The sequence below is a fragment of the Lolium rigidum genome, chromosome 5 (assembly GCF_022539505.1).
Source record: "Lolium rigidum isolate FL_2022 chromosome 5, APGP_CSIRO_Lrig_0.1, whole genome shotgun sequence".
NCBI lineage: Eukaryota > Viridiplantae > Streptophyta > Magnoliopsida > Poales > Poaceae > Lolium > Lolium rigidum.
Window position 1 is genome coordinate 21,218,840 of NC_061512.1, and position 144,179 is coordinate 21,363,018.

The 144,179-nt window shown below is 44.1% G+C and overlaps 7 protein-coding genes, 1 long non-coding RNA gene and 1 pseudogene across 9 annotated transcripts; 1 reads left to right on the plus strand and 8 right to left on the minus strand.

The window, feature by feature from the left end:
• Positions 1-28,956: 28,956 nt before the first annotated feature.
• LOC124655703 (serine/threonine-protein kinase STY13-like) lies at positions 28,957-32,601 on the minus strand. Its single transcript, XM_047194556.1, has 8 exons — positions 32,283-32,601; positions 31,131-31,252; positions 30,814-31,022; positions 30,551-30,725; positions 30,320-30,457; positions 30,005-30,189; positions 29,436-29,500; positions 28,957-29,249 (listed from the first exon to the last, which is right to left on the minus strand). The coding sequence occupies exons 1-8, from the start codon at positions 32,599-32,601 to the stop codon at positions 28,957-28,959; spliced, it is 1,506 nt and encodes a 501-aa protein (XP_047050512.1).
• Positions 32,602-42,227: 9,626 nt separating this feature from the next.
• LOC124654818 (methylcrotonoyl-CoA carboxylase subunit alpha, mitochondrial-like) lies at positions 42,228-48,922 on the minus strand. 2 transcript variants are annotated; one of them, XM_047193799.1, is made up of 16 exons: positions 48,565-48,922; positions 47,471-47,592; positions 47,242-47,389; positions 46,892-47,029; positions 46,705-46,800; positions 46,555-46,614; positions 46,120-46,212; positions 45,812-45,923; positions 45,105-45,209; positions 44,890-45,026; positions 44,503-44,728; positions 44,259-44,422; positions 43,593-43,709; positions 43,252-43,494; positions 43,064-43,159; positions 42,228-42,506 (listed from the first exon to the last, which is right to left on the minus strand). In XM_047193799.1, the coding sequence occupies exons 1-16, from the start codon at positions 48,898-48,900 to the stop codon at positions 42,459-42,461; spliced, it is 2,241 nt and encodes a 746-aa protein (XP_047049755.1). In that variant the 5' UTR covers positions 48,901-48,922; the 3' UTR covers positions 42,228-42,458. The 2 variants fall into 2 exon arrangements, with proteins under 2 accessions (XP_047049755.1, XP_047049756.1); XM_047193800.1 differs by having other exon boundaries at positions 42,228-42,573.
• Positions 48,923-52,981: 4,059 nt separating this feature from the next.
• On the minus strand, positions 52,982-53,669 carry LOC124652265. Its single transcript, XR_006987650.1, has 3 exons — positions 53,597-53,669; positions 53,411-53,498; positions 52,982-53,208 (listed from the first exon to the last, which is right to left on the minus strand). It is a non-coding gene; the product is annotated as an uncharacterized LOC124652265 (long non-coding RNA).
• Positions 53,670-53,760: 91 nt separating this feature from the next.
• Positions 53,761-55,535, minus strand: LOC124655705 (probable periplasmic serine endoprotease DegP-like). The gene is made up of 5 exons (XM_047194557.1): positions 55,306-55,535; positions 55,030-55,157; positions 54,341-54,458; positions 54,147-54,239; positions 53,761-53,793 (listed from the first exon to the last, which is right to left on the minus strand). Exons 1-5 carry the CDS (start codon positions 55,393-55,395, stop codon positions 53,761-53,763), a joined length of 462 nt encoding a protein of 153 aa, XP_047050513.1. The 5' UTR covers positions 55,396-55,535.
• A 12,403-nt stretch (positions 55,536-67,938) lies between these two features.
• Positions 67,939-71,907, minus strand: LOC124655247 (disease resistance protein RGA5-like). Its single transcript, XM_047194173.1, has 2 exons — positions 71,092-71,907; positions 67,939-70,172 (listed from the first exon to the last, which is right to left on the minus strand). The coding sequence occupies exons 1-2, from the start codon at positions 71,883-71,885 to the stop codon at positions 68,123-68,125; spliced, it is 2,844 nt and encodes a 947-aa protein (XP_047050129.1). The 5' UTR covers positions 71,886-71,907; the 3' UTR covers positions 67,939-68,122.
• A 2,007-nt stretch (positions 71,908-73,914) lies between these two features.
• LOC124655706 (pentatricopeptide repeat-containing protein At1g61870, mitochondrial-like) lies at positions 73,915-74,909 on the minus strand. The gene has a single exon (XM_047194558.1). The coding sequence runs from the start codon at positions 74,907-74,909 to the stop codon at positions 74,046-74,048; it is 864 nt and encodes a 287-aa protein (XP_047050514.1). The 3' UTR covers positions 73,915-74,045.
• Positions 74,910-75,092: 183 nt separating this feature from the next.
• Positions 75,093-76,469, minus strand: LOC124657714 (annotated as a pseudogene).
• A 24,988-nt stretch (positions 76,470-101,457) lies between these two features.
• Positions 101,458-108,057, plus strand: LOC124655707 (protein tesmin/TSO1-like CXC 2). The gene is made up of 10 exons (XM_047194559.1): positions 101,458-101,502; positions 102,360-102,529; positions 102,612-103,347; positions 103,742-104,139; positions 104,222-104,293; positions 106,162-106,342; positions 106,418-106,513; positions 106,595-106,661; positions 107,420-107,585; positions 107,679-108,057. Exons 1-10 carry the CDS (start codon positions 101,458-101,460, stop codon positions 108,055-108,057), a joined length of 2,310 nt encoding a protein of 769 aa, XP_047050515.1.
• Positions 108,058-122,637: 14,580 nt separating this feature from the next.
• Positions 122,638-124,244, minus strand: LOC124654561. Its single transcript, XM_047193560.1, has one exon. The coding sequence runs from the start codon at positions 124,242-124,244 to the stop codon at positions 123,042-123,044; it is 1,203 nt and encodes a 400-aa protein (XP_047049516.1). The 3' UTR covers positions 122,638-123,041.
• Between the last annotated feature and the right edge of the window lie 19,935 nt (positions 124,245-144,179).

Genomic DNA, 144,179 nt, shown 5'->3' on the forward strand with positions numbered 1-144,179 from the left:
TTCCAACTTGCATCGGTGTAACTGGTTACAACGAGCTCTTGGTCACCGCCATAACAAAGAAACATATCCTTAGTCCTTTTCAAGTACTTCAGGATATTCTTGACCGCCGTCCGATGTTCCATTCCCGGATCACTTTGATATCTGCTGGTCAAACTAACGACATGTGCGATATCCGGTCTAGTACACGACATGGCATACATGAGAGAGCCTATCGCCGAAGCATAGGGGATTTTGCTCATCCTTTCTCTTTCATCTGCCGTAGCCGGACCTTGAGTCTTACTCAAGACCTTACTCGGCAACATAGGCAAGAACCCTTTCTTGCTTTCATCCATTCTAAACTTCTTCGAGAATCTTGTCCAGGTATGTACTCTGTGAAAGGCCTATTAGGCGTCTTGATCTATCTCTATAAATCTTGATGCCTAAAATGTACGCTGCTTCACCAAGGTCTTTCATTGAAAAACACTTATTCAAATAACCTTTAACGCTGCTCAATAGTTCTATATCATTCCCAATCAATAATATGTCATCTACATATAATATCAGGAATGCTACAGAACTCCCACTCACTTTCTTGTAAATACAGGCCTCACCATTAGTCCGTATAAAACCGAAGTCTTTGATCACTCTATCAAAGCGTAGATTCCAACTCCGGGATGCTTGCTTCAGTCCATAAATGGAACGCTGAAGTTTGCATACCTTGTCAGCATTTTCAGGATCGACAAAACCTTTGGGTTGTACCATGTACAACTCTTCCTCAATATCACCATTGAGAAATCTTGTTTTGACATCCATCTGCCAAATCTCATAATCGAAAAATGCAGCTATTGCTAACAAAATCCTCACAGACTTTAGCTTCGCTACAGGTGAGAAAGTCTCATCGTAGTCAACTCCTTGAATTTGTCGAAAACCCTTTGCGACAAGTCGAGCTTTATAGACGAGTAATGTTACCATCAGCATACTGTTTTTCTTTTGAAGATCCATTTATTCTCGACAGACCTTGCGGCTATCGGGTAAGTCTACCAAAGTCCATACTTTGTTACCATACATGGATCCCATTTCGGATTTCATGGCTTCTTGCCATTTGTTGGAATCCGGGCTCATCATCGCTTCTTCATACGTCGCAGGGTCCTCATCATTGTTGTCCACAATCATGACATTTAGACAGGGATCATACCAATCGGGAGTGGTACGTTCCCTCGTCGATCCGCGAGGTTCGGTAGCTTCCTCGTTCGAAGCTTCATGATCATCATCATTTGCTTCCTCTCCTATCGGCGTAGGCTGCGCAGAAACTTCTTCCGGCATCGCGCTACTCGATCTAGGAGAGAAGGTTCATCAACCTCGTCGAGTTCCACTTTCCTTCCGAGTCACTTCTTTAGTGAGAAACTCCTTCTCAAGAAAGGATCCGTTCTTGGCAACAAAGATTTTGCCTTCGGATCTGTGATAGAAGGTGTACCCAATTGTTTCTTTAGGGTATCCTATGAAGACGCATTTCTCCGCTTTGGGTTCTAGCTTGTCAGGTTGTAACTTCTTTACATAAGCTTCGCAACCCCAAACCTTAAGGAACGACAGCTTAGGTTTCTTCCCGAACCATAATTCATACGGTGTCGTTTCAACGGATTTAGATGGTGCCCTATTTAAAGTGAATGCGGTTGTCTCTAATGCATAACCCCAAAACGACAACGGCAAATCGGTAAGAGACATCATAGACCGAACCATATCTAAGAGAGTTCGATTACGACGTTCGGACACACCATTGCGCTGTGGTGTTCCCGGCGGTGTCAATTGTGAAAGTATTCCGCATTTCTTTAAATGCATGCCAAACTCATAACTCAGATATTCGCCTCCGCGATCAGAACGCAGAAACTTAATCTTCTTGTTACGCTGATTTTCTACTTCACTTTGGAATTCCTTGAACTTCTCAAAAGTCTCGGACTTATGTTTCATAAAGTAAATATATCCAAATCTACTCATATCATCCGTGAAGGTTAGAACATAACGATAACCACCGCGCGATGCTACACTCATTGGTCCGCACATATCAGTATGTATGATTTCCAATAAGTCTGTAGCTCGCTCCATTGTACCAGAAAATGGAGTCTTAGTCATTTTTCCCATTAGACATGCTTCGCATCTGTCAAGTGACTCAAAGTCAAGTGACTCAAGAAGTCCATCGGAATGGAGTTTCTTCATGCACTTCACTCCAATATGACCAAGACGACGAGTGCCACATATAAGTAGAATTATCATTCAATTTAATTCGCTTAGCATCAATGTTATGAACATGTGTATCACTACTATCGAGATTTAACAAGAATAAACCATTCATCTCAGGTGCATGGCCATAAAAGACATTACTCATATAAATCGAACAACCATTATTCTCGGACTTAAACGAATAACCGTCTTGCATTAAACAAGATCCGGATATAATGTTCATGCTCAACGCAGGTACCAAATAACAATTATTGAGGTTTAAAACTAATCCCGAAGGTAGATGTAGAGGGAGCGTGCCGACGGCGATCACATCGACTTTGGATCCATTTCCAACGCGCATCGTCACCTCGTCTCTTGCCGGGCTTCGTCTATTCCGCGAGTTCCTGTTTCGAGTTACAAATGTGAGCAACCGAACCGAGTATCAAATACCCAGGCACTACTACGAGAACCGAGTAAGATAGACATCAATAACATGTATATCAAATATACCTTTCTTTTGACGTGGCCGCTCTTCGGATCGGCCAAGTATTTGGGGCAATTACGCTTCCAGGTGCCCCTTCCCCGGCGATAATAGCACACGGTCTCGGGTTTAGGACCAGCCTTAGGCTTCTCGGGATGCGTTGCAACTTTCTTGCCGCCCTTCTTGAAGTTACCCTTGTTAGGCTTGCCTCGCTTTTTGAAGCCGGTGGTCTTGTTGACCATCAACACTTGATTCTCCTTTTTAATCTCAACTTCAGCAGATTTCAGCATGGAAAAGAGTTCGGAGTAAATCTTTATTCATGTTCTCGCATGTTGTAGTTCATCACGAAGTTCTTGTAACTTGGTGGCGGTGATTGAAGGACACGGTGAATACCCAGCTGGTTAGGGATCATCATCCCCATGTCACCGAGCTTCTTGGCATGTCCGGACATGGCGAACATGTGCTCACTAACGGAGCTGCCCTCTTCCATCATGCGACTAAAGAAGCTGCTTCGAGGCCTCATAGCTCTCCACGGCCGCATGAGTTTCAAAGATAAGTTTGAGCTCACGCATCATCTCACATGGGTCGTGGTGCTCAAAACGCTTTTGGAGCTCTGCCTCTAAGCTGCACAAGATGGCACACTGAACTTCGGAGTACCGAACAGCCCGAGTCTCATAAACATTCTTTATGTCCTCGGACACTGCAGGAGGTGGTGGGGGACCTAGCGGTGCTTCGAGCACATATTGCGAGCTTCCACCATTGAGGAAAATCCTCACATGACGGAACCCGATCGAGTGAAGTTGCTACCATTGCCCTTAAGCTTTTCTTTCTCTAGGAACTGGTTAAAATTGATGGTGGGGGGGCGCCATGATCTACAACATATTTGCAAAGAGTTTAGACTAAGTTTATGATAAATTGAGTTCAAGTTTAATTCTTAAATTAACTAGGTGAACTCCCACTTAAAACAACATCCCTCGCATTGTCTTAGTGATCACACGAACCAAATCCACTACACCAAGTCCAATCTTCACGAGAAAAGATGTAGCTTCAAAGGCGAACACTCAAAGTGTTCATCATATCATCCATATGACTCATGCTCTACCTTTCGGTATCCCGTGTTCCGAGACCATGTCTGTACATGCTAGGCTCGTCAAGGCAACCTTGGTATCCGCGTGTGCAAATCTGGCTTGCACCCGTTGTATGCACATGTAGAGTCTATCACACCCGATCATCACGAGATGCTTCGAAACGACAAGTCTTAGCAACGGTGCATACTAAGGATGAACACTTTATTATCTTGATATTTAGTGAGAGGGATCATCTTATAATGCTACTGTCGCGATCTAAGCAAAATAAGATGCAGAAAAAGGATTAACATCACATGCAATTCATAATGTGTGATATGATATGGCCTTTCTTCATGTGCTTTTGATCTCCATCTCCAAAGCACGGACATGATCTCCATCATCACCAGCATGGCGTCAAGGTCAGTGGCGCCGCTTCATGGTTGTCCATCACTTATAGCTACTATAACAACTACTTGAAATAAAGCTATTACATGATGAATAGACACGCGAGGTCTTTAACAAAAATTAAAGACAACCATTAGGCTCCTGCCGGTTGCCATAATACAATAATGAACATCTCATACATCAAATATAATCATCATCACATCATGGCCATATCACATCACCAAACCCTGCAAAAACAAGTTAGACGCCTCTAATTTGGTTTGCATATTTTACGTGGTTTAGGGTTTTCGAGTAAGATCCAATCTACCTACGAACATGAACCACAACGGTGATACTAGTGTTGACAATAGAAGTGTAAATTACAATCTTTACTATGGTGGGAGAGACAGACACCCGCGAAGCCACTTATGCAATACAAGTTGCATGTCAAGCGTGGAGCAAGTCTCATGAGACGCGGTCATGTAAAGTTAGCCCGGGCCGCTTCATCCCACCATCCCGCAAGAAGCAAAGTACACAAACTAAAGCAACAAAAGCATCACCGCCCACAAAACCATTGTGTTCTACTCGTGCAACGGATCTAGGCATAGACATGGCTCGATACCACTGATGGGGTTCGTAGCATAGAAAACAAAAATTTTCCTACCGCAAGACGAATAAAACCAACAGATCTAATCTATGGAACACCCAAGATCTAATCTACAAGATCGAAGCAACGAGATGGAGATGAGACTAACCCTCGAAGATTCCAAAGTCTACGAGATTAATCTCGTTGTTGATGTAGACGATCGTCCCCGGTGCTGCAATCCGGCGAGCACTTCCGTACTCGGTCGCGCGTACGGTGTCGATGAAGCTCCTTCCTCTCCCCGTTCCGGCGGGCAGTGGAGGTGTGGTAGATCTCCACGGAATCCCGGCAGCACGACGACGTGGTGGTGGTGGTGGAGAAGAATTCCCGCAGGGCTTCGCCCAAGCCGGAGCGAGGAGAACCGGGAGGGAGGAGAGGTGGCAAATTAGGGTTGCGTACGGAGCAGCTTTGGCCGGCCAAACTATCCCACTATATATAGTCGGGAACTAGGGTTAGGGTTTCACGAAACCCATCTAGTGTCGGCGCCTGGTGGGCCCACACAACACCCTGGCGCGGCCTGGGGGGGGCCCGAGCCGGACTGTTGTGTGGCCCACCCCTGGCTCTTCTCCTTCTCCCCTTTGGACTCCGTCTGCGTGACAGAAAAATAAGAACTTCTGTTTTTATTTCGTCCAATTCCGAGAATGTTTCCAGAACAACTTTTCTTGAAATACAAAACAGCAGAATTCTTCCAGAACAATTCCGGTCCTCCTCGTGATGTCTTGGATCCCATCCGAGACCCCGAACAACATTCGGTCTCCATCTCATATTCCGAATCTACCTATGCGACATCGAACCTTAAGCGCGTCACCCTACAGTTCGTGAACAATGCAGACATGGTCGAGACTCCTCTCCGAGCAATAACCAATAGCGGGATCTGGGAGATCCATAATGGCTCCCACATATTCAACGATGACTTAGTGATCGATTGAACCAATTACATACGATGCCAATTCCCTTTGTCTCGCGATATTTTACTTGTCCGAGGTTCGATCATTGGTATCTCCATACCTTGTTCAACCTCGTTACCGACAAGTACTCTTTACTCGTACCGTGGTATGTGATCTCTTATGAACCATTCATATGCTTGCAAGCTAATCGGATGACATTCCACCGAGAGGGCCCGGAGTATATCTATCCGTCATCGGGATGGACAAATTCCACTATTGATCCATATGCCTCAACTCACACTTTCCGAATACTTAATCCCATCTTTATAACCACCCATTTACGCAATGGCGTTTGATGTAATCAAAGTACCCTTCCGGTGTAAGTGATTTACATGATCTCATGGTCGAAGGACTAAGACAACTATGTATCGAAAGCTTATAGCATTTTGAACTTAATGACTTGATCTTATGCTACGCTTATTTGGGTGTGTGTCCATTATATCATTCAACTAATGACATAACCTTGTTATTAATAACATCCAATGTTCATGATCACGAAACCATGATCATCCATTAATCAACAAGCTAGTTATACAAGAGGCTTACTAGGGACTCCTTGTTGTTTACATAACACACATGTATCAATGTTTCGGTTAATACAATTTTAGCATGGTATGCAAACATTTATCATAAACACAAAGATATTATAATAACCACTTTATTATTGCCTCTTGGGCATATCTCCAACAAAACGTATGGCAAGGATAATTTTGGCCGATTGCTGGAATCGGCCTCCTTCTTGATTGCATTGCTCAATGAGGGTTTACAACTTATCTGTGCTCCACTACGGGAGGGAGTCTCCCTACTACGACCACGTGACATGCTTGAGGTGAGATCATTGCTTTTTATTTTTTGGGGCCGATCGCAGGGATCGGCCTTGCCACGTACGTCCATTGATTTCGGTCTTGCTACTCTGTCAGGCCGGTGGATAAGACCAGCCTCACCCCGTTTTTGAAGCTTCGATGCGCTCACGGCCGTCCAAACCGATTCCGAGAGATCGGCTCTTGGTCGTCTCGCATCCCAAATATTCATGCCAGCTAATGAGATCTCGATCGAGTCATCTGCATGAACGACCTCCACTTCATCTCCATCCCACTGTATCAGGCATTGGTGCATTGTAGATGGAATGCAGCAGTTAGCGTGAATCCAATCCCTCCCTAGCAGGACAGCGTAGGTGTTTTTGCTGTCGACGATGAAGAATGACGTAGGGATGGTTTTTCGGCCCACAGTTAGTTCCACGTTCAGAACGCCTTGTGCTTCCGATGCTTGGCCGTTGAAATCGCTTAGTGTGACGTTGGTCTTGATCAGATCTGCGTTAGAACATCCCAAACGCCGTAGCATGGAGTATGGCATTATATTGACTGCCGCTCCCGTGTCAACCAACATCTTGTTGACAGGCTGCCCATTGATATAACCTCTTAGGTACAGGGCCTTCAAGTGCCTGTAGCTCCTCTCTCGTGGCTTTTCAAAGATAACCGGCCGTGGACCATAGTCAAACTGTGCTACTGGCACTTCTTCAGTCCTTGGAGCACAAAACTCCGACGGGAGTATGAACACCATGTTTGTATCAGCCGATGCCTTTGCATCGGCTTTTGTCTGCTTGGGGCGCCATTCTTTCTTGTGTGGACGCGTCTCTGTCTCCAACGTTTGCTGAATTTTTACGGCCAGATCGGGCCGCGCTTTCCTCAACGTGTACAGGTACTGCGCTTAGGCTTCCTCCAAGTTACGTAGTCGCTGAACCCTACGCTTTTGGGAATGACTGAGTCCATCAGGGCACCGCCTTGGCCGGTGGTATCTATCTTCTTCTTCATCTTCTGACTCCTCAAAATCTTCATCTTGAGATGACTCAGCTCGTTTGTTATGTGGTGGGAGAGGCCCTAGACGCTTGAAAACTGAAACTTCTCCTGCGTCCTTCTTCTGCCGTCTACACTCCGGGCAGTTGTCGATTGTAGGCAATCGGCTCATTCCTGAATCCCGAGCGGTGCTTAAAGAAAGGACAGTCCCAGTGTCTATCCATGTCCTCCTGCTCTCTTGATCTCCCTTTAGCGCGACGCTCATATCCTTCGTCGTCTCTATCGTACCGACGATATCTTCCATTGTCTACGTCAGACCGACGATATCTTTCGTCTACTCTGTCATACTGCCGACGTCGGTCATACTGACGCTCATACTTGTTAAGGAGATGCGTGGAGAGTGGTCGTTGATATCGCCCGCTTCTCACTTGCTCCTCGGTGAGGTATCGTCTGTCATCATATCGGGGCCGGTCGCGTGGATCGGCCTCCTCCTTATCCTCGACACGGGAGTGACTGATGTCTTCTTTATCCTTGCCATGGCGGTCTACAGGCCCTGCCATGTTAACCTCGAATGAGAAACCTGGCTCGCACCCCGTGGAGTGGTTGAGTCCCACCATGTTAACACCAGGAAACAGGTGTGTGTCTACTTTCATGGCAAACTGACCGAGGATCAGACGGCCCTGTTCTATCGCCATTTGGATCTGCCGACGCAACACTTTGCAGTCATTGGTGGCATGGGTGAACGAGTGATGCCACTTGCGATACGGTCTCCCGTTCATTTCTTGCGCCGTAGGGATTTTATGGCCTTCGGGTAACTTCAGCTGTTTTTCTTTCGAGCAATAAATCGAATATCTCGCTCAGCTTTGCTTATATCGAAGTCAAACCCCTTTGGAGGCCCTTGTGGTTTTACCCATTTGCGGGACACGGAACCGCCCCCGAGCCCATTCAGCCATGGCCACTTCCTGGTCTTCTGCAGAATCCTCAACTTCTTCTATCTCGATCAGGCCTATCGGACGCTTGAACTTGTCTTGGTACAGGTTCGGGTGGCGCCGCTCATACAGAGTTAACTTCGGACCATGTGCGCCGTTGAACTCGTAATCTACTTGGAAAGCCGGATCCTTGATCGGCGCTGCGAGGCCCAACATTGCCGGCTCGACCGCTTCCTTCTCATTTAGACGAGCCGAATAACATCGGTTCTTAACGGTCCTGAAACGCTGGATGTACTCCGACATCGTTTCTCCGCGTCTTTGCCGTACTGTGCCGGATCGGCAATGCCAGCCTCGGTAGCCTCCGAGTGATATTGGACATGAAACTGCTCTTCCAGCTTGCTTCCACGTCCGGACCGAGTTTGGTGGCAACGAGGTGTACCACCCAAAAGCCGATCCCGTGAGAGACTGCGCGAAAAACCTCACACGTAGCGGATCTGATGCTGAAATCATGCCCAACTGTGCCAAATATCGGCTTACGTGCTCGATCGAGCTAGACCCTTCTGATCCATTGAACTTCGAGAACTCAAGGAGCCGATACTTGGGTGGTAGTGGGATCAAATCGTACTCGTCGGGGTACGGCTTGGAATAGCCGATTGTTTTCCTCTTTGGCAGGATGCCGAACTGGTCTCTCAAGATGGTACTGATTTGTTCCACGGTATGAGCTGCAGGGACCGAGCTTTCATGACTCGTTCTGGTGGCATACTTAGCTAGCCATGCCTGTTTGTCGGCGTCTGCTCCAGAAATCCCTGACGGTGCAAGTTGGTTCGTGCGCATCAAGTTATTGCAGTCCGGCACGTATGTGCACACGTATCCATGTGGGATCTCTTTGGGTGGCTCATAGAGGAATTGGCAATCGCCAGGATCGCCTCCAACCTTGTAGACGACGTACGCCGGTGAGCCCTGCGGCTCTGGAGCTGCAAGCGCGAACGGTAGCTGCGGTCTAGTCTGGAACGGTATCTCCCCCTGATGCGTCCCCAAGGCAGGTCCTGACGGGGAGTACTGATGCTTCATGATTTCCTGAACCACGCGCACTGCAATGCGCTCGAAGGAGTTCACTAGGCTCTCAGAATGACGGTGTATGGAATGAGCCACCATGTAATTGACTTCCTGGCGCAGAGCTCTGGTGCGTTCCTCTGAAGGGGTAGACAGATCTACTTCGTCGAGAACACCTTCGGGTGAGAACCCTTTCCACCTGATGCCATGCGAACGGGTCTTCGTGAAAGAGCCGATGAGATCGGATTCGAACACGGCTTTAATCTCATCATACTTCTTCTTGTGCTCCTCAGGCAGATCTTGGTACGTGACTGGTTCGTCAGCCACCTCCGCTGCAGACTTTGACATAGCTGCTGCAGACGTCGACGTAGTTGCGGCGGATGTCGAAGTATCTGATGTTGTTTGTCCCACCGGGTGTGCCAAAATGTGTTGCCTGCCAAAACCCACCGGCGAGCAGCGACGAGCAACACGAAGAGCCGGGAGGCTCCCAGGACTGCTGGTGGGCCCTGGTCCCTCGGGCAACGGCCCGCAATGCTCCGGCACACGTCCTGACGGTTGCAAGGGCGTGCCACCTGACCTATACCTGGTCAGGAAGGTGATGGATTGCTTCAACTAGTTTCCTGCATGGCAAACACGTAAACATTAAATACGAGCCCCGATCGGCTCTTAGGTTATCCTGTGAATCGGCTCAAAGAGCCGATTGCCCCATGATTCACGTTGGATTTACAATGACATGGGGATCCTGCTTTATCAATACAAAGTTAAACCAATCTACGACAGTTTAGGGTTTTCACCGCATAACCGGAACATCCTACACGTAGTTGAGCCTAGCAGATACGAAAGATGATGGAAAGCTAGTCCTAAAAGAGGCCTAAAAACCAACATGAAGTCGATTCCCGGAACAATCCATTCTAGGGTCAGCCAACTACACCTTACGCACTACCGGATAGTTCAACCCGTTTGCAAGGCCTAACCATGCGGATATCAAACTAATCCTTGGAGAACAAGGAACAACTATAACAGATCGGATCTACTAAATAAAGATTAAGCAAGATGCTGCCCTTACACCCAAGATAGGTGTAAGGGCAGCTAGATATTGAGGGGCAGCGTAGCTAAACAAGCAAAACATTAAAGCATCGACGTCAGCCCCAAAACATCCACGATAAGGGTGTTGCTCGCCATCAAAAAGGCTTCAGCACGAGCAACACCAGCAACGAATAAACAGATACTGCCTAGATCGCAAGATGCGATCTAGGCAGCATGACGCTTACCCGGAAGAAACCCTCGAAACAAGGGGTGGCGATGCGCCTGGATTGGTTTGTTGTGAACGTGATCGTCCTCCTTTCTCAATAACCCTAGGTACATATTTATAGTCCGGGGACTTTCTATCTTTGGAATAAACCTAGTCGTATACGACCAAACTCTATCTCTTAATTCTAAACTAATATGCGATCTACCATAATGTACAAATACACGGGCAATCCAGCCCAAATTCTCGCACAAGGCCGATTCAGAGACACTTCATGTAAATATCCTCCAAGCCCATCTCAATTACGGCCCATCTACTGATTTGGCCAAAATCTGGTGATAACAGGTACAGGAAGGAAACAAGCCGTCTGTAAAATGCTCTCTATGAGTCACTCGGACTCTCTAGACGGTTTACGCAGACCATTCGAAGGAGAACCCAGATAGTGACTTGAACCATCCGTCCTCCCCGTTTTTGATTTTCCTTGGTTTGGTTTTCGTCCTAACTCTCAATTTTGAACTCCAATTTCATTTGTTGTGATATTGTTGTGATTTGTGAAGGCACTAACAATATCTATATCGCCACCTCGGAGTTCCTTTGTCACCTACGTCGGAAGCAAGGCCATCACATTTCTAAGATAAGGTTAAGTTGTCACCGGGAGGTAAAACCGGACCAAAATTTTCAATTTGTTGACTTTCTCCCTTTGCGAAAACTTTTTTCCATCCAATACTAGCGCCTTAGGCATCGCATGCTTGTTTACCTATTTGATGCTACGTGAGCTCTTATGCAATTGTTGTTGTAGTCGAACAATGAGAGATTAGGGGTGCCTCGAGCAACATGATTGTTAAGTTAGTAGTGGTTAGTATGGGTGTGTATGTCGGCCTTATAGTGAAGGTCATCGTACACTATGCCAGAGTTGATATAACGATGTTTTTTATAGCTTCAGTCGCCTCATTGGAGCGCTATTTGATCTTATGTTAGAAAAGCATCGAGGGCCCCAACATAGACGTTGGGTCATTCTCCCAGCAACGCGGACCTGAGTTGTACAAGACCCCATCGAAATATAAACTAGAGCTTCGTGTATGAGACATGGATCTCTAACCCTCACACTAGCTTTCTTGTATTGAGTACGGAGTGAATGGTCTCCACCCCTTGAGGATGTTTTATAGGCAAGGGAACATTAATGGCTAGTGGGATGGTACTTGATAAAACTTGGTCCACTATTTGGCTAGTGGGATGGTACTTGATAAAACTTGGTCCACTATTTGCCCGTTTAAAAAAAAAAAAACTTGGTCCACTAAATTAGGACGGATGCGGAGCACAGAGGGGTAGTCCATGATGGACTAGCTCCTCGTCCATCAACCTAATGGATTCCTTTCTTTATGGGATTATTTCCTTAATTCTTCTATTTATCTTTCATTTTTTACCATACTATGACCATAATATTTTGCTACCTAGTATTGATTTACTTTGCTTGACTTTCGTTCATGTAGATGCTTAGTAAGCTTGGGTGAGATCCCTTTGGTAATTAATATTTATTCTTGTGACAACATTAGTCTAGTATTATCTTAGCACAAGGGAGAAACAAGAAAGTAAAACAAGTGAAAAAAGGAGAAGAAAAAATGTGAGCAAGCAAGTTGTGCCCAGTACGCTCTTATAAGATGCCAAAAAAAAGTGCCAAGAGTCACTACAACACCACTTGTGTTGCCTATAGCTTTTTAATGTCGAGTCAAACACTTCTTTTATATAAATGTACGCAAGTGCGACATAACCTTCTTTTATTTAGTTATTATTGTTGCTTAATTCTTCTGCGAACATCCAAGTATGGGCAAAAAAATGTGCTACAAGTAGAAAGATTAAGAATTATATTGATTACATAACTGCCTAAAATGGGGTAGGGGTTCAGTTTCTGAAGCATTGGTTCAGCGACATGCATGCTACCTTGGTCTGTTTCATATTTCTCCACGTATTTTTTTTGGTTGAGGACAAACTTTATTATATTATTAGCAAGTATACATGGTAAGATATTAACATCTACAATATCAAACATGTATAATATGAAAGTATAGTTCATTATGATTGTAATTGTATTTATTTGTCATTTTAGATGTTGATATTTTTATATAATTGGTGAAACTTTGCAATTTTACTTTCACCAAACCTAATACGTCCAATGGTATAAAACAGAGGGGGTATTTTCTTCTTGGTACACGATATCTTGATTGGTGGTACACATATGATTATTCATCTGCAACATTCATTCATATTTTTTAAAGTTTTCCAAAACTCTTGGTATGTAAAAAGTGGTAATGAAGTGGTGACTTCAAATCCAATATATTTACATAAATTGCTAACAATCTATAATCCTAATGGACGGGCGCGGCAACGGTTGCTACCATGATCTAGTATATCCATAAAGATGGTATTGTTGCATCTAATGGGCCCTAATGGGCCCACATTTACGCAATGTGATTCCTTCACAAATCATGTGCATTTTTGTTACGGTCCTAAAATGATCCTCGTGTGCGTTGTACCCACATAGGGGATGGCTTGGTCCACGGGAGGTCAAAATTATAGGCATCACTGTTCTTCTGCACCCCACATGGAGAAGGCCTGATCTGCACTAGCTAGCGCACCTTCTTATCTTATGAGTGGAATTTTAGAAGTTGTAAATCGAGATGCCGAAAAAATAGATATACACATTTAAGGTTTGGTTTGAATAACAAGCACTAAATCATACATTCCCTTGCGTATGTGTAAGAGTAATATTTTACGATATCAGAATTTGTTAGTACGTTGTTGCCAACTTATCCTAGCCTCTTCACTATAAATTCAACCTTCTTCCTTTCGCTTTCAACTCACCATTCACCAAAACCACCAATGTTCATTTGCTAGTTTTCCCCGTGTTTCCTAATTGCTAGCTAGAGGTTAGAAATAGCTCCCAAGAAGGTGAATCTCTAGTACATCCTCAAATTCTCCACTCATCACAAGACCTTCAAGAAGCAATATCTATGGCTTGATGAAGAAGGCAAACGAGTTGGCTATCTTTGTGTGACGTCATGACATGTGTCATTATCTAAGGAGAGTGCAGTTTAGTGGCATAGGTGTTCCCATCCCACGGCGAGGCACTGGCCATCCTAAACTGGTTCAATAACATGCAATAACTGAACCAATACAGATAGGTGATGGACCCTCTAGCGCATCACGAAGCTTCAGAAGAAGGTGAACAAGTCAGGGCGCGACTATAAGGACCGCGAGATCAAGTACCTCCTACACAAGGCAACATTGGGGAGCCGCCCCGAGCTCCGTCGAGGATCTTACAGCTATTGGATGTAAGGTGTAGGTGGTCCTCAAGAGCATCGGCGACTGCATCACGAAGAGATCTGCCTGGCAGCAACTAGTGTACTAACCTTCTCAGGTGCATACATTGACTCCCACTATGACTGATGACATGAACATAATTGGACCTACAACCTATCAGCCTCAGGCGTCATCCCAATATCAAGAGGGATGGCTTAACATGTTGAAGTCCGAAGGAGGGGACCTCGGCGCTTGATACCTTCGATCCAGATTACGAATGTAGTATAGTAGCTTTTCCCTAGAAGACCTATGTTTATTTAACCTTGGGAAACACTTGTTGATGGTTAAGGGACATCTACGAGAGTTTCTTTTTTTATTTTATCTTACGTTTATCGGACCTTTCCAGTCTACGCTTGATGGCTTAACATGTTGAAGTTTCACATGCAGCTATGCATACTTATAGGATAAAGATAAATCTAACACATTCATGTGTAGATTATCTAATATATGTAGGATTTTGGGCAGCACATCGGGTAATACTATAGCTCATGCGAGCCATAGGCATATCATATAATCTCTTGGTCCAACCATTATACCATGAAGCTCTGAGCTATCAACGATTATTAAGTAAAATACATACAAACGCATTAAGGATGGTGATGTTACTGTTACTCCCAGGTGGATCACTAAATGCATATTATACTCCCCTTATTGTAACTGCGTTTCACACTGTAGACGTTGTTTACCACACATCTCACCTTGACCAATCCTTAGGGTTTTGGGTACTTGACAAGTCATCGGACTGAGGTAAGAGGCAATGATACAAATACAAATCTCCTATGAATCATCACACAATATTCCCATGTATTAGATGCACATAATTGTTGCGAGGCAAATCCTCAACCCACAGCCCGTGATGACTACTCACTCATAATAACAAGACCAATGAAAGAAATAGTGTATAATTATTTAGATCAATACCAAATATTCTTACAAGGTCGCCAATCGCTAGGAGATCCCGATTAACAGCTTGGCTATGGCTATGAGATGGCGATGGAGATGGGGATGATGAACAATGGTGGAGGTGAAGCGCTTGATCTTCCTCGGTGTGTTTCTGATGCAATCTAATAATGGCGTCCCTCCGTGCGGCGACATGAGTCTCAAAATATATAGGTGACTTCACGAAAATTGCTCGGTTTGACCAGCGAAGCTGGTGCCTTATGGTGCAGATGAGTGGTACGGGGCGATCCCCACCGTGGTACCGCCACTGCTTGTTAAAACCATTGGGTGACCATAGTTGACTTGTAAGTATTGGCAACTCATGGTTCTTCGCTTTTTGCTCCTGATTTTGCCATAAAAACATGATTTCCTATATCACACAATTAAAACTAAGTATTTAAACATATTTGCAATAATTAGTCATTAATATCAAGGTTGGAGAGATATTTTATCAATTACTTGACTTAATATATGATTTAAACGCGGATAAAGATGGTTGTTTTCGCAACCATCAACATCCCCAAGCTTAAAACTTGATTATCCTTGAGCAAGAAAACAAAAATCATAAGGAACTCATAGTTTAAAATGAGATAACGAATAAAGCAATTTGACTTACAATTGGTAGTCTCATGCCTTCATCACTACTTTCATTTGAAAGCTTAGCATAGATAGAGTAAGCGCAAGAACACTTTACAAGCGTCAAGACAACAAAAATAAAGATTTTATGAGCATAAATAACTATACATGAGGCAAATATTCTAATTCCTCTTGTAAACTCTCAGCTTGCCAAGGAACAATTGAAAATTTCATATTAGCATATTAAGTGTGGGAGATCGTGTCGAAACAATCATAACAATGCAGTATCTCATTGACACCCACATCAATAAATCATGGCTATTAAATACTTCTTTTTATTCTTTTGCTTTTCAAGAACTTCAACTCAGTAGTAACGAGTCCATGCCAAAACTTATTAAATTTGATTGGATTGAATACACTTGGACAAAAAAAATTATTTCCATGGAAAGACTCGATTAACTACAAGAACTAGAGTAAAATCTTACACAACTAATTAACTTTACAAATAAAAAGGTTTACTCTAACTCCTTTTGTTTACTCCCACTAGCACAACATTTCACAAATACTAGTACTAGCATAAACATTTCAAACTTCCAAAGTGGGAGAAACAAGACATACCTCTTGAAAGTGGCTTCACAATTCTCTTCCTTATGATGTGTTTCTTCAAAACTCAGAGTAGATCACTCTCATTAGTAATATTAAACCAAAAGAGGCAAATGGCAATCCACTTCTCACGAACAAAGATAAAAGGGAACATATTTTTGTATGTTTGTTAATTGGGCTTAAAGAAAAGAAAGGATTGACGAACAAGTAAGGTAAATAAAATAAACAAAAAGATAAACAAAAAAGTAATGAAAAGGCTAAGTGTTGGAACAAGTCCAACACGAGTGTTTCAAAAAAATGCTTAGGGAACATATACCCAAGCTTAGGCTTTTGCAAGAACTTTTTATGCTTATTGTTGTGGCAGAGGAAAGTCATCCAAGTTTCATTGGCCACTCCAATGGTTGAACTGCGACATGAGGTTTGCGGTGGAATCTCGAAGGTTGATGGCGAGGTTGCTCATGTTATGGATGTTGCCATCAAGCGCATACGTGTCCTCATACATGGTGTAGGGGTTTGACGGTTATTGCTCGTGTTCCGGTCCTGCTTGTTCTTCTTCTTCATCATCTCCTTCGGTACCTCTTTTTGGGGTAGATTTGCTCCAAGCCGTGCATCATAATGCAAACACCCTCAATAGGTATTAGACCATTAGGCACAGGAGCAATGATCAAGTGGTCGTCTCCAGGTATGACAAAAATTAGTTATCGAAACAAACTATATATAAAAGAAAATATTGCCTAAACATTGTCAAAAAGTACATCAATGGATTGTGTATAAAAAACATACCAAATAAACGTAAGTGAAAATAATTTAGAAGAACAAAAATAAAGGAGAAACTAGAGTCACAAAATAAATACAAAAATAATAAAACAAAACAAAATAGTAAAAGTAAAATAAAAAGAGAAGTAAATGAACGAGACACCCAAAAAAGGGTTAAACAAATAAACACGAATTGTAATTTCTCAGACAAAAACCATGTAAATAAAAAGAGGAAGGTAAACAAATAAAAAGTAGGGTAACAATTTGTTACTACTAGAGACCTAAGTGGTAAATGTGTTCGCCAGTCTACCAAAAGAAATACAAGGTAAATTGTTCTAGAAAAAATATTAATTCAGCCTTTGTCAATTTATAACAAGCGTGATGGTTAATTCATTATTTTTATATCAAAAATTTACATAGTTTTTTTTGTAAGTTATTGGATCATAGGTGAGTAAGTTTTTGTAATAATTAGATGGTTAATATGAATATTTGAATATCAAGTTTAAACGATATGTGCTTTTGGCATCATAGATAGGTAAGAGATGGTTACATCGTGTCCACTTATTTCGATGTTAAACTTTGACCATCAGTTTGATCAACAAGGCATGTCTTATGTGTCAAAAAAAGTTCTATCATTGAAGTCGGAGCATAATACATATAAATTTTCAGTAGTATATTTTTTATGCTATTTCTCAAAGTTCAATAAATAGAATACCATGAAATTGATGAAGGAGGAACTAATCAAAATAAACTCACCTTAGTATGTATGTTTCTCTCTGCAAAGGTAGATCAACTCCTTGCCCGATTATCATCGGGCAAAAGGCCATGGATTACTAACACATATTTTTGCTGAATTATTAGGATAATCTTTCTTTGGGACAAGAATCATCTAGATCAGTCATGTCCCACACATTCAAAAAAAAAAACCCACATGAACAGATAAAAACAAGATGAACAAGCTGATGCAATGATTTCCGTGACAGGAACACAATCTATCCAAACAATAATGGTAGCAAGAGAATGATATAACCGACCCAAAAGGGCAGGCGGGGCAGATCGACGTTGCCGGCGCATTCAACAGAGCGGAGGGTGAACGCATCCATCCAATCGATGGTGATGTGGCCACCGTGGTCGTCGAACCTGTGCGGCGCTGCCGCTCTGCGTCGAGCAGCCACTGCATCAAGTACCCAGATTGCAGGCACAAAAAAGTGCCGGCAAAGGCATCAAAAGTGCCGGCAAAGATTTTTCAAGGCACAAAAAAAATGCTGCGTTTATTCCAGTCGAGGTAGGTCTTTGCCGGCATTTTTAGAAAAGCACCGTTAATTGTATTTTAAGGCAATCCAAAAATGCCGCTAGTTAGTATTGCCGGCACTTTTGAAAGATGCCACGGAATCTTTTTGCTGGCACTTTCCGAAAATGCCATAGAATCTTTTTGCCGGCACTTTTCGAAAAATGTCACAAAATCTTCTTACTGGCACTTTTCTAGAGTACCATCTAAACTTTTTGCCGGCACTTTTAAAGATGCCTACAATTACTTTTTCAGGCTTTTAATTCTGGTGCCACTGATTATTTTCTTAGGCATTTTTAAGGTTGCTATACTGCCTGCAAAGATTCAAGCAATCTACAATCAAGCATACATCACACTCAAGAAGTCAAGCAATGTTTAAAACCAATATTTCCAAGCAATCTAGGTTTGAAACCAACATTTTGAAACATTCAAGGATTCACAATCCAGGCATCTAACTTACATGACCAACAGGGTTCATCTCCACATCATGAACAACATGGTTTGAAACCATTAGATAAAATACACGACAGGGTTCATCTCCACATCATGAACAACAGGGTTCATCTGCCGCCGAGGAAGAAAGTTGTCATGGAGTTTGGGCCCTGCCTCGCCACGCGGCCAGATGCCTCATCGCGCGGCCAGAGGAAGTTGCGCCAGCTGCGCCATGCATCCGACGCCGCAGCCAGGTTCCCGTCCCCGACGCCAAACCCTCTTCCTCGTCGAGCAGGATGCCAGAGCACCGCTGAGCGCGCCCTCCGCCCACCCTCCTGCAGTTCACTTAAAATGTTCCAAGTCCTTCATCCTTTTGATAGGAGTAGTAAATATGAAGATAAAACACCCACATGATAACTGTGCTTGGATCTGCCTCAATGGAGCGTGCAAGAAGTAAAAGAGCCTACAGAATGTATGTTCAGAATTAGAGCTAAGCTGAGTAGCTGAGAACACAATAAATCCAATTCATGTTTGATTGTGTAACTGTAACATGTCCCTAAGCAGTAAGCAATACAATGATCACCTTTAGCCTGTCAGGTTTGTTTACTTTTCCACAATATAAACCAAGTGCAGCCTCTAAGAATAGTTCGACATCGACAGATCCCCAGATCCCTGTACAATCTTATTCTACACAACAAAAGGTTAAATAAAAACTAATCAAAATATAAGCAGATCAGAGAGCAATGAACTAGTAAAAGATTCAAAGGAAAGTGTCATGTCATTAAATGTGAAAAGAAATGCAAGTGAATAAGATCGGACATCGTCGACAAGCAGGTTGAATGTTCTTTGTCAACTTGTTGATTAACTGTCCAAAGAATTTCAATTGCCAATCTTTTTGTAGGGGGTAGCATGAAAAGGGTGTGATATAAGCAAGCAAGTACTCCCTCTGTTCCCTATTAATTGACTCTGATTTAGTAAAAAGTTGTAATAAATCAGGGTCAATTAATAAGGAACGGAGGGAGTACAGAATAAGAGCTAATTCAACATTCTACATGGGAACACGAGAAAGTGATAAGCAGCAAACTTCTAAGAGTAAGTTTAGTGTTTGGAACCAGATACTGATATATATGGCACTTCCGCTGATGCCGTCATAGTGGAGATACAGATGGACTTTACCCATTACCCACCTTCCTACTATCCAGCATCCGAAGATTTGATAGCTGTTTGTTCCTTTCAAAATCTGCAAACGAACCATCACCAGCTTGTAAGAATGGTGCATCTCATGGAAGTACTCTCCGAACTGATAGATGTAAAGGAAAGGAAACGCAAAACCCCCTTTGCCAAATGCCAATACTGCCAAATACTGCTGGCCAAGACCGACTGCATCAAGTTCAGATCAGCTCTAATAAGATTGGAACCAACACGATATGTTGGTACAGGCAGAATATGCTGAAGCAGATCATAAGGACTACAGCCTGCATATATTTACCATGATAAAATTGGGACTCATGATAAAATTTACCATGAAGGAACTGAAACTAATTAATTCAAGAATTTAGCCGCTACGACCATTCACCATCTGGCCGATGAACTCCATCTCTGAAACAACCATGAAAATTTTAGCCGCTACGAGTAACACAATCCTACTGGAGCACAACAGAAACAGCCGATACAAATTTGCTATTTAATTTTGTTTCCAATATAATATATGTTTAAGATTAAGCAGTCTTAACGTCCATTCACCATGTTGATATTTATGTCCAAGCAAATACAGGTTCAGGCACTCCAGCTAAGTTGGTTTAGGAATATAAAAAAAACAAATCAAGCAATTTGATTGTTTCAGAACTTGTGGACATCGGTCAAATAGGTAGTGTCCTACTCAAATGACAAATACAGATTATTCAAGTTTCAAAAGATAAGAAAGACAGAGGAACAAGAGGGTAGGGCTGCTTAAATATTTTCCTTCAAAAGAATGCAAACAGAGACACAGAGTACGTAACAAATACTTCAGATACTAGCTCAATATCCAAGTGTAGCAACAACCATTTTACAGTAACATATGATGAAAATGGACTAAAGAATTAAAGTGACGTCACCTACAACTGGGAACAGTTTGATTTTAGAACAATGATTAACTGGAGCATTTTGGAACATTTTAGACAACATTTTGGACTGGAATAGTGGTGACAATTGGATTGCACAAGGTAAAAGGAAACTTGGATCTGAAGAGCAAAAGAAGGAATAAGAATTGGTCTGCTGCAGGAATTCTAGTCTAGGTAGTCCTCCTTGTCTGTATATACCTGAAGCGGAGAAGTAAGCCCGGTGCATCGATGCAAGGCTGCGGTTGACTGTCACTGCCATGTCCATGGCAAGCCGAATCCTCCAGGCCTTGTTGATAAAATTTCTCGCTACACGGTGGACACAACACACACAAGTCAATCATCTCAAATTCATAAAGAGAGGTGATTCAGAAACGGAAATTTAATCTCGTTTAGCAAAGCTCAAGCAAGGAAACAATAATACAAGCAATAAATAGCGAAGGCAACAAGAACACAAGCCACCTTAGTTGCACTTTGTAATCATTAAGAGTTCAGGACATCCAATTAATAACTCAAGTCATATTCCAGGGAGTTTACTCAGAAAACAAGTTTCTTCTGGTCCAGCAGAAGAAACTTTCAACATGCTGCCAAATAACTTAATATAGGATGGGAAATCACTCAGCTAAACAGACTAGGATATGGGGACACTTGAGACATCTGCCAAAAAACTTAATATAGGATGGATGCATGCCCATGAACTCAAAATACACTTCCTCTGCCATCCACTAATAACCCTACAACTGGAACTGGTGGCTACTAGAACATCAAGCAGCAGTAAACCTTACAGTTCACATCAACTTAATATGAACTTGAAAAATCAGCAGCTCCCAGTGCCTCGATACATGTCTACCTCAACATAAACAATTGATATGAATACTGAATTTCTCTCACAGCATTAAGAAAATATAGCACATAGTGATCAATTGGTGTAGCAGTAGAGCATGACCAAAGAGAGAAATACCACCTTTGGGTTCCAATGTCAACTAGCTCCTGGACTGGGGCATTTAGCTCAACCTCTGTCTATATTCTGAAATCTCAAACACGAGGGAACTACATAGAATCGACTAGCCAAGCCAGTAAAAGCTACAGTTGAATTTCTTAGCAAACAACAGAGAGATAATATGTTCACAAATTCAGATAACTCACTTTACATATACCAAATTAACAAGTTTATGGCATCATTTTTGTAGGTGGACTAATCATGTGATCTATTATAATATAGTGCTAACTATGCAACATGAATCTCTCCTCTCAACCATGGAGTAACAATGATCTGCAAAATCCACCAATCATATACAATGTACTTGCAATTGCGAGCAAAAATTCCCCCACAACATTGCCGAAAATCACATCAAGCATCACCAATGCAAAGACGAAGGAATCAATTTGATCCTCTAAACAATATACAGAGAGGGGCATAATTATCCATACCTAGCTCTCGACGGCCCGAGGTGACCTCGTGCTCGGGGCCCTTGCAGAGCTGCGGATGGAGTCGATGACGGCGGGCGGGACAGAAGGCATGTTGCCCTAGACGTCATAGGTCTCGAAGGCCCCCAATCTGGTTGACCAAATCGGAGAGGCCATCCGGGTAGAAGGGCACGACCTGGGCTAGGAACAGAGCCAGGTCGGGGAGCTCCTTAGCCGTCTCCCCCTCCGGCGCTGCCGCTCGAGGAGCAGGCGGAGGACAGCGCCGCCTTCTGCCCGAAGAGGAAGACCGAGGAGATCTCCCTTCCCGCCGTCGCCCCCTCCGCCTCCATGGTGGCACCTCGTCGGAGGCAGAGCGGAGGCATAGGCCATCCTCACACGCAGAAGCGACCGCCGAAGCACGCCGGGATCCGCCGCCCAGCACCCCGTGGACGCCGTCGGCCTGTGTGGCCCTCTCTCCGGCGACCCGCTTCGCCTTCTCCGGGGGAGAAAAATACCCCCACCGCGCTCTCACCGGCGACCATGCCGGCTACGGACTACCAGGGCTTCCAGCGGCACGTCGCCGTCACCCTCGCGGAGCTGAGGGACGGGGAGGAGTTCCTCTCCCTCGATCGCGTGGATCCGGCGCCTCCTCGAGGCGTTCCTGAGGAGGAGTTCCGCGTGGTGGTGGCCCAGGCGCGGCGCCGCGGCGGCGGCGGCGGGGCGCAGGCGGAGAAGCTGGTGGCGAGTACCACGAGCGCGCCGTGAAGGCTCTCGACGTCTGCAACGCCGCCCGTGACGGCGTCGACCTAAAGATGGCAATGGGTACCCATCACCCGTGTACCCGGCGGGTAAAAACCCAATAGGAGTACGGGTATGGGACAAAAAATTACCCATGGGTATGTAAATGGGAAATTATTGTACCCATCGGGTAGAGAGGGTATGGGTATGGGATCGTAGAACCCATACCCGCGTACCCATCTACCCGTCCAATATGTTGACATGTGGGGTCCACATAATAATCTAACATACCAAAATATTATTCCACTGATCACGTAAGCTGAAAGGCCAAAACTAACTCTTCCAAATAACAGGTGATTGCTTCCCTTGACTACCGCATGGACTTGAATGCTTGATAGACTACCTAATTAGGACCTGGTTACTTCCTTTGACGTTTCACATAATCACCTCCTGATTTCTGCGAGCAGATCGATCTCATTGTCATCTCCTGGAAGCGAGTCACCGCCAGGTCTGCACGAGGCCGACGGCCCTAGTCCAGGACTCCAGGTTCAGCCGCTCCTAGCACCGCCCCCTCCAGCTTGGCCTCCTCCTCTGGCTCCGAAGCACTGACCACCGTTTTTTTGGGCTTGCAGACTTGCACGCGACGACGCCATGGACGCTGCCAACGTTGGCAACCGAGAGATGGAGTTGCAGCTCACGCCGATTGAGCCGGAGGGAGGTGAGCACCATAGCCAGGAGCATGGGACTCCAACCCCGACCCCTTTGCCTGATGCCGCTCTGTCTCCGGGCGCCGGGAAAGGGCCAAGCCCCAGGCCAACGTCCTGCTCCTCCTGCTTCAGGATCTAACACGCAGAAGCGCGGCAGCAGTACGCCGATGACGTCCGGCACGAGGGGACGCCCTCCATCATCATCTGCTGCCAGGCAGAAGAACAAGAGCAAGGCGGTTTCCATGTGGTGAGCTTTTATTTTCTGTATGTTTTTATGAATATGCTGATGTTGTGATGCATGTACGGGTGAGATAAAAACAAATGGTGCCAAAGCGTTGATTTGCCTGATTGTTTCACGTCCAGTACTCAGTTCCAAGCTTACTCATATTTATACTGATTGTCAGTCTAGTGCACTTTGCATCATGGTAGAGTCACATGCATACAGAGAAATTCTACCAGTTGACACTAGATCATGGAATTAGTGAATCAAGTAGTGGCGTGAGTGTACATGGCATGCCTGCCTAAGAGTTGTATATATATATGCTGTTTTGAGTAATGGAATAGGAGAGTTCGTGAATATGATGTATGGAATTTTCTTTCTCAGAATTTGATGTCTATTTTGTCATCTATCTTCCTTTTGTAGTGTGACTGTCGATGACACATCTGCTCCGATGGATGAAGATGGAGGTCATGTTGTCATTTCAGATGATGAAGATCAACAAGAGGAGGATGTGGTAGAGGTGAACGGATCTGGCAAACGCAAGAAAACTTCTAATGTTTGGTTAGAAATGAAGGAGGTGAAGGTCGGGGGAGAAACTAAGGCAAGGTGTAACTACTGCCACAAGGATCTTACTACAGGACCTAGATCAGGCACGAAGCATCTCGCCGCCCATCTAAAGGTTTGTACTCTTAAGAAGTTGAAAACCAAGGGGGGCAAAACAATGTCTCAGTCATCATTGATGATGAATGCTAAGGAGGATGGGAACGTTTCTGTGGAGAGCTATACTTTTGATCAAGAGGTTGCTCGAAGAGAGCTTGGCAACATGTTGGTGTTGCATGAGTATCCACTGTCTATAGTAGATCATGCTGGTTTTAGGAAGTTTGTTCATGCACTTCAACCACTATTCAAGCTGCATACAAGAAATACTTATAGGTATAACATGCTATGGTTTTATTTAATTTATTTCATGCTTTCTTTTTTCTTAGAAATCATCAAGTATAACATATACTACTCTTCTTTCGTTTTGTAGGAATGATATTGTGGAAAACTTCAAGAAAGAAACAAAGAAGGCAATTGATTATATGGGCATGAACCAATCAAGGGTAGCTATAACCACAGATATGTGGACTGCTGATAGCACAAAGAAGGGTTATATGGTTATCACCGCTCATTTCATTGATGATTCTTGGAAGCTTAGGAGCATTATCATGAGGTACTAATATGTGCTGCTGATTAATATGCGTTGCTGTTTTCGATGTGCTGTTGTATAGTATGTGCTGCTGTTTATAATGTGTTGCTGTTTTTGACAATATGTTGAATACTGTAGGTTTATATATGTTCCCGCTCCACATACTGCTGATGTGATATGTCAAGAGCTCTACGACTCCCTGCTTGAATGGAATATTGATGAAAAATTAATGTCCGTGACAGTGGACAATTGCACCACCAATGACAAGGCAATTGAGATGATCGTGGGGAAGATAGGGAAGAAGAAGCTCCCTTTGGAAGGTACTTTGCTGCATATGCGCTGTTGTGCACACATATTGAATCTTATAGTTAAGGATGGGTTGGATGTTATGAAGTCAGCAATAATAAACATTAGGGAAAGTGTGGCATACTGGACGGCCACAGGGAAAAGGATAGAGAAGTTTGAAGACATGGCAAAATTTAAGAAAGTGAAAATAACAAAAAAGTTGATTCTTGATTGCAAAACTAGGTGGAACTCTACTTTTGAGATGCTAGAAGTAGCTTTGCCATATAGAGCTGTTTTTGAACGTGCAAAGCAAACTGACAAGCAATATGAGTGTTTACCTACTGATGAAGAATGGGAGTTTGCTAGAGATGTGGTAGATAAACTTAAATTGTTCTATGATATAACTAAGCTTTTCTCGGGAACTAAGTACGTGACTGCTAATATTTACTTCCCCAAAATATGTGAGATTAAAATGAAAATGAGACAGTGGGGCACTTCTAGCAACCCAATTATCAAAAATATGTCAGAAGAAATGACTACCAAATTTGATAAGTATTGGACGGACATTCAAGGTCTAATGGGGATGGCTACACTTCTCGATGCTCGATACAAGAAGCAAATGTTGACAGCTTGTTTTGCCATGCTCCATGGAATTGAGCCAGCTTCTTATGAGTGTATTGAGTTGGTTGATGATTTAGTTGGTAGACTGCATGCATTGCTGGAGGAGTATACAGTGGAAGAAAATGAATATCAACCATGTGAAGAATTGATTTCTTCAAAAACTCCTGCCATCATGAATGTATTTAATGAAATAGTTGCCAAGCAAAGTCCCGCAACGGCTAGGCTACAAAGTGAAATAGAGATGTACTTGTCAGATGCCTTAGTGCCTTACACAGAAACTTTCAATGTGTTAAATTGGTGGAAAGTAGATGGACTAAGGTATCCAACATTAAGGAAGGTCGCAAGAGATGTTTTTGCTATTCCTGTGACAACAGTTGCTTCGGAGTCAGCCTTTAGCACAAGTGGTAGAATACTTAGTGAGCATAGAAGCCGCCTAACACCTGATATGTTGGAGGCTTTGATGTGCTCCCAAGATTGGCTTAGAAACAAATATCAAGGTACATAAATATATTAGTTTGTTCATATTTTCTCTTTTAAGTAACCACTACTAATAATGTCTTTCATGTGTGTGTGAATTATTTGTTCTAGATTCTATTAAAGGAGACGCTAGCTTTTGGACTTGCCTTCAAGACATCCAAGAGGGGGTGGAGGTTAGTAATTACCAACTTGAGTATTTGAGTGTATCTATACAATGCAAATTCTAACACGTGAATGTATTCCTTTTCCCACTAGGACTTGGCCCTTTGAGATGTGTGGAGGCATGGTCTCGTGAAGTCCTGGTCAAGATTAAATAAACATTGTGCCAATGTCTTTGCTAGGCCACTATTGGATACCTCTAGTTTATTTTGGTTGAACTTTATATTGTTGAGACTTTATTGTAATGCTTATTTTCTGGCCTTGTGTACGGTCAAATTACCTCTATACTTTATGAGTTTGTGAACTTAAAGTGATGACTATTTGCTACTATATTTGGTTGTGTGTTACAGTTTTCATTTATGATGTGTTGCCGTGTGTGAGAAGTGATGTACTGATGTTGTTTAGGAGAATTTGTTTTTGTTTGTAATATGCTGATGTTCACAAGTATGTATTGTTGTTTATAAATTATTATGGTTATATGTTGTCGCTTACGAGTACTTTTTACTCAACTTGATGTGTTGTGAACGCGGGTATTTTTTACCCGCGGGTACCCATTTACCCTGCCGGGTGACGGGTATGGGAAAAACTTGTACCCGTTGACGGGTATGGGTACGGGTGATGGGCAAGACTGAAGGTGATGGGCACGGGTATGGGGTGGCTCCACCCGTGCCCATACCCTGCGGGTGCCATCTTTACGTCGACCAGGTGCGCGCTAGGAGATGGAGAGCGAAGCAGGTTTTCTTGTGACGCGGGGGGTTTTTCTTTATTTCGTCTGGCTCTTTCTAAAATTACTAAGGTACCCTTCTGGTCATCGATCTCAAGAATTTGCGGCACTTTCTATGCCGCTAATCGGGTAAACTTTGGCGGCACCTTTTGAAACTGCCGCAAATGACCAGCGGCCCTCTTAATTGTGCCTGTATTTTCATCTAAAATTAGGGGCACTTTTCCTAATCGCCGGTAAATTAGATCACCAATAGCGGCACTAATCTTAAACTGCCAGCTAAACCTACCATTAACGGCAAATTATAAAAAATGCCTGCAGCAAAGTGCCGGCAATGTGAAGACGTGACGTAGTGAGCGGGCGGAGGCATGGGCGGAGCTCGCCTTAAAGTGTATCGTGTCGACGGAACGTGTTGCGCATGCACGCGATCTGCCTCTGCAGCTCGTTGCTCGACATCCAATGATGTCCCGCCGCAGCGCCTTGTCCAACATCCACATCCCCGAGAATTCCTCCGCGTCTGCATCCCTCCTCACGTTAAGGCTGGTCAGGGATGCGTCTGCCACCGCCTCCAGCGGGACGACGAAAATGTTTGGCGGACGTTTCGTCGGGCCCGCCTGGTAGCGACCCTGCGTCGATGCGTCTTCCCAAACGCGCCAGCGACTAGCGCCGCTGCGTCGCTTCGGCAGTCTGTGCCACGTTAATGGTGATGCCTCGGCTGCCGAGGGGCCGCAGCCTACCTCCGCCAACCACGTTAATGGTGACGCTACGCGTCCCGCGGCCACCGCATGCCTCCGGACTTTATAAAGGGGGCGCACGTTCTTCTTCCTCATCCACTCCTCCAAAGAAACCCTAGCCGCCACAAAGCTCCACCGTAGCGCCGCCTAGGTGTTCCTGCGACACAGCCAGGCCCGCGAGAAAGTCCATGGCCGGTCCTGATGGTCGGCGAGGCGGTCGAGGCCGCGGCCCTGGGTGCCCCCGGGGCTGGGGCAGAGGCCACCGTGGTGGAGCAGCTACGGCCCCACGCTCGCCGTCGCCTGCGCCCTTCTCGTCTTCGCAGGAGGACCGCTGCTTCGAGTTCCTCCTCCGCATCGACGACGACCCACTCGGCATCAAGCGGCTCCCGGACAAGTTCGTCGATGGCGTCGAGCTGGCGCATTTGAAGCCGATGTATTAGTTTGTGTAAAATAATCTTCCAATATGTAATATTTGGAACTATGTTCAAATGGAAAAGAGAAAAAAAAAACAAAAACAAAAAAATGCGCCGGGCCGCTGGAGCCACCCCCAGACGTAAACGGACGCGCGGACAAAAACGGTAATTTCAGCGACCGCCGCGCGACGCAAACGAACGCGCGCGGACAATAAAATGCGTTGCGCCGCTGGAGATGCCCTCATAGTGGAGAGTAACTTAGACTAGTAACATATGTCTAGGTTACTACCTTTATAGTGGATAGTAACTTATATGTGGTGTCATGCATTGTGTCATTTACTACGTTGTAGACTCATTTTTCCTTGGGGTATGTGATGTTATGGTAACATAGCTAGTTACCACCTCACTCTCTTTCTTCATTTATTGTCATGCCATGTCACCGAAATGCCTTGAGATGTGTGATATTACTAGCTATGTTACTCCCACTATGAGTAGTCTAATAGCTTTGGCACCGCCGGGTGTGGGAGGCAAAGCAGACGTCACCACCGCGGTCGGCGTCGAACGCATTCTCATTCCTCTTCCTCACAGGCGGGGGTGGGGAGACTCCATGGTCAGAGGGGGAGGGCACGAATATAGCTAAAAAGTCTACAGATGCGGGGCCAGTAGGAAATGACCTTCCTCTTCCTCGATCCCGAGGGAGAGGAGACACCACGGGTCCGCGGTCGGGGGAGGAGCGATGGAGCTTATCTTCCAAGTCGATGGCGACACGGCCCATCATCAACGTTGCGGCTGCAGACGTTAAGGGTTAAAAATAAAAGAGGGTCCTATTGAGAATAATTCAAAATAGAAAGAAGTTCTCTTTTAAAAAAATCAATTGTTTATTTATCTCTTATTCCAAAATTCATCTGAAAATTGAATTCCCGTGATTAATGGGATCTATTGACTCTCAAAATAGATAGTAATAGTAAGAGATACTAGTCTGAATAGTGTGCTCCAGCAATTCAGGCTCTGTGATTGTCGCAAGAATCTGCAGCCCATTTCTAATAATCCGGACAGTGAACCATAAAGGTCCATGTTGTTACCGTGGAAACCGTGAAAGACTAACCATATTCAGTTTCATTAGAACAGCATATCAGATTTTGCTGGTGCAGGATGCAGACAAAACGAGAAATTTCTCCGATGCCGCCTTGCTGTGTTCAATGTGTTCATATCTCCAAGCATGTATGATGTATCACATGCACAAAAACAGGGCAATGAAAAAGCAGTAGGTCAACCAAACCCAAAAACAGAGTCTACATCTTTCAATTATAATCCACACATTACCCGGGATTAAAAATAAATCCACAATTACTGCAGCCATGAATAAACTCCTAAATTAACCATCTGTGTTTTATGCATACTCTTAGAGCTGTAAACTTTTAAATTGCACCATCACAACTACGTTTGTAATAAAAACTAACAGAAACACTATAGCGAAGCCCCATCATAATGCATAATGCGAGACAATATATCAACCACTACGTCGTCTGAACATGCAGAAGCACCCAGGGTTCTTCCCTTCCGCGATCCCTTCTGGGGTCATGCCGCCGCCGTTGCTTGTGTCCAGATCCTCTAGGAGCTGCACCACCTCCTTCATGTCGGGACGCTTCTCAGGGTCAGCGTCCCAGCACCTCTTCATGATCTTCGCCATTGGGGCGGGGCAGCAGGGTGGGATCGTAGGTCGCAGTTTCTGCGCAACAGAGTAAAGAATGAATATTGTTAGCAAAAAATGCTGTTGCATGTGCTAGTTCAACTTGTTTGAACATGGAAAAGCAAATCGCTGCTAACAATGAGAGTAAATCCACCGGCCAAAAACAAACCTTATGAACAATTGCAGAGGAGGTCTCTGCAAAACTGAGGTCCGGGTAATACGGCATGTCACAGCAGTAGATCGCCCATAGACATATCCCAAAACTGTAAACATCACACTTTCTATTGTATGGCTTATCTTCAAGGACCTACAGAGGAATCACAATAAACAGTTATGTAAGAAATTCAAGAGTGCAGTAGAGCAACAATATCATAGATTGGTCATCGGCGCTAAGTAGTACCTCTGGGGCCATATAACCCAGTGTGCCTGTGTGACCTGTCATTTCCGCTGGATCCTTAGCCTCTATACGGGCAACACCAAAGTCGGCGATCTTTAGGGTTCGTTTGGAATCAAGCAACATATTTTCAGCTTTGACATCCCGATGCACGATATCTTTTGAATGTAGATAGCTCAGTCTGCAAAATATATGTATGAGATTGCTGGTTATCCATGGACTCAGATTTGGAAAATGCATGACAGTTGAAATTGAGTCAACTTGCTTACCCCTTGGCCAAATCCAATGCAAGATCAACCACAACTCTGTATTCCAGCTTTTCCTCCCTGTGCGCATATAGGTACTGCCTAAGTGTTCCTCCGTCGATATACTCAACGACCACACAACATGCTCTATCTGGAAAATCAGTGTATGCAGCGATATCCTCATTCTCAGCTGGAATGTTAAGGTCAGTGGTACCCATTGATGCACCAATGAACTGCAAGAAAGAAACACAAAGCACTTTCATATATAATGCAATAGGAAGAATGACCCTACACAAGACCGTGCACTCATAGTGTGGATAACTTGGAGCAAAAATATTCACCTTTGTAACGTTCCTGTGGTTGAGATCCTTCCAAACTACAACCTCCTTCCTCAAGGCCTTGCGCCGAGCAGCAACTTCATCTTCTGTTATAAAACCATCCTCGCCCCAGTCTAACAGTTTAGCTACAAAAAAGAAGCAAAAAAAAGTTAGCTACTTTTTGAAGATTAGGGGCTAATGCATAAAAAAGTACACAACTAAGTCCTTGTAAGTTCAACCACAAGAATTTCTGTCCGTTTAACCGGATGTTCTTAAGGACAACCATTTATCTACGGAAAAAGACTTCGACGACAGTATACGTCTTTGGAACATTGCAAGGCTTCTTTTGAGGGAACATCTACAAGTTAAGCATCTAATACTACTAATGTCTTATGTAACAAGTCCAGTATATGTATAGACTATAGAGTAGACAACACAAGTGGATCAGCAAGATATCACTCATGCATCCGAGGAGCCCAACAATGTAGGAACTTGCGATAAGAAATTGAAGCAGAAAAAGTAAATCCTAAAATTTATACCTAGTGCAACTTTGGCAAGAATTGCTGTTTTTTGACAAGTGGCAGAGTTAACTAAAGAAGATCAAGGTATCCATGCCCATCAGCAATGAATTTTATGTAATGACGACAAACGGAGAAGATAGAATCTGGTGAAGGGAAATACGAAGAAAAGTATGATCGAAATCACAGATTGTCCATAGAAACGAAATATGAACATGCATGCAGCAAGAGATCGGTGGTAATCCACACTAATTGCATCATGCTAATTACATAAATAAACATGCGGGAAGCATCCAATTAGCAGATACTGGACTTAGTTCACGAGATTAAACTTCAAGGGCAACGCAAACAGAACAATGATCCGGTACGTCACTTGTAATTTATATTTATATTTTGTTAAAATACGAGAGTAATTAGACTAGCATAGTATATTCGATGGTTGAACCTAGAAGAAGATAGATCATTAACGTGGAACCCTAGATCCCTGCACCACCATGGTAGATCTAAAAACGACCGCAGAACCCTAAACCCTTGGGCGACCTCTGTCTCGTGAGTTTGTGCATGCATACACAGTTACACGCACGCCAAAGATCAAAGAACAATCAACTCAAGGAGAGCATCGATCGATGAATAAAAATCACGAATTCACGATACATACCTAGGACGATATTGCCATCGTAGGTGGCGCGATACACGGAGCCGAAGGTCCCTGGTGATATCAACTCGTGAACCTCCAGCTTGGCGAGGTCGATCTCCCACGGCTCCATCTCTTCGTCGCCCCTGTCTCGCTGCTTCTCCGTGGCAAGAAGCTTGGCCATGGTTTTCTTGTCCACCTCGACGTCAAGGCTGTCGAGATCGAACATGTCGGCCCTCAAGTACTCACCGCCGAGGAACCCTGAGTGCTGTATATTCCTCCCTGCGGCCGTCGCCGCCGCGTCGCCGCCGTCGAGTACCCCCGAGAGGTTGTTCGACGCCATCGCAACCGACCAAACTAATTTCCGCCGGCAACACGAGTATGGAGCGTACGTATTAGGTATCTCTCGTCCCAGCGGCTTTCCCTGCCGATATTTATATTAGGTTCCAAAGCTGTAGAAGTTTGACAAGCGCACGATCGGGAGAAGACGCGCATCGACTCGGATTTTAACTCTGACTACGTTATCTTAATCGACCCGGGCAATACTAACCTAACTTAAACTGACTTGTACACGTATGTACACATGTACGTCTCCTACTTGCACGGCAACACTTTTTTTTGTAAAGATTGCACGGCAACACTTGTGGTCTTATCTATCTACATCCTATAAGGAAACTGCTGGGCGTCCCCCGGGGGATCTGATTTTCCAGCCCCCGGGTCGCCAGCCGTCGGATCGGCCATCTTGGACGGCCAGATTTGCTTTTACTGAATGTAGCAAAAAATCACCTCCCGGCAGCAAAAAATAATCCGCTTTTGCTACATTGTAGCAAAAAACGGTTCAGTCAGGAAATCAAATAAAAAGGCTGAGCTCGCCGGAGACCTCGCCGGAGAGCTCGCCGGAGACCTCGTAGCAAAAAAAAATGCTATTGTAGCAGAAAATGCTAATGTAGCAAAACCCAATATCATCGAAATATTGACGAAGACCTTCGTCGGAGACCCTCGCCGGAGACCTCGTAGCAAAATTTCTATACTAAAGTAGCAAAACAACAAAACAATTATAGCAAAAAAAAAAGTAGCACCACAGCATTTTTACAAAAAAGTCTGTGGTGAGGTCATGGCTATTGTATCAATACAGACTTCAGCAAATACATCACCGAAAAAACTTAGTAGCAAAATATATACACTATCATAGCAAAACCATAGAACGGTTGTAGGAAAAAAATCTATATATGATAGCAAAATCCGTAATGCATGCCGCGAGCCGTCGGCAGCAAGAAGGGTCGCCGTGGGCAGCAACTTGGCCCACCGTCAGCAGCAACGAGGGCCGCCGTCGGCAGCAACCTGGTGATGGAGTTCGTAGCATAGAAAACAAAAAATTTCCTACCGCAAGACGAATAAATCCAAGATCCAATCTAGGAAAAGCCAAGATCTAATCTATGAAGATCGAAGCAACGAGATTGATATGAGACTAACCCTCGAAGATTTCCAAAGCCTACGAGATTAGATCTCGTTGTTGGTGTAGACGATCATCCCCGGTGCCGCAATCCGGCGAGCACTTCCGTACTCGGTCGCGCGTACGGTGTCGATGAAGCTCCTTCCTCTCCCCGTTCCCGCGGGCAGCGGAGGTGTGGTAGATCTCCACGGAATCCCAGCAGCACGACGGCGTGGTGGTGGTGGTGGAGAAGAATTCCTGCAGGGCTTCGCCTAAGCCGGAGCAGGAGAAACTGGGAGGGAGGAGAGGTGGCAAATTAGGGTTGCGAACGGAGCAGCTTTGGCCGGCCAAACCTTCCCACTATTTATAGTCGGGAACTAGGGTTAGGGTTTCACGAAACCCATCTAGTGGCGGCGCCTGGTGGGCCCACACCATACCCCGGCGCGGCCTGGGGGGGGCCCGCGCCGGCCTGTGGTGTGGCCCACCCCTGGCTCTTCTCCTTCTCCCCTTTGGACTCCGTCTGCGTGACAGAAAAATAAGAACCTCTGTTTTTATTTCGTCCAATTCCGAGAATGTTTCCAGAACAACTTTTCTTGAAATACAAAACAGCAGAATTCTTCCAGAACAATTCCGGTCCTCCTCGTGATGTCTTGGATCCTATCCGAGACTCCGAACAACATTCGGTCTCCATCTCATATTCCGAATCTACCTATGCGACATCGAACCTTAAGCGCGTCACCCTACGGTTCGTGAACAATGTAGACATGGTCGAGACTCCTCTCCGAGCAATAACCAGTAGCGGGATCTGGAGATCCATAATGGCTCCCACATATTCAACGATGACTTAGTGATCGATTGAACCAATTACATACGATGCCAATTCCCTTTGTCTCGCGATATTTTACTTGTCCGAGGTTCGATCATCGGTATCTCCATACCTTGTTCAACCTCGTTACCGACAAGTACTCTTTACTCGTACCGTGGTATGTGATCTCTTATGAACCATTCATATGCTTGCAAGCTAATCAGATGACATTCCACCGAGAGGGCCCAGAGTATATCTATCCGTCATCAGGATGGACAAATTCCACTATTGATCCATATGCCTCAACTCACACTTTCCGAATACTTAATCCCATCTTTATAACCACCCATTTACGCAATGGCGTTTGATGTAATCAAAGTACCCTTCCGGTGTAAGTGATTTACATGATCTCATGGTCGAAGGACTTAGGCAACTATGTATTGAAAGCTTATAGCAAATTGAACTTAATGACTTGATCTTATGCTATGCTTATTTGGGTGTGTGTCCATTATATCATTCACCTAATGACATAACCTTGTTATTAATAACATCCAATGTTCATGATCACGAAACCATGATCATCCATTAATCAACAAGCTAGTTATACAAGAGGCTTACTAGGGACTCCTTGTTGTTTACATAACACACATGTATCAATGTTTCGGTTAATACAATTATAGCATGAAATGTAAACATTTATCATGAACAATAAGATATAACAATAACTAATTTATTATTGCCTCTTGGGCATATCTCCAAAAGTCTCCCACTTGCACTAGAGTCAATAATCTAGTTAACATTTGTAAGGATATAACACCTTGGCCTTCTGGTGCTTATCATGTTTTGCTCACGGAGAGGTTTTAGTCAACGGATCCGACATGCTCGAAACGTATGTATTTTGCAATTCATTTGCATCTCAACGCATCACTCATTTTCCAAATGAGTCGGCATTAATTGTATATGCTTAGTCCTCTCGGTGGAACCTTAATTCCGCGGTCTGAAAATAAGTCACTAATATTGTCATACACAATATAGCTTCAAAGTTCTGACACTATCGGAACTACACCAAGTTCTCAAAGAACTCCTCGACTTAACATCCTCAGTCATTGTCAAAACAATGACATACTCTGCCTTCGTTTGTAGAATCCGTCACAATATTTAGAACTCATCTAAATCTAGCATAGACATATTCTAGCTCATTGTGCTACCCTTTTAAATAACACTTAGCCTAATTGAGATTGAAATTATATTTTTATATGTGACCAAACTAATATCGGTGCAACACCTTACAGCGATTTGTTTGTCATTACCCCATACAAAAACTATATATATATATCCTTGGTTCTTCTAAAGTACTCAGGGATATTCTTACTATTTTTCCAATGATCATCACATGAATCATTCTGGTATATGCTCGTAACACTTTAGAGCACAGGACATCTGACCTTGTACATATTATTCGTGATCTAAAATCACTCATGTGTTTTTACTCATCGAGTGTCAAATACACTCAAGTCTTGTTAAACCTTCACATGAAAAGAACATTTTTCTTAATATTTCTATATTGAACTACTTCAATATCCATTCTATGTACTTTGACTTAAACTTATTATGTGTTTCAATCTATCTTCATAGATCTTGACACTTAATATATTTCAGTCCATATCCTTTCATTGAAGTTAATTCTCAATGAAACCTTTTTAATCAATTATATAATTACATTATTTATAATCAACGATATGTCATCTACATAAAGTATTATAAATATGTCTTAGCGCTCCCACTTAATTTCTTGCAAATGCAAGCATCTTCATCGTTTCTGATGAAATCAAAAACTCTTTGACTATTTCATCCGATGAAGATTCCAACTCCGTGATACTCACTTCATCCAATTGAAGTTCGTATACCTATCTACTATTCCACGGACTAGCAAAACTCTTGGTTTGTATCTTGTATACACCTTTAACACACACTTCTGTTAAGTAATGTAATTTGCCATCCTACTAGCATATCTCATAAAAGAAATATGTAGCGATTACTAGAACAATCCACATAGACTATAAGCATTGCTACGGAAGATCCAATCTTTTCGCAGTCAACTCTTTGAACTTTGTCGTAAACAACTTTTGACAAGTCAAGCTTCTTCAAGGATATTACATCCAAGTCCATCTATTTTATAGATCCATTTACTTTCAAAAAGTATTTATCTATCTTGGATTTTATGGCGCATAACCATTTTAACGGAGTCAGGGCCCATCATAACTTCTTTGTTTGCAGTTGGTTTATCATTGTTCAAAATCAATCCTTTGTCCACAAATCATTTATTTGATCACAAAGTAAACCATACCTACAAGGTTCAATATGTACTTCGATCTCCATGGCTAAAACACTTTGTAGTCATGGGAGCCATGATTGTCGTAGCCGCTTCCGGAACCATTTCCGATGCTGCGCTACTCTGATCATTATGCTCAGGTTCATAAACCTTATCAAGTTCTATTGTCCTCCCACTCAAATACTTCGCTAGAAAACAATTTCTTGGAAATAAACAAGTAACATTAACAAACACTTTTGTCTTTTACTTCATAGTGGGAAGAATTCCCAATCCATTCTCTTGGGATAACCAACAAAGACATTTATCCGGTTTTGGTTGTAAACTCATTTACTTATACCAATTTTTTTAAGAAAGGACTATTAGGGTTTATACCCATGCCATAACTTGTATGGTGTCATTTCAACGGATCATGATGATGCTCTATTCAATGTAAGAGCGGTAGTCTCTAAAGCATAATCCTTAAAAATATAATGGCATCAATATTTTATCTCATCTTTGATCCAACAAGGTTTGGATACGTATCTCGGATACTTCATCATCTCTATGATACTCCAAGAAACGTGAATTGTAGAACAATTTCATAACTCTCTTAGATGTTCGCTAAAACTCGTAATTCAAATATTTCCACCATGATCTAATCATAGATATTTGACTTTTTTATTACGATGATTTCCACTTCATGCTGAAATTTATCTGAATCCATTCAAATGTTTCAAACTTCTTACTTATCGAATATATCCACATATATATACTCAATTCATTGTTGGAAGTTTTCATGAAGTAAAAGAATCTCCCGCACACAACTATGCCCAGTGAACCACATACATCATCATGTACTTTTCCACTAAGTTAGTTGCCCGTTCAACTCTTGGCCTATGAACGGTATTTAAGTCATTTCCTTTTAGAAGAGATTTGCAAGCGCCAAATGATTCAAAAATCATATGACTCCAAAATTCCATTCAAATGGAGTTCCTTCATGCGTTCCTTTCTAACATGACCTAAATGGCGGTTCCACTAATGAGTGGAATTCAAATCATTTGCCTTATGGCATTTTAGCGTCTGTGTTATGTATGTGTGTTTCACCATTAAGATTTATAATAACTTATCCATCGTACATGGAGCAATGTCATAATTTGAACAACTCATTGTTTTCATTTGACCAGAGCAAAATAACAATTTATTAAGTTCTTTATTATAAACTCTAAGGGCTAGGTAGAATGCCAACGACAAACATAATAACACTTCATTATGTTCCAGACGTGCATTATTACCATATTCCTTATCAGTCACTTAGGCCATCGTATTCTTGTATTGCGTTGTATTGTATGACATCTCATACCAACCAATCTGGTACAAATACCCAAGAATTCTATTATGTGACCAAACAAGGAATACATCCATAACTTGTATATCATCTATATACATCTGAGCTAGACTTTCTAGTCTTTTTCCTTCTTTTTGCCAAAATATCTTTTGTGGTTTCTCTTTTAGCTTTCCCCATTCTCAGAAAATACTTCACCTTCAATAACTTCTAGGTCCATTGGTCAAATACCAATAACCTTGAGGTTCTTACCTTGAAGTTGATCATCAAATGACAAGTGTTTCAGACTTCACTATTAGCAACTTTGTAATATGATGAACAATTTCACTCATAATTTTCATCCATCATATTATCACGACTTTCCGAGACCATGTCTGTACATGCTAGGCTCGTAAAGTTTAACCTCAGTATTCGCATGTGCAAATCTGGCTTGCACCCGTTGTATGCACACGTAGAATCTATCACACCCGATCATCACGTGATGCTTCGAAACGACGAGTCTTAGCAACGGTGCATACTAAGGACGATTACTTCATGGATATGCGAATATCGTTAGTGCCCAACTTAGTTGGAGGATTGGGACGCCTGGCGTCTTCAACCTTCGTACATGGTAGCATCGCCTTCGGAGGCCATGAGCGGGGCCATGGGAGGTAGAGGAGGCCATGTGAGGTCTAGGACGTACTGCCACTAGTCGTGCGTCCGCCGCGGCCTCCCTCCTCCGCAGATCGGAGCAGGAAAGCTGCCTACATATGCGATGGGATCAGAATTAGGGGGGAGCTGGTCCTGCTACTGCTGCTCGCCCTCCTGGAGGCGGGCGCGGGTCTCGTGGATCCGGTCGCGTGCCGCGGCCGCCACCCGCTTGAGCCGGCGACGCTTGTCGTAGTTCTCCTCCAGCCTGCGCTGCAGCTCGGCGGCACGCGCCCGCTCCAGCTCTGCCAGCGCCTCGGCAAGCCGCGCACACGTCGCCGCTAGCCGTGCGTCCGCAGCCGCCTCGCTCATCCGCAGCTCGGCCGCCACCGCCCACGCCGGGGCTCGGGGCGGTGGTTGTCGGCGACCTCGGATTGGGAGGAGCAGGCCACGGGCGGGCCTCCATGGAGGTAGAGGAGGTCCAGGACGGCCCCGCCTTGCTGCAACAGCGTGCCTCAACGGACGGCAACGGGGGGAGGTGAACCTCACGCCGCATGGCCGCACATCGCGGCGGCGAGCGACGGTGCCCGGAGCATGGCTGCGGCACGGCGTCGGGAGTGGCTGGGGTGCGGCAGCGTGGCGGCGCGTGGTTGGCGCGCGGCGGCCCGAGGTCGTGCGGGAGGCTCCCTTGCCGGCAACGGGGAGAGGAGGACCTCGGGGCGCCATGACCGCAGCTCGCGGCGGCGCGCGACGGCGCGCGGAGCATGGATGGGGCACGGCGGCGGGTGGTTGGGGCGCGGCGGCGGGTGGTTGGGGCGCGGCGGACCGAGCTCGTGCGCTCGGCTCCCTGGCCGGCCTTCTCGGCTCCTTCTCAGCCGCTCTCCATTGCTTGCAGGGAGAAGATAAGGTAAGGAAAAAAAAATGGAGAGGAAGATGCCGTGTGGTGTGGGTGGGGCCCTCCCTGGAGACGTGTACGCGCGGGTAAAGGAGGTTCACACGATGCTCCGCATCGGACGACGCTCGACCCGGAGGTTGCGTTGCTCGCAGCCCCCGGGGGAATCTAATCATTTTCCATCCTATAATGAGAAAATAAAAAGTTGGCACCCTAAACAGTCACTACCAGAATCGGGCTCGTAGCTGAGTTCTAACCAGTTTATCGAGTCACTTGGCACAGAGACGACGTTACCGACCGTCGTCAAAAAACATTTGGCTTTAAATACAGTCAGCATATTCACGGACATATACACTTGACACATGTCATTGCAAAGGGCATCTCTAGGGGCCGGCCTAAAACGGCGATCCATTTGGTCTGTTTCTGTCCGTTTGGATCGGTCCACAAACAGAATTTGGGAGGTGGTCCGTTTTGGTCCAGAGGTGCGTCCAGCGGCCCAACGCATGTTGCCCTCCCCCGCCCACTGTTAAGAATGACGCTCTGCCTCTAATGGCGATGGGACGTTAATGGCAACGAGACATCGCGAAACACGTCGCTAGCTTCACACGCGCCGTAGATGATTCCCGCCCTCGGTGGCTCTTGTTTCCCGCTCGCACGCCGTCGATGTTTCCCGCCAAGGCCGGAAAACATCGCGCGCCGTAGATATTTCCCACCAAGGCCGAAAAACAATTGGTTCAATCGAGTACTTGTAAGCTGAACGGAGTTCTCTCTCATATTGTTATGTTTACCTGTAATACCATAAGCCTTCCCTCAAGGAACAACTCGAATCACTGCTGACGCGGTACTTGCTTTCGCACGGGGAGTTGGAGATTTAGGGTTAAAGACCGCTCATAGCGATTTTTTTTTTTACTTTTATGGCTGGGTGGGCAAGAAAAGGATGCCATGATCTTTATTTGTCTCGAACCCCATACCCCTATAATAATTGTAGAGTCATGGGTGGCTCCAAAGCGAAATTAACCGATGGTAGTTGGTCGAAGCTCCAGTGGGTAGCCACTCCCCTTCCTTCTTTCACGTCCATCCGCGAATGATTTGAGAATTCTTTTCATCACTGTTTGGATCGCAGACTTGACCGTTGCGGGGAGACGCATCCCTAGAAAACTATAATTGTGTTTCGACTATAAAGTTGGCCGTTGGTAACAAGAACATAACTTCTGGCATGCCGAATAATCTGACGTTTTTTGCACCTCGTTATTCGGTAAAATTCCTTCTGCGAAGTAAGCGAAGAAAGGCATTGCCCAACTGGGAATTACAGCAATGACAGTTTGTATAGACGAGTCGGCTCTACTCGGGTGTTGCTCATCCATTCCTTCGATGGAAGGAACCCGGAGGTGTTCAAGGAAAACATTTGTTGGAACCGCCTTGCGGCTTGAACTGAGCCTTGCAGCTACAATGTTTTGTAGCCTAGGGATGTGTTTGACCTTATAACCTAAGCATCTTGCTAACTCGTCGACTGTGGGTCGATAGGCTTGGGTCTTCGGCGTCCCATGTTCCTAATATTGTCCCATGTTCCAAATAATTGTTGAGCGACCAAGGTGGAACTGCCGTAGCTATCAATCCGGCTAATGTCGAAATCTCTTGCGATGCCTAAGCCGTGTAGGAGAGCTCCATATTCTTTCTGCAATGTTGTATGTAGCTTTGAAGTGAATCTGCAAAATATAGCTAAGATGTTTACCTGTAAGCGATTCGAGTACTGCACCAGTAGAACGGTGGGGACGGAGCCAAGTTCAACCGTGGCATCCCTAGGCGCGACTGTGGCCCTCATGGATGACCTGCGGCCATGGCTTCCATTGATAAAACCGTTACAAGGTAAACTACTACAACAAGCTCTATTACATAAGTTTTGCCCGGCTCCGGTGATGGAGGGGCGAGGACAGCGGCGCAACTTCGATTCGCGTCAGTGTTTGTAATCGTTGCTAGGTGGTCGAAAGACCTACTTGTAATTTTTATTACTTTTGGGTCAATTTACATTACTATTGATGATTATTAATAGGCCGGTGAAATTTTCGCAAAAAAAGGTAAAATGCAGCAAAAACACGACGCGGAAGGCATGGACGTTCTCCCCGCATTTGCGACGCATGATGATCTTGAGGCTATCAACGTGGAGAGCCAAGTCATCAAAGTAGGCGGCAAGGGCGCCATCGACGACATCTAGGGAGGAGGACCCGCCCTGATCTAAGGCACGGATTAGAGTGTGCAAAAACAAACGAAGAGAAGGGGCAAATAAAAAAAACGTAAACCCAGCCCATTTTTTTTATTTGCCTAAGTTTTATCGAAGTACACTCTCTAGGCAATTGCAACCTGAACTTTGCAAATAAGCATCAACTTGGGTCCATGTGCGCTAGTGCCAACTGCCAAGGAAGTAGAGGTCCGCATCGTGATTAGCCTCTTTTAACTTGAGTAGTTCTGTGGTGTAGCGGCAGGGTTTTTAGCTACGTTCCGTCTAAAAACAAAGTGCTTGCACGATGCTTCATAGCTTCACAACAATGAGCTGACAGCGCAGTTAGTAAAACGCATACGTGGGTTTCTCGATAAAAATAATGTCCCTACTTGACAATGCATGGCAGACCAATTGGTATACACATATATGCGGGTTCTCACATTAACCACCATGCAAAGTAACATACACGCTATACAGGAAATGGATGCATCGAGAGGCGAGCTCTAGCTACATGCACTAGGGAGATCAGCTAGCATTATTTGGTCACATGATGATCTCCAGCTGCTTGTTTGCTTATTCTTCTTTCTGGACAGCAAAGGCAGGAGTCGAATTCTGAAGCATCTGTACATTGAAAGGTACAGGTCACGACAGGGTATGATTTGTTGTTTCATCAGTTTGTGCTCTTATCCTGGAGAAAGGAAACATTCTGAGTTCAGGTAATCAGTTGTGCAATAAAATCGATGAAACTCTTAACATTCAGAATGATGGACGTTTTCTGATGATTAAAAAAGGACATTGTTTCTCTTGAAACGTCTTGGTTTCATTTAATTCGACACGGATCCCAGTTTACCAGAAACCCATCGAGACACTGAAGGTGGGGTTCAGCTAGCAGCCTCCAGCTGAAAACAGGTGTTACCGGCTAACCACAACAGCAGCTGCTTCTTAGAACACTAGTACTCTGCTGGACCTACGATCACTACTCTAACCACTATTCAAATATGCCTCTGAATGGACTTTCCAGTTGTTTCCTTTAAGTCTGAATACTTTCTCCAGAATACCACTGGTTTTTCTTAAAATATAATGACGACAAAAACTTAGACTTGGCAAAAAACTTTGCATTGAAAAAAAGGAAAAAAAAAGCATGAAATTCCAAGATATGGTCAATAGTTAGCACCTACCTTAACAGTGAAAAGGACACTGGAGTCAAAAACTTGTTGTCCAGCAGTGGCCTTCAGCCCTTCTATGTAACCAGCACGAGGCGCCTTCACAACATGCTGAGAAAAGGAGTACAAGAAAGTTATGTCAGCTTTGACTAATTTAATCAATTTAGAATACACCAGAAGCAAATTCATTTAGACGGTCGGACCTCCATCTTCATTGCTTCTATAACCATGACAGGCTGATTATCATCCACCTGTGCCCCATCCTTAAGCAAAACCTTCACAACCAAACCAGCCATTGGCGCCAAAACACTTCCTTTTGGATGTGACCTTCCCTCGGAAACATGGCTAGGTTGAGAACTATCATCAAGTAACTCCTCAGTTCTTATGGTCTGCCTGTAATGATGATGATGTTTCCCATGCCAGATGTGTATATGTTTGCTATTATCCTGGAAGTAGAAGAGGAAGAAAATTTAGGGATGATATTACATTCGGAAGAAACTAATGAATCTAACAACCACCATACTAATTAAGGTATCAGGTTCACCTTTGAATAAAATGCTAATGTCACGTCTGTTTGCACACCACCAATATCAACCCGGAAATCCTGTTCACCCTTATCATCTACTTTGATATCCAAGCCAGGAGAAGAGCCATCTTCAGTCTGGTCACAAGTCATAAGGGGAACAATAAGAAGATATTGGCCAAGATCAACAGTAGTGCAGTGTTAAATGCCAATTAAGAGATTGATTATTGCTCCGTAACCAGAATACTAATATGGGTAGTGCACACAAAATTCAGTTTCTAATACACTAAGAAAGCTTTAGTCTACTGTTGCACTACTGAAACCATTTATTTGATTTATCTGCAAAATGGCATAGCAAAAAACGAAGTGGGGCATACAACTTCATTTAAAATTATGTGATAGAAAGCAGCATGTAGCAGCTTCTATGATAAGGAACAAACTGTAGTGGATTTTGCTGATATTATACAGTGATAATAAAAAAATATTGCTGAAACATGACTGGTCTCACATATCTTAAGACTGAAGACATAATTTCCACCCAAAAAATAATTTCCCATTTTCCCTTGTTGCCTACTAGTGTTATATTATACACTTGTATTAGTACTCACACCTCAGCAAAGAAGCTTAATTAGGTTTTAGAATTCAAACAACCAAAAGCAAAGAAAGTTCTGTGTGTCTACTAATCACCTCGATGAAGTAGCTTCCATCAGATCTATATGTAATCAACAATTTGAGAAGCTCATCACTCGACCCCTCAAGTTCTTTATCAAACTCAAATTCCATTAGACGCTTCGCCGAGTGATGCATTCTGAAAGGTGGACGGGAATACCATACAGAAAGTGTCTTGTCACCTACCGACAAGCATATGTTGAGATCAGACCATATTAACAATGTTGTCCAGTGACAGAGAAAAAAAGGCGACATAACATACGAAGGGATTCTTCAGAGATAATGTGATCCTTTCTGCAAATGCAGGCTGCAGCCAACATTGCACCAACCGCAGCTGCCTCATGTGCTTCACCCGAGGCCTTAGCAGCAGAATTTAGAAGATCATTTTTGTAACGCTCAATGAAATGTGTATCAACTAGGCCTCTTTCAAATGCACTATGGCCCGCGAGTTCTTGAAGGAAAGCAATATTTGTAGGCAAACCTGCAATCTGTCTATTCATTAATTCCAGCATCATAGGCAGGGAATATCAAAAGTACTGCATATGAATCTTAACATACCAATGATACCAAGTGGTAAATTTGGAACTAGTAGGATAAAAAGATCCAATAGATAATACTTATAAAACAAACGCAAACTAAGTATATATACCTGAAAGTTTGACAAGGAGTTCTTTAGCTTGACTAGTGCAGCATTGCGACTTTCACCCCAAACTACGAGTTTGGCTATCATGGGATCATAATGCATGCTGACAGTATCTCCTTGTTCAACTCCAGTTTCAACTCTTACTGATCAAGAATATGTTAGCACCACCATACTGAAAAATAACTGTTAAAGATTCTGTCGCTGGATATATCCAAAATTACCTGTTGTGGAAGACGGAACTGGTTGATAGTGATGTAAAGTTCCTGTTGCAGGAAGAAATCCTCTTGGAACATTTTCAGCATATATTCGGGCTTCAAATGCATGTCCTAGAGGGTACACTGATGGTTAATACATAGTTCTTACTTCAAGTGGCATTACAAACTTGGAACTGTTAATGCTACAAACACAAAAATTTACAACCTAAGACCACCCATGTAACTTGTGTAAGTTCATTACAAGAACTGATGCTATTCATTTAAAATTAATTCAGGTAATGAATATTGGCTCAAGTATCAAGAGAAGACTTTCAGATTATGCACATTTTTGTTAAATGCACAAAAAGATTCCAGCCTTTTTCTGGAAAACAGTTAAGTTCCTTTTCTCTTTTGGGAAATAAATGGATCCAATTAGCTAGAATCAAGAGCAATAAGCGAGTGGATTTTGCTCACACACTGCTATGCCTGCTTAACGAGTTTAACCAATAATAACACATTTACCAATGCTTGCAAGAACACCATGACATGTGGTACTATCAGGTTAATCAATAGAGATTGGATCGTCAAAAGCATAACCCAAATACAACTAAAAGAGATAGTTATGTCATGAAGCCTAAAATGAGAAGGAAATATAGTCGAGAGACAAAGCGGCACTCTAAGAAAACATATCTAGGTGTTTAGGATAGAATCATGAATGCCCTGACAGGGTTTACCATTTAACGGGACCTGCTCCTGAGATAATGGTAAGCGTTCTCCATTTGCAACACGTATTTGCCACTCCACAAGATCTTGACCAACGATCATCTCTGTTACTGGATGTTCAACCTTCAAATATCCAGGTGAGTTTAAGAGAAACAGAATGGACTATCCATTAGCAAATCGAAAAGTATATGTGACACACCCTTGTCAGTTAATTTGGAACATATTATTACACCTTTATAGTTATTACAGTTTTGAGTCTGGTGGGTTTCACAAGGTCGTCAAGCATCTTACTGATCAATTGATAATCATAATATAGTACCTGCAGTCGAGTATTCATCTCCATGAAATAGAATTCTCCTGAAAGAGTATCCACAATAAACTCCACTGTTCCAGCACTGTAGTAACCAACTGCCTTCAACACAAAGAATCCAATAAGTGACCCTGTGTATAAAATATACAGATTAAACAGAATAACTACAGCAGAACATAGGGTGGAGGGTTAGGTAGCTTGCAAGTGTTACGCTGGGGACTGTTTCATAAATAGTGAATGAACCCAAGTTTCTAAACAGGCAAATCGAAAGTCAGAATTTTGAAATGCGCTCAAGATATGGAATAATTTGCTTGCATACTTCCCTGGACTGCTGGTTGTAGGGAACGAACAAATAACTCAGATAGTGTAATGAAATGAAAACATAAGAGCATTGAATCTATATCTTAAATCGCATCATGTGTGTAGAAGTATCAACTATGTCACCTTCGCAGCAGACACGGCAGCTTTACCAATATGAGCCCGAAACTCTGCTGTCACATTTGGCTGCAGCGAATATATAAATGGAAAAAGTAAAATGTTATTTTGTTCAAAAAAATAAAAAATCCAGGGCATTGACAGGTAATAAAGCCTTACAGCTGGTGCTTCCTCGATAATCTTCTGATGCCTTCTTTGTAGACTACAGTCTCTCTCGTAAAGGTGTATAGCATTTCCATGTTTGTCACCAAATACCTTCACGTATTGAAATAGCGCCACATTAAACAACAGAGGGCCTATGCGGATTGAGAGAAGGATTGTGGAAGGACTGAAATCAGAATGTTACCTGGACTTCTATATGTCTGGGTTGAGTAATATACTTCTCGATCAACAACGTGTCTATACCAAATGATGCCGCCGCTTCACGTTGAGCACTCAGTACAGAATCCACGAAGTCATCAGGCCCTTGAACTATTCTCATCCCCTTGAATACAAAGATCAAAGATCAATAGAAGAGCATAGAGAACATAAGACTTGATCTAGACGAGCAAAATATGCTCTTAAATTTGATGGTGCAACTCACAAACAAGATATCCTACAACTGCGTATACAAAAATCTGTTCTATATGGATTCTTCTCTGCATAATACTGGAAACTGAAATAAAGATTGTACTGTGCAAAGCATTCCCAACATACCTTGCCCCCTCCACCATGGGTAGGCTTTATCAGAACTGGATATCCAATCTTATCAGCCTCAAGTTTTAACAACTCGATATCTTGGTCAGCCCCATGGTAGCCTGGAACAAGCGGTACGCCAGCAGCACCCATGATCCTCTTTGATGCACTATTTTTTACAGAATGTTTTCAGAACGCATTGTCCCATATGGAAAGAAAAGGGAAGTAGTAATGTGGCAAGAATATTTACCTCTTATCACCCATATCTCGGATTGCAGATGGTGGAGGCCCAATGAACGTAAGCCCCTCGGATTCACAGAGCTGCGCGAAATCAGCGCTCTCTGAAAGAAAACCGTAGCCAGGGTGGATAGCCTACAAGAACATATATGCAAGCATTTACCTGTCAGACGTTAGCAAAATTAATACCCCATCATGGCACACCTCCCCCGGCACTTAAACTGGCAATTGTACACCAAAACCAAGAATTCAGTAGTCATATAAAAAAAAGAATTCAGTAGTCCAGTAGTAGTAATCAGTACTCCCTCCAAGTAATATGGATGTATCTAGACACATTTTAGTTTTAGATACATCCATATTAGCGAGAATTAATATGAATCGGAGGGAGTAACTAGTTTCAGTTATGATGTTAATCCCAACAAGTAACGAACACTGAAAGTTATTGTGCCACATCAGAAAGGCAAAACATGGTCATAGCACCTGGCACACCTTGAGCAATCAGCCCAACTCAGCGAGCTCATCAGGCGGCAGAATTACAGAGTTTGACAGGACTAGCTACTTGCAAGTAGCAGGGGATAACTCATTTCAAGTAACAGTCCAGCTTCCCCGCAAACAAAAAAAAGTAACAGTCCAACTGAAGTCTACAGAGAAGCAAGGCCAAGCAAACCGTGCTAATTGATCCGGGTGGTGCATTTGTCAGAGCATACAAGCTCTCGTTACAGGTGATAGTGGCAATACACCTTGGCAAGTGTGCACCGGAACCAAGAAACCGGCGCAGACTGCAGCAGTCGTGTAGCAATCGGCAACTAGTTCCAATTATGTATGTTTATCCCAACGAGTAACGAGCAACGGATAAAATGTTCTAGGACTGCTGTAAGACTGTGTCACTCCTTCAGCAATCAGCGTGAGAATTTCGCAGTTTGACGGCAAACGAACTAGCAGTCTAGTACTGATATAAGTCATGGGATGCCCCATTTTCAGGTAGCGGACTAGCAGGAATCCCGAGCGCAGCAAGCGCGCGGTGCTCCCCAGCTGATCCGGGCGGCAGCATTCGCCAAAAGCGCAATAACGAAGCTCTCTCTCGCTCGCTCGCTCGCTCTCGCTCACCTTTGCGCCGGTGCGGAGCGCGGCGTCGACGATGGCGGCGGCGTTGAGGTAGCTCTCCCGCGCGGGGGCCGGGCCGATCCTGACGGCCTGGTCGGCGGCGCGCACGTGCAGCGCGGCGCGGTCGGCGTCGCTGTAGACGGCGACGGTGGGGATGCCGAGGCGGCGCGCGGTGCGCATGACCCGGCACGCGATCTCGCCCCGGTTGGCCACCAGCACCTTGTCCACCGCCGGCGGGTCCGGGGCAGAGGAGGAGGACAGGGGCCTGGGTGGAGCCGGGCTCGCGCCGTGGCGGCGGCGCCGGAAATGGCTGTGGAGGCGGAGGAGGCGGGAGGCCATCGTCGCGGCGCGGCAGGGCAGAGCGGTGGTTGAGCGGGGATGGGCTTGGTCGGGGATATGGGCAGTGTTTTGGTTGGTTGCTGGATAAGCGTGGTGACTGCGGACGGACGTCGTCGAGCACGAGGAGGAGTCCCCGACGTTTCTTCTTCTTCTTCTTCCCCAGCGATGTCGGAGTGGGATATGACTGGATGAGTGAGGATGGGGCTGATGACTCACTCTTCCAGTACCGCGCACCTCACGTGTAACTTGCAGGTTGCTGTTTTGGATTTGTGTTGTATTTTTTTTCATGTTTCTTTAAATAGAAAAGAAATTTAGTTAAGTTATATCTACAATGCTGATATCTTAACAGTGCGACGTAGAATAAACGCTGAGGCGGAGGAAAGACAAAGATGAAAAAAATCTTTGCCTTCCCTTAGCTAAGAGTGGTCTCTTAGCACTTTTAACACAATCTTTCTCACCACATACTTAGGATGTCTCATTACTAAAAATAAAACTAAAAAATAACATTTGAAAATCATGTTTTATTGTTGTATCTAGATTACATGGTAGGATTAAGATAAGACGGTCTTAACAACCATTGCAAGAGCAGGCACATTCTGAATGAGATTGTGGTGATATATGAAGTACTTCATGAGATCAAAATGAAGAAGGCTTCGGTCATTGTCCTGAAACTGGACTTTGAGAAGTGATGCAAACTGTCAAAGATGGTCATCTGCCTATTTTGCTACGTCTAGCGAAGTTAGGAAGGCTGTCTCATTTGCTATTTGACCATCTAGATGCTTTGGCTGCTGAGTTGATAAGAGAGAATAGCAAAAATACCACTAGTGAAAACGAAAAAGCATCAAAATATCACTAGTAAAAAAGTCAAAGTGCCAAAATACCACTCCACTTTGGTTTTTCATGCCAAAAAAAACCACTAGTGACTAACATTCTCAAAGAAAGACACAAATGCCCTTTCCTCTTCACATGTCAATGCACCTAATTCAACACCATTTACGTATAATTTCAGCAACATTTTAGAACATTCAACACTCAAGAGGAGGGTATGGGTCTTTGCCGTTGTTCACTTGTAGCACAGGGAACACGGTCGAGTGTGGGAGCAGGGGTAGGGGCTATGATGCAAGGATTGGAAGTAGGGAGGCTCCGATGCGGCATGCGGGGCTTCACGACCACAGGGAAAATGGGTTGTGGGAAGAGTAGGAGTGGCGGCGCCGCCGGTGGGAATGAGCAGCAGCAGCCGCTGGGTTGGGGACGAGCAGAGGCAAAGTTAGCGGCGGTCGGGCATGGTGGAGAGGGGAATATCTGGTTGGCGAACTAGAGAAACTTTGGTAGAGATGGTGTGGCATGGGATGGTGTTGGCGCCGCCGTTCTTCTAGGAAGAAACACAGCGCGGGAGGAGATGTGTTAGAAAGAGAAGGAATTTTCCCTTTTCCTTTTTCATAGGTGCATTTTTGTTATGTCACAAAAATTTGATAGTTTGATCTATGTTGACTAACAAAATGTGGTTGACAAGTGACAGTAGTGGTATTTTGGTATCAAAAAAGAACATGAGTGGTATATTGGTACATTGGTTTTTACTAGTGGTATTTTGGTGCTTTCGGTTTTCACTAGTGGTATTTTTGCTATTCTCTCAGGTTGATAATGCAAAGGCATTTGGTCGTTTAAGTGGGGTGGTTTCTTATCTGGTTGATGAGGGAGTTGATTTTTTGCAGTATGCAGATGGTACCGTCATTCTCCTAGAAAGTTTTGACACAAAAATATTGCATATGAATTTCTTGTTATACTGTTGTGAGAATAAACTACCATCAGAGTGAGGTGTATGCTATGAGAGTGGGCGGAGAGGAGCAAGAGATAGTGGCTAACATGTTTAACTGCAGATCGGGGGAGTTGCTTATCCAGTATTTGGGGATGTCCGATCATAAGCTAACTGTAGATTTCCAAACTCACAAACATGATTGATCCTTGGAAAGGGAGACATATGTCATCTGTATCCAAATTAACTCTATCCAATGCTTGCTTGGCAAGTATTCCCATGCTTGTGATGTGGTTTTATTTACTATGAGAGGGATGTCACTCAGATCGATGAGGTTAGAGGAAGATTCTTTTGGGAAGGATGTGCCCACGGGTTTAAGTAACACATGATTGTGGGAGAATTCGTGCAGATCCCAAGATTTTGTTGGATCTGGGTATCTTAAATCCTAGGTTTATGAAATACATCTTTATTGTTAAAGTGGATCTGGAAGCTTTTCAATTGAGGGAGTTGTGTTAATAGATCATGTGTAGGAAATATCTCAAGAATGGTGAATCCATCTTGATGAATGATTCAAGGGGATCCCATTTCTGGAATGGCTTGCAAGCAGTAAAAAAGTGGTTTGTTTTGGGGGGCAAGTCACTTTGTAGGCAATGGCCAAAAGACTGATGTGTGGGCAGGGAATATTCATTTGAAATCTTCCTTTCCTACCCTGTTTTGTGTAACTTCTTATCCTGATGTTTCTATGGCTGATAACTATGTTTTGGTGTCTCATGTTGGAGATAGTGCCCTAGAAGCAAATAATAAGGAGTATTTATTATTTATATCTCAAATATCCATAATAGTTTCTTGTCATGATATAACTGTATTAAGCGGAAACATTAATACACGTGTGGTGTTGTAAACAAACAAAGCTCCCTGGCAAGTACACATGTACGAGCTAGCTCATTGTGGTCAATCATTGATCGAGGTTTTCCGGTCATGGACACCAACGTCATTGACAATGGGGTCATATCATTGGATAAATGATATGGTGGACATAGCCAATATATATGTATTGTAACGCGGTCAAAGTATCATCAAGTTCAACTTTACGATGTTTATGAAAGTGTAGTGACCAAAACCTTAGACCGTGAGATCATATTAGAATCACTATCACCGGCAGCTGCTTAGAGATCATCAATCTCTACTTCGTAACAGGGTGGTCACAAAGTTGTTGCTCAGGTATTCCAATGGGATGGGTTGAGGTGTATGTATCAATAGCGGGATTTATTTATCTGCGTGACGGAGAGATACAAAGGACCACTCAGTAAGATTACATCCATAAAGTTGTGCAGCGTATGACTAGGTCACGGGGATGGATTCACACGGAACGAGTTGAATAAGCCTTGTCGGTAATGATATCGAACTAGGTATAACGATACCGATGATCATGTCTCGGATAAGTGTCGGTATCGAGGAACAAAGGAAATATGACTCAATGTAATGGTTCAAACAATGATCATATCTTCGTGGAATACATAGCGATTATTATGGTTCTCAGACCCCTAGTGATCATTGATCGGAGAGCCGTTTTGATCATGTCTGTGTTATTCTCGAACAGTAGGTAACACACTTAACGGTTCAATGAAACTAAAGATAGTTTTGGATTCAGCGGAATTCAAAGAGAAATCCGAAAAAGAGTTCCAGGGTATCTTAAGGGTGTTCCGAGAAGTCCGAGAGGTATCCCAAATTATAGGAAATTAAAAGATATGTTTAATATGTTCATTATATGAATTAATATATTTAATTAATTAAAAAAGGATCCCCACCCTAAATGGCCCCATATGGCAAAGGGCCATAGTGGGCTGGCCAGGCCAACCGAACGGCGGGGAGGGGGGGGGGGCTCCTCCCTCCTCCTATATATATAGAGGCCAAGGGAAGGGATTTGAATACACGATTAATTAGGGAAATGCCTCTCTCTCTCTCTCTCTCTCTCTAGTTTTCTTCTATGCGTGGTTCCCAACTACGCAGGAGGGGGACAACTCCACCAAGTACGCAGGATCGTTGTTAGGCTCCGGGTCCAGAAGATCTACTTCCACAACTTCGCTGGAACGGAGCCTATTTCAAACCTTGGCCGTGGAAAACTAGAGCTCTTTTTTTTGAAACGAGGAAAACTTGAGATTTTTTACAACCACGTAAAACTAAGCACCTGTCTCAACGAAAAAATACGCAGTTGATCACAAAGAGCGTTGGTGTGGTACAAGCTACAGTGTGCTTACTCCCTCTGGTTCATGGAAAGTAACATTTCAGACAAGGATGAAATGAACTTCTAAAACTTCCACTGCAGATATGTTGAAGATGCTGGTAGATGCCAATTTTTCATGAACCGGAGAGACACCGTGAAGGACGTGCATTTAGTTAAAGTTCTAACAAGTTTTGATACATCATACATCACACCTAGTTCACATACATCACAATTGTTGTGTTACAGCAAAGGTCACTTGCCAGGGCCAAACTCGTTCAGGTTGAGACCGAAGCAGAAGAGGTCCCTTCTCCAAGAGTGATAGTATAACAATCTACAAAAGGTACATCTCTGTGAATGGAAGAAAAAATATGTACACATGCAATCTTGTTTAATATGCACTCCTACATAATGTCTGACAAACCCTCTAAGCTAGTGTTCAGAATACTAAGCTTTGAAATAGTAACTTGGAGATCCAGGTAAAAAAAAAACAGTAACTTGGAGACTGTAAAGAAATGACAAATGGAGATGTCTACCTCTTTTAATAACTTCACGGTGGTCAGATACACCTACAATTAACTCTCTGGTCTTCCAGCGAAGTTTGCGCGTATGAAATACTCTAACCTATGAAGCAAGCATTACATATTCCGCGAGGCTCATAATCCTTCCCAATCCGTTAACAGAGTGAGTTACTCAAAATTATAACATACAAGTTGACTTACCGAAAAATGAACTTTCGCATCGAGGCTATTTCCAGCTGATTTGCAAAGGCTCAGCAACATGTTTTCCAGCTGATAACAACAAAAAACAATAAGACAAGTCAACGGACCATGAAGCAATGTGACTTGTCGAGGACTTGAGTCCCCACAAGGTGCCGTGGGTGGTATTACCCAACTATAAAATTGTGCACACTAAAAATCTGTAACCACCATATAAAATTTCAGATATGGTTTGAGAATTTCAGTTGTACCATTTGTGTAACAAATTCTACCATAAAAGATATTAATCTGCAACAGAAAACTAAAATCTTTGGCAACACTAACTATTATATATATTAGTATTACACATCACCATCCAAGAACCATTCTACGCATAGAGATTTCCCTCATACTAAATATTCCTCCTGAGTGCCACGATTTCCAATTTTCCATTCAGACGAGGTAGAAACAAAACTAGTGTGGCTGAAACTTCGCACTTGAAAAAAGTGCACCTACTAAAATAGTTTCAATGAGATTGCAGCGCATTTTCTGATAATTCGATAAGTAGACCTACCTGAATTGTATTGGAAATGCTCTCTCCATTCAAACATTCAATAATATCACCTCTTCGGATTCCAACTTCCTCAGCGTGTGATCCTTTTGAAACCTAATTAAGGTTCAATTAACAATAATATGAATGGTGAGTGAAGCACCTTCAGGTTCTCAAACAGCAAGCACACACACAACACACAATTAACATTATTAAACCTCTTCAACAATAAGACCATCATCGATCTTATACTTTTGCCATAGCTTCTCCACTCGAACAAGATCTAAAAGCTTGATACCTAAAAACCACACTCCAAGGTGGGGGCGAGGGATGGACCTATACCATAAAGATAAGCATTTAGCACATTTGAAAAAAGATAGTTATACAAGACCAAGTAACCGTTTTAATTGAGCCACTTTTGCCAAAAATCCAAATTATGTCTAACATGTTAAAATTTTGCATGTGGTAGTCCAAATATTTAAAATTGAATTAACACGAAACCTTTTTTGCGTGCGAATTAACACATAACCTTTGCTTATGATCTTTCAAAGTCTCACTATTGTTAAAAGAAAAACCACATGTATGTACTGAACTTTATTTTTTAAACTTTCCTACAAATAACATTGAAAAAAGTGTGTAGGAATTAAGTGATCAACACTCCATTCCCTAGTAAAATTGGCATCATGAATCATTGTGCATTTTTCTTCAGCATGGTTCTACTAATAAATGATTTTTGCAAAAGTAATAAAATTTACAAGTTAATATCATTATAGTTATATGTCTTTGTATCTTGGAAAACAATGACCAAATCACCATCGATCTCTCCTATTGCATAACCATATCAACATATATACAATGAACATGGGGAGAGGCATATATATATATGGTACTGAAAGGGAAACCATACTTGAATTTCTTCCACAAATCCAAACACTTGAGCAAAACGGAAGAAGGTATAAAAGACCCGCTCCTATGACTGTTGATCATTCCCACGACCTTTGCGTCCAAGTCAATGATCGGGCCCCCATTGTCATACTACATGTATTGACAGAAATATCACAATTCGTCATACCAAAAGTGGAGCGGTTTGCACAATATAACATAAAATTACAAAAAACAAAAACAACTCAAACTATATAAAATGTATATAATACACAATCTCCTCAACAAAATATGCTTTTACCTTAATAGTACGTTCTTTACCAGGAAAGAACATAAGATGAGGCTTTTCATATATGTTTGCATTATAATATCCTGGCCTAAGATGGGTCATCGTTATATTGACATTGGCATCTCTTCCAAGCCAGAAGACCAGTTGGCCACATTTTACTCCATCATTAAAAGATGGTAATGGTACGGGTTGATCCACTCTAACTCTAAAAAAAGCAAGATCATAGTGCTCCTGGTGATAGATTAGGTGGCCCACAGCAGCGGATCCATCCGGCAAGTGAACAGTAACCTGAAAAGTTGGTTGCTAAGAAATATGAATTACACTATTTTAGAGAGCTGGCTACCAAAAAAAAAAAGGCCAGCTGCGCACAAAACAAATCTTTAGGTTCCAGCTGCGAGTTTATCTAGAAAAATCCGATAGAACCAATCTGATTTACACCACAGATAGAGCTAGGGCGTTATTTTAGATTATTTGATTTATCACGGTACCAAGTAAACAATTAAACTGAGACTGCACGCAAAGGTCAGTTGAATAAAAAGTGTTATTAATTGCCCCTAACCTTTGGCATGAACTCACCTTGGCATGAGGATAATACTTCACCTCTCCATGAGGAGCGTACTCGTCTTCAACTCCGCCTCCCTTTTGTTCAACAGAACACCCCTTTGAGCTAAATAGATGTGCGGTTGTCAAAACAATGCCGGTTTTGTTCTCCTTGTCCCAGTCAATCCAGAATCCAGAGCACCTTTTTCTTGCCCCCTGACCGTCTGCATGCAGATTCACAGCCCGAATGATTATACATTATCAGATCGACCCTAATCAGGTAGAGAGCGATCAGATCGACCCTAATGCTACTTACCAATGGAGGAGGAAAGCCCAAGAACAAATCTGGCGGCCAAAAGCACTGCGTCCGTTGCAGGTTCCATGACGGGGAGAAGCTCCGGATCGAAAAACATGCCGGTAGATCCGCAGTATTCGAGTGTGAGCATTTCCTCCTGGCGGACTGCAAGAAGAAGAAGATGGATCGATAGATAGACATCACCACGCAGAGTATAGAGATAAAAAAAATTATTACGTAGTTTCTCATCGTATGCGAGTCTTGCGTGCTTGAAGGCTTGGATGAGCTCCGGAGGCTGGTCTGCGTCGTCCGGGTCGCCCCAGTCGTCCCAGCCGCCCGTGACGTGGCCGGGGAGGCGGGGCTGGCGTAGTGGGGAGCTGGGAGCGGAGGAGACCGCCTCCTCGTCCTCGGCCTCCATCTTCTTCCTCTTCGCATCCTCGTCCTCGCTGATCGTCCTACCGGCGGCGGCCTCGGTCGAGGCTTTCTCCCGTGGTTTGGTGGGTCTACTCTTCCTCTTCCTCCTCTTCCGTTTTCTATCGGATCGCTGGGATGATGATGGTTGCGAGAGAGATCGGGCCATCAGAGTCGCCGTCCGCATGGCTGCGGCCGGCGGTTGTTCTTTGAGGTTGCTGTTGAAATATTGGGCCCACTTTTAGTGGCCCAAATTAGATTTCAGTTTTTCCTATAAATCTCAAAGCCCACATAGTGGCAGCCATGTGAGTTTGAGCCCAAGTTGGTGGCAGCTCACTAGGGAGTGGCGAGAGGTGGGAAGTTTAGTCCCACATGGAAAGTTGGGAGGAAGTTAGACCACCTTATAAGGTGGGTTGTTTCACCACTAGTAAGTGAGTGAGAATAGGAGTGCTACACGCGCGCGCTCCTCCTCCTCCTCCTCGCTCGCTCGTCGCGCGCGCCGCGCTCGTGTTGAGTGGATTGAGCCTCGAGCCGAGACTTTCTTTACTTTTTGCACCTCAGGAAAACGAACAGAGTCCTAGACGCGTCCCCTCAGGAAAACGAACAGAGTCCTAGACGGACGCGTCACAGTTAGTCGGTTCGGGTCGCTCCCGGATAGTGGGCTATCTGTAACCGACTCGAAACGTTCGTGCGACGTGGGCGTGGCCCACGTTGCCTATGGTTTCCCGAGCCTATATAATCTCTTGCCCGGCTACCGCAGAAATACATCTAATACACGAGTTAGGGTTTCCACCTCTCTCTGCTTGCGCCGCCACCATAGCCTACTCCATCCCGCGCGCCGACGTGCATCGGCAAACGGGAGAGCAGGTCTCCGGAACCGCTCGTCCTTGCGATCCTGTACGGGAGAGGGCGAATTAGGTTTTTGGGAAGCGCTCGCGCGACTCGCTCAAGCTCTTCATCACGGGTCGCCTTCAGTCCAAGTCGGGCGGTGCTGCCTACCGTCGTCTTCAACGCCGTCTACTTCGACCCATCGTCCCCGTCGTCAACAACGTTGTCATCAACAACGTTACTGCTGCGACATCGTCTGCTACACCTCCACCGCCACCTCCACCAGATCGGTACGTGCGACATATCTCGATCTGTTTAGCAATGGATGTTGTACCGTTTGCTCTGCTACTGTTCATGTTGATCACTGCATCTAGTATGTTCGAGTTTCACATGTTAGTAGTTACTTTCGTCATGATTTATATTCTGGAATTAATCATGGAAATTGTGCCTAATTATCCAACAATCCAAAAACCTAATTGTAGGCAATTTCCTGAGTTAACAATGGCTGGTTTCTGTTGATGCACCGAGGCCGGATAAGTTCACCGGTGTGCACTTTAAGAGATGGCAAGTTAAGGCCATGCTCGGCTTACTCATATGAAAATATTCGACGTTATCGATGGTTTACTGAAGGAACTATATCTGACCAAGATCGAGAACAAGTTCAAGGAAAACAATACTCTCTTCGTCGGATGCGTTACGAGTATTCTTGCTGATCGCCTGTGTGATGTGTACATGCACATAACGGATGGTAAAGAGCTGCGGGATGCATCGAATGCTAAATTCGGTGCAACCGATGCGAGCGAGTGAGCTGTACATCATGGAGAGCTTCCATGACATCGGGATGGCTAACAACCGTTACGTAGTCGAACAAGCTCATGAGATACGGTGCATTGCGAAAGAGCTTGAACTCCTTAAGTGTGCCGTACTCGACAAGTTTGTGGCTGGATGCATCATCGCTAAGTTGCCCCCTTCATGGAGGAACTTTGCCACAACTCTCAAACACAAGAGACGAGGAGATATCGAGTTGAAAATCCGATAGCGTCTCTTGATGTTGAGGAGAAAGCTCGGAGCTAAGGATAATGCTGAGAAAGGAGAGGGTCGGTCTAGCGCCAACATGGTGCGGAAGAAACCCTACGGCAAGAACAAAGGGAATAACAAGCCCTCCTTCAATAAGCCTATGAAGACTACAACCTTCAAGAAGAAGAAGATGATAAACAAAGCGAGATCCGAGCTGCTTTACTCGTGGAGAGGCTGGCCACTTTTCTAAGGACTGTCCCGAGAGGGCGAGACCGCAAGAAAAAGGGGAGGCAAGTCAACACGGTGACCGCTAGCAATGCTGATGAGTACGGTAATCTCTTTATCTGTTCTTTCGGTATTTCAATCTCCATGTTGGTGGATTGATACGGGTGCTAATGTTCATGTGTGTGCTGACATATCCATGTTCACTTCTTACCGGGTCGCCGGGATTCTTCCGTCTTGATGGGGAATGGGTCACATGCTTCGTTCGTGGTGTTGGCACGGTAGATCCGAAGTTCACTTCGGGGAAGATCGTGCAGCCGAGGAACGTGCGAGCATGTCCCTACTATGAACAAGAATCTCGTTAGCGGCTCCCTTCTATGCAGAGATGGGTTTAAGGTTGTTTTAGAGTCAAATAAAGTAGTTGTTTCCAAGTTTGGACAATTTATTGGTAAAGGCTATGAGTGCGGAGGCTTGTTCCGCTTTTCGCTTTCTGATTTCAGCAATAAGTCTGTGAACCATATTTGTGGCAATGTTAGTGATGATACCGGTGTTTGGCATTCTCGTTTATGTCACATTAATTTTGGTTTAATGTCTCGGCTATCCGAGTTTAAGTTTAATTCCGAATTTCACCATTGCCAAAGGTTCTAAGTGCCATAGTTGTGTGCAATCAAAGCAACCTCGGAAGCCTCACAAGGCGGCCGAGGAGAGAAACTTGGCACCTCTAGAACTCATACATTCCGATCTATGCGAGATGAATGGTGTGTTGACAAAAGGTGGAAAGAGATATTTCATGACATTGATTGATGATGCGACTAGATTTTGTTATGTTTATTTGTTGCGAACTAAAGATGAAGCTTTAGACTACTTTAAAATTTATAAGGCCGAAGTTGAAAATCAACTAGAGAGAAAGATCAAGCGTTTTAGGTCGGATCGTGGTGGCGAGTATTTTCCTAAAATCTTTGATGAATTCCGTGAGGAACATGGTATTATTCATGAGAGGACGCCTCCCTATTCGCCCCAATCAAACGGGGTTGCCGAGAGGAAAAACCGCACGTCGATCGACTTGGTGAATTCCATGTTAGCCACTCGCTGGTTTATCAAAGGCATGGTGGGGGGAGGCTTTGTTGACTTCATGTCATGTCCTGAATAGAGTTCCTAACAAGAATAAAGATAAAACCCCTTACGAGGAGTGGTCTGGGAGAAAACCATCACTTTCGTATTTGCGCACATGGGGATGTTTGGCAAAAGTCAATATTCCAATTACTAAGAAGCGCAAACTCGGACCAAAGACAGTGGATTGTATCTTTCTAGGTTATGCTCCGCGGAGTGTAGGCTATAGATTTTTAGTAGTTCAATCTGAAGTACATGATATGCATGTTGATACTATTATGGAATCTCGTGATGCAACATTCTTTGAGAATATGTTTCCTATGAAAGATATGCATAGCATTGCTAGAATTTCTACTGAGATAGTTCCTGAATCTAGTACATCTAATGAGTATTTTGAACAATCACATGAGATTGTTATTGAGAAGGATGACAATGAAGCTCCTAAACGGAGCAAGAGACGGAGGATTGAAAAATCCTTTGGTGATGATTTCATTGTGTACCTTGTGGATGATACTCCCACGTCCATTGCGGAGGCATATGCATCTCCGGATGCGAGATGATTGGAAAGAAGCTGTCCATAATGAGATGGACTCGATTCTTTCTAATGGAACTTGGGAGTTGTCGGAACGACCCCACGGATGCAAGCCTCGTAGGCTGCAAATGGGTGTTCAAGAAGAAGCTAAGACCTGATGGTACTATTGAAAAGTACAAGGCGCGGCTTGTAGCGAAAGGCTACACACAGAGAGAAGGCGAAGATTACTTCGACACCTATTCACCTGTCGCTAGACTTACCACCATTCGAGTACTACTATCCATGGCTGCCTCCTATGGTCTTATCGTTCATCAAATGGACGTAAAGACAGCTTTCCTTAATGGAGAGTTGGAAGAGGAAATCTATATGGATCAGCCTTGATGGGTTTGTAGTAAAAGGTGCAGAGAGAAAGGTGTGCAAGTTGCTGAAATCTTTATATGGCCTGAAACAAGCACCTAAGCAATGGCATGAGAAGTTTGACAGAACTTTGACTTCTGTAGGCTTTGTTGTCAATGAGGCTGACAAGTGCGTTTACTATCGCCATGGTGGGGGCGAAGGTGTTATACTATGTTTGTATGTGGATGATATTCTGATCTTTGGTACAAACATGAAAGTAATACACGAGGTCAAGTCTTTCTTGTCAAAGAGCTTTGATATGAAAGATCCGGGAGAAGGCTGATGTGATTCCGAACATCAAGCTGATTAAGAACGAGAGTGGGATTACTCTAACGCAATCCCATTATGTTGAGAAGATCTTGAGCCGGTTCGGCTATATTGATAGCAAGCCTTCTTCAACACCTTATGATCCCGGTGTGACACTACGCAAGAACCGGAGGATTGCCATAGATCAATTGAGATATTCTCGGATCGTTGGCTCACTCATGTACTTAGCGAGCGCGACTAGACCCGACATCTCTTTTGCTTGTTAGCAAGTTGAGTAGGTTCATGTCAAACCCGGGTATCGATCATTGGCATGCACTTGATAGGGTCATGCGCTACCTATGTGGTACAATGAGTTATGGGATTCACTATTCGAGGCACCCAGCTGTGCTTGAAGGATATAGTGATTCGAATTGGATCTCGGATGTAGCTGATCCGTACGCCACAAGTGGGTATGTATTTACCTTTGGAGGTGGCGCGGTGTCATGGAGATCTTGCAAGCAAACCATATTGACGAGGTCAACTATGGAAGCGAGAACTTCTTGCTTTAGACACAACCATCTGTTGAATCGGAATGGTTGCGTGAGCTCTTGATGGACTTGCTCGTGGTTGAAAAACCTGTTCCGGCAATCCTTTTGAATTGTGACAATCAAGCTGTAATTGTCAAAGTGAACAATTCTAAGGATAACGCGAAGTTATCAAGACACGTCAAGAGACGTTTGAAGTCCGTCGGGAAATTGCGAAACTCCGGAGTAATAAGCTGTTACATATATTCAAACGAGACAAAAACCTGGCAGATCCCTTTACAAAGGGACTATCACGTAATGTGATAGAAAGTGCATCGAGGGAGATGGGTTTGAGACCCGTTGATGTTACACCATAGTGGTAACCCAACCTTTGTGATCGGAGATCCCGTGAATTAGGACACGGGAAGAACAAACTAGTGGTTTAATTGAGGAGAGTATTCCGTAACCCTCTCTATGTGAAGATGCACAACTCTCAATTGCTGTAAGGCAGAGTTGGCAACAAGCCTTAATGTGTTTATGTTGGCTATTTTAGCAAAGGTGCTGTCCTACGAGCATTCTTGAAATAACACACCTATATGAGTCCGATTGTTAAACGTCGCAATCTATGAGATTTGGGTGATCTCTAGTAAACTCATGAAGAGACCACGAAGTATGACGCATATGCTTCACCCGCGGGGTAGGCTACTGGCAGCCATGTACTGGTCACGACTTTGAGTGAAACCCTGTTCACGCAAAACTTGCAATTCAAGGCTTAGTCCATTGTTCAAGTGTGAATGGATGTAGCTTAAGGTTCTAGGCGGAAGTTCAACTTAACGGTCTCCGTTGAAACACTTGGTATATAAACAAGCGGCGAGTATTGGTAAATCTCTAAATGGGGATTTGAGATCCGGTGGGGGATTGTTGAAATATTGGGCCCACTTTTAGTGGCCCAAATTAGATTTCAGTTTTTCCTATAAATCTCAAAGCCCACATAGTGGCAGCCATGTGAGTTTGAGCCCAAGTTGGTGGCAGCTCACTAGGGAGTGGCAAGAGGTGGGAAGTTTAGTCCCACATGGAAAGTTGGGAGGAAGTTAGACCACCTTATAAGGTGGGTTGTTTCACCACTAGTAAGTGAGTGAGAATAGGAGTGCTACACGCGCGCGCTCCTCCTCCTCCTCGCTCGCTCGTCTCGACTCGACACGTCACGACGCGCGCGCCGCGCTCGTGTTGAGTGGATTGAGCCTCGAGCCGAGACTTTCCTTACTTTTTGCACCTCAGGAAAACGAACGAGTCCTAGACGGACGCGTCACGGTTAGTCGGTTCGGGTAGCTCCCGGATCGTGGGCTATCTGTAACCGACTCGAAACGTTCGTGCGACGTGGGCGTGGCCCACGTTGCCTATGGTTTCCGAGCCTATATAATCTCTTGCCCGGCTACCGCGAGAAACACATCTAATACACGAGTTAGGGTTTCCACCTCTTCTGCTTGCGCCGCCATCATAGCCTACTTCATCCCGCGCGCTGACGTGCATCGGCAAACGGGAGAGCAGGTCCAGAACCGCTCGTCCTTGCGATCATGTACGGGAGAGGGCGAATTAGGGTTTTGGGAAGCGCTCTGCGCGACTGCTCAAGCTCTTCATCACGGGTCGCCTTCCGTCCAAGTCGGGCGGTGCTGCTACCGTCGTCTTCAACGCCGTCTACTTCGACCCATCGTCCCCGTCGTCAACAACGTTGTCATCAACAACGTTACTCGCTGCGACATCGTCCGCTACACCTCCACCGCCACCTCCACCGAGATCGGTACGTGCGACATATCTCGATCCGTTTAGCAATGGATGTTGTACCGTTTGCTCTGCTACTGTTCATGTTGATCACTGCATCTAGTATGTTCGAGTTTCACATGTTAGTAGTTACTTTCGTCATGATTTATATTCTGGAATTAATCATGGAAATTGTGCCTAATTATCCAACAGTTGCTACCCGCGGCTGAGGTCAGGGGGCGGCTCCCTTTTTCCACACGAACGAGGGCAACTAGCGAGAGTGGGTTTTGCTCGGGACGTAAATTTTTTTTTTGCCAACATATGTTATTTGTAAGGGACAGCCCCCAGCCCGTCGGTGGTCGTGGACCAGATCGTGCCGCTCCCGGATCCCGCCAAGGAGCTCGCGGTCGACGCCACCCAACAGTCTGCCCTCCTCAACGGCAAGCGCAAGTGGCAGGGGCAGCACGTCGTCGCGACCGGAGCTGCTGCTCCTGATGCTGCTCCCGGTGCGAAGGCGACCAAGGCAAAGGTGGCCAAGGTTGCCGCCAGCAAGCCACAGAAGAAGCCGGTGGCGAAGAAGGTCGATGCCAAGAAGCCAGCCGCCAAGATGGCGTCCTTGACAGCTCCGACGACGATGGGCGAGGCGTCCTCCTCAGCCACGGTCGCGCACAAGGTGCTCGACAAAGGTCCCGCCCTTGATGACTATGTTGAAATGCTCAACGACGCGTCCATGGACATCGATTCTGCGCCGCTCGCCTGCCTACCATTTGCGCGTGCCCGCCCACCCACACGGCCTCTAGGAGCGCCCCACGAGGGATACTGGACAACCGACGGCCGGGAGGGGCCAATCCGGCATGAATCGGTCGGAATCGACAGATCCAGCATCGGTGGTCCGGAATCATCCCCGGGTGGAGCGTCGCGGCTGGAGGTTGTGGGCTTCGATGTGGGCTCGGGAAGAGGTTGTGGGGCAGTGAGAGGTTCGACACAGCCGTGGGAGGGGCGACTGAGGCGGAATGGCGGTGACTGTGGAGCGGTAGCCGGAGACGGCAACGCTGGGCATGGTGGGGCGCGAGCGGAGCCTTCCAGCTCGGCAGTTGGCCTACTCCCACTTCGTGTTGCGTGTTGGGAGATGTGTTGGGGGATATAGAAAGTGCCTCTTGGCTTTGCAAATATACCAAGTGGAGGGTTCAATATATCAAGCTTGCTAAAAAAAAGGTAATTGCACCACTCATACAAGAACTTATCCCTCTCGTGCGTGGTACACCAACTTGAACTTTAGATGCATTTTTCATACAAAGTCGTTCTGAAGCCGACACTTGGCGTTGCCACGCAAGAAAAAGACACAGCCCAGTATTCAACATTTAGGAGAAAACCCCATCAGTTTATTTCAATTCGCAAAAGCCCTCTCGTGTGTATTAGTCTATTAGAATTTAGAACAGGAAATCCGCAAATCAGGACGAGCGGTTCTGCCAGTGGGCAAGCCGGCACGGCGCGGTGGTTGCGCATCTTGTTAGGCGGTGGCTAGAAGAAAGAGAAAGAGCAAGGAGAGAACAGAGGTGGCCGGTGTCGAGGGACTAGTCTTCCGAAGCGGAACCATCGGCGGCGTCTGGTGGCACGCGATATTGGCTCAAGTCCCTGTACAAGGAGACCGAGCAGGGAAAGAACAAGCACGCTATTGCGTCCGCGGCTGCGGCGGATGCGGCCATGGCTGGGCCACATGCCGCCGTGGAGGTCGTGCAGCTCACCAGCCAGGACCCGACCACGACGGCGTTCTCCGGCGCCTTTGCAAAGCCCCGCGGAGCAGCCTACGCTGTCAAGATTCAGACCGCTTTCCGAGGGTTCTTCCGGATGGGGTGCGGCTACCTAGTGAAATCAAACCCGGATGGCATGCTTCCAATCCACAACGAGGCGCCAGTACCCGGGCTACCAGAACTCCATCCAGTTCGCCTCCCAGACTATATGCAAGCACTCCATTTCCAACTATGTTACTCCATGTATTTCTTTCTAGAGTATGTGTTTACTTCCACCACTCAGCGCATGTGTATCTTTTCTATTTCTTGCAGTGAGTGTCAGCTAGCTAGGTGGAAAGCTCTGTTCGAACTCTTCAAGGGCATCAGCAGCTCTGTAATCACAAGGTGTTAACTACAGTCCCATCCGTGTATTTCTGACCATATGCTGCTCCTGTTATAATAACTACAGTCTGATCCGTGTAGCGTTCAATCTCTGAAATGATTTGATAAGTACTAGCCTTGGTTAGTGCCTGCCTTCACAAGTCAGTCAGAAAGATTTTTTAATGCTGCCTTTACATGGCCTGATCAAGTGTTTTCCCTGCCATGTTATGGTTTGATTGATATAAATTGAAATATAGTCATGGTGATTCAGATTTTGGAATGCTTTTGCTGGGTGGATGAATTGAAGATGCAGTTCTAGTATGTGTCTGTTGTTGACTTGTTGTTACAGTTCCCAAAAGAGACCAAAACAAATCATTAGTTTAATCACATTTATGGTAAAGACCTTATATGTTTGGCAATGCTGGGTTACCTTTGCTGGAGTATTTAAGGTAGTATGTCATGGAGCTTGGCCACCCTGCATTTATGCCTGTTAGTGACCTTGACATAGGATTTGAGAAAATGCTCAACATAACTCATGTTTGAGAAGATTCTCAAGATAACTCATGTTACTGACCTTCGCCACTCTTCTTAGATTTAAAAGATTCACAAATTCATGATCCTGATAAGAAATTATGGTACTCCTTACAAACAAAGTATCAAACTTCTTAGGCCTGTTCTTTTATGGAGTTAGAATATTTTTGGCGAGGACTGCAATATGTTTGTTTCAGGATAGTCTTGATTTGTGAAGAAAGTTTGATCCACTCTCCAACTTTTTAAGCACCAACTGCCATGTTTAACCAGCATACAAGGATGTAACTTGTGCCCAGTGATTGCTCTAAAAGGATAATTTCACAATACACTAGACTGAAGCAGAGTTTCAAGTTTTTTTATCGGTTATAAAATTTTGGTCTTGTCAAAATTATAAAATGATAGTCATTTTTGTTGTGTACTTCAGTATATGTGCTAACTAATAAAGGAGCTTTGCACACTCATGAAATTCTGTTTGATAACCTTAAGTGTCATTTTTGCTGCACCTCACTAGTACATTATGTTCCTTTCTTGAACTTAAAATGACAGTTTCTGCTATGATTATTTAAGCATCATGCTCCGACTACGGCGAACACCACGCAAACAGGGAGACATCACATCGAGGGGAGGCTGGAGCTCGTGGCGGCGGCGCGGCCGTAGCAGGGCAGCGGCGCCGTGCCCCGGAGTCCACGGCAGAGGCGCAGCGAAGTGGTGGACGACCTCGGAACCGTCGCTAGAGCGCTGTCCTCCAAGCTCTACCTCTACCCGACGGTAGCTGGGCGGCCGGGAAGGGTTAGGACCTGCGAGCCGCGGCGCTGCGTGGGTGCGCTAGGGAGTGATTGATCTCTCATGGAGCAGTAGCAGCAGCTCAGCTCAGTGTGTGTGGGGGTTGTGTGCTCGAGAGAAGTCGGAGGTCGGAGAAAAAGTGGTGGCTGGCCTTTGGCTGAATCACGCATGGCTGGGGAGGTTAGAGAAGTAGCGGTTTGCTAATTTTTTTGTTTTCTAAGAACTTGTTGCAAAGTTTACGATCCAGCGTGGCACGCCAAGTGTCAGCCTCACAACGTTTTGAATGAATCACTGGAACACATTTTGCAAGTTTTTGTATGAAAATGCACCAACATAAGAGTGGTGCAATTACCGCTACAAAAAATTGAGGGGACAACTTATACAAAGGCTCTTAGAGCAACAATTTAGAACGGAATTACTACATTTTCAGTTTTTTTTTAATTCCAAGTCGAATATGGCAATGTTGTTGGAGATGCTCTTACCATTCCTCGAGCAATTTGTCATGTGTGGAGGACAGGGCGATGGTGGACGATGTGCTCAGGGGCGGAGTGGCTTCTTGGGACGTCGTAGGCTACCTCGTAGGCCGTAGCGCCCGATGTAGACATGGCCAGGTGGAGAAGACGGGCATGGTGACCAGTGCGGCCCGTGCACCAGCGCGACGGTCCTGCGGCGGACGACACCTTCATCGATGGCAACCTCCATTCAAGCTGGCACGTCAATCACTGCTTTACCATACAGAAGACCGTCTGCCATCTCCCCAAACCGTAAGTATGCTTGTGTCTTGCAATTTCTTTTGGGCGTTCACCAGGTGTTCGGTCATTTGCCATGTCCCCAAATCGACAGTCACAGTTTATGCCGAACTATAAATCTATCAAATGAAGTTGTCTCTGTATGAAAATATTTGAGGAATCTGACCAATTTGTATTAAGTCCCATTGTCCCAATCTGAAAAATCTGGCGGGTGCGGACATTGTTGATGAAGATGGCCTCAATGGCTGCCCAGATACATGATGAGGTGGACCTGGTGGAGGAGCTCGGTAGAAGAGGTGTTGTAGAACCACGAATTGAAGGTCAAGTTGATCTTGGACCTCGCTGTGCTCCGTGATGTGCTCGGAGACGCCCATAATTGTCAGCTCCGGCATTTGCCGCCACATGTAGTAGTAGTGGCCCTGGAGTTCGAGCTTGACATGGATGTCGTAGGTGATGTTGAGGGCGACGAGCTGGTGTGCACGGGAAGGAGCCGGAGGCTAGTTGGACTCGGTGGAGGAGTCGGCAAGTCAGTGGTGCCTGCCATGCGCAGGCGTTTGGATCATAGTAAACTGATGTCATGAAAAAGCTAGTGTTCAGCTGAACTTAGTGCCTGGTATTCATCCTTGTGGGGTTCAGTTTATATAGAGAAATACATGAGGGAGAAAGAGAGAGAGATTACAACGTGCACTACCAGAATTTGTTAGGTTCCTAGGAGTACATCTTAGGCTAACCCTCTGTGCACGTACTTGACCAATTGACCCTTCATCAAGTGGCATCTATAATGCATAAATCATTTCCTCCTCATCGTCGTCTGACAAAGCAAAATCACCAATACTCTGAATGCAAATATCCGGACTCCCCGGATGCTTGCTAATCGCCATTTTGAGAGCAGCCTCAAGAGTTCGCCGCCTTTTAACAACCTCCTCTTCTTCAGGTGGCTGCCAACAATAACTGCGAAAATCTTCCCAGTCGAAGCCATACATATAAATATCCACCTTGAATACTTTGAGGCTTCCCAAATGCTCGATCCCGGTAAGTATACCACCATCGTCCTGCTGTGCCCCTGGATCTCCACACTGTATAAGGAGCCTCTCAAGCCTAGGCATAGCCCCCGACTCAAACGTCAAGCACGGCACGTTGTATCTGAAACAGAACTCCTTGAGATTCATAAACGTTGTGCTGGAGATGATGATACCTTCTCCAGGTACATCATTCTCAACAATCAATCTAAGATGCACCAGCGAGGTCAGCCCGGTAATAACCTCAACACCATGCCTCGAGAGGGACACGACTTGCACCTCCAAACTTCTTAGCATGTGCAGTTGGACAATCCAATTTGGGACAATGGAGAAGCGGAAGTCCACCATGTGGAGTCTCTGGAGATGGCAGGGAGGTGGTGACCAATGAGTTAAGACATCTTCATCGGAAGACTTGCCAATGATGGTTAGGGACCGAAGGTTGCGCACGCCGAGCTTGCTCATGCAAGAGAGCAGAGAATCAGCAGTGTTTCCTCGGAAGGGAGATGAATAATATAGCTTCAATTCTCTTAGATCAGCCAGCTCCCCGAGACCCTCCATGTTATCCACATCATTGACAAATAGTCGCAGAGTACGTAAAGTACGGAGGGCTGTCAGCCTGCCTATCCGACCAGTCAACCGCACAGTCTTAGGAACAATCAGATGTTGTAGCGTCAAGGGTAACTCGCCAACATCTAGCTGGAAATAGTGCATTGTTTCTGAGTCAACTATCTCCAGTGTCTGCAAATGTTGTGATTTTCTCAAAAAAAATTGCATCTTCTCACACCCAGTTCCTCTGATCCTCAGGTATCTCAGTTGGAAAAAAGTGCATGTGGGAGATAGATCGCCGTCCTCGTCCTGCTTAACCTTGGACTCACAAGCATCAATATGAAGAACTCGCAGGAGTTGGAACTTTGAGAGAGAAGGCATACATTGAATAGGCCCCCAAAAGTTGAATGATCTAACTTGGGTGAGTACTATGTTTCCAAGTTGGAGATTGCATTCTGAATTTCCAACTTGGAGGGATAGCCGCCGAACTGCCAAAGAACCTCTCCTTCTATACAGATCATTAATTACAGTGAGGAAGTTTTCTTCCATGGATTTCAGTATGATAAATTCAAGCATTAGATCATGTACTCGGCAAGACAGAATATGCCCACAGTCATCAAAATCAGATACTTGGATCATATTTCTGTTGATGAGCTCACAGAAGTAGCTTTCTGCAATCTCCTCCGGGTCATAACCATGCACCTCAGTAACAATACCCTCGGCTATCCATCTCTTCACCAGATCATCCTTACTTATTTCAGTATCTTCCGGAAATATACCGAAATAGAGCATACATGTCTTAAGGTCCGCAGGTAAATCATTATAGCCAAGATTCAGCACATGTCTCATCCCTTCTAAAGCAGGGTTTCCTTCCAACTGCAAACCTAAATGATTTTTTATCTTCTCCCAGATTTCCACTGAGTGTACCTCTTCATGGCTAGCCAGAATGCTGGCTACACTAAGAATGGCTAATGGCACCCCTCCACATTTCCTTAAAATTTCATCAGAAACATTCTTTAGTTGATCGGGGCAAGCATCTTCTGTGTCAAAAATTCTTCTGTGAAATAATCTCCTTGAGTCAAGATCAGTAAGAGGTTTTATCTTGTACGCATGGCCATGGAAAGAAGAAGAGCATGCCTGAGCTACATCTTCAAGACGTGTAGTTGTTATAACTCTGCTACGCCGATTATTCTCCACAAACAAACATTTGATAATGTTCCATGCTTCCACTGTCCACAAATCATCAATTACAACAAGGTATCTGCCAAACACACAATGCACTTGTCATTCCAACAATACATATAAACATGTAGTGGAATACTTACCTAGCTACCGTTTGTCCTAAAAGCTCAAACTGTGTCTGAGAGAGTTTAAAGAAATTAGAGGAAAAGCGCCATCATCTTTTTAAGACGAAGGCGGGAGTTGTACTACTGAAATAATAGGATTGCAATCAGCAGCCAAAAGGTTTGCTACGCCATCTGTAGAATTCTGCAAGCAGGTAGGGGTCAAGTGCTCCAGACTCACAAGATTGGCTCGAAAATCTGCAACCTATTTTAGTTCGACCAAGTTCCACGAGTACTAGCTCCCTTTCTCCGAAAACCATCTCCTTTCACCTCACTAACAGGGTATCCCAAGATTGATCTGTCGACGTTTCTATCTTTCAAGACCTTTATAAGGATAGCACAATCCGGCTGGAGGAAGACGATTGGCTGATCGGGATATCTCAAGGACACCTTGATTAGCTATGCATAACAACTTTTTGACAGGGCCAGGTTTGATATGTGATATTTATGCATGATACCATAAATATGACATTGATAATAGAGTGTAGACTCACTGATTTCTAATAAATAGGGGTACATTTCGCAAAGTTTCACACTTGATTCACCCCTACCATTGATGTGCTTTATCATGATCTACACCATACATATATCATTGCTTTTTGAGGATCTGAACTTGCCGTGGCTAAAGGCAGAGCATATTTAACAAGCAGATACGCACACGTAATAACAAAGATAGCATGCTAGTCCTTTGTATATCTAACTTTGAGCGCAGACAGGCAAAATATACTATGAAGTTGTCTTACCCATTATCAAACTAAGGTACACCTACTGCAAATTGTTCAATTTAGTCTTGCAGATGTATAGAAACAGCTTATCCAATTACTCATGTGAGCATACCTTTTGTCTTGCAGATGTTCCCTGATTTCATCGATGAGTTGGCACTCATCATTCTGGGCATAAGGCATCCGACCGCAAATCCCCAAGTATATATCTGAAAAGACCTTGAGCATGCTGGGATTCCGAGACACCGATACAAAAGCCCTGCACTCGAATTGAGTTTTCATCGCAGCATAAACTTGGTTTGCCAGTGTTGTCTTGCCCATTCCCCCAGATCCAACAACAGCAATCACTTTAAGCTGCAGCGCCACCTCCTCCATTCCCAGCAACTCGACGAGCTTCTTCTTCGGGCCATCCATGCCAACAAGGCTGTCGGCCTCTGCATATAGCGCCTGCACACGAGGATCAACAGCCACAAGTCCCCGATGAAGACAGCCGATGACGGCCTCATCGAGCTTACGACTATATCTGTCGTGACGATCGCTTGTTTCCACAGCCCGGGCCTTCAGCTCCTGGATCCGGCCGGCAATTCTGTACCGCGCCTGAAGCTTCTTGAGCCCGCTCAGAAGCCCGCGACCGCCGCTATCGAGCTCATCGGTGAAGATGTCGACACAGTCCTCCATGTCGTATGAGAGCTCGCGCACCTTGTCACGCCAGTCTCTCTGCTGCTCGTCGAGCTCCGTCCGGGCTAGCTTCAGGAGCAGGGCGTTCATGCTGCTCATCTCCTCCCTCAGCGAGGCGACCTCCTTCTTCACTCCTTTGGACAGCTTGTACTTCTTCTCCAGCAGCGCGGCGAGCTTGGGGAGCAGCGATCTCATCGCACCGGTGAGAGCGCTAGCCATCACCACCTCCATTGGTTGCAGGATCTCTTCTCCCACACTCGAACGAAGCAAAGATAAGAAGCACAAATGGTATGGACAGTAGAGCACCCACGCAGCATTACATAAGCAGTTTCCGCGTAGCATCCAAATGGAGAGAAGGACGCTTCCGCGTAGACTTTGCCTGGTGGTCACGCCTGATATGGCTATAGCACGTATCATTTTCATACGAGAATCTTGGACTAGTTCTGTCCTGGAATGACTGCCAACTCGCGTACTGGCACCCAGCCACCCACGTACTGAGCAAAGTAGTTGGTGTTCCACTAAAAGGACATACCTTCGGCAGGCAGTGTATTTTTCTAGATAATTTTCAGAAATTATCACAAGAGGACGTTAGGAATTTAGTCTTACAACGCGGCGGAATTCGAGTCATATTGTGGTTTTTAGTGGATTTGACAGAGGAGCAATGCAAAAGTTGATGTCACCCAATTAAAATCTAACTCTCAAGATTAAAAATATTTTGTAAGCTAAACGTCTGCCTGACTCATAAGTTTCCGATCATGTCATAACAAGTTAACAATTTCGTCAGAAAAAATGACCATGACAGATCTCAGAGGCCCGTGCGCTTGATCGGCTCTGCGCTCCGGGGCTCCCAGTTAACTCAGTATAGTCTACAAAAATAAGCTCTCCAGTACATAACGTGCAGATACAGAACATAGAAAAATCCAAAGCGAAGTAGAAATTTCAGAAACAAGACTAACAAACTGGATAATTATTTGAAAAGCATTCGGCCAAGCGGCGGAGCGCTACTAACCTGGAATAAGCACAGAGATCGAGCAAGCAGCTCGTGTAGAAACAAAGAGAGGCAGGAAGAGATTGGATCAACCATCCTACCAGTTTCGCGAGACAGACGTGTGGCTCGGTGCGCTGAAGGCTCTTGGCCACGTCAGCGCCAACCGGTGAGCCCAGACCGCCAGGTCTCATCTTAACCCATCGAGCAATTTACTCTTTCTTGTTAAAATCAATATCCACTAAGCTGATGCATGACGAACCAGTACAAATTAAAGCCTTGTACATCCCATATGAGCAGATGGTGTGTAGACAAAAGGCTAACAAAAATATCATCCTGGCCCCTTTCATTCTGGAATCCATATTTGTGAGGTCTGCGATCACAGGATGCTACTAGATCGTGTAGTTAGCTAGGAGAGACTCAATGGCTGAACTCTTGCCTGCAACATTTTCATACCAGACCCGATAGCCATGCGCCTATACAGAGATCGATAACTCAAAATCAGTGAAGAAGCTGAACTTTGGTAATTTATATTTGGTATGCACTACCTGTAGGGCTTCATATATACCAGCAACTTACTCATGCTGTCTAGAGTAGTTGCAAAGTCACTGCAAAGTTTGTGAAACAAACAGATCAATCAGAGTCCAAGCTGACTGTTTGCCCCAGGTAGGGAGAACTGGAAAAGGGATTATTCTAGTACCTGACTGTTTGCTTTACATGCCAAGGAGGTTCAGATCGTCCGATTCTTCCAATTTCACGACGTGGTTGCCAGTCAATAGTGCCTTCAGCGGCTTATACAACATGCAGACTGAGCCCAGCAAAAATTTGTGTTAAGAAGATTGCATGGTGCTCACATAGCAATTGCCAAAAAGAGAATATGAATAATACATCTTAAATGACAGACACTTACATTTTACATTTACAAAAGATCAGTGTAAGTCAAGTAGATTTTTCCAGAACATCAGTTTCATTACCTCTGAAGTTCAAGAAAAATCATCTAGGAGAAGACAGTATAGTACCATATGAAAATACATCATGCGGATAAACACTGTCTGCTACATGCCTGCAGACTACATTGCATACATATGGCCAAGAACTGAAAAGGATGGGCATCTGGGATGTTCATATAGCACTTGGTCAAAATTTTAAAGAATAAGTCAAAGTACAACATATAAATCTGGATTGCAACAAAGAACAAGGAAGAACTGCATTATCCAACGTGATAAACTGGTAACTCACGCTACATGACCATCCAGTAGACCTCCCATTAGTTCAGAAATGCAAATACCCTATATGAGAAAAGAAACCAAATGAACTGACACAAACTAGCACATGAAGACACGTGAATGTCGTAACAGATTGCAAAGTGAAAAAAACAACAACTCATCCGCATATGCAAGCGGTGATTACGCTTTGTTTTCAGCAAGTGCCAGTTGGAACGCAGCAGCCTCGACCTTCTCCCACTCGTCTTTGGCGTCACCCTTGGCGGCCTTCTTCATGGTCATGCCAACCTCCTTTGCATGCTTGATCTTCCGGCTCTTCACCAGTCCTACGATCAAGCCTTTGACGGCCTGGAACGGTGGCACCCACTTGTTCTGCAAGCATTCCTTGCACACCTCCAGTGCAGGGCTAAACGCGCGCTTCTCGACCAGCGCCTCGAGCAGCATGATGTAGGTCTCGGAGTTGGGCACCACGCCTTTCCCGCCCGGCCTCGGCACCTCCGGCATCTTCTTGAGCAGCCGTGTGGCAGCGTCCACCTCCCCCTCCTTGCAGAGCCCCCCGATGACGGTGTTGAAGCTCTCCCGGTTGGGCGGGACGCCGTTGGCAGCCATGGCGTCCAGCAGCTCCTCGGCCTCGAAGCTCCTGCCCTTGGCGCACAGGGCAGCCATCCGGAGGTTGTAGGTGGTGACGTTGGGCTTGAGCCGCCTCTTGCTGCCCGTGACATCCTTGAGCAGCTGGTCGAACGCGGGATAGTCCGCTGCCTTGAGGTACCCCCTGAGGACCTCGTTGCAGGAAACGATGTCCGGCTGCACGCCGGCCTTGTCGAGCATTCCGTCGAACACCTTGCGTGCGCCCGCGACGTCGCCAGCGGCGACCATGCACTTGAGGAGCACGTTGTGGGAGACGAGCCCCGGCGCGACGGAGAGCTCGGCGGGGAGGTCGCGGAAGGCCTTGACGGCGCGGTCGTGCTGCCCCGCGTCGTGGTAGGCGGCGAGGAGCGCGGAGAGGGCATACAGTGCATACAGATGGCCAAGAACTGAAAAGGCCATCTATGATGTTCATATTGATTTAAAAAAAATAAAAAAAAGTCGAACTACAACATATAAATCTGGATTGCAAGAAAGAACAAGGAAGAACTGCAGCATCCAACGTGATAAACTGGTAACTCACGTTACATGACCATCCAGTAGACCTCCCATTAGTTCAGAATTGCAAATACCCTATATGAGAAAAGAAACCAAATGGACTGCTAGAGTTGGACACAAGCTAGCACACGTGAATGTCGTAACAGATTTCAAAGTGAAAAAACAACAACTCATCCGCATATGGTGATTACGCTTTGTTTTCAGCAAGTGCCAGTTGGAATGCAGCAGCCTCGACCTTCTCCCACTCGTCTTTGGCGTCACCCTTGGCGGCCTTCTTCATGGTCATGCCAAGCTCCTTTGCATGCTTGATCTTCCTGCTCTTCACCAGTCCTACGATCAAGCCTTTGACGGCCTGGAACGGTGGCACCCACTTGTTCTGCAAGCACTCCTTGCACACCTCCAGTGCAGGACTAAACGCGCGCTTCTCGACCAGCGCCTCGAGCAGCATGATGTAGGTCTCGGAGTTGGGCAACACGCCTTTCCCGCCCGGCCTCGGCACCTCCGGCATCTTCTTGAGCAGCCGTGTGGCAGCGTCCACCTCCCCCTCCTTGCAGAGCCCCCCGATGACGGTGTTGAAGCTCTCCCGGTTGGGCGGGACGCCGTTGGCAGCCATGGCGTCCAGCAGCTCCTCGGCCTCGAAGCTCCTGCCCTTGGCGCACAGGGCAGCCATCCGGAGGTTGTAGGTGGTGACGTTGGGCTTGAGCCGCCTCTTGCTGCCCGTGACATCCTTGAGCAGCTGGTCGAACGCGGGATAGTCCGCTGCCTTGAGGTACCCCTGAGGACCTCGTTGCAGGAAACGATGTCCGGCTGCACGCCGGCCTTGTCGAGCATTCCGTCGAACACCTTGCGTGCGCCCGCGACGTCGCCAGCGGCGACCATGCACTTGAGGAGCACGTTGTGGGAGACGAGCCCCGGCGCGATGGAGAGCTCGGCGGGGAGGTCGCGGAAGGCCTTGACGGCGCGGTCGTGCTGCCCCGCGTCGTGGTAGGCGGCGAGGAGCGCGGAGAGGGCGCGGTCGGTGGGCGGCCTGACGAGGCGGAAGGTGGAGAGGGAGTGGTCGGGCATGCCCGCCTGCGCGTAGAGCGCGATGAGGCGGAGGAGGAAGCCCTCGGAGGGGTGCGGCGCCGGGAGGGCGGTGAGGGAGGTGGAGAGGAGGGAGGTGACGAGGTCGCGGCGGCCGGCGGAGACGAGGCGGGAGACGGCGAGGGAGAAGATCGGGCCGTCGCCGAGGAAGGCCGGGTGCGGGAGCGCCTGGAGGAAGTGCGCGGCCAGGTCGTCCGGCGCCGTGGCGGCGCTGCGGATGGAGTTCTTGATCCGGGCGAGCTCGGCGGGGCTGGTGGCGGCGGGCTGGGGCTGGGGCTGGCGCTGGGTACTGGTGGAGAGGAGGCGGACGAGGATCTGGCGGCGGCGGAGGAGCGTGGGGCCCGGGGCGATGGCCCGGCGGAGGGCGGCGGCGGCGGCCATCGGTGAAGGCGGAGAGGGTTTGGAGGAGACGGGATCAGGGCAGGGAGGGGTTTAGCTTTGGAAAAAAATGATTCTTTTCGGGCCGGGCGAGCACACGGTTGCTGTGCTGGTACCCTTCCACGCGTGCGAGACTGCGAGCCCACTCACACTTCCATTGAATATTTTTTCTCAAATCAATCAAAATCTAACTAAGTTTGAAATCAATCTACGCTCGGATGTTAGGAGGAAAGTAGCGCCACGGTTCCACTGAATTGAATTTGATAGTTTGATGTTTCGTAAAGGTGGAATATTCTTCGTGAAAGGCGATGTATCAGTCGATAGATTCGTCGCATCAATTTTTTAGACGCAGTCTCTCGGAAAGCAAAGGTGTAGGCGAGGTGTTCAAGCGACATTCGAGAAATCTATGATATTTTAGCTCATGCCTCAACTCAATAAACCTCTTCTCGTCGAGCGGCTTGGTGAAGATGTCCACCAGTTGGTTCTTAGTGTCAATGAATGAGAACTCAATATCACATGTGATCTCGAATGAAGTGGTTGCGGATCTCAATATGCTTTGTTTTGCCATGGAGCATCGGGTTGTAGGCGATCTTGATGGCACTTTCATTGTCACACAAAAGAGTACTTTGCTATACTCAAATTCATAGTCCCGCAAAGTTTGCCTCATCCATAACACTTGCGCACAACTCGCCACAGCAATGTACTCGGCCTCGGCGGTAGAGATAGAGACGTAGTTTTGCATCTTCGAGGACCAACATACCAATGAATGCCGAAGGAAGTGACATGCTCCGGATGTTAACTTCCTATCCACCTTGTCGCCCGCCCAATCGGAGTCCATGAATCCACAAAGAGAGAAATGCGTGTCCTCGAGGTACCATAGTCCGAAGTTAGGGGTATCAAAGATTCGCTTGACCACCATGAGATGTCTTTCCTTCAAAGCCACTTGATATCATGCACATACACCAACACTAAGCATGATATCAGGACGGGATGTGTAAAGGTAAAGAAGCAAACCTATCATGGAGTGGTAGAGCTTTTGGTCGACGGGCTTGCCATTGGGGTCGAGGTCGAGTTGGCACTTTAAAGCCATAGGAGTTCAAATACCATTGACGCTCTTTATGTCGAAGCGCTTGAGCATATCTTAGATGTACTTTGCTTGGTTGAAGAAGGTGCCTTGATGGAGTTGCTTGATCTCAAAACCAAGAAAGAACTTGAGCTTGCCCATCATAGACATCTCAAACATGTCGTTCATCAACTTAAAATTGCTCATTAAATGCAGTGTTAGTCGACCCAAAGATAATATCGTCCACATAGACTTGGCATATGACCCTCTTAGTAAAACAAGTGGGGTCGATTCTCCCTGCCTCAAATCCACGGTCTTCTAGTAACTCATTCAAATTCTCATATCACGCACGTGTGGCTTGTTTAAGGCTATATAGAGCTTTGTTGAGTCTATAGACGTGTTTCGGACGGTGAGGGTCCTCGAACCCTGGAGGTTTCTTAACATATACCTCCTCTTGCAATGGACCATATATAGAGAAAAGCACTCTTTACATCCATTTGTTGGAGCTTGAAACCATGGTGAGATGCATAAGCCAAAAGGATGCGTATTGACTCGAGTTGAGCAACGGGTGCATATGTCTCGCCATAGTCCACTCCTTCAACTTGAGAATACCCTTGAGCCACCAATCTTTCTTTGTTGTGGATGATGATGTCGTGTTCATCTTGTTTGTTTTTGAATACCCACTTGGTGCAACTAATATTGTGGCAATCTTTAGGCTTCTCCACTAAGGTTCACACCTTGTTCCTCTTTAAGTTGTTCAATTCCTCGTTCATTGCAATCACCCAATCTAGGTCTTCAAGAGCTTCATACACCTTTTGAGGTTCCACCATTTATATGAAGGCGTGGTGCTCAGTGAAGTTTGCCAATTGCTTCCGGGTGGAGACTCTTCCTCTAACATCACCAAGAATATCCTGGAGCTTATGTGACTTGAGGCGGAGGTGTCTCATCGTCTTTTCTTCATGGCGAGTGTTGGCTTCATGGATAGTTTCATTAGAAGCCTCTTGGTCATCACCAAGATTCCGATGTTACCACTACCTTGTTGAGACTCCGTGTGTGAGTAGATCCCTCTGTTCTTGGGGATATGGTGAAACCCTAGTTATGAAATACGATTGAAATAAATATTTTTTATTCATTCCTTGATCATTGTGTATTATTTGTCTCTCTTGATATTGTATGAAGTCGTCCATGCAATTTTTGCCTCTAAGGACAAGAGAGGGGATTACCCTGAACACATGGTAGATAGGAGGTGTCAAGTGACATCCTCACACCAATCCTCTATCATGTGGTCAATTAGAGGAGACTCGTAGAGCTTTCATCCATAGGCATGGGATCCTAGCGGAACCCTTAATAGTAATGTACTGAGGTGATTTTCCCTTTACATTCACAGTTGTTATGAGAGGACGATTAAACATATGGTTGGTGTGCAACTTCCCTATGTGGAGCTTCTCCATGCACATGCATAAAAGAATGATTAGAATATCCTAATCTTTAATACTCAAACTCTAGAGGTGAATCCAAGATTCCACGAGAACACTTTAGCCCACCACATTTTTCATACCAATCAGTTTTCCTTTGATAGTTAGTTTATTTGTAATGTTCCAAAGGGGCCAGGTAAGGGTCGCAAAGGTGAACCAAACTAATCTACTAAGGGGGGCTGACAAGCCAACAAGAGTGCAATGAAATCACCAACCCCTATTGGGTTCCAACCGCAGTGAAGGAGTTCCCTTACTCCAACCCACATGAATCTACCCATGTGGCAGTGAAGAAGATGTGATTACAGCCCTCAATATCTCCACAAAGTGATCATAGGCCATTAGAAGGGCCTTGGCGCTTAGCCACCTGCTCACATGACAGAAGTTTCCCTCTTATGAGATGCTAGAGGAAAACATTGATCTTAGGCGAAACCCTAGTTCGTCAAACTTCCTTGAAGTGCGTGACCGCTGCCCCTTGTAGCACTCCATAGTACACCGACTTAGCTGTGAATGTCCCAGAAGCCTCAAGTGACGAAGACGCTCCGGCGTGGTCCTCAATTGGGGGTGCTAGATCTCTCGACACAAATTATCCCACTCAACCGCTTCTGCAAGGCCAAAGTGCCTCCGAAAGCGAATGTGCCATACCCCTAGGATGCCCATGTGGACTCGAGTCGCATGGACCGTGATGGTGGAATCAACACAACAACTGAAAATGCGGGGGTATCGCCCGTGTAGGCACCTCCTTGGAGAAGAAGTCCTGGCCCCCTAGGTATTTAGCGCGGATTAGGTCTGCCCATAGACCCTCTGCATTTTGGTAGATCTTCCATATCCACTTAATTAAGCATAAGCATAATGTTCATGATATTGGTGTTGAGGATTACTAGACCCCCAAATTCCTTGGGCTTGTAGACCATAGCCCAATCAACCATGTGGTATTTCCTTGAATTCCTGACACCTTCCCAAAAGAATCGGGATCTTGGCCTATCCATCGCATAATGGTTTGGGTCATGTAGTAAGTCGATTCCCATTGCGAACATAGGTAGGTTCGAGAGGCCAGAGTTAGTGAATTCTAGACTTCCGGTAAAGGCGAGGAAATGCCCTTCCATGTATCAACGTGGTTCCCCATTTTCCCAGGCAAGAAGTCCCAATCCGCCACCCTAAGCAGACTACTGCTCACCGGGAGACCCAAGTATTTCATGGGAAAGACCCCCAACTTGCAATTAAGAATATTCGCCACCCTGCGTCCCCCCCTCCGTGACCCCTGTCACCACAACCTCGCTCTTGTCAAAAGTGATCTTCAACCCCGACATATTTTCAAAGCATAGGAGGGGAGATTTGAGGTTTGCGATCCTTGGCTCAATCAAGATCATCGTGTCGTCTGTGTATTACAGATGCGTACCCTCCTGGGATGAGGTGGGATACCACCCCCTTTATGTGCCTTGTCGAGTTGTCCCTAGCAAGCATGGCTGCCAGACCATCAACCAGGAAGTCAAAGAGGATGGGAGAGAGTGGGCCACCCTAGTGTTACAAAAGAAGAGCCCTACCTCCCTGTTGACATTGATAGCAATCTAGCCTCCCATGACCAACTGCATCAAGCGGTGAACCACCATGGCTGATGATATGTTGCAAACTTATCTATAATTTTTGATTCCCCATGCTTGTTTTACACCAATTTATATATGTTTTGCTTACACTTTGTTGTACTTTTATATATTTTCTGGCACTAACCTGTTGACAAGATGCCACAATGTCAGTTCCTTGTTTTTTGTTGTTTTGTATTTCAGAAAAGTAGTACAGGAAATATTCTTGGAATTGGACGAAACAAAAGCCGAAGTTCATATTTTACCGTAACAAAGACGGAGTCCAAAGGAGAGACGAAGGGGCGCCACAGGGCAGCCACATCGTGCCTTGGCGCAGCTTGGCCTCTCGCCGCGCCAAGGGGTGGTGTGGGCCCCCAAGCATCCACCGACCTCGACCTTCTGCCTATTTATTCACGATCTCGGGAAAAACCTAAAGACCCGAGCCTCCATCCACGAAAAGTTCCGTCGCGGCCGCCATCGCCGACCCTAGCTCGGGAGGGTTCTGAAGCTCTTCTCGGCACCCTGCCGGAGAGGGAGATCATCACCGGAGGCCTCTACATCGTCATGCCCGCCTCCGAAGTGATGCGTGAGTAGTTCATCTCTGGACTACGGGTCCATAGCAGTAGCTAGATGGTTGTCTTCTCTAGCTTATGCTTCATGTTTAGATCTTGTGAGCTGCCTATCATGATCAAGATCATCTTTATGTAATGCTACATGTTGTGTTTGCTGGGATCCGATGAATATTGAAGACTATGTTGAGATCGATTATATACTTGGCATATGTTATTCACGATCTTGCATGCTCTCTGTTGCTAGTAGATGCTTTGGCCAAATAATACTTGTAACTCCAAGAGGGAGTATTTATGCTCGATAGTGGATTCATGCCTCTACTAATCTGGAAGAGTGACAATAACTTCTAAGATTGTAGATGTGCTATTGCTATCAGGGAGAAAACAACAATGCTTTATCTAAGGGTAATTCTATTGTTTACTTTACACACATTGCTTAATGGAATAATCTGTTGCTTGCAACTTAATACTGGAAGGGGATCAGATGATAACCTGAAGGTGGATTATTAGTCATAGACGCAGTTAGATTACGGTCTATGTATCTTGTTGTAATGTCCAAATGAATCTCATAGTAATCATCTTGTCATGTATGGTCTTTATTCTGTCAATTGCCTAGCTGTAATTTGTTCACCCAGCATGTTACTTGTCTTTATGGAGAGACACCTCTAGTGAACTGTGGACCCCGGTCCTTTCTTTTGCACTGATAAAATCATCACGTTCTGTTTACTCACTGCAAGCACTATTTTCTTTAATTCTACTACAGACAAACATCTCCTTCCACGCTATACATTTAATCCTTTGTGTTCAGCAAAACCGGTGAGATTGACAACCTCACTGTAAGTTGGGGCAAAGTATTTTGGTTGTGTTGTGCGCAGGTTCCACGTTGTTGCTGATGCCGGTAGTGCGCCATGACACAAGTCATCTAGCAACACCTTCAAAAGTCACGCCCTTCTCCTACTGGTCGATTAAACCTTGGTTTCTTACTGAGGGAAAACTTGCTATTGTGCTCATCAGACCTTCCTCTTGTGGTTCCCCAACGGTGTGCAATCCGCGTTCATCAGCTGAGAATCCCTTTCTCTAACGAATTTCGCGGAGGAAGTCCCAGTTGACCCTGTCATAGGCTTTTTGGAAGTCAAGTTTGAATAAGAGGCCCCAAGCTTCTTAGCTTTGAGCTCATGGGCAATCTCGTGTAGGGCGAGGACCCCTCAGCTCTCATGAAGACATCTACCTTTGATAAAAGTCTCGTGGCTACGGTCTATAGTCCTTTTTAGCAAGCGGAGCAAGACGAATGACATAGGCTTTTGCCACAAATTTGAAAATAACATTAATCAACGCAATATGCCTAATCTGTTTATCTTGTCCGCCCCTTCACCTTGGGAATCAAGGAGATGATCCCAAAGTTAAGGCGCGCGAAGTCCACCCTTCCTAAGACAAAGTCATTGAGGAGCTTGATACATCTCCAACGTATCTATAATTTCTGATGTTTCATGCTTATATTATACCAATTGCTACATGTTTTATATACACTTTATATCATTTTTATGCATTTTCCGGGACTAACCTATTAACAAGATGCCAAAGTGCCAGTTCTCGTTTTCTCGCTGTTTTTGGTTCCGGAAAATTACTTCGCGAATATTCTCGGAATTGCGCGAAACAAAAGGCCACGTCCCTATTTTTCCGAAGCTTCACGGAGTCCGAAGGAGAGACGAAGGGGGGCCACGAGCTGGCCACCTCATAGGGTGGCGCGGCCCCACCTTCGCCGCGCCGCCGGTGGGGTGGGCCCCTCGGGACTCCACCAACGCTGCCCCTTCGCCTATATATTGCCCCAGATGCGAAAACCCTAAAGAATCCAGTCATATTCCACCAAGGGTTCCGCAGCGCTGCCGCCATCGACGACAAGTTTTGGGGGACAGAATCTCTATTCCGGCACGCCGTCGGGACGGGGAATTGCCTGATACGTCCATTTTGCATCACTATTTTATATCACAATTTGCTGTTATTCATTGATATATTTCATATTTAGAGATGATACTTATGTTATTTCATCTATTTTGCATGTTTCATGATCATTGGAGAATTATTCACCGGAGTCAGGATTCTGCTGGAAAAAGCACCGTCAGGACACCATATTTCTGAAGATCAACAATTGGCGGAAGTTATACGAAAAATCCTATTTTTCCAGAAGGCGAAGGGAGCCAAAAGGAGGGGCCGAGAGGGCCACCATGCCCCCCCCATAGGCCGGCGCGGGCCCAGGCCTGGCCGCGCCGCCTTGTGGGGAGGGGGCCCACAGCCCCCTCTGGCCGCCTCTCCTTCGCGTACTTCTTCGTCCCGAAAACCTAAGCCCTGGGGAGTTACGGAGAATTGACAGAGCCGCCTCTGCGGGGCGGAGAAACACCAGATAGAAAAGAGCTCTCCGGCGGGCAGGAATCCGCCGGGGAAATTCCCTCCCGGAGGGGGAAATCGACGCTATCGCCATCGTCATCGAGCTGGACATCATCTCCATCGTCATCACCATCATCTCCATCATCTACACCGCCATCTCCACCGCTGCATCTCATCACCGCTGTAACGATTTGGGTTGGATCTTGATTGTTTGATAGGGGAAACTCTCCCGGTGTTGATTACTACTTGTTATTGATGCTATTGAGTGAAACCATTGAACCAAGGTTTATGTTCAGATTGTTATTCATCATCATATCACCTCCGATCATGTTCCATATGATGTCTCGTGAGTAGTTCGTTTAGTTCTTGAGGACATGGGTGAAGTCTAAATGTTAGTAGTGAATTATTGTTGAGTAGTATTCAATGTTATGATATTTAAGTTGTGGTGTTACTCTTCTAGTGGTGTCATGTGAACGTCGACTACATGATACTTCACCTTTATGGGCCTAGGGGAGTACATCTTGTATTCGTTTGCTAATTGTGGGGTTGCCGGAGTGACAGCAACCTAAACCCCCATTAGTATATCGGTGCAGGAGGGATAGCAGGATCTCAGAGTTTAAGGCTGTGGTTAGATTTATCTTAATTACTTTCTTGAATTTGTGGATGCTTGCAAGGGGTATAATCACAAGTATGTATTAGTCCTAGGAAGGGCGGTGCATTAGCATAGGTTCACCCACACAACACTTATCAAAACAATGAAGACTAATCAGCCGTATGAAGCGAAAGCACTAGACTAAAATCCATGTGTGTCCTCAAGAACGTTTGGTCATTATAAGTAAACAAACCGGCTTGTCCTTTGTGCTAAAAAGGATTGGGCCACTCGCTGCAATTATTTCTCTCGCATTTTATTTACTTGTACTTTATTTATCTGCTATATCAAAACCCCCGAATACTTGTCTCAGTGAGCATTTACAGTGAATCCTTCATCGAAACGGCTTGTCAACACCTTCTGCTCCTCGTTGGGTTCGACACTCATATTTATCGAAAATACTACGATACACCCCCTATACTTGTGGGTCATCAAGACTATTTTCTGGCGCCGTTGCCGGGGAGTGAACCGCTATTGGTAAGTGGAATTGGTAAGGAAACTTTTACTGTACGTACGTGCTGATTTTGTTTCTGCTTGCTGCTATAAGTCATTATGGAGAGATCCTCCCTTGAATTTCTATTTGGGAAATCTACTACTACTGCAATGGTAGTGGATGAGGCGCCAGGTGAGGAAGTAATACCATATAAAATACCTATGAAAATTATTGAACGTGTTGTGGATAACCGCTATGAAGGGAATGGAACTGTTCATCCTAGAGATCATTTACTGTTTTTACATGAATTATGCGGGTTATTCAAATGTGCAGGTATTTCAATGGATGAAGTTAGGAAGAAATTATTTGTTATGTCGCTATCTGGTAAAGCGGCGCATTGGTATAAACTGCTGAAGGATGGGCGTTCTCTTGATTGGAAGGATATTGTGCCTCTATTTTACTCTAAATTTTATCCTCCAAGTGAAATTCACAAAGACCGCAGACCGTATATATAATTTCTGGCCTCATGATGGAGAGAGTATTGCCCAAGCGTGGGGGAGATTGAAGTCTTTAATGCTCAAATGCCCCATTCATGAGCTTCCCGGTAATATTATTATTGATAATTTCTATGCAAGACTTGTCTTTTCAAGATAAAACCTTGCTGGATACTCGCTTGTTCCGGATCATTCACGCGCAATAAAGAAGAGTTTAAATGGGACCTTCTTGATCGAATCCAAGAAAATACCGAAGGATGGGAGAACGACAAAGGTAGAGTGTCAGGTATAAATTATAATTATGAATGCATTGAAACTTTTATGGATACTGATGAATATCGTAATATAAGTGCTACATATGGTCTTGACTCTCAAGTTGTTGCAAATATTTATAAAGCTTTTGCCTCTCATTTTGAATTGCCTAGGAAGAATTTTGATAAGTATCATGAACCATATAAAGATAAAGTTGATTCGCCTAAAGGCAAATGTATTGAAATTAAAACTGTTGATCATGTTCTTCCTGAGGCTTATATTGAAAAAACTCCTTTCCCCGCTAAAATGAAGGAGTATTCTGTTATAACTAGTGTAGTTAATAAAAGTGCAAAGAAACCCATAGAACCCGAAGAACAAATAAAAGTTGAACCTCGTCGTTGCAATAGTTAAAGATCTTGTTACTGAAAATGTGGAAGGTGGTCATATTATTTTTTGTGAAGATGCTTCTAATATTGTTTCGCATCCTAATAAGTCTATGAAAGCCAGTGTTCCTGTGCTCTCTGTTCGAATTGGTGATCATTGCTATTATGGTTTATGCGACATTGGTGCAAGTATTAGTGCCATTCCTTATGAGCTCTACACGGAAATTATGCATGAAATTGGTTCTTGTGAACTTGAAGATATTGATGTGGTTATTCGGCTAGCCAATAGAGAAACTATCTCTCCCATTGGTGTTCGAGATGTTGAAGTTCTATGTGGTAAGATTAAATATCCTGCTGACTTTTTGGTACTTGGTTCTGCTGCTAGTAAGTCTTGTCCTATTATTTTTGGTAGACCTTTTCTAAATACATGTGGAGCTATTATAGATTGCAAGAAAGAGAAAATTGTTACTAAATTTGCTGGTGAATCTTATGAGTTTAATTTCTCTAAATTTGCCAAAACTCCTTATAAAGCCGATTTGCCTAATGATGATTTTAGAGTTGAACAGGTGTGCATCTATTGCTCTTGCTCCTAGTAATCCTTTGCAGCAGCATTAGGAGAATAGTGAGAGTGAAGTTTTTAGGGAAGAAAGGGATGAGCTTGATGAAATTTTCCTTCGACAACCTATTCTTAAACATGACTTACCGGTTGAAGATTTAGGCGTAACACCACCACCAAAAGAAGATCCTGTATTTGATTTGAAACCATTACCTGATAATCTTAAGTACGCTTATATTGATGATAAGAAAACATATCTTGTTATTATTAGTGCTAAGCTTTCAGATATCGAGGAAGAAAGGTTATTGGAAATATTAAAGAAACACCGAGGAGCTATTGGCTACACTCTTGATGATTTGAAGGGGATTTCTCCCGCTATGTGCCAACATGCCATTAATATAGAAGATGGTGCAAAACCTGTTGTTGAACATCAGCGTCGTCTAATTCCCAAGATGAAGGATGTGGTAAGAAATGAGGTATTAAAACTTCTTGAAGCAGGTATTATATATCCTATTGTCGACGGTAGATGGGTTAGTCCTGTGCATTGTGTTCCTAAGAAAGGAGGTATAACTGTTGTGCCCAATGATAATGATGAGCTTATTCCTCAAAGAGTAGTTGTATGGTATAGAATGTGCATTGATTTTCGAATAGTTAATAAAGTTACTAAGAAAGATCATTACCCTTTACCTTTTATTGATCAAATGTTAGAAAGGTTGTCTAAAAATACTCATTTCTGTTTTCTTGATGGATATTCTGGGTTTTCACAAATTGCTGTTAGAGCTAAAGATCAAGAGAAAACCCCTTTCACTTTTCTCTATGGAACTTACGCTTATAGGCGCATGCCTTTTGGTTTATGTAATGCTCCTGCTACTTTTCAAAGATGCATGTCTGCTATTTTTCATGGCTTTTGTGAAAATATTGTTGAGGTATTCATGGATGATTTTTCTGTCTATGGGAATTCTTTTGATAATTGCTTGCGAAACCTTGATAAAGTTTTGTAGATATGTGAAGAAACTAACCTTATTCTTAATTGGGAGAAATGCCACTTTATGGTTAATGAAGGAATTGTATTGGGACATAAAATTTCTGAGAGAGGTATTGAAGTTGATAGAGCTAAAGTTGAAGCAATTGAGAAGATGCCCTATCCTAGGGATGTTAAAGGTATTCGTAGTATTCTTGGTCATGCTTGGTTTTTATAGGAGGTTTATTAAAGATTTCTCTAAAATTTCAAAGCCTCTTACTAATCTTCTTCAAAAAGATGTACCTTTCGTTTTTGATGATGATTGTAAGGAAGCTTTTGAAACTCTAAAGAAAGCATTAACAACTTCTCCTATAGTTGAACCTCCTGATTGGAATTTACCTTTTGAAATTATGTGTGATGCTAGTGATTTTGCTGTAGGTGCTGTCCTTGGACAGCGAGTAGATAAAAAATTGAATGTTATTCATTATGCTAGTAAAACCCTAGATGCTGCTCAAAGAAATTATGCTACAACCGAGAAGGAGTTATTAGCCGTAGTTTTTGCATGTGACAAGTTTAGACCCTATATTGTTGATTCAAAAGTCACAATTCATACTGATCATGCTGCAATTAGGTACCTTATGGAAAAGAAAGATGCTAAGCCAAGGCTTATTAGATGGGTTCTTCTTTTGCAAGAATTTGATTTACATATTGTAGATAGGAAAGGTGTTGATAATCCTATTGCTGATAATTTGTCTAGGTTGGAAAATATTACTTACGATCCTGTTCCTGTTAATGATAGTTTTCCAAATGAACAATTGGCTGCAATAAAGGTGAGCTCGCGAGAGAGCCCTTGGTATGCTGATTATGCTAACTTTATTGTTTCAAAGTACTTGCCTCCAACCTTTTCAGCTCAGCAAAGGAGGAAATTCTTTTATGATTTGAGGCATTATTTTTGGGATGACCCACACTTATATAAAGAAGGAGTGGATGGTATTATGCGAAGATGTGTCCCGAATATGAACAACAAGAGATATTGAGTAAATGCCATGGTAGTGTTTATGGAGGACATCACGCCGGAGATAGAACCGCACAAAAGGTTCTACAATCGGGTTTTTATTGGCCAACACTTTTCAAGGATGCAAGGAAGTTTATCTTATCTTGTGATGAATGTCAAAGAGTTGGTAATATCTCTAGACGCAATGAAATGTCTATGAATTATACTCTTGTTATTGAACCATTTGATTGTTGGGGATTCGACTTCATGGGTCCTTTCCCTTCTTCAGAAGGTAATACTCATATACTTGTCGTTGTTGATTATGTTACTAAATGGGTAGAAGCTATACCTACAAAAAGTGTTGATGGTGAGACCTCTATAAAAATGCTTGTAGATGTTATATTTCCTAGATTTGGAGTACCTAGATATATTGTGACTGATGGAGGCTCTCATTTTATTCATGGTGGTTTTAGAAAAACTCTTGCCAAATATGGTATTAATCATAGAATTGCTTCAGCTTATCATCCTCAAACTAGTGGGCAAGTAGAATTATCGAATAGAGAAATTAAAGCTATTTTGGGAAAGACTCGTTAATAAATCTAGAAAGAATTGGGCTAGTAAGTTAAAGGAAGCATTGTGGGCTTATAGAACTGCTTATAAAAACCCTATGGGAATGTCTCCTTATAAAATGGTTTATGGAAAAGCTTGTCATTTACCTTTAGAACTAGAGCACAAAGCTTATTGGGCTGTAAGAGAACTTAATAAAGATTTTAAACTTGCTGGTAAGAAGAGGTTGCTACAATTGAGTTCTTTAGATGAATGGAGAAATGAAGCTTATGAAAATGCTAAACTTTTTAAGGAGAAGGTTAAGAAGTGGCATGATAGAAGAATTATTAAAAGATAATTTAATGTTGGAGATAAAGTCCTATTGTATCGGTCTCGTCTCAGATTTTTTGCAGGGAAATTACTCTTGAAATGGGAAGGACCATATGTTATTGATGAGGTATATCGTTCAGGGGCAATAAAAATTAGCTCTTTGGAAGGTAACGCCACACAAGTAGTGAATGGGCAAAGACTCAAGCATTATATTTCTGGAGATTCTTATAATGAAGATATTGATGTTATTCAAGTGATAACTCCGGAAGCTTTCATCAAAGATCAAATTGACAAGTCTTTGCAGAGTCCGACTTTGAATAGGTACCAATTTTAGTAATAAAAAGTCCGCGTTTAACTTTCCGAACAATATTTCTGCTGTTTTTGGAAAATATAAAAAATTACGAGATCGAAACGGAGTGGAGGAGACGCGCGAGGGCCCGTCACCATAGGCCGGCGCGGGCCCCACCCTTGCCGCGCCGCCCTATGGTGACAGCCCCTCGGCGTCCCGTTTCCACTCGTTTTCGGCCTGGAACCTTCCTTTTGTTGTAAAAATATTTGCTATATAATCCCCCGGACCCCTGGAGGTCCGTATATCGTTTTCTCGTCGTGTTTTGTTTCGAGCTGTTTTCTGCCAGGATCTGTTTTGATCTAGAAGCATCATGGTCTCCAACAACAAAGACAAGGGACCTTTGGAGGAAGATATTCAAGACCCTGAATTGAAGGATGAAGTCGAGAGCGAGGATGAGGAAGAAGTGGAGGAAACTCCGCGAGTACACCCACGTGCCACCATTGCAAGCATTGGCGTGATAGCAAATCCGTCCAACATCAAGAGAAGTGCACGGATCGCCACCGGAGGAGGAGTTCCACGTCGCTTTTTAGCTCCAAGGACATCTTCTTCAGGCATCCACCACCCTTTCCGCAATCTAACCTACAATCGTCAAACTGAAAGGACTCCCAAGGTAGTATTGCCAAGTGGTTGGGATATAGATCGTTCTAACATTGCAGGAGAGATGAAACGTGAAGCTGAAGGGTGGGGAAACAACTCTAAGAGCTGTGACTCGCCATCTGACATGCTTATGAGCCGCGTTGAGCACAACTCGGAGCTGATTCACAACCTCACCTATGAGATTGAGGATTTAAAGGAACTTGTTAAGAAGCTTGTCGAGAAGAATCCACCATCATCGCCGCTGAAGGAGTAATTCATCATCGGTATTGGCATCCCCTTGGTTTATTCCAAGCTTGGGGGAGTGCCGCGGTATCACATCATCACTATCTCTATCTTTTACTATCAAGTAGAGTCATATCATGAGTAGGGAAGTTATTATATAGAATAGTTTGCAGTGTGGAAGTATCTCTTATTAGTTGGTTATCTATGTATCCGTTGGTGTGAGTTATCATTATGGAATATTAATGAGAAGTCTTATCATTTACTTTTTGCACACCTTATTTTAGTTTGCAATCTCTTTTATATAATTACTCTTGACATTAGTATTGATATCACTTTGGTAGCATCAAGTAAATCTATTTGGTTTTGGCAAACTTAGCATTGGTCAATAGCAACAACACCTTGATGTTTGAATAGAAAAGGGAAATACATGTAGATATATTACTCTATTATCTTTATGCTAATGAGTTAGTATTCTGAAGTTAAAATTGCTTGTGCTTACAAGAAAGATGCATGATTGTTTCTATCACATGTATATTTGTTTGTTTCCCTCAACCTTTATGCTTGCTATCAAACCTTGCTATCCAAAAACCTGTATTGAGAGGAAATACTTCTCATGCATCCATAACCTTAGACCAAGCCCACGCCATTTGTGTCCACCATAACTACCTACTATGTGGTATTTTGCGCCACTCCAAGTAAATGCTTCATGTGCTACCTTTAAATAATTCAAACTATATTACTCCTTATTTGTGTCAATGTTTTATAGCTCATGAGGAAGTATGTGGTGTTTTATCTTTCAATCTTGTTGGGCGGACTTTCACCAATGGACTAGTGGCACATCCGCTTATCCAATAATTTTGCAATAAGAGCTGGCAACGGGGTTCCTAGCCCCAATTAATAACTTTCATTAATAATTCTCTTCACATGTTTTGCCCTGATTTATCAGTAAGCTACTTAATTTTGCAATAGACACTCCTCCATGGTATGTGAATGTTGGAAGGCACCCGAGGATTCGGTTAGCCATGGCTTGTGAAAGCAAAGGTTGGGGGAGTGTCATCCATAATAAAACTAAAATACATGTGTAAACAAAAGAGAAGGGGGATGATCTACCTTGCTGGTAGAGATGACGTCCTCCATGGGAGCCGCTCTTGGAAGGTCTGTTTGGCAAGGGAGTTAGAGTGCCCGCTACCATTCGTTGACAACAACAAACACCGCTCAAAATCTTACTTTTATGCTCTTTATATGATTTCAAAACTTGAAAAGCTCTAGCACATGATTTAATCCCTGCTTCCCTCTGCGAAGGGCCTATCTTTTACTTTTATGTTGAGTCAGTAAACCTATTTCCCTGTATCTTAAGCAAGCAATTGAGTTGTTGTGAACCAACCATTTATACTATGATTTAGTTAATCATGTCTTTTATGCTTTCTTGTTCAGTACATATTTTATCTGAATGAATATGACTTTGAAGGTTATCAATGATTATGAGAAGATTGTTATGATTGAGGATGAAAGCCTGACTATATAAATTCTAATATGAAAGCTTTGCTTAGAAGATAAGTGCAATCCTTTAGTAGTTCTCTGACCAAGAACAAAGTTTGCCATAACCAATCATGATTTTCTATGCACCTCTATTTGTGATTTCTCTTTACCTATTTCAAGATGAGTTATATGAAGAGAATGTTTACTAGAATATCTTGTGTGAATCAATATGATGCTTCTTTTTCGTATTTTATTTATCGACTCTTCACTCCATAAACATGTGGTCTTGTTTATTGAGCTCAGTTTCACTTGGGGACAAGCGAGGTCTAAGCTTGGGGGGAGTTGATACGTCCATTTTGCATCACTATTTTACATCATAATTTGTTGTTATTCATTGATATATTTCATATTTAGAGATGATAGTTATGTTATTTCATCTATTTTGCATGTTTCATGATCATTGGAGAATTATTCACCGGAGTCAGGATTCTGCTGGAAAAAGCACCGTCAGGACACCATATTTCTGAAGATCAACAATTGGCGGAAGTTATACGAGAAATCCTATTTTTCCAGGAGGCGAAGGGAGCCAAAAGGAGGGGCCGAGAGGGGCCACCATGGCCCCCCCATAGGCCGGCGCGGGCCCATGCCTGGCCGCGCCGCCTTGTGGGGAGGGGGCCCACAGCCCCCTCTGGCCGCCTCTCCTTCGCGTACTTCTTCGTCCCGAAAACCTAAGCCCTGGGGAGTTACGGAGAATTGACAGAGCCGCCTCGCGGGGCGGAGAAACACCAGAGAGAAAAGAGCTCTCCGGCGGGCAGGAATCCGCCGGGGAAATTCCCTCCCGGAGGGGGAAATCAACGCCATCGCCATCGTCATCAAGCTGGACATCATCTCCATCGTCATCACCATCATCTCCATCATCTCCACCGCCATCTCCACCGCTGCATCTCGTCACCGCTGTAACGATTTGGGTTGGATCTTGATTGTTTGATAGGGGAAACTCTTCCGGTGTTGATCACTACTTGTTATTGATGCTATTGAGTGAAACCATTGAACCAAGGTTTATGTTTAGATTGTTATTCATCATCATATCACCTCTGATCATGTTCCATATGATGTCTCATGAGTAGTTCGTTTAGTTCTTGAGGACATGGGTGAAGTCTAAATGTTAGTAGTGAATTATTGTTGAGTAGTATTCAATGTTATGATATTTAAGTTGTGGTGTTACTCTTCTAGTGGTGTCATGTGAACGTCGACTACATGATACTTCACCTTTATGGGCCTAGGGGAGTACATCTTGTATTCGTTTGCTAATTGTGGGGTTGCCGGAGTGACAGCAACCTAAACCCCCGTTAGTATATCGGTGCAGGAGGGATAGCAGGATCTCAGAGTTTAAGGCTGTGGTTAGATTTATCTTAATTACTTTCTTGTATTTGCGGATGCTTGCAAGGGGTATCACAAGTATGTATTAGTCCTAGGAAGGGCGGTGCATTAGCATAGGTTCACCCACACAACACTTATCAAAACAATGAAGACTAATCAGCCGTATGAAGCGAAAGCACTAGACTAAAATCCCCGTGTGTCCTCAAGAATGTTTGGTCATTATAAGTAAACAAACCGGCTTGTCCTTTGTGCTAAAAAGGATTGGGCCACTCGCTGCAATTATTTCTCTCGCATTTTATTTACTTGTACTTTATTTATCTGCTATATCAAAACCCCCCGAATACTTGTCTGTGAGCATTTACAGTGAATCCTTCATCGAAACTGCTTGTCAACACCTTCTGCTCCTCGTTGGGTTCGACACTCTTATTTATCGAAAGTACTACGATACACCCCCTATACTTGTGGGTCATCATTGCCCCCGGAGTCATCTCCATCGACACCACCACCATCTTCATCGCCGCTGCTGACTCCCATGATGAGGAGGGAGTCGTTCTCCCCCGAGGCTGAGGGCTCTACCGGTAGCTATGTGGTTCATCTCTCTCTCCCATGGTGTGATCTTTATGTGATCATGAGCTTTGTAATCTAGTTGAATATGTAGATGTTACTCTTGTCTATTATGCACTCTAGAGGTTACTTTAATATGAACTCCACAGTCACTCTCCACGGTGTGATGGTGACAGTGTGAGCATCGTGTGTGATTCCTTATGACGTTGTGGAGCTTGTTTACTCCGGCTTGAGGTGTGCTTTTGCAGCTCTACACAATGAATGGTGTTTGTTATCCAACAAGAGATTGTTTGAGAGTAGCATTTATTTATTCAATTATGTGATCATTGTTGAGAGTGTCCACTAGTGAAAGTATGATCCCTAGGCCTTGTTTCTAAGCATTGAAACACCGTTTCCAATAAGTTCTGCTACATGTTCGCTTGCTGCCATTTTTATTTCAGATTGCAATTGCTACTTATAATCATCCATATTACTTGTATTTCACTATCTCTTCGCCGAACTAGTGCACCTATACATCTGACAAGTGTATTAGGTGTGTTGGGGACACAAGAGACTTCTTGTATCTTAATTGCGGGGTTGCTTGAGATGGATATCTTTGACCTCTACCTCCCCGAGTTCGATAAACCTTGGGTGATTCACTTAAGGGAAACTTGCTCGCTGTTCTACGAACCTCTCGCTCTTGGAGGCCCAACACCGTCTACGGGAATAGAAGCGTGCGTAGACATCAAGCTATTTTCCGGCGCCGTTGTCGGGAGGTAAGGTAAAAGGTATTCACATCCTCCGACTACTAAGTTATTTCCTAGCACTGTTGCCGGTGTGTGAGTGCTCGAAGCTATTTCCTTTAGATTATGCAATTATATCATTTTGTTTCTTGTTTTTATTTTCACTAGTTAGGCTTAATGGAAAAAAACAAAAAAATTAGAGATCTTTATGAACTTTATATTGAATTAGGACATGTTGTGTTTGAAGAGAGAATTAAAAAACCCATGGAACTTTGTTTGCAAAATAGTTGTAGCAATGTTTTTAGCATGAATTCTTTGAACACTATTATTTTTAATGCTATGGAAAAGTCTAAGCTTGGGGAAGCTGGTTGTGATATTTTTAGTCCCCCAAGTTTTGAGGAGAAAATTTTCTTTGATGTTACTTTGCCTCCCATTTATGATGATTATAATGATAGTGGTATTTTGGTGCCACCTACTATGGAGGATAAAGTTTATTATGATTATACCATGCCTGCAATTTATGATGATTACAATGATGGTTGTGATAGTTTTACTCCCAGTATTACTAATAAAATTGATTATGATTATGTGGAGAGTAATAATACTTTTATGCATGTGGATCATGATAAGAATGCTTTATGTGGTAGCTATATTGTTGGGTTTATTCATGATACCACTGAAAATTATTTTGAGAGAGGAAAGTATGGGTTTAGAAATCTTCATGTTACTAAATTTCTTCTCTTTATGATGAATGTTTTGAGCTTTCTCTTGATTTGCTTTTATTTTCTAGGTACTTTAAGACCTACTGGTCCTTATGAGAGAGGGAGACACAATTTCATATATCACAATAATATTAAGTCTCCTCTCCTTGTATTGAAATTTTTGAAGTTACACTTGTTTTGTCTTCCTATGCTACTCACTTTGTTCTTCATTGACTTGTTTTCTTACAAGGCTCCTATGCATAGGAAGAGTGTTAGATTTAAACATGTTTTATATATTCTTCTTGATGCTCTCTTTTCAACTCTCATAAATTTATGTGAGCATCATAAAAATCACTATGCCTAGCTAAAAGGCGTTAAAAAAAGCGCTTATGGGAGACAACCCATCGTTTTTATTTTCTGTTATTTTTGCCTTTCTTTTTTGTTTTGAGTCAAGGTGCTTGTTACTTCTGTAGCAATACCTTTGTATATTTATTTTCTTGCATTGTTGTGCCAAGTAAAGTCTCTAATAGAAAGTTGATACTAGATTTGGATTTCTGCGCAGAAACAGATTTTTAGCTGTCACGGTTTTGAGCTTTTCTCTCTGCAGAAAAATCTAAAAATTCTAAAAAAAATCGTGAGTAATCCTCAGATATGTACGCCACTTTCATTAGTTTTAAGTTTTCGGATTTGAGCATGTTAAGTGCCTCGAAAAAATTCGTCTTTACGGACTGTTCTGTGTTGACAGATTCTGCCTTTTATTTTGCATTGCCTCTTTTACTGTGTTTGAGTGGATTTCTTTGCTCCATTAAATTTCAGTAGCTATGGGTAATGTCCAGAAGTGTTGGTAATGATTGTGTCCATGCATAACATGTGAATTTTTGATTATGCACTAACCCGCTAATAAGATTACTTCGAGTTTGGCGTGAAGAAAGTTTTCAAGGATCAAGAGAGAATGATGATATTACATGATCAAGAAGAGTTAAAAGCCTAAGCTTGGGGATGCCCCCGTGGTTCATCCCTGCATATTTCAAGAAGATTCAAGCTTCTAAGCTTGGGGATGCCCAAGGCATCCCCTTCCTCATCAACAAACTTATCAGGTCATCTTTAGTGAAACTGTATTTTAATTCTTTCACATCTTATGCGCTTTACTTGGAGCGTATGTGTGATTTTATTTTTGTTTGTGTTTGAATAAATTTGGATCCTAGCAATCCTTGTGTGGGAGAGAGACACGCTCCGCTTTTTTATTTGAACACTTGTGTTCTTCGTTTTACTTTAATATTCATGGCGAAAGCTGAAAGCCTCAGCATTGATTGTTATTTGGTTGGAAACAGAAAATGCTTCATGTGGTAGTTGGTATATTGTCTTGAATAATTTGATACTTGGCAATTGTTTTGAGCTCTCGAGTAGATCTTGTTTAAACTCTTGCATCATGTAGTTTAAACCTATTAGTGGAGAACTACCGTAGAGCTTGTTGAAATTTGGTTTGCATGATTGGTCTCTCTAAGGTTTAGATATTTTCTGGTAAAAGCATTTGAGTAACAAGGAAGACAGTGTAGAGTCTTATAATGCTTGCAATATGTTTTTATATAAGTCTTGCTGTACCGGTTTATACTTGTGTTTGCTTCAAACAACCTTGCTAGCCAAAGCCTTGTACTGAGAGGGAATGCTTCTCGTGCATCCAAAACCTTGAGCCAAAACCTGTGCCATTTGTGTCCACCATAACTACCTATTATGTGGTATTTTCTGCCATTCCAAGTAAATACTTCATGTGCTACCTTTAAACAATTCAAAACTTTATTACTCCTTATTTGTGTCAATATTTCATAGCTCATGAGGAAGTATGTGGTGTTTTATCTTTCAATCTTGTTGGGCAGACTTTCACCAATGGACTAGTGGCATATACATCCGCTTATCCAATAATTTTGCAAAAAGAGCTGGCAACGGGGTGCCCAGCCCCAATTAATTAACTTTCATTAATAATTCTCTTCACATGTTTTGCCCTGATTTATCCGTAAGCAACTTAATTTTGCAATAGATACTTCTCCATGGTATGTGAAATGTTGGAAGGCACCCGAGAATTCGGTTAGCCATGGCTTGTGAAAGCAAAAGGTTGGGAGGAGTGTCATCTATAAATAAAACTAAAATACATGTGTAAACAAAAGAGAAGAGGGGTGATCTACCTTGCTGGTAGAGATAACATCCTTCATGGGAGCCGCTCTTTGAAAGTCTGTTTGACAAGGGGGTTAGAGTGCCCACTACCATTCGTTGACAACAACAAACACCTCTCAAAACTTTATTTTTATATTCTCTATATGATTTCAAAACTTGAAAAGCTCTAGCACATGATTTAATCCCTGCTTCCCTCTGCGAAGGGCCTATCTTTTACTTTATGTTGAGTCAATTTACCTACTTCTTTCTATCTTAGAAGCAAACACTTGTGTCAACTTTGTGTGCATCATTTCTTATGTGCTTGCTTATTGCACTCATCATATTACTTTGTGTTGACAATTATCCATGAGATATACATGTTAAAAGTTGAAAGCAATTGCTGAAACTTAAATCTTCCTTTGTGTTGCTTCAAAACCTTTTATTAAGAATCTATTGCTTTATGAGTTAACTCTTATGCAAGACTTTTTGATGCTTGTCTTGAAAGTACTATTCATGAAAAGTTTTTGCTATATGATTCAGTTGTTTAGTCATTATCTATTTGTTAGCAAACTATAGACCATTGCTTTGAGTCACTTCATTCATCTCATATGCTTTACAATAGTATTGATCAAGATTATGTTGGTAGCATGTCACTTCAGAAATTATTCTTTTTATCGTTTACCTACTCGAGGGAGAGTAGGAACTAAGCTTGGGGATGCTTGATACATCTCCAACGTATCTATAATTTCTGATGTTCCATGCTTATATTATACCAATTGCTACATGTTTTATATACACTTTATATCATTTTTATGCATTTTCCGGGACTAACCTATTAACAAGATGCCGAAGTGCCGGCTCTCGTTTTCTCGCTGTTTTTGGTTCCGTAAAATTACTTCTGCGAATATTCTCGGAATTGCGCGAAACAAAAGGCCACGTCCCTATTTTTCCGTAAGCTTCACGGAGTCCGAAGGAGAGACGAAGGGGGCCACGAGCTGGCCACCTCATAGGGTGGCGCGACCCCACCTCTCGCCGCGCCGCCGGGTGGGGTGGGCCCCTTGGGACTCCACCGACGCCGCCCTTCGCCTATATATTGCCCCGGATGCGAAAACCCTAAAGAATCCAGTCATATTCCACCAAGGGTTCCGCAGCGCCGCCGCCATCGACGACAAGTTTCGGGGACAGAATCTCGTTCCGGCACGCCACCGGGACGGGGAATTGCCCCCGGAGTCATCTCCATCAACACCACCGCCATCTTCATCGCCGCTGCTGACTACCATGATGAGGAGGGAGTAGTTCTCCCCCGAGGCTAAGGGCTCTACCGGTAGCTATGTGGTTCGTCTCTCTCTCCCATGGTGTGATCTTTATGTGATCATGAGCTTTGTAATCTAGTTGAATATGTAGATGTTACTCTTGTCTATTATGCACTCTAGAGGTTACTTTAATATGAACTCCGGAGTCACTCTCCACGGTGTGATGGTGACAGTGTGCGCATCGTGTGTGATTCCTTTATGACGTTGTGGAGCTTGTTTACTCCGGCTTGAGGTGTGCTTTTGCAGCCCTACATAATGAATGGTGTTTGTTATCCAACAAGAGAGTATTTGAGAGTAGCATTTATTTATTCAATTATGTGATCATTGTTGAGAGTGTCCACGAGTGAAAGTATGATCCCTAGGCCTTGTTTCTAAGCATTGAAACACTGTTTCCAACAAGTTCTGCTACATGTTCGCTTGCTGCCATTTTTATTTCAGATTGTAATTGCTACTTATAATCATCCATATTACTTGTATTTCACTATCTCTTCGCCGAACTAGTGCACCTATACATCTGACAAGTGTATTAGGTGTGTTGGGGACACAAGAGACTTCTTGTATCTTAATTGCAGGGTTGCTTGAGAGGGATATCTTTGACCTCTACCTCCCCGAGTTCGATAAACCTTGGGTGATTCACTTAAGGGAAACTTGCTGCTGTTCTACGAACCTCTGCTCTTGGAGGCCCAACACTGTCTACAGGAATAGAAGCGTGCGTAGACATCAGAGCTGAAGGATGTCGCCGCGAAGGATTCCCCAGAAACGCTTGAAGAACATCACTGGCAGGCCGTCCGGGCCAGGCGCTGAATCTGTCTTCATATTCAAGAGGACCTCGTCAAGTTCCTCCGGTGTAAAAGTGAGCTCTAGGGCAAGATTCTCCGCCGCGGCGATTTTCTTGTTCTCCTCCCATAGGTTCGGAGCTAGGGAGAACACACTGTCCTCCCCGAGCGACCCCATCAGCCCGCTCCATGAGGTCACGCTGATCCTCAACCTCCCTGTGGGCACATACTTTATTATCAGTGTGACCACAAGACATTACAAGATTGGAAAACTAGAAAATGAACTAGACGAGCTTATAGATGCACCAAACGAGGTTTACAGAGGGGATATAGGGTTTATGGCCATGGAGCTCTACATCGCCGACTTGGCTAGGGGATATAGGGTTCAATCCTCTCTTTTGTACAAATGGATTATATATATAGTCGTTGGTGGTAGGATTCTCCATGTTGCACAATAGGTCTTCATAGTCTTGCACTTTAAGTCTTGGCATCACGTCTTAGTTCGAAGTACATCTAGTTGAAGAAGTCTTCATAAAGTCTCGGTGTAGCCCAGTTTCAGTTGGAGCATTGTGGATGCAGGCCTCCACATAGTTGGCGTCACGATCGTCGTGGGCTTAGAAGGGGGTGCGAGCCCGTGTACGTAGGGTATGGGCTGGATCCACTTATATCCAACAAGCACCAAGACTAACACAAGCAACAAGGATGTGATCATCATCTTTAGTGGCATCAAGGAAGACTGTTTCAGACTCTTGTGTCTCAATGTAGTCAGTGGAAGGTGTACCGGGAGGCTCACTAGAGTCCATGTCAAACTTGGCAGTAGCCAGGCTGTAGGAGAAGATATATGGTCTGCATCTAGGTGTAGTACTAAATGGCTGGTGTCATTTGTTTTGGAGATCGCATATTGATTGGAAACTAATGTATCGCGCAAAATCATATCTTCCAAACTCTACGTGGCATTCGGTGCCCACCCTAGCATGCAGACCACATATCTTAGAGTCTGAATGTAATTAAGGGAAGGTATACTGAGAGGCTCACTAGAATGCATGACAAAACTTGGCAGTAGCCAGGCCGTAGGAGAAAATGGTCTGCATCTAGCTGTAGTCCTTAATGGGTGGTGTCATTTGTTTTCGAGATCGCATATTGATATGAAACAATACTATCGCCCAAAACCATATCTTCCAAGCTCCACGTGGCATCCTTTGCCCACTCTAGCGTGCGAAACCACATATCTCAGAGCGAAAACAATATTTTTTTTGGCCTCGCGCGAATAAAGGAGTCAAAGATTTTGTGGTTGCTGGCCAGGAGTGCGAGCAACCCTATCGATCCGGACAAGGCGTGGCAGCTGTGTGCATGGGTTTTACCCAAGGACAACCTGTCTCCATCAATTACAGTTTTACATCGGTCATCGTCGACAAATTCATGAAGCACGCTCACTTTGTGGGCCCTCCTGTCCCATTCACCGCGTCGACTACATGCCACCGTACAGACCCCACGGCTTACCCTGACCAGTCGTCTCGGACCGAGACCGCATTTTTCACCGACATGCTATGGTAAGAAATATTTTCGGTTGTCAACTCCTCATGATCAACCAATGCTTGGATTGGTCCAGCTGTTCCCTCTTGCCATAGTATGTACTAGTAATTTTGCAACTCGATCAATAGTACAATGGACTGCACAATTCACTCTTGCAAGTGGCATGCCACAATAGTTGGCTCATTGGTTCGTAGCCGAATCGCCGACAGCCGCGCCCCCACCCGTCAGGGCGAAAAAACGAGGTTCCCGCCCACGGCCGCCCCACTCGAAACGTAACGCACCCGAGACGAGCCACGCGGAACGGACCACTGGCAGTAGTGTACTAGTAGTCTAGTACTAGTATATCTATCTTTGAGACTTGCTTAGGTCGACGACGCACGGCCCAGTAAAAAACCACCATCATCGCCGGTGCTACTCACCACACTCCTCCTCACTAGCCCAGCACTAGGGTAGGGCTGAGCGAGGGCGAGAGGCGGATGCGGGAGATCCCACGGGGGGTCGCCGCCGCCGCCGCCGCCGCCGGAGGAGCCGGAGGGAGGCGCCATGGACACGCCAGATAGGCCCCGCGCCGCCGCCGCCGGATTCGAGGTCCGCGTTCTCGGCCCCGGCTCCTGATTTTAGGGGGGACGAATCGCGGGTGGTAGGGCTTGGACGAATCGCGGGTCCGCGGCCGGTTCGGTCCTCCGGGTGCGGCGATTTGGTAGTACGGTCGGCTTGATCCCCACTCCTTGTTGATGGGGGTTTCCGGCGCCTGGATTTGCTGGGCATGCTAGGTTTAGAGGATGCGCTGGGGGTGCGATTTGGGCCTCCATTCAGCCTTCTGCGGTGCTGCATTGGGGGTGAGATTTAGGGGGTTTCTCGGTGGAGGGGTTGGGGTTTGACTTCATTTCTGAACAATCACACCGTCCCCCAGTTTATTACTGCCACTCCCCCCACTGGGGATTGGGGCCATTATTGGCAGATGAACTGGTTGGGTTGCTGATCCTGTGAGGGAGGGGAGGTCGGCTGTTTGCTTAGATTTGCCCTCTTACTTTTGTTATTGTTGGAGTATTATTAAGATGATGATATGTTGTGTGCATAGTTAAGAAAAATACAGTGGTTTAGTTCGGTGATTGCTGTACATGTGAGTACCTTGCACTTGCAGCAACCCTGCTGATTTGGTTCGGTTGCTGCTCACGTATCCATGGGGAACTCAAGTTCAGTTGTCGGTTCACTGTTCATACTTCCAGCCACGGATCTCCCCCCTTCAGCTTGGACACGACTTACCACTTGATCATGGAGGAATCGTTGGTGCTAATTAGAATCTGATTGCAGTACGGTTCCACTGGCAGTACAAACTTGTAGTCCTGATGTGCATTTTGATGTTGTTGTTATTGTGATTGTACAACTCTCTTACTGTTTGTTTTCAGCAGTTCGTTTTCTAACTAAAATTTTCCTACCTGCAGGACTCTCCGGTCTTCAATTTTATCAATAATCTATCGCCTATACCAATCCATAAACCTCAAGACTCATCGCATAACGTGCAGCTATTCAAGTCGTTGGACTTGGCTCCTGTTTCTTCAATCTTTGCTTCACCGCATGTCAATCCATCAAAGGAACATAAACTTCTGACAAGGTAAATTTGCATTATCTTCTAACATGTGTAGTTCAATCCATCTAGGCTTAAGCCTTACTGTACGTCTTTCCGTGTTAACCAGGGATGATTCTGTTCAACCTTCTCAAGATTCGAATTCTCCTAATAGTGTCAGAACCCGATTAGGGAGTACGATTAGGATGATCAAATGCAAAAACATTGTTCCAGACAACTGCAGTTTCACTTGTCACCTAAATGAGGGATCTATTGATTCTTCTGCCGACACATCAAACTCTACAAGTAAATTGCCTCAAACCATCCAGTTTGTTGGTGGCCATGCAGAATGTGACAAGAATCTAAATGATGATGGTAATGAAGATCTTGCTAGGGATCAGGGGTGCACAGGACTAGAAGACGTCCTCCTTGATCACACTGGTCCAGATCAAATGGATTCATCACAGCCTGGAGGAATTGTTCATGAAAACCAGCTACCTGAACAACATGAGGATGGATTTGCGGCATATGACGGGGATTACTTGATTACACATGAATCAACTAGTCATATGCTGAGATTAGCCCCACCATTTGCGGCAGAGACACAGTTAGTGAATGAGACACTAAATGCTGACAATACATTCTCTGGTAATTCCATGTCGGCTGATGAGCCAAGTGGCACTTATATGAACAATGCTGGACATGATCCTCATCTTTACTGGGATGGACCAGTTGAAGGGTCCGCGCCAGATTATACCCCCCAATTGCTCCCTGGTGCTTGTCAAAGTCAGTTGGCGCCAAATGATCAAATGTGTAATGCTGTTGAAGAACCTAGTGAATATTTGCCAATGGACCAAGACCAAAGTGTATGTATACTTCTAACTTCTTGCTGTTATTATGCAAAATTTCAGACACATTCAACATATTGGCTTACAATTAATCGTAGTTGGGTGCTTATTTATCCAACTAGATATAGCAGTGGTATGTATATTAATTGTTACAGCTTACAAGCCTGAGAAATTGTAACAAAACCATTTAGGAGGTCCTGATTTCATTTTGACGATCTATTGTTAATATATTAACAACTTACCAGTAGGATTTAGCTCTGGTACACTCTAGCAGACATTTTCTAATAATATTGAAATGAATCCAATCTTGCATGTATTGTCTATTGTTGGTTCCTTTACCACTTATAACTAATCTGACTGAAGTGTCAATGTTCTCATCACAGCAAAATAACTTATTTTCTTCTTCTGGCAGGCCTTGTCACAGCATATGCGTGTTATGAGCAGGCGTTGCCTTTTCAACGAAAAGGCTGGAGTTGTCAATAAAGCTGCGAAGAAGACCTCAGGTCATCATTCTGCTAATACAACTACCCCCAGATGCAAAACTAGTTCTGGTGATAACAACTCAAAGCCTATGAGAACCCCTCCATGTGCATTGCCTGGTATTGGTTTGCATCTGAATACCCTTGCCACAATACCAAAAGACAAAATAGTCCCCCATGTTGCTCAGCCTTCTATAAATCAAGCCAGCAACTTTCCATGCGCTGTCAGTTCTTCTCCACCAACATCGGAACCAAATACTGAAGATTCCTCTCAGGCAGTCGTGGTTGCAAATGCTGATGAGCCTAGTCAGGCTGGTCCCAAGAAAAAAAGGTATGATGTCTATGCCCATAATTATAGGTCACCAGCATCATTTAATTGGAAAAAATCATGGAAATGCAATAGTACTGTGCAGACACAAATTTGATGATGGTGATGGGGCTGCATGCAAGCGCTGTAGTTGCAAGAAGTCAAAATGCTTGAAACTGTAAGATCTCTTGTACCATTTCTCCTGATTTTCACCAACTACTATGCCACAAGATTAACGCAAACATGAAAGCAAGTTTGAATATTAGTTTTCTATAAATGTGTTGGTGCTGTTATTAGCACTTGAGGTCTAAGATGCAGGGGTACAGAGTTATCATGCTGTATCAGGTTCTCCAAGTTTTGTACTAGAGAATCATTGCTCTAAGCCTATACCTACATAATATGATTCTCTAAACTTCCAGACTCATCTTCCTCATATGATTGCCTCATTTATCAGTGCATTCCTGAGCCAGTTGATTTCCAATCTTTGTTTTAGGGTTGTGTGCTTGCTGTGATGTACTACTCTGGAGTCTAGTTATGGTAATCTTTGTGGGTTTTAGCAAGTTGCTGTTATGCCTTCAGCAAAGATGTTTTCAACTTTCATGTTGTTATATCATTCAATACAGAAAATGTACCACAATGCAAGTTTCTAGATATCTGGGCGTTTAGTTAGCTGCATTTTTTGTGAGCCAGTTACAAATGTATACGGTATTGTGCTAATGAAATGTAAGAGGACAGTTGTTGGATACCATAATTTTCAACTTCAGTCTGCTTTATTGCAGAGTAATTGAATTTTCACAACAGCTTAAAGTTAAGCACATCAAGACTTTTCACAATAGGTTAAAGTTAAGCACTGGAAAGCACATTAACCTCAAACTGGGCCTTATTGGCGCTAACCTGTGTGACACGGAACGTTGGCATAGTGACATGATAATTAGTCACGGTTTCATAAGGCTTGCTTCCATCATTTCCGATGACATAATAATGATCATAATTCATTATGAGGAAGCCTAAAACAGAAAGCTGTGGTGTGCTTGGCGAATATACAGCTGCAGATCCGCGCTACCACATCTGGTATTCTAGTCACCCAACTATTTACGCATATCTTAATGAAGGGCAGTTTGGTCTGTCATCTCTAACTATTGTACACTTTAACAAGGATGAGATTGCTCTGTGGGTCACTAAAATGTAGTGCAAGTTTTTCTTCATGCTGTGCAGCGTGGCAAATAGTACCCCCGTGGAGTGATTTGCATTAAATGTGAACCCAATCCCAAGTTTAGGGCTCTGCTTTTCGATTTGATGGTTGCTGGGCTATAGTGTACATAGCTGCCAAGTTTAGTGACCTGTAGTGCTATTTCCTCTTTAACAAGTGGTGTAAAACTTTGTAAGGGTGCAATGCAATTGACTTCATATTTAGATGGATTTAAATCAGGATACGCAATATGGAGTGTGTGTTTGTTCTGAATATAATTACTGGTAACTCCATCTTTTTTTTTCAGTTTTTCCCAGTGTTCTTCTCTTGTGAAAGGACAGTGCTTGATAAAATGATAAATATGCCCTTCTTTCGACAGAAGTTCTTTGTTTGAAACCAAGTGATCACACAAATGAAAGACGCAAACTTGAAGTATACTAAACTGGGGAACTATGATCTTAAATAGCAGTATTCTGGATGACTACATTTGTTATGCCAGAAAAAAATATAGTTATCTTTCTTGAACATCTGATTGCATTCATGCACACACTATCTCCTGCTAAGCTAGATAATATTATTGTGATGTGTGTGATATGTTGTGTCAAACTATACTTTCAGAGTTTGTATTATGCAAAGCCAGAAATTTAGAGTGACAGCAGCCATGAATCTAGAGTGTTTTGTAGCCAGTTTTACCCTTCTTGAATAGTTCATACTCGTTTTGGCGCCCAATTTACTTTTGTTTTGCTCATTTTAAGAGTCACGAAAAACAGCTCTTGTTTTTACAAGATACAAAGTTTTTCTTCATGCTTTGATGCATTCTACCTGACATATTGATGTATTGGCTAATTCTCATACAGTTACTGCGAGTGTTTTCATGCTGGAGTATTTTGTTCAGAACCCTGTTCATGCCAAGGCTGTCTGAATAAGCCTGAGAACATGGAAATAGTTTTATCTACTCGAGAACAGATTGAATCTCGTAATCCACTAGCATTCGCACCCAAAGTAATTCGCACATCTGAGCCTGGTCAGGAATTAGGGGTAAGAGGCTTTCTTCATATTTTCTTACTTTTTTTCCCTTTACTTTCACTCATTACCATTCTTCCAATATTGTAGGAGTACACTAACAAAACTCCTGCTTCGGCACGTCACAAAAGAGGATGCAACTGCAAGAAGTCATCGTGTCTGAAAAAATACTGTGAATGCTATCAGGTTTTTACTCTTACATGATCTAATATTTGTCACTTCGCTGGTTAGCCCACCTGCATCTGTCTTACTGTGCTCTTCATCAAGGGTGGCGTGGGATGCTCCATAAGTTGCAGATGCGAGGGATGTAAGAATGCTTTTGGAAAAAGAGAGGGTGAGCTCCTTTTATATTTATAGGCTCCTCTTATAAATCTGCGAACTTCTGCATGCACCAGAGAGCATAGTTGCATTTGTGTGCCGAAGCTGTTCCATTCAGCACACTGGTTAGGCGAATAAACAAAGAAGTTTTGAGAGCTTTAGGTTGACAGTAATTGCTTCAGATTAAAATAAATACTCAATAAGTTGTGTGGACCTGAAGATTAATATTTCAGCTTGGAAATCTAGTACATGGTTCAGGAGTGCTAGTATTTGTTAGTATATTTTGCATGAAATGGGCTTTCCTGACAGTATTTTGTAACTTTTGTCGTTGTCCAATGTGATTATTTAGAAGGCCTGGTTACACTGCTTCAGTTTGACTTTGGACTATTGCCTGATTTAAATACTACCTCTGTTCATAAACGGATGTCTAAAGTTTGTCTAAATTCAAATGTATCTAGATAGACAAACCTTCGACACCTTTTTATAAACAGAGGGAGTACAGTTTTTCTTCTTACTGCTAGCAAGAAGATTAGCTTGTGAATTGATTATGTTTTTTTTTGTTTTATTATAAGATACAATGCTAGCAGTACATTGTGAATTACATCTGCTTATGTTTTTCTAAATACAATGACATAACTTTCTTGTATATTTCTGAAACTTTTTATCCTGCCATTACTGTTAAGTATAGAAGGTTGAAGTGTTTTAGTCTTGTTGAAAATTTGTTACCAGTCATAAGTAGCTACCAGCTTTTGATGATCCATTTTTCCATTGAAGGAGTTGCACTGTTGAGTGTAGACGAAGTTAAGCTGGGATACGAGGAAAATAGTGCCCTTGTAAAGGAAGAAAAAAACGAAAATGATAATCAGCTAGTTATCAGCCAAGCGGCTAATCCTGCTCCTGCTGAGAATGTACTGACTACACCTTCAGTTATGAACATCAGGTTTGTGTATCACACCTTTGCACATATGTTACCGTGAAATGGGAATCCTACTGCTTGATACTGAAATTTGTGGAAATTTTCTCTTCTTTACAGACCCTTGGCTTCCATTCTGCCTTCAAGCTCCAAGAGGCCACGATCTTCGACAAAGCTCCTTGGACAATCTCCTCGACTATGCAACTCTCAAGCTCACCCGAAGGCTGATATACTGCTCTCACCATTTGAAAACTATTCCGCAGAAATGGTTTGGGGACCTGGTACATCAGATAGCCTGAAAGGAGGTTTATCTCCTCAAACTTCTGTCAAGGTAGTGTCCCCAAATAAAAAGAGGGTATCTCCCCCGCGCATTGGTACTGGATTGTCTCCGATCTGCAAGAGCGGCAGGAAGTTGATCCTGAAATCTATTCCTTCGTTCCCTTCTCTCTGCGGTGATGTAAATAACGCGGACCCCAAGACCACCTTCCCAGCTCCTTGAATTCATCAGCATGTATCACTTTGAGGTAAACCTTAACTTTTTCTTGTTGAGATGCGAATCCTGTTTCCAGTCCGGCCGTACTCACCCAGTTAACAACTATTCCTGTGCAGGTCATTTCATTATTTACTTGTTGGTTCCCTAGATGACCAATGCCCAATGGTCTGCCTCAGTTCCTCCATCCTCCAGAGTTTGATGAATGGCCAAGAGAGTTTTGTTTTCGCCTGCTCCATTTAGAGCCTTATAAGTACCCCATCTATAGTAAAATGTTGAATAATAATGTACCAATACTACCCCCGGAGAGCCGGCTGCTAGTAGTTATGTCCACACTTGTGGAGACAGATCCTTGTTGAGTTGCATATCTATGTTAATCTGTATAATTAATTATATATTTATTTTATCCATCAAACTCGGATCAAACCGTCAAGACCATATGTACTTTGATCAAAATCCACAATATTTATGTAAGAACGCAGCCTATTTTGGACCCATGAGTTCATGTTTGCCAATGAATCTGACTTTTATTATTGAGAAAATTTGCTACATGACACTGTTATTTTCGGGCGTTTGTCAAAACACACACCTTAATTATATCTTTGCTAGGTATCATTACAATTTTATGATACATTTGACAGAACACACCACCTAGCTAAAAATGTAAAGTTTGCACTTTGTAAGGTGTCAAGGTGGGATCTTGGCGGGGTCTCATTTTTTGTGTATTTTGACTTTTCTATTTCAAAAATTTTGTGTCAAAATTTACACTAGAAAAAACAATATGTACTACAAGTGGGATTTATGTGGGATCCCACTTGACACCCTAGCACTTTGTCTTCAGAACCATTAATAGCATGGTCATCTACACTACTTAAAAAGGAGGAACATATTCCTTATTCTGCCACTACGACAATACGTTCGTCGTCCTCTTTTTCTGCTAGCTTCCGCACTACGTCGCTCCACCAGGTTGGGCCATGCCCATCACAATGCATCCGTCGCGCGTCGGTCGTCCCTCATTCCAAATCCCCTGGATACCACGACCTGCTCCCCCGCCGCCGCCTCCCATCAACCTCCAGCACCGCGCCACCGCCAGTTCGGCCCCCATGGGTCCGATGAGACGCGCGACGATACATCGCCTGACTGCTCCCTCCTCCACCTCCACCTCGGCCGTCATGGCTTCCTCCTCTTCCCAGTACCCTCCTCGCTGGTCGTCGACATGGAGATCTGGCCGGGCGGCATCACGAGGGCCCTCGCCTGCCTCCACGCCCCCGGCGCTTCTTGCATCTCCGCCGTCCTCCACCTCCCAGAGGCCTGACTCGTCTGGTTGTTGACATGGAGACTTCACCAACGTCCTCCGTCCTCCCAGATGCGCGGCCTTTGAGTGCATAGCTTATTATCGTCCAAGTTCTGAAGTTGCTGCATCCAAAGTCCTTCGGTTACCCAATCTCTCCCCTGCTGCATCCAAGGCTTGCTTTCAGGGCATGTTCTCCAGGTCAGATTGCTGGTCGCTGAAGTGGTTGTGGAATACAATCGAGTCCTTTCTTCCTTCGTGCAATAATAATACACATCCTGAGTTGATTCAACGTGGATTGATAACAAAGTTTGAGTATTCAACTGATTTGAAGGTTTTATATGTCATGTTGTTCGATGAAATTTCACAGCCAGAGAAGCTTTGATACTACATTATCACTGAGTTCAAAGATCTGACACTAGAACCTGTAGTCTGGATGCTAAGGTATTCCTCGATTTTCTGGCTAAGTTTACATATATTGCCATCCAATATATGTCAGGATGCTAAGTGTTGTTTTTAAATTGTAGACACACAAAAGATGATCACAATATGATTTCTAAAAGTCATAATATTTGAACAGGTTAATTCATTCCCGGTTCTCCACCAACACTTTTCCCAGCTGGGACCGTGCACAGCCAATTCGTGTCTTAGACTCTTAGGCCACAATGGAGAGATCAGTACATTCAAAGGGAACAAGAATTGGTAATCTTGTGACACCTTTTCCTCTGTTGTATATTCTTTATGCAATATTCTCCATATGTCTTTGCAGTTTTGATTTATGATTCCCATTCCATAAGGAGCTCGTGGGGCCTCTTGAAGTGTGAGAAGCGTGGCCTATCAAAGGAAGAAATGTAAAAAATTCTTTCAATTGTAGATGCCACCTCTTCAGATTCAGGTCTGCAGTGCAATATGCAGCATGGATTTTCACTTGGCAAATGATTTTTATTGCCTCATCATTTTGAGTTATTAAGTGAAAAGCATGTGAACTGCAGGCGCATTCGATGGTGTTCTTGAGCTCCTTATCCGAGGTCGATGAAGCCTGCCAGAAGCCGTAATGATGATGATTTCTGAGGCGTGGCAGAATGATGTAAACATGGAACCTGAGAAGAGAGCCCTCTACGAGTTGAGCCTTGGGATGGGCCTGCTCTAATATCTTGTAATTTTCTTAACCCATTTCCTGATGGATTACTTGAGCTAACTTTGGTTTCACCATTAGTTACTGATAGTCGTTACCTTGGAGCTACCCTCGACCGCATGGCATGAGGCCTGGTCGATTTTACGTGACCGACAGTGGACGTGTAGTCATGGGTTGTGAAGTTGGTGTTGTGGATATTCCTACTGAGGATGTACTGAGAAAGGGCAGACTTAACCCTGGAATGATGCTACTGGTTGACTTTGAGAATCATACGCTGATGAAGCACTTGAGGAACAGTACTCGAAAGCTCACCTGTTTGGTAGAAAGATTGTATATTACATACGATGTGATAGTGGAAGATCATTTTAGCATGTTCCTGAACCTACTAGAAAAAGCGTCAGATGATGCCCTGTCAACTTAAGTTGTGAAGTGGTGATATATATTGATGGTTCCATAAGATAGCAGGCTTAAAATTCACCGTGTATTTGAAGAGCATCGTTTTAGGAAACAATAATCTTATTAATTAAAATGATCACTGTAACTTTAGTTCACATTTTCTCGTAGCATTTAAATTCTTTTAATGGTCTCCATTGGATGCTAAGAGAAAGCTCACTCTTTGAATTCTTCACTGTAAAATTCATCTTCTGTTGGGCTACATCTTTTGTATATAGTATATATACTAAATGCATTTTTTTGCAGTGGTTATTTGGCATTCTCATGCTGGTGTATCTGCCTATCTTGGATTCCTATCATGGTTATACTCTAATCATCTGAAGCACAGTGGTTGGAGGAGTGAATATTAGGTGGTTGGAGATTTATTCCTTTTTACAATGAGTATCTGAGAGTATAATTAATTTACTGGAGTAGACAACCAAATTTTATATCTACATTTGATTAAAACCGGCAATCAATAAGAACAGAATACTACAATTGATTAAGGCATTCCTTGAATATAGCATAATTGCATCATCCTAATGAAATGTGTAGAGGAGGGATACAAAGTACATATTTAGATACAACTGATAAACCACATTAGGCAATCCTAGGAGGAGGTTGTTAGGCAGAGCAAGGTGGCCGTTGTTGTACGCTTACAGGTTCTAGGCGAGCACATCAATAATTTTAGTTCAGAGGATGATGCTTTAATTGGTTGTAGTTGTTTGGTTTTTTGAATTGATGTAGTTTGTCATGCTACCCTTTTCTATTTGGAAGTTGCGGTGCTTTTCATGTATGTGTAGTCCTGACTCAAGATAAATTTACAGAATTGCAGCCCATGGCGGCACTTCAAATTCAACGGTAGTACAGAGAGCTGAAACTAGATATCTGCACTTCCGACGAGGTAGGAGAAGTAGAACGTGGCCACGGCATGATCGAATCCCCACCCTCACCGGTGTACCCGCTACGACCAGACATTGAGGACTATTTCGTACCTGCAAACTCCAATAAATTACGGGAACCGAATCGATTAGGGTGCGGGGGAGGCAGAAGCGGAGGTCTTACCAAGCTGTACTACCAATTGGTGCGCGGAACAAATCCCGGTCATCGTGGGCGGCGGATCTACTTGCGGCGGACTTTCCTGCGGTGGGTACAATGTGTGCAGACGAAACAAGTGCTGGAGCCGTGGTTGACGTGCAGCGCCGCAGTCCGTCCGACGCCGCCGGGGGACAGAGCCGGCGGCGCGACGAGGCGCCGACGATGGCTGCTCCGTCCGACGGTGGGGAACGAGCTGCCAGCGGTTCTCCGGTCTAGTTTAAGAATAATTAATTAGCGAATTTGTTGCTTCTCTCTATGATATTCTCTAAAGACATATATCAGAGCGGCAATATGTGTCTTTTCCTGAAAAATAGACGACCCCACTGGTCATTGGCTGCGGAGGCCCCACGGAGCGGCAATATATGATTTTCTCTAAATAAATAGACGATCCCACTGGTCATTGGCTGCGGCAGCCCCACATAGCGGCAATATATGTCTTTTGCTGAAAAATATACGACCCCACTGGTCATTGGCTGCGGCGGCCCCACAGAGCGGCAATATATGATTTTCTCTAAATAAATAGACGATCCCACTGGTCATTGGCTGCGGCAGCCCCACAGAGCGGCAATATATGTCTTTTCCTGAAAAATATACGACCCCACTGGTCATTGGCTGCGGAGGATCCACAGAGCGGCAATATATGATTTTCTTTAAATAAATAGACGACCCCACTGGTCATTGGCTGCGGCAGCCCCACAGAGCAGCAATATATGTCTTTTCCTGAAAAATATACGACCCCACTGGTCATTGGCTGCGGCAGCCCTATAGAGCGGCCCCATTTATCATTGGCAGCACCGCGTATAAAATCATGAAATAAAACGGCCCACACGTCAGCGATAGATGGATGGCTGCTCCGACGTGTCTCCTGACCCTACCCGTCAGCACGAGACGGTCAGGGAGGAGCTGCCACTATGCGGCCCCACCCGGTCAGACTAACGGTCAAGGCCTCTGACCTGACGGCTACCGGCCGTTCCAGCACTTGTGCGTGTTTCAAACTAGAGGAGGGGAAAACTGAGGAAAAACTAAGGGACTGAGAAAAACTGAGTACAACTAACGAACCAGGGGCACGAAAATAGAAATCCCTACTATGTATGTATTGCACCATCGTCTCTTGCACATCGACAAAGATCAAAAGTCCACCTCGCAGAATATCATGGGGGGTCGTTTTCCCTCTTGTTTCCTTTTTGCTTGGTTGCCATTCTTTTCACGGCTACACGAGTTGCGGGTACTCGTCAACTTAATTTTAAGTCAGGTTATTCTTCTTGCTTGTTCAGACTAGGTATCTCGAGCTTGCAATTTAGATCCATTGTGAACTATATATTGTCATTAGTCAAAATGTACGACTGACTCTTTTTCATAGAAGTACTACTAAAGAAAGGAAGTTAGTTAAGTGCTCTGAGGGAGAAGGTACTTCTGGTAATAGCTGACGATTGATCATGGTGTTCTATCTTTCAAGGTGATCTCACAAAAGAGTCTGTAGAGTATGTTTCAACAGACTCTCCCCATCCACATCCCAACCATCCATCACCACGGCCACAAGCATATGGTAAATTTACATCACTATGAGCTAGTGTAGTTATACAAAGTGCATTCCATATCTCATAAAAATGCTAGAAAGGAAGTTAGTTAAGTTCTTGTGAGAAGAAAAAGTTGCGCTAATGTTCTTGTGAGTAGATGATTTCACCTAATGTTCTATTTTTCTAGATGATTTCACAAAAGAGACCGTAGAGTATATTTCAAGGGACTATCCTGATCCTACTCCTGCCCCAATCTTCCCCCGTCCACAACCATCGCCACCAGGGCCACCACCGCAAGCACAAGGTAATTTTATTGATGTGGTTGTGCAGTTAGACTGTTTATATGATGTCATTTTAGCTAGATTTTGATATTCTTAAAGCACAATTATTTCAGATGGATATGCTTACTAATTTTATGTTTTTACGTAGCTCGTCGTTCCTTCATGCATCACGACAAGTCGCTTGGTGCACTGAATCCTTATATTGGTCACTGAAGACATGCCGCCATCTCATGAAATAAAATAAGGTAACTCACATGTATTGCCAATGTGTAATATGTTTGAACCAGACCGAAATAAAATAAGGTAACTCACATGTATTGCCAATGTGTAATATGTTTGAACCAGACCTATCTAGAGAAGAATTATCTTTTGTGTGATTCATATGCTTGGCCGTGTCAATTTGAAACGTAAAATATATTTTGTGCTTGCTCAGTGCTAGGTCTTACGACATGGACAAGTATTCGACGGGGTGGTTAGAGGGCAGTGGCACCCTCAGCCCACCAAAGTTCAAACTCCAGGTTTAACACTTTGATGTCTCATTAAAAGGCGGAATATTCTTCAGTGAGAGGTGACGTTCCATCGACAGCGAGGTGTCTTTGATGATTTCGTCAATCTCAAGATCCGTCGGATGAAGTTTCTTGGATGCAGTCTCTGGAAGGCGCTTATAGGGATAGTGTGTGCGTGCGTTTATAGAGATCAGTGTATGTGCGTATATGTGAACGTCTATCGTGTGTACTATTTTTCGCAAAAAAAAAACATACTTAGCATGGGCGATCATTTGTGAAATATTCCACGTGTCTTTGGTGGGGGTGTCTACCAAGCCAACGCGAGGTTCCCTCTCACAGTCTCACATGTCAGGGAGAGAGGGATACCAGCCGTCCCTTCCGTCTTCTCCTTCCTCTCAATATGTCCTCTTCCCTCCTCGGCGATTTCTGATGTGATCCCTTTGTCGAGCATCGTAACTGGCTACCCTGCCAGAGCAGCTCGCTTGGTGCTGGAGTTGTGTGGTTCTGAAGGCAAACCGTCGGCGGTTTCGGCTGTTCATACTGTCGGCGGCGCGATGCTTAGCGTTGGCCATATATAACCATTTCTAGTGTTCCACATTTACTGGGACCAAGCCTGGTAGATCTTTTTTCTGTACTAGGGAGCAGCACAGAACTCCCGTTGCAAGTAGTCACTATCAGTTAGGAACGTATGAACTAGGTCCTGGCGAGCTTGTGACCTGCACTCAGTTTTCTGGGCATCCTTTTGTTATGTGTGGCATTGTTCAGTAATTGCAGCAATGGATAGGAAAGTGTGTTTAGGGAACACTGCTCTTGATAGCATAGGAGACCGCCTAAAAAAAAATCTGCTAACCTTGGTGGATTTGTAGCATCGCCGAGGAAAAAGGACGGTTGGGTAATGAATGTAGTCGCTTTTCTGGAATCTGGATACTGAAGATCATATCTGACCGTGGTTTAATACGGGTGATATATATTTGGTAAGATGTTCTGGAATACCTTCTGTTCTCCTTCGCCTTCTTGTCTATACATTTCATAGTCAACCTTTTCGTGTTGATACTTAAATTTCTTAAAATCTTTGTTGTTTGGTACAAGTTATGATTTTATAACTGTATCAAAGGTTTTAATTGCTGAGGGGAACTTGTTTATAGTGGTTATCTATATGAGTGCCACATTTTGGTGCTTCCCAAAGCGGTGTATATTTTCCTGTGCGAGGTTTATTAATATTGGTTTCATTTTCTTAGAGCCGCCTGTCATTTTGTGGAATTGTTTGGTATCACAATTCATAAAATAGGCAGCTATCTATCGCTCGGTTTTAATAAATAGTATAGATGTCACATGCTGTCATGATTGTTACCAGAGTTCTGTCCATATTTTTTTTTCCTTCCTAGCTGTTATAAACTGCCCTTAACTGATGGTCGCATTATAAAAAAAATTTGCGAATGCGTCGCATTATAAGTTGTACAGTCGAAATGTTTAAAGTTTTTTAAAAAGCCAGATGTGTGTCTTCACATCAGGTGCTCCGCTATTGCCTAACTTTTTTTTTTCTTGATAAGCGTATTATGTATGCCTCCATACTTTATGCATCCTACTCCTGATACTACATGCCTCCATGCCATTGACTGCTGCTTGATTTTTTTATTTTCCTATTTCTTTGAAGGCCGAGTCATTCTTAACATACCCTTGTACTTACGACCTCCTTTACGTCTAGCTCATGTTCTCTGAGAAGGAGAATCATGGATGTAGCCTGAAGGATCTACTAACCGAGATGGACAGCATCATGAGGCATCATGGGTATGCCATTATAATTTATAAGAGGAAAAGCTGCTATCATAGAGTATACCATGAAGCTTTTACAGGTGATGTGATGAAAGAGTCCTCATCATGAGAAAAATTCTATAGGATTAGGCTATCATGTTCCCGTCATAAGACTTTGATTGTTCCTTCTTTCCATCGTAATTCACTTTTTATTGGGTGCTTTTGGTCGAGCTTTTTTTAAAAAATCTAGAACCTCAAATTTAACAGACTCGGCTCTATTTCAGATCCTATTTCAGCACCTATTTCGGTTTTAGTTTCAATTAAATTTTAGGTCATATCAACATTTAATGTATTTCCATTTAAATACAGATTACAATCCTAAATTCACAATAAAAGAGCTATATTATTGTGATCTTGCTCTGGATCAGGTTCTGTCTTTTCTATATAGACAGTTAAGAGTGTCCGCATATTACTTAATAAACATCTAATATCAGGCTTGCCGGTAAAATAGGAAAACTTGCATGGTGACAATAAGTGCGCGAAAAAAATAAAGGAGAGAAACGGAAGCAGCCGACTCTCATCTTATGTCGGTATGAAATTATGCTTGCCATATTCTTCATTCATTATTTTTTGAAATATGAAGTGTATGCATAGGATGCAAACATAATTTTTAATGTTTTGGAATACTACATGACTATCTTAAATATTTACATGTGTATCATGTACGCCGGCTAAAAACTTCGGTGACAATGGAAATACACATGAATTCCATTGTCTGCATATAAAGGGATGCATAGGGACATGGCTACCATCGACAAGTAGAAATCTACAGCGTGGAATTCATTTGAAATTGTTACTCTGTGGCCAATCACACATATCCTGCTACTATTATTCATTGGCTTTAGTAAGAGAAGAATTGCTAAGTTTTGTTCTATATTCATTTTGTATCTTTTAAACAAACTAGCATATTCATGTTTTTTGGATACCATGTGACTTCTATATACATGAGGATTCATATATTTTTCTAACATGTGGTGAGAGAAGCCGTAGCAACGCACGACCTCCACTTAATATTCGAAAAATAATGCTATTAAATTAGTACATGTTTAGATCAAATTATATTTTGTATTAGCCCACATTTTGATTTTAGTCAACAAGAACATAAAAAAAAGTGGGTTCTGCTCTCTCTCATAATTTTTAATGTACTAGCCTGAATTATTTATTTATATATCTAAGTAGTACTAATAAATGCAATACACGTTTGTCTGATTTTTTACTATGATGTACAGTAGTAGTTAAAAATGGGACCACGAGAGAGTATATTGATAAAATTGAGTCAATCAATTTGGGACATGAAATAATACTTCAAAATTAGGTTTCCCTATTATTATACATGAGAAAACAAATGCCGCAAAGGAAAGGGAGAAAAACGTGCCCGAGAGACGTACGGTACAGCAAAAACAACCGTATTACATTGCATATATAAATATGAAAGAAGGGAGTTAATTCTGAAATCTGGCATTCCTTCCGGCCGGCCTTTTGGTACGTTGTAGCTCGTCTTGATCAGGAGCTGGGCGCACGCCTGTGTGTTGAAGCGCTAGCGGGTGCTTAAGATGTTCCGTTTAAGAATTCGTTGGGCGGCGGCGGCGGGATTAGGACGCCGGGAACCTGCATGACAAGTTTACAGGTGACTTTTGTGAATCTGTTGAAATCGCCGTCCTTGGTGATGATGCTGGGCAGCTTGGGGGCGCCGCTGACTTGGCAGCGGTCGCAGTTCCCCAAATTCCAAGCACCCGTAGGATCAGCCTGGAAGAAGTAGCGGGCAGTGGCCAAGGTGGTGTTGTCGTCCTTGCCGATCTTACTGTAGAGATTCTCACGGGCCGACTGGATAGGGCCTTTGCAACCTAATAAGCATTCGTTGGTAGGATTGCTGTTTTTCATTGTGGTGGCGTCTATCACCCCTGGGTTGGCTCTCAACTCGGCGTCCACGGCGGAACTCGCGTCGTCGGCCATCTTCCCGGCAGTGCGGATGGCGATCAGCGCCAGCCCGCGGGCATCCGCCGCCGCCGCCTTGCTCTCTGGGTTGGCGGAGAGGACCGCCACACACAGCTCTGGGTATGGCGTTGTACTGCACGCCTCCTTGAGGTCGACGGCGAGGGAGACGGAGACGAGGAAGACGGGGGCGAGGAAGAGGAGGACGCATCGACACTTGGACGCCATGGTCATCGCCGATCGATCAACTTTACTTCTTGGCTTGATGCTTTTGTTCTCTGATCCACCCGGCCATTAGCCACATAGGGAGTATATCCATAGTTAGAGAGAGAAAGAGAGAGGCATATGCCTATATTTGTACCTTTACATACATGGTAATGAATGGCCGACCTGGAGGGTCGGTGGCATGCGCTCGCTAATTCTCATCCGCAAATTGCCCATATATAAGTTAAACCTATGAAGCATGCCCGTGCGTTGCTCTAAGAGTGAAAATTTTAAATTCTTGTTGAAAAACATCGATAGTATCAACATTTTTATAGGAACATAGTACCCAGATGCTGACATATACACACATACCCTCAGCTCTGAACAAGTATACAATCCAACATGCTCGTGTTCTCTCGCTGAACAAAAGTTTAAATAGGGTTAGAGATAAATTTCAGATCTTCACAACAAGAGTGGGGAATTCTTTCAGAAATATGTGCAATTCTGGAAAGAAAAATGGTTTGATAATTCATTCACATAATGGATCACAATCAGGAACGTTGGAATTCTTCAAGAAACACGTGCAGCCAAAAATTCAGAAAACAAATGGATCACAATCGGTAGCATCGCCGTCGACTACATCGAGCGCGGCAGCCAGGGGTAGTGTTATTTTCTCGTTGGCGTTTCGTTCCCTGGCCATCTTTCTTTCACTCTATCATCAGTCGTTCCCTGCCAGCTTTCTTTGTACCAATTATGCACTGCATGCAAAGTCCAACCTCATTGGTCAATGGCACCACGATTATGAGTCCCATCCATGCAAAGTCCAAGTTCAGTTATTTATGCAATCCAATTACCGTATATAGAATCTATATATCATTCCGCAGCCTTGCGAGTCCGCCCAAGCGGCCATATTCATGGGAGCCATGTGGGGAAGTTAATTTCTCGCAAGCTTTTATCTTATTTCTTAGCTGGCAGCGGCTTAGCAAGTGTGATTGTGACCACAGTGCTTTATGAACCCTGAAAAATCAAGTACTTCTCATAGGTTGATTGCTTCCGACTTGGATGAATCTCTCGGTCAATTGGACAGGGATCGTGCACTTTTAACACCAGAGACTAATGCTTTAGTAATGTTTGAGAAACGCAGCAGCCAGGTCTGTACTGTCAGTCTGCAGTTTGAAAAAATTGTTTGAATGCCACAAAGTGTATGATGAGAGGTGTCAGTCAGTGTCTCTGCTTCAAAGAAGCTCATATATCTTTCTGTTGCCAAAACTCCGCACTTGAGTTTAACTTCAACCGGTGCCCATAACAGAAATTTAAGTTCAGGCAATCAGCAACCAAATAATGGATGACAACAATGACTACCTAAATCTCAATCTGCTGTAACGGTTAAAGCTAGGGGACTCCACTGCCTTAGCTAGTTGGCTGAGGGTGGCTTCAAACAGACGCAATACTGCAAGACGTCAGCTAGCTAGCAAAGTCCTCCAAAGAACCAGCCTCTGGATCAATCGGTCCTACTCCTAGTATCAATAGAATATGTGTTAAAGAGGTTTTTGTGTTGCTAACGTACATGGTATCTTCACACAACCAGATAATACGTACGGTTTCTCCAGATGGCGTACATGGAATTTCCAACCAATGTTTGCCGTGTCCAAGATTTCCAAGCGGAATTATGAGAAACAGAAAACAGAGACTCCAGAGTCAAGAATTGTCGTGCCCAAGATTTCCAAGGGGAACCCGGAGAAATATGGTCATCTTCACTCTTCAGAACCAGCGAATTTGCTAAGCATGAGGGATGCATAAGCAAAACCAAACCAAATGGTTTAAGAAAACGACATGTTACAGATTACTGACCATTACCACCGAAGAAGGATCACAATGCGACACTTCCGATGAAATTAGCTTATTAAACATTTTCTTCCATGAGAGCTTTTGAGGATCCATTGCACAGCAATGCTAACAGTTGGTCCGGGGTGTCAACAGTGGTACTCCTATATGAGATGTATATACTTTACACAACAGATTGACATCATACTGACAGGTAGTTTTTCCTTGGAAATGGCAGGGCGGCGCTCTTTTGGTTGCTTTGACAAGGATCATATTAATTTGCAGGGCGACTCCCAAAACCAGTCATGGCTAGAATTAACCGGAATGGATCATCAATTAACAGTGGTGTTGATTCTTGACAACAAAAGAGAAAAGGGAAGACCATACAGTATGTACCTGGCATGGCTAGGAAGCAGTGATGGTTCAGGTGTTCACAACAATACAACATCATTATCTGACTAAAGAGTTTACCTGATATCGCAGCGGCGGGCTCCTATCTTCTGCTGCACCAGGAGGGGGCTTCACGGCGAGTCCCTTAGCGGTAGCCTTTGGCATGGCTGTGACCGGGGAAAGCTGAATGGAGGAGCCGCACCCCATACACCTGGCCTTGGCACTCAACATCCTCCTATTTGGAGGGCCACCACCAGCAGCAGCATTCCTGACTGATTCCTCTTATCCTGGTTTTCAGCTAGACTACTACTAGATGGAGCATAATATGTAGTATCTGTCATACAATTCACAAAACGAGACAAAATCAATCTGATTGAATGCCACAGAATTAACCATGACAATGCAAGAAGCAAGGAGTAGTAAACTGAGCAAAAGGTTTGTCGATGCCATTCTCTAGAGGTTTGTCGACTGCATTATCAGCACCAGAGGATGCATCACCTTCTCTGTGCCATCCTCAAATGTATTGTCAGCATCAGCGGCCATCTCAGTGTAATTCTCCTCAGCTGTGTATATATAAAGTAAAAATGCATTACGCCCAATTTTGTATATATGTTTGTACCTCTTCTGAATCTGCTAGAACATGTGAACAGATGGAGTGATGATTCATATCCTCTAGTTTCCTGTAAACTAAATAGACAACGATGTGTCCATTGATCAGGCGATGTTTCGATTCTGATATTGAATAGGAAAAAATATATACTGCCAGAAGAAAGTAGGGCATCAATTATGCATACCTACTCTATACTGTACTCTAGTCTAGTGTTGATTCTTAAGAACAAACCAGAAACAAAAAGATCATACAGTATGCTACTTGCTGGTTATTGCTAGGAAGGCAGAATGGTTCAGGTGTTCATAACAACATTCTTCAAGACATTACCAGCTTTGCTACCACCAGCAACAGCCCTAACTGATTCTACTCATCTTCATTTTCAGCTTTGCCACCTGTGGCAATGTACTAGATAGAGCATAATATGTAGTAACTGTCGTACAATTAACAAACCAAGACAAAACCAATAAGATTGTAAACCACAGAAAGGAGCAGTAGGTAAAATTTTCATCGTCACAATAGATGGATGCAGTAACAACAAAATCATCATCATCTTAACCTAAAAAATTCACCAGGTCCGTATCTACCACTTTAAGCAACACAGCTGAACCCTAGAAGGTTTCTCCGCAAGAAATATGCTAAAACAGAGGGAACTCAAAACAGCACACAAACCGTTTCCTGGAGAGTCAACCTCCAGGAAAGGAAACACATTACACTGTTCGCGCAACAAGCCACGCTGCTATGCGACGTGTCGGTTTCCAAAAGGCGAATCACCATGGCTTTGCTCCGTCGTCATCGACAAGTATGTACAGTAATAACCACCACTTGGCCATTCCAGTGTCTATCTTTCTTCCATCAGTCCATAACCCAAGTGCCTCAGGCCTACCTGGTGCCTTGGCCATTCTCCTAGGCACTCCGAGCATCACCAATCCCAGCATTTTTCTCGGAACCTGCACTGCACTTCTCCTCGCCGGTCTTCTCTGGTTCTACACAGCCACTGGCCATGGCACTCTCTAGAGAATTGTCGACTGCATTATCAGCACCAGAGGATGCATCACACTTCTCTGTGCCAACCTCAGATGTCCTGTCAGCATCACTGCATCAGCGGCCATCGCAGTGCCATTCTCCTCAGCTGTGTATATATGTTTGTACCTCTACTGAATCTGCCAGAACAAGCAAACAGATGGAGTGATGATTCATGTCCTCTGGTTTCCTGTAAACTGACTAGACACCAACTTGTCCATTGATCAGTCGATGTTCGATTCTAATACCAAGTAAGAAAAAATATATAATGCCATAAGAAAGTAGGGCATCAGTTACTCTAGTCTAGTCTAGTGTTGAATCTTGAGAACAAAATAGAAACAAAAAGATCACAGTCTACTAACGCTGGTTATGGCTACGAAGGAACAACAGTTCAGTTGTTCAATCTTCAACATGCTACAGCTTTGCTACCACCAGCAGTAGCCCTAACTGATTCTACTCATCTTGGTTTTCAGCTAGACTGCTACCAGATGGAGCCTAATACGTTGTATCTGTCACTCACAAACCAGACAAAATCAATGAGATTGTAAACAACAGAATTAAACATGATAATGCAAAACGGAAGGAGCAGTAACAAATGTCATCATCACAATGAACGGATACAATAACAACAAACCATCATCATCTTAAAGTATCTACCACTTTGGGCAACACAGCTAAACACTATAAGGTTTCTCCGCGAGAAATATACTAAAACAGGGGGAACTCAAAACGGCAGACGAACCGTTTCCCGGAGCTCCAGGAAAGGAAACACATTACATTGTCTACACGACAAACCACCACCGCTGGTATACGACGTGTCAGTTTCCAAAAAGGGAATCACCGTCGCATGGCTTGGGTCTGCCGTGGTCGACAAGTATGTACAGTAATAACCACCACTTGTGTCTATCTTTCTTCCACCAGCCAATAATAGCCCAAGAGCCTCAGGCCTCTTGGCCATTGCCCTGGGCGCTTGCAGCATCACCAATCTCAGCGTTCTTCTCCGAACCTGCAATGTAGCTCTCCTCCTCCTTGCCGCTCATCTGCGGCTCTGCAGTGCCATTCTCTAGAGACTTGTTGACTCCATTATCAGACGCATCACCCTTCTCTGTGCTACCCTCAAATGTGTTGTCAGCACCAGCGGCCGCATCACTCATCTCGGTGTCATTCTCCAGAGCCTGCTCAACTGCGTCGTTGACAGCACCAGCTGCAGCATTTGCATCACCCCTCTCGGTGCCATTCTGCAGAGGCACCTGCTCAACTGCGTCATCAGCACCAGGTGCAGCATTAGAATCACCCCTCTCGGTGCCATTCTCCACAGCAACAGCAGCATTCTCAGCATTAGCAAGAGCAGCGTCAGAGAATCGCGCCTCGACGGCCTCGAGACGGCGCCTCATGTCCCCCACCTCCCGCTCCACGAGAAAGAGCCTCTCCTTGAGCGTGAGGTTCTCCTCCTCCAGCCTGGCGACATGCACATCCACGTCATCATCCTGGCTCCGGCCATACACCTCGTCGTGGTCCTCAAGCACGGCGCCAGGCTGCGGGTAGACCATCTCGAACCTGCTGAGGTCGTGGTCGAGCCGCCTCTCGACCTCGACGTGCTCCTCGACGTCGCTGCCCCCGCTGGAGTCGTCGGAGGAGGAGGCGGCGTGGGTGGCGGGGCGGAGCCGGATGAGGCCCTTCATGGAGCCGTAGCCGTCGACGCCCCACTGCTGCTGCGCGAGCACGTCGGAGAGCAGCCGCTCGTCGTGGGCCGGGGAGATGACGGGCGTGGGCAGCACGGCGGGGGTGACGGGCCCCGGGGAGACCAGCGGCGCGATGCCCCCCGCGCGCTTGGCGCGGATGATGAAGGACGACGTGTTCCGCGGCGCCTTGGCCTTGGGCTTGTGGAAGAAGGGGCGGCGGTTGTTGGGGTTGGGTTTGAACCAGCGGCGGGCCTTGGCGCGGTTCTGCACCTGCAGGTCGCCGATGGCGGGCGGCTGGTAGGCGGCGGAGTTGGGGTTGGGGTTCTTGCGCTTCCAGGCGCGGTTGGGGGCGAGGTTGGCGTTGGGTGGGGGGAGGAAGGGCGGCGGCGGCGGCGGCATGGCGTCGGAGGCGGTGGGTGGCCACATGGGGAAGCTCCGGGGCATCATCTGGTTGGGATCCATGGATTCGTGGAGTTGGAGCGAGAGCTGATCTGTGGGATCGGTGGAATTGGATGGAATTTGGTGGCCGGCCGGAGCAGCGTCGAAACCCTAACCCTAGCGCGCCTCACCTAGTGAGATTTGGGATTAATAAGGGAACAAATCGCCTATACGGAATGTTTTCGTTTCGTTCTGTTTTCGATTGGGGAATGAATGAATGAATGGCAAAGGGAAATCTGGAGGTGGAAGAAGGAGAAGAATGAGCCCCGGTTGTGGTCGGAATTTATAGGCCGTGGACGGCCCAGATTAGTTTCGCATAGGCCCAGCTTTACATAGGCCACACACAGACGCTACCGAATCGATCCATTCTGCTTTGCATCTCTCCGTCCCCTCGTCTCTAACACATCACCCTCAAAGGGACACGACCCATAGCGCTTTTCCCTCTCGTTAGGGTTTCCTGTCTCTCGCGGCGACGGCCGGCGTTGAGGATCCGTTCCCTGATCTCCTCCCTCCTCTCCGCGTCTTGAGTCTGGGCTGCTCTGGAGCGATCCCGCATCGTTCCCTGGCCCTAGTTCTCACGCGCTAGTTGGAGTCGAGCTAACAGGGTTCTTTTGCTGTGGCTTTGTTGCCATGGAGACAGATCAAAGTAAAGCTACACCAAGTGCACCTCTTGAAGGAGGATCTGGGGAAGATAGACTAGAAGAGATGATGGAAAGACTAGGCCTGCGAGAGGAGGATCTGGATGATGTGATCTTTGAAGAGGAGCCTCAACCGCCGGCTGAATCTACTCGATGGTTGGCGATTGCAAGGGTACATACTACCAGGGAGTATAGCGATTTCTGGTTCTTCAAGAACATGCGATCAGCTTGGGACCTTGTTCAAGAAGTGAAGTTCAGATCTTTAGAAGACAATATGTACCATGCAATTTTCTTGTCTCGGAGATTGGGACAAGGTAATGGAGGGAGGCCCCTGGACTTTTAGAGGGCAACCGGTAATTCTAGCTCCTTATGATGGGTTCACTAAACCATCAGAAGTGTCTCTGAACAGATGCAAAATTTGGATTCAAATTCATGATCTTCCCGACGGCTTTAAGCCAATGATCGGGGCTTTAGCTGCAAAGGTTGGAGAGGTTGTTGTACAGGAACCTGTATCTGGTGACTATGCTGGTAATTTCTTCAGAGTCCGAATATGGCTTGATATTTTACAACCACTGAAGAACCATGTGTCTATGATTAGGGCGCAGAAGCGACAGATATTCCTAGTAAAATACGAACGTTTGCCAGATTGGTGTGCCTTTTGTGGGATGATAGGTCATTTACACACTGAACATGGAGATGGTATCCACCCACCTTCTTCTTTGGTGTTCAAAGATTTAAAGGCTTCATGGGCTATTCGACCCCCTGGGCGTGGCCGGGGGCGTGGTAGAGTTTATGGAGCTGGTCGTGGTGGCTTTAGGGCTGGACCTTCATGGCCAGGTCATACTGAGGAGGAGGCGAAGGATCATATGTCTGAAGATGAGCGAGATCCTAACAGAAAAAGAGTAGCTGATGTTTGTACTAATCCCCCCTTGTTGGGATCTCCGGGTAATGCTGCGCTTGATGTCAATGCTACATGCAACAATGGGGGTAAGGTGGGTGCAATTGTGAGTGCTTTTGAACCACCTGCACCACCAAGTCCTAATCCAGTTAGAGACCCGAAAAGAAAGAAAACGACAGAGGAAGAAAGATCTAATGCAAATGCTGAAGTGGCGGGCTCCATGGAGGGGCGCCGCCCGGATCAATGAGGCTCTTAGGAAAGAACTGTCGGGGTTTGGGGAATGAACCGGCAGTTCTTGCGCTTTTGGATATCCAAAGGCGATGCAACCCCGATGTGTTGTTTTTGTCGGAGACACACTTAGACAGCTATCCGGCGGAGTGTCTTAGAAGAAGGTTAAAGATGGACTTTAAAATTGTTAATCCAAGTGATGGTAGAAGCGGAGGAGTGTTACTGCTTTGGAAGAAAGAAATTAGCATCCAACAAATCTTTTCGGCCCCAAAGTACATTGATGTTCGTATCATTGAAAATCCAAATAAGATTTGGCGGTTTACAGGGTTCTATGGAGAACCTAAATGGGAGGATAAGCACTTATCATGGGACAAAATTAGGGAACTAAACAGCCAGCATGATATGCCGTGGGCGATTATGGGTGATTTTAATGAGATTTTGTTCTCTCATGAGAAGGAGGGAGGAAATCCTAGACCGCAAGGATATATGCAAGCCTTCCGAGATGTTTTAAGTGACTGCGAGCTTTTCGACCTGGGTTTCAATGGCGATCCTTTTACTTGGAAGAGAGGAAGGATCCGTGAGAGGCTGGATCGTGTGGTGGTCAATAATGCATGGAATACTATGCATCCAGAAGCGACTGTGCACCACATGGAATATGCAAGATCAGACCACAGACCTATAGTCCTGGACACGTATAACCAGGTGTTTCCTTGTAATCAGAATAGTTCAAGTTTCAGATTTGAAGCAAAATGGTTACATGAAAAGAATTTTTCTGAGGTTGTTGAACAAGCGTGGGTTAAGGCAAATGAGGTGGAGGCAGATCGTGGAGTGTTGGAAAAACTGGCACATATGCACAAATCTCTCCATGATTGGGATATTCAGGTTCTCAAACAGCCAAGGACAAGAATTCGGAAGGCTCAGAAAAAGATGGAGAAGGCCATGAACGGACCAATGAATGATGAAAATGATAAAATAGCGAAAGAAATGAATGAGCTAATTGAGATCTTACTTGAACAGGAAAATATCCACTGGATGCAGCGATCTCGCGCTAATTGGTTGATGCAAGGTGACAGAAACACTTCGTTTTTTCATCAGTTTGCTACAGCCCGACGGAAGAAAAACCTCATTAAAAAATTGAAGGACGCAAATGGTAACTGGGTGGAAGGTACATCAATGCTTAAACCTCTCGTTTTTTATTATTTCTCTAATCTGTTCACGTCTGAGATTCAGGAGATAGACCCGGCTGTTTTGGAAAAAGTCCAACAAAAAGTAACTCAGAATATGAATGATGATCTTATGGCTACTTTTTCGGCGGAGGATGTAAAAAAGGCAGCTTTTAGTATCGGAGACTTTAAAGCGCCGGGTCCTGATGGTCTTCATGCTATTTTTTATAAAAAGTTCTGGGGTTTATGTGGTGAACAAATCACAAATGAGATCTTGCAGGCTCTGAATACAGGGATCATACCTGAAGGGTGGAATGACACTACGATTGTCATGATCCCGAAGGTGGATAGCCCAGAGTTGGTTACCCAATACCGCCCAATTAGTCTGTGTAATGTTATCTACAAAATAATCTCGAAGATGCTGGCTCTCCGTTTGAAGAAAATATTACCTGAGGTGATTTCTCCTATGCAAAGTGCCTTTGTGCCGGGGCGCCTAATAACTGACAATGTTCTTGTTGCATATGAGAGTATTCATACTATAAAGAAGAAGAGGACAGGGAGTTCTGGTGCATGTGCTGTGAAACTTGATATGCATAAAGCATATGACCGCGTTGAGTGGATTTTTCTTGAAAATATGATGAGAAAGCTCGGGTTTTCAGAGGGTTGGATCACAATTATGATGGCGTGTGTGAGGTCTGTGAGATACCAAGTAAGATTTAATTCAGAAGAAACTGAGATGTTTTCACCTACTAGGGGGCTCCGTCAAGGGGACCCCCTCTCTCCATATTTGTTCCTTATATGTGCGGAAGGTTTATCTAGTCTCTTATTGCATGAAGAAGAAGTTGGTGGCATAGATGGGTTAAGAGTGTGCAGGAATGCACCGTCAGTCTCTCATTTACTTTTTGCTGATGATTCTCTTATTCTCATGAAGGCGGATGATGGCGTGTAACTCACACGTTCGTTGGGAACCCCAAGAGGAAGGTATGATGCGCACAGCAGCAAGTTTTCCCTCAGAAAGAAACCAAGGTTTATCGAACCAGGAGGAGCCAAGAAGCACGTTGAAGGTTGATGGCGGCGGAATGTAGTGCGGCGCAACACCAGGGATTCCGGCGCCAACGTGGAACCTGCACAACACAACCAAAGTACTTTGCCCCAACGAAACAGTGAGGTTGTCAATCTCATCGGCTTGCTGTAACAAAGGATTAACCGTATTGTGTGGAAGATGATTGTTTGCAGAAAACAGTAGAATAAGTATTGCAGTAGATTGTATTTCAGTAAAGAGAATTGGACCGGGGTCCACAGTTCACTAGAGGTGTCTCTCCCATAAGACAAGCAGCATGTTGGGTGAACAAATTACAGTTGGGCAATTGACAAATAAAGAGAGCATGACCATGCACATACATATCATGATGAGTATAGTGAGATTTAATTGGGCATTACGACAAAGTACATAGACCGCCATCCAAGCTGCATCTATGCCTAAAAAGTCCACCTTCGGGTTATCATCCGAACCCCCTCCGGTATTAAGTTGCTAACAACGAGACAATTGCATTAAGTATTGCGCGTAATGTAATCAATAACTACATCCTTAGACATAGCATCAATGTTTTATCCCTAGTGGCAACAGCACATCCATAACCTTAGTGGTTCTTGTCACTCCTCCGGATTCACGGAGGCATGAACCCACTATCGAGCATAAATACTCCCTCTTGGAGTTACTAGCATCAACTTGGCCAAAGCATCTACTAATAACGGAGAGCATGCAAGATCATAAACAACACATAGACATAGCTTTGATAATCAACATAACAAGTATTCTCTATTCATCGGATCCCAACAAACGCAACATATAGAATTACAGATAGATGATCTTGATCATGTTAGGCAGCTCACAAGATCCGACAATGATAGCACAATGGGGAGAAGACAACCATCTAGCTACAGCTATGGACCCATAGTCCAGGGGTAGACTACTCACACATCACACCGGAGGCGACCACGGCGGCGTAGAGTCCTCCGGGAGATGATTCCCCTCTCCGGCAGGGTGCCGGAGGCGATCTCCTGGATCCCCCGAGATGGGATCGGCGGCGGCGGCGTCTCAGTGAGGTTTTCCGTATCGTGGCTCTCGGTACTGGGGGTTCCGTCACGGAGGCTTTAAGTAGGCGGAAGGGCAAGTCAAGAGGCGGCACGGGGGGCCCAGACCATAGGCCGGCGCGGCCAGGGGTGGGGTCGCGCCGCCTTAGGGTTTGGCCACCCCGTGGCCCCACTTCGTTGACTCTTCGGTCTTCTGGAAGCTTCGTGGCAAAATAGGACCCTGGGCGTTGATTTCGTCCAATTCCGAGAATATTTCGTTACTAGAATTTCTGAAACCAAAAACAGCAGAAAACAGCAACTGGCACTTCGGCATCTTGTTAATAGGTTAGTTCCAGAAAATGCACGAATATGATATAAAGTGTGCATAAAACATGTAGATAACATCAATAATGTGGCATGGAACATAAGAAATTATCGATACGTCGGAGACGTATCAGCATCCCCAAGCTTAGTTCTGCTCGTCCCGAACAGGTAAAACGATAACACAGATAATTTCTGGAGTGACATGCCATCATAATCTTGATCATACTATTTGTAAAGCATATGTAGTGAATGCAGCGATCAAAACAATGTATATGACATGAGTAAACAAGTGAATCATAAAGCAAAGACTTTTCATGAATAGCACTTCAAGACAAGCATCAATAAGTCTTGCATAAGAGTTAACTCATAAAGCAATAATTCAAAGTAAAAGTATTGAAGCAACATAAAAGAAGATTAAGTTTCAGCGGTTGCTTTCAACTTGTAACATGTATATCTCATGGATATTGTCAACATAGAGTAATATAATAAGTGCAATAAGCAAGTATGTAGGAATCAATGCACAGTTCACACAAGTGTTTGCTTCTTGAGGTGGAGAGAAATAGGTGAAGCTGACTCAACATTGAAAGTAAAAGAATGGTCCTCCATAGAGGAAAAGCATCGATTGCTATATTTGTGCTAGAGCTTTGATTTTGAAAACATGAAACAATTTTGTCAACGGTAGTAGTAAAGCATATGTATCATGTAAATTATATCTTACAAGTTGCAAGCCTCATGCATAGTATACTAATAGTGCCCGCACCTTGTCCTAATTAGCTTGGACTACCGGATCATCACAATGCACATGTTTTAACCAAGTGTCACAAAGGGGTACCTCTATGCCGCTCTGTACAAAGGTCTAAGGAGAAAAGCTCGCATTGGATTTCTCGCTATTGATTATTCTCAACTTAGACATCCATACCGGGACAACATAGACAACAGATAATGGACTCCTCTTTTATGCATAAGCATGTAACAACAATTAATAATTTTCTCATTTGAGATTTTGAGGATATATGTCCAAAACTGAAACTTCCACCATGGATCGTGGCTTTAGTTAGCGGCCCAATGTTCTTCTCTAACAATATGCATGCTTAACCATAAGGTGGTAGATCGCTCTTACTTCAAACAAGACGGACATGCATAGCAACTCACATGATATTCAACAAAGAATAGTTGATGGCGTCCCCAGAAACATGGTTATCGCACAACAAGCAACTTAATAAGAGATAAAGTGCATAAGTACATATTCAATACCACAATAGTTTTTAAGCTATTTGTCCCATGAGCTATATATTGCAAAGGTAAATGATGGAATTTTAAAGGTAGCACTCAAGCAATTTACTTTGGAATGGCGGAGAAATATCATGTAGTAGGTAGGTATGGTGGACACAAATGGCATAGTGGTTGGCTCAAGTATTTTGGATGCATGAGAAGTATTTCCTCTCGATACAAGGTTTAGGCTAGCAAGGTTTATTTGAAACAAACACAAGGATGAACCGGTGCAGCAAAACTCACATAAAAGACATATTGTAAACATTATAAGAATCTACATTGTCTTCCTTGTTGTTCAAACTCAATACTAGAAATTATCTAGACCTTCGAGAAACCAAATATGCAAACCAAATTTTAGCATGCTCTATGTATTTCTTCATTAATGGGTGCAAAGCATATGATGCAAGAGCTTAAATATGAGCACAACAATTGCCAAGTATCACATTACCCAAGACATTTATAGCAATTACTACATGTATCATTTTTCAATTCCAACCATATAACAATTTAACGAAGGAGAAACTTCGCCATGAATACTATGAGTAGAAACCAAGGACATACTTGTCCATATGCTACAGCGGAGCGTGTCTCTCTCCCATAAAGTGAATGCTAGGATCCATTTTATTCAAACAAAACAAAAACAAAAACAAACCGACGCTCCAAGAAAAAGCACATAAGATGTGATGGAATAAAAATATAGTTTTAGGGGAGGAACCTGATAATGTTGTCGATGAAGAAGGGGATGCCTTGGGCATCCCCAAGCTTAGACGCTTGAGTCTTCTTGATATATGCTTGGTTGAACCATCGGGGCATCCCCAAGCTTAGAGCTTTCACTCTCCTTGATCATGTTGCATCATACTCCTCTCTTGATCCTTGAAAACTTCCTCCACACCAAACTCGAAACAACTCATTAGAGGGTTAGTGCACAATATAAATTGACATATTCAGAGGTGACACAATCATTCTTAACACTTCTGGACATTGCATAATGCTACTGGACATTAGTGGATCAAAGAAATTCATCCAACATAGCAAAAGAGGCAATGCGAAATAAAAGGCAGAATCTGTCAAAACAGAACAGTTCGTATTGACGAATTTTAAAATGGCACCAGACTTGCTCAAATGAAAATTCTCAAATTGAATGAAAGTTGCGTACATATCTGAGGATCATGCACGTAAATTGGCTTAATTTTCTGAGCTACCTACAGGGAGGTAGACCCAGATTCGTGACAGCAAAGAAATCTGGAACTGCGCAGTAATCCAAATCTAGTACTTACTTTTCTATCAACGGCTTAACTTGGCACAACAAAACACAAAACTAAGATAAGGAGAGGTTGCTACAGTAGTAAACAACTTCCAAGACACAAAATAAAAAGAAAGTACTGTAGGTAAAAACATGGGTTGTCTCCCATAAGCGCTTTTCTTTAACGCCTTTCAGCTAGGCGCAGAAAGTGTATATCAAGTATTATCGAGAGACGAAGTGTCAACATCATAATTTGTTCTAATAATAGAATCAAAAGGTAACTTCATTCTCTTTCTAGGGAAGTGTTCCATACCTTTCTTGAGAGGAAATTGATATTTTATATTACCTTCCTTCATATCAATAATAGCACCAACAGTTCGAAGAAAAGGTCTTCCCAATATAATGGGACAAGATGCATTGCATTCAATATCCAAGACAACAAAATCAACGGGAACAAGGTTATTGTTAACGGTAATACGAACATTATCAACTTTACCCAAAGGTTTCTTTGTAGAATGATCAGCAAGATTAACATCCAAATAACAATTTTTCAATGGTGGCAAGTCAAGCATATTATAAATTTTCTTAGGCATAACAGAAATACTTGCACCAAGATCACATAAAGCATTACAATCAAAATCTTTAACCTTCATCTTAATGATGGGCTCCCAACCATCCTCTAGCTTTTTAGGAATAGAGGCTTCGCGCTCTAATTTCTCTTCTCTAGCTTTTATGAGAGCATTTGTAATATGATGTGTGAAAGCCAAATTTATAGCACTAGCATTGGGACTTTTAGCAAGTTTTTGCAAGAACTTTATAACTTCAGAGATGTGGCAATCATAAAAATTCAAACCATTATAATCTAAAGCAATGGGATCATCATCCCCAATGTTGGAAAAAATTTCAGCAGCTTTATCACAGGCAGTTTCAACAGTTTTAGCAGTTTCAGGCAGTTTCTCGCGCTTTGCATTAGAAGTGGAAACATTGCTAACACCAATTCTTTTATTAGTATTAGTAGGAGGTGCAGCAACATGTGTAGCATTAACATTACTAGTGGTGGTAATAGTCCAAACTTTAGCTACATTCTTCTCTTTAGCTAGTTTTTCATTTTCTTCTCTATCCCACCTAGCACGGAGTTCAGCCATTAATCTTATATTCTCATTAATTCTAACTTGAATGGCATTTGCTGTAGTAACAATTTTATTATGATGATTCTCATTAGGCATAACTTTCGATTTTAAAAGATCAACATCAACAGCAAGACTATCGACTTTAGAAGCAAGTATATCAATTTTCCCAAGCTTTTCTTCAACAGATTTGTTAAAAGCAGTTTGTGTACTAATAAATTCCTTAAGCATGGCTTCAAGTCCAGGGGGTGAACTCCTATTATTGTTGTAAGAATTCCCATAAGAATTACCATAGCCGTTGCCATTATTATAAGGATATGGCCTATAGTTGTTACTAGAATTGTTCCGGTAAGCATTGTTGTTGAAATTATTATTTTTAATGAAGTTTACATCAACATGTTCTTCTTGTGCAACCAATGAAGCTAACGGAACATTATTAGGATCAACATTAGTCCTATCATTCACAAGCATAGACATAATAGCATCAATCTTATCACTCAAGGAAGAGGTTTCTTTGACAGAATTTACCTTTTTACCTTGTGGAGCTCTTTCCGTGTGCCATTCAGAGTAGTTGATCATCATATTATCAAGAAGCTTTGTTGCTTCACCAAGAGTGATGGACATAGAGGTACCTCCAGCAGCTGAATCCAATAAATTCCGTGAAGAAAAATTTAGTCCTGCATAGAAGGTTTGGATGATCATCCAAGTAGTCGATCCATGGGTTGGGCAATTTTTAACCAGAGATTTCATTCTTTCCCAAGCTTGAGCAACATGTTCAGTATCTAATTGTTTAAAATTCATTATGCTACTCCTCAAAGATATAATTTTAGCGGGGGATAATATCTACCAATAAAAGCATCCTTGCATTTAGTCCATGAATCAATACTATTCTTAGGCAGAGATAGCAACCAATCTTTAGCTCTTCCTCTTAATGAGAAAGGGAACAATTTTAATTTTATAATGTCACCATCTACATCCTTATACTTTTGCATTTCACATAATTCAACAAAATTATTAAGATGGGCAGCAGCATCATCGGAACTAACACTGGAAAATTGCTCTCGCATAACAAGATTCGAGTAAAGCGAGGTTTAATTTCAAAGAATTCTGCTGTAGTAGCAGGTGGAGCAATAGGTGTGCATAAGAAATCATTATTATTTGTGGTTGTGAAGTCACACAACTTAGTATTTTCAGCGTTGGCCATTTTAGCAACGAGTAAATAAAGCAAACTAGATAAAGTAAATGCAAGTAAACTAATTTTTTTGTGTTTTTGATATAGCAAACAAGATAGCAAATAAAGTAAAACTAGCAACTAATTTTTTTTGTATTTTGATTTAGTGCAGCAAACAAAGTAATAAATAAAACTAAGCAAGACAAAAACAAAGTAAAGAGATTGAGAAGTGGAGACTCCCCTTGCAGCGTGTCTTGATCTCCCCGGCAACGGCGCCAGAAAAAGTGCTTGATGGCGTGTAACTCACACGTTCGTTGGGAACCCCAAGAGGAAGGTATGATGCACACAGCAGTAAGTTTTCCCTCAGAAAGAAACGACTCGTCGGGAACGGTCGAAGTGGCCTCGATGCGAGAACCGCCGTAATGGAGCACGAACTCCGCGGAAGAGCAACCGCCGCTCTCTTTCGTCGAGAGACCTACATATACGGTTTTCGACGGGCGACGCCATTCATCTGTTCTCTCGTCACCATCCTCCGTCAACCATCTCCGTCAACCATGAGCGATATCTCTTGGCCATCGGACACCGACAGCGAGGGGAAGCCGCCTGGATGGCGCCATTGGTGGGATCCAGCTGCATCGTCCGGCAGCCGACGATTCCCCCCGCCGGCCGGCGAGGACGAGTGGGACGACGAGGAGGACGACGAAGAGGCCGTGGAGCAGGCCGAGGAAGAGGCCGAGGAAGAGGAGGAGGAGCAGGAGCAGGAGGAGGAGCGAGGAGGAGGAGGACGAAGAGGCCGATGAGGACGACGACGAGGAGGACTCAACTTCCTCCGACGAGGAGGTGACGAGCCGGAAGCGTCGCCGCGACGACGATGAGGCGGGGCCTTCTAAGAAGAAGAAGAAGTAGTTTAGTTTTAAAGTTTTTATATGTAATTTTTATGTTTATTCGAATTATATTCGAAATATATATATAATCTATCTATGTTGCACCACTTGAGAGTTCAAAGCTTTCGTTCGACGAGGGTATTGCCGTAGATCGGGAAGACGAGGGTTTTGCCGTAGATCGGGAAGACGAGGGTTTTGCCGTAGATCGGAGGCCATTGTCGCCGACAAGTTGGGGCCACGCGCGCTTTCGTTTCGTCCGGAGTCCCCGAGCGCTCCCCGGGGGCCGGGGATGGCGTGGGATCGCCGGATGGATTTAGGCCCAAATCCGGACGAAAACGAGGAACCGGGGGCGCGACTGGGCCGAATTACGCCGTCCGGATGGAAAAAACGCTCGCCGGGGGCCTCGTCGGGGGGACGAGTGGAGATGCTCTTACGATGTGAGAGCATAAAACCCCAAAATCAATTGAGTGCCGCCAAATGTAGGGTCCGAATGTCAATGGCTCAAAGTCATCTAAAATTAGCAGCGCTAAAGTTATTGAATCTCAGCTGCATATAAATGTGCAACGAGAAGCAAAATAAGATAAAATTTATGGCTTGAGTTTTTTCCTGATTGACATGCTAAGTGTCGATAATTGAATTTTCTGTTTTTACTACACTTTGAAATAAGTCGTGTCACCGGGGTAAGATATCCTCTATTCTCTTAAGATACCGAGATCCAGTGTTCGTTCCATTCGGTCACATCAATTATTAGTTTGAAACAAAATGAAATATATTGCTTCACATAAATTCATATGTCAAGCCAGCATCCATACAATCTACAAGTAAATCTCTGGTTAAAATAGCAGGCTGTAACCGATAGCCGCAACAATTTTGAAATTATGAAAGGCTATAGCTTGGCTATAGCGCAAGTAAAACCACATAACCGATTTGCTAAATAATAATAATAAAATAATATTTGGACAACATATAATCGTATATAGTATATCTATAATTCACAGATGCATAACATAATAACATCTATAATTCTATATATAAGAGATACACATAACTCCAACAACCAGAGCAACATCATTCCAGCGCGGCGTGGAGTGCTAGGGCGGCCTGGGTCGCTCGGGCGGGGAGAGCTCGGACAGAGCTGGAGCACTTCGCGTCTTCGCCACCTCTGTGTTCAGCAGCGTAGTCAAGAGCTTGAGCACCTCCGGCAGTCAGGACGTCCGAGTTCAGCAACGACGATGGTCAGGTTGAGCAGCAAGGGCGCGTTGCCATGATCTCCTCCCCTATCCTGCCTAGTTTGCGATATAAGGGACATAGGATATTTTGTGGCTAGAGATAGCCTTGTGGAGTCGTGGGGATTTTACCAAAGATTCGGGCCACGCTGCTAAATTTTTTGGCCCGTTGAGTGAAAGTTAACTATCATGAGACTAAATAGTCCGAAAACTCTATAAAAAGGCCGATCTTCGCGAAGGGAAGACAACTCGCTCCGCGCGCGACAAGTGGCGCGCTGTGATGCTAGAAAATCCCTGAGAAGTGGTATTCCTGTTCGACACGTGTCGCAAGGAGAAGCAAAGTGGGGATAAGGGAGGAGAGAGAAGGCAGAGGGTGCTGCGTTTTTCCCTTTATTTTCTAGATTTGTTTTTTTTAAATGAAATATCTCGAGAACCGTAAGTCCAAATTACGAACCGTTTTCACTTTTGAGATCCTGGCGTCGAGATCTTCAAAACTAGATCCAATGTTGATAGGTTTCGAGATACCTTTTTTCCGTACTTCCAACACCAATAAGACTGTAATCGTGTTGTGTACCTAACTGTACTTGTGTTTCAACTGATAAGTACTTCTGTTTCTAGTGTATTTGGTGCAGTTTTTTCTCTTTACTCGGTAAATATAGTTACTTGTGTATGCAAACCTGTACTTACTCGTGTGCGCGACTGTACCTGCTCGTGTGCGTGACTGTACTTCATACTTGCTCGTGTGCGTGACTGTGCATGCTCGTGTGCTTGATTGTACTTGTACTCGTCCGCGTGTGCAACTGTACTCGTGTGTTATAAGCAACTGTACTCGTGTGTTGTACATAACTGTACTCGTGTGTTGTACTTGCTCGTGCGCGTGTGCACGACTGTAACTGCTCGTATGCGCGACTGTACCTACTCGTGTGTGTGGCTGTACTTGTACTCGCCAACATGTGCAACTGTACTCGTGTTCGTACGCAACTGTAATCGTGTGTTATACATAACTGTACTCGTGTGTTGTACCTGCTCGTGCGCGATGCCAAAACTCATTAGCTAGCTAGATTCTGTGTCCGTGTCATCTTGATCGATTTTAGTTAGGCTAAAAAGCATTCGATTTACAATGCAGCTAGGTAGGTGCTGCATGCAGGTACTCGGTGGCTTGACGGACGCTCGCCTCGCGCGTACTACGTGCACACCGGTGGATCAGGTACTTTTCTCGCGCGTACACGCGCGTGGTTCGTCGGACGGAGCGAGCGCGCGGGTACTTCTCGGGATATGGTCAACACGTGTCACCTTCTCGTATGTTGCGCGGGCCTAGTTTTCCCTTTACGAAGGTTGGTCTTTAGGTAGTGGTACCCTACATAGCCAGGCTATTAGAGGCTATTTTTATTTTGACCTTTGAAGCCTCTAACTATATCCGCATGCCTTGCGAAAGGCTATCGCCAGGCTATAGTCAGCTATTTTCGCCAAAGATGTTAATAAACCGCAACTTCCAACGTAAAGCTTGTGATTTTGGTATGTTTGCCTTTCATATTTGCGCCAGGCTCAACGGGTCATCTAGTATATCTTCTGAAAGGCTCCATCACTCCTCTATTTGTGCATATGCCCATCAAATGGTAAGAGAATAGGAGAACGATCGGATATTGTGGTTGTCAATTAAACAGTTTTGCTAACAAATACCGAGCACTCCAACTCGGAGACGCCAAGACCCTATCCAAACGAGTTCGACCGTACGTAGTTGCCGCCTACCACACGCTTCTCAAACTCAAGGGCGGTCCATGTACCAAAAGTCCACTACTAGGCTACACACATCCGCAGTCTCGCGGAGCACTGCAATCTGAGTATTGCTTCTCTCCCTCACCCCTATGCTCGGATAGGTGGAGCACCTACTTAAAATTGCCAATGCATAACCATATGGAAATGATGAATTAGGCGAACGAATGAACTTCAGAACATGCCATGTCTTGAGCCTTACACACCTCCCATAGTCCCATATACACACATTAAACGCCACGGTTCCGTATCTTGATAAGAAACAATTGGATCTAAATGATACTGGGAATAGGGAAAATCCCAATGTTTATATTTTTTTCCAGAAAATTGCAATACCACCACTACACCCGAAGGTGCTACTTGCAAACAGCCGGTCAAAACATAGCGTAACCGCTAGTTTCTCCACCCTATTCGTTAAGATCTGTTTCCACGATACACAATAAAGATGGGGCATGCTCACGCGCAAACTCACGAAGTTCGTTGATGGTCGAGTCCATGCCAAGTGCTTGACCATTCCAAATCGAGGGACTTATTGCTAATGGCGGCACCTGATGTCTAGGTTTCCTGTACCACAGCAGGGTTATTGCAGTACATAACAGCAGAAAATATTGATTAAAAGATCGATCCTGTAGGAGCTTTGCTGGACCGTGGTTTGGAAACAGCTGGAGGTTCCAAATCAGGTACTTTGCTCTTTCTGTCATCATCCCCATTCTTCCCCGATGTTACCTTTTTATTTAGTTTTTTCTGCCCACTTGGTGACTTTTTCTGCTCACTTTGTTTCACATATGCCGTAGGTGGTAGATGCACAAACTCCCCTTCCTTCCCGGCATACTATTCATCATCGACTATCGCTTCTTCACACACGGTTCACCGTCATTTGATTGCTTGTCACCTTTTTTGTTGTTGTCGCCTTTAACAGACTCGCTGTTGTATCATCCAACTCCCTTTCACGTACACCGCGCAAACCAGCGTCCTATGAATTGTGCTTCTTGGATGAGTTTCTACCACTCGCTTCCTTCCTTGGGCTTCCAACGATGCACTGTTTTAACACAGTTCCCGGTCCTTGTCCACCCATCCTCCCTCCTATAGCTCCCCCAGATCCTCTTCCTCCACCTAGTCCGCCCCAGCCTCCCCGACGAGCTATACGCATGCCAGGGTGCTAGGCCTCCACATAGCTCCTTTTTTCATCCATGGCCTAGAATGTAGTTCGCTAGTTTCAAACTCACCCGAGCCACATTCCATGTACCCATGATCCATTAGATTGCAACGTTCGCAAAAAAAACCTTGGACCTTTTCATACTTTACTTGCAAGAACATCCGACCCTGCCCTTCCAGTGTCAGAGGTGTGAACCTTGTCAGATGTTCAACCGCATTCAGACTTACCATCACCCGTGGAAATCCCTGGTAGCAGAAGGCACAACTGCCAACTCCACGGTGACCACTTCCCCAAATCTGTTTGCTAACAACGTGATGATGTCCTTTGTACGATATATAGGTGGTATGGGGTGAATTTGGACCCACGCTTGAACCTTGGCAGACAAAATTTCAGGCACCATTGATGCCCCATCAAAAGGTTCAAACGTCCATGCTAAACCTTGGTATAACCAAGGTCCATCCTCAATGATCCTTTCCAAACCCCCAAACACCTTCCCTACAATGTGAACAAAATTTTCTCCACGACACCGAAGGAATCCTCTTGTGCCGGACTCCATGCCTTAAGCATTGTCCGCTTTCAATGGCTCCGGGATAAACCCCTAGCGGGAAAGCATCTTTGCCACGGCCACCCACTTGACCTTTTGCAAGTTTCCCACTGCCTCCTTCACCGGGAAAATAACATCGAGTTAAGAATCATGAATTTTCAGCAAGTTTGTGACGTGCACTTTGCAACCCTCTTCCTTCTGATTACCGGCCTTCGAAGACTCAGCTTCCACCACGTTGAGACTCCCACACCGGATCTGAAGCCTCGTGAAAACCCTACCTCATTGCCCCCACCAAGGTCGTGCCCCTTGGCCAGCAAAATGGATGAGAGATTGGATGTTTGAAAAAATGTCTCACAAGGCTCCGACGGTAATCGCCACAACATTTGCCTCAAACCCTAGGTTCTTGAGCGGAACTATAAAAAAAAATTAGCATCTTTGATTTGATGGAACTACTTTTTTTTTTTTGGAGAAACATGGAGGGAACTAACTAAGTGTAAAATAATGCATGCTCCCAAGCTGGGCGCCTGGGCCTTAACCTTTTCATTTTCGCTAAATTCCGAGCATGCAGGAGCCCATCTCGTTTTCTAGCCAGGTTCGGCCCAACAAAGCTGAGCTTGTCTTGTCTTGGTGTCAAAGAAAAAAACAAATAACGGAGCGGCAACCCAACGGAACGGAAGGTATTGGGAGCAACAGGCGTAGCATCTTGAGTTCCCGCCGCGCGCTGTCTCCATTCCCCCGCCCCCGCCCTCGCCCTCGCCCTCGCCCGTACGACTCATCTCCAAAACCCTAGCTTCCGACCACCCGAAACCCCGGATTCCAGGCCCCCCCTTCTCCGATCAACCCTCCGGCCCTCAGCTCGCGTTCCACCAAGTTGGTTCGCCGCCGTCGCCGTCGCCGTCGCCGCTCCGCGCGCCCGCCTCCCGGATTTGACCGCAGACTCGGGGCTGCAGGACGCCACCGGCCACCCGCCCCGGACCCGGACCCGCATTCCGGTCCCGGTAAGCCTCCCCTTCTCCGATTAGCTGCCCGGCCACCGCTTGCGTTCTACCAAGTTGCCTCGCCGCCGTTGCCACTCCGCGCGCCCGCCTCCCGTATCTGACCGCATACCAGGTCTGCAGGACGCCGCCATCCGGTACAGCTTCCTTCGCCCCACAAGGCCAAGCCCTCCCGTTCCCGTTCCCGTTCCCGTTCCACGCCAAGCCAACTGCCCAACTCCTCACGCAGTTTTCCAGATCAGCCCAGTCGCCAACCGGCCGGCTACAATACAATCGCTGGTACGCTTTGCATCAACCCTGTTCATCACCTAATCTGTTTTACAAGGGATACCTGTATATTACCGACCGATTCGAAAGTTAAGCTGTGTCTGTGTGTACCAAAATTTGCGCATTTCCTTATGGCTTCATTACAGTTATCTTTCAACTTATATGGATTTGAACTTGTATGGAAAAGTGAGGTTGTAAGTCAGTAGCGTCCTTGCATACATTTTTTCACTGCCATGTAGGTCAATATAATTTGTTTATCAAAGCAAACATATATGTAAGTTACTGACTGGAGTGAACCTCTTGTAATAGTATGCGCTTTCGATTTGTCTAACAAGATGGGAACCATTTGTTAGCTTATATTGTTGATAATGATGGTGCGGCGGCACGCTATTCCTTCCTTTAGATTGCACTGGTGACTGAGTATATATAGCCTGCTATTTAAAACCTGGTGTATGCTCATTGACTGGTATCAACTCGTCTTTTCCTTCAGGATGGCTATAATTGAAGACTGGGCCGTTCCCATCTTTGACCTTGCCAAAGATTCAGTCTGTTTCGTCGTGATATCGCCGAGACAGAAAAGGATTAATGACATCAGGAGGTTGGCTAGTGCGGTGAAGAATGTGGATGAAGACAAGATACCTGCCCGGTGTGACAAGATTACCCATTCCACAGGTTTCATAGTGGATAGCAAGGACAATCGTCTATTCATACTGACTACTGCCAATAGTATCGATCATCTGTACAAAGCATCACTGGAGCTTGCTGAATGGCATGTCAACTCCTTGTTCAACATCCAAGTACTATGCGACCATTACGAGTCTGATTACAGAGCTGCTGGTTTAGCTGAGCTGGACTGTGACACACGAGAATATGTTCGTGGGACCATCTTTGCAGTTAGCTGTGAGCTAAATCTGCTTCTTATCGCAGTGGAGCAGGAAAATATCAAGCGTCGATCAAGCGAGGAGATGTGTCCTGGGATTCATCGGGCTATTCAGATTAGTAGAGCCTTGCCACATGCAGGTGAAGATTCCATGTTACTTTCGTGGCCCCCTCACAAGCACAGAACAGTAGTGACCGGGTGTGTCGGCGAGCGAAGGAATGTGGGAGAGGTTACTAAACCCAACACCATCAAGTACAACATGCAGATACTAGAAGCCAACATAACCGCAGAATCAGGTTCATCTGGTGCTCCCTTATTGAACAAATCTGGTCAGGCAATTGGAGTTCTCCATGGGGGGTTTCGACGGACTCATTCATACTACATTCCATCAGATCTTATTTTGCGATTCTTGGGTTCTCTTGACATGACTTCAGGTAATGTTGACTTTTGTTTCTTTTTCCACATTGACACAGAATTCTCACAAGAGTTACTCTTGTTTCATCCAACAGATCACCGGCGGAAGGTTAAGCTGGAGACGAAGGGAAAAGGGATAGGACCCTTGGAAGAGGGGACAAGGAAAAGGCTTACGAAGGATGGGGAGGGGGGAGGAAGTGGAAACCAACATAAACGTCGAAGTTTGCAGTCACATTGAGGGGATCTAATATGGAGACCTCGCTAAGATGTGATGGCAATGAATGCTATTTTTTCATGTTCCAAACATTGTTGGGGTGGCTGATATGAGTCATGACAGATATGAAAGGGACTTGCAAGGTTTTTGGTGCTCGAATTATGTTGTTCTAGTACTTAAAAGTGATAGCTGATAGGGACACAAGTGATATTTGCCAAGTTAGACCATGAGTTGTGGGAATTTTGAGATAAGGGCCTTTTCTTTAGCTTGAATGCCCATTTTTCACATCCGCAGAAAGGAAAGGGATTTTCCTGTTATAAGCTTGGTCAATTTGAGGAAAGACTTGAGGTACTGCTGTTAATCATAGTTTAATGTTCGCTCGAATTTTGATATCTTGATCTTCCCTATTGTTCCATGCTAGTTGTTTAATGACTTTACATTTATTTAAATGTAGTTGTATCCATATCTTCATAGGTTTTGTGATTTTCTTCTGTAGAGAAAATTATGTTTGTAAACACAAATGAAATGAAATGCTATTTCAGTAAATAATTTCCTTTTTACATCATGAAGAGGTGTATTTATAAAATTCAGAGGCTTGGGACAATAGAATAAACAAAGTAAGTTTCAAATTTCTAAGGGAGTACAGGCTATAGTTAGCTGGGTGTTATTTCCCTTAACTACATAGTTTCTATTTGACAAAATGTGATATGTAGGTTGAGTTGGTTTGGATTCTTGTTTTAAAGGTTTGAATTGAAAATGTGAAATTTTGTGATTAAATTCCCACGGTAAGGAATGTATGTATTCCTCTAATGCTATTTTACTTGGGTGACAATTGCTAGATTCATGCTTGTTTGTGGTGGTCGTAATGAGATGGTATCTAACATTTAGCTAAACTGACATTTCTCTCATAGACTTCAGATTTGACCACAGACAGTGAAGATATCGCAGCCTGCAGAGCTTTCCCTTGAGGAGAATGTGTACGGTAGTTGCATTTTCCAGTCAGAAAGGTTACCTGTGACACACAACACAATTCCACCAAATGAAACCCATCCATCCTTCCCGTTCCTTGTAAAGTATTTTACTGTATATGTTGGATTAAAGGCCGGTAAAACACCGATACCGTGACTAACGAGGCTGTACAGCCTGATACCGGCAGTCATAACGAACCATACTGAGATAGCTGGAGCAAAGGTGTAATCGACCCTGTTGGTCCCAAAACGGTGGACTGAGAAGAACATGAACATAATTCCCACCGATATGAGGACCACGTGCATGTGCTGTACAAAGAACCAACAACAGGAATATTATATGTGATGGGCAGGGTAAGATTTTTGTAAACAAAACAAATCTATTTTCACATACATTGAGTCAAGCTTGGAGCTTTTTCCATGATCCCACTCACTGCAGAGAGCATTAAAGCACATTCATGAACAAAATATTAGCAATGCTTTGTTTAAACTAAAGTATAC

Excerpts from the sequence above, each read along its gene's own strand:
- LOC124654561 (XM_047193560.1), bottom strand. The coding sequence starts at position 124,244 with ATGGATCCCAACCAGATGATGCCCCGGAGCTTCCCCATGTGGCCACCC.
- LOC124655703 (XM_047194556.1), bottom strand. The coding sequence starts at position 32,601 with ATGGCGTCGAACAACCTCTCGGGGGTACTCGACGGCGGCGACGCGGCG. Across the intron at positions 30,726-30,813 it reads GCATTGGATTTGGCCAAGGG|ACTGAGCTATCTACATTCAA; the intron begins GTAAGCAAGTTG and ends TATATTTTGCAG. Across the intron at positions 29,250-29,435 it reads GGAGCACACTATTCAGACTA|CCGCAACGTTGATGATGGGC; the intron begins GTATCTCTTACT and ends TAACGTCTGCAG.
- LOC124655707 (XM_047194559.1), top strand. The coding sequence starts at position 101,458 with ATGGACACGCCAGATAGGCCCCGCGCCGCCGCCGCCGGATTCGAG. Across the intron at positions 101,503-102,359 it reads CCGCCGCCGCCGGATTCGAG|GACTCTCCGGTCTTCAATTT; the intron begins GTCCGCGTTCTC and ends TCCTACCTGCAG. Across the intron at positions 106,662-107,419 it reads TGCTTTTGGAAAAAGAGAGG|GAGTTGCACTGTTGAGTGTA; the intron begins GTGAGCTCCTTT and ends TTTCCATTGAAG.
- LOC124655247 (XM_047194173.1), bottom strand. The coding sequence starts at position 71,885 with ATGGAGGTGGTGATGGCTAGCGCTCTCACCGGTGCGATGAGATCGCTG. Across the intron at positions 70,173-71,091 it reads GAACATCTGCAAGACAAAAG|ATACCTTGTTGTAATTGATG; the intron begins GTATGCTCACAT and ends TGTGTTTGGCAG.
- LOC124655705 (XM_047194557.1), bottom strand. The coding sequence starts at position 55,395 with ATGACCCATCTTAGGCCAGGATATTATAATGCAAACATATATGAAAAG. Across the intron at positions 54,459-55,029 it reads GATTTGTGGAAGAAATTCAA|GTCCATCCCTCGCCCCCACC; the intron begins GTATGGTTTCCC and ends TTTATGGTATAG. Across the intron at positions 53,794-54,146 it reads GCATTTCCAATACAATTCAG|ATTTTTAGTGTGCACAATTT; the intron begins GTAGGTCTACTT and ends TGGTGGTTACAG.
- LOC124655706 (XM_047194558.1), bottom strand. The coding sequence starts at position 74,909 with ATGGCCTTTTCAGTTCTTGGCCATCTGTATGCACTGTATGCCCTCTCC.
- LOC124654818 (XM_047193799.1), bottom strand. The coding sequence starts at position 48,900 with ATGGCCTCCCGCCTCCTCCGCCTCCACAGCCATTTCCGGCGCCGCCGC. Across the intron at positions 47,030-47,241 it reads CCCATGGTGGAGGGGGCAAG|GGGATGAGAATAGTTCAAGG; the intron begins GTATGTTGGGAA and ends TTTGTATTCAAG. Across the intron at positions 44,423-44,502 it reads TATCTCTGAAGAATCCCTTC|GTGACAAGACACTTTCTGTA; the intron begins GTATGTTATGTC and ends GCTTGTCGGTAG.